The sequence below is a fragment of the Oculina patagonica genome, chromosome 1 (genome assembly GCF_052425735.1).
Source record: "Oculina patagonica isolate OP01 chromosome 1, crgOcupat, whole genome shotgun sequence".
Classification (NCBI taxonomy): domain Eukaryota; kingdom Metazoa; phylum Cnidaria; class Anthozoa; order Scleractinia; family Oculinidae; genus Oculina; species Oculina patagonica.
Window position 1 is genome coordinate 43,004,003 of NC_135758.1, and position 141,644 is coordinate 43,145,646.

Consider the following 141,644-nt stretch of genomic DNA (forward strand, 5'->3'; position numbering starts at 1 on the left):
AATTCCTGGCTTGCAGTAATGTCACTTTAATTCTCTCTTCCTCAGTTATTTGTTTTGCATTCTTCGGCAGTAATTGAAAATAGCGTCTTTTGATTGTCAATATTCGTTCGATCTCTTGCTGAAAAAAAGTGGCGCTAGCTATCCTGGCAAAGTTCGCGGCCTTCACAACATTTACAGATCTACGTATTGTACTGAATGTTGGATAGAAAACGAATGGGCGCGCGAGCGGTAAAACAATCACTTTGAACTGCAAATCATAGCTTTGGATGGAAAGAAATGTCCAAGTTTGTTTTACAGTTGATTTTTTGTGTTGCTTTGTCGAAGTGTTGTTTTTGGTTAAACGGAATTCCTCGAACTAGCGCCGCATCGGGACTGCGCGCGGCGCTTATTCGTGGGCGGCGCTTATTCGAGTAAATACGGTGAGCTTCTTGTCAGCTTGACGAACAAAACTATCTACCCACCCTCCCCTAGCCAGGTACATTTCCTCAGTCACATGACATCACTCTTGGATTTTCAAGATGGCGTCGCAGTCGCAAGGAATTCAACATCTGTTACAGGCTGAAAAGAAGGCTGAGACCATAGTTTCTGAGGCTCGAAAACGTAAGAAAATATTCCTTAGTATTTTTATTTTTTCTGTCCATAATCTAACGCGAGGAGATGTAAAAAATGCAAGATTTTGTGTGTCTTTAATATGGCGGAAGGTCAAGTCGATCGAACACTACATACCGGTGGTTCTCACTGAAATTATTGAAGTATTGCGTTAAATTTGTATAAAATTACGCTGATATAACAATCTTCTATTCATTTTTATTAAAAAACAACTGCGAGTTTTACATCAAACCAGGGCGATTTACGACAATTCAGTGAATGTTTTGTTTACGGCTTGCATGTAAGCTTATAAGCATAAATTAGAGTGAGGTGCGGTATTGCGGAATATCAAAATATCAAATCTTCCTATCATTTTTGATATATCAAATTTTTTCTTATACATTTCTTCTATTTTTTCTTGATAATATCATGATATTTTGAGGGTGATACAAGGCAATGATATTTTGATATTCTCCAGTGCACAAGATACCAGAATATCATGATATTCTCAAAATATCAAAGAGAGTATCAAAATCTCAAGAGTTTGATAAAAAGACTATATCTCTGCTAGGGTTTGATATCTTGATATATCATGATATTATCAAAATCTCATGATATTTTCAAAATATGAAGAAGTCTCTCAAGATATCAAGTGTTTGCTAAGGTAAAGTGATATCTTGTGAGGAACGATATTTTGATATATCATGATATTATCAATATCTCATGATATTCTCAAAATATCAAAGAGAGTATCAAAATCTCAAGAGTATGATAAGAAGACTATATCTCTGATAGGGTTTGATATCTTGATATATCATGATATTATCAAAATCTCATGATATTTTCAAAATATCAAGAAGTCTCTCAAGACATCAAGTGTTTGCTAACTTAAGGTAAAGTGATGTGTTGTGAGGAATGATATTTTGATATATCATGATATTAACAAAATATCAAGAAGTCTCTCAAGACATCAAGTGTTTGCTAACTTAAGGTAAAGTTATGTGTTGTGAGGAATGATATTTTGATATATTATGATATTATCAAAATATCAAGACGTCTCTCAAGATATCAAGTGTTTGCTAAGGTAAAGTGATGTGTTGTGAGGAATGATATTTTGATATATCATGATATTATCAAAATCTCATGATATTCTCAAAATATCAAAGAGAGTATCAAAATCTCAAGAGTTTGAGAAGTAAACTGTATCACTGATAGGGTTTGATATTTTGATATATCATGATATTATCAAAATCTCATGATATTATACTGTTTATCATAAAATTACCACCGGTGTTTTCATATTTAAGAGTGTGTCCATGAGAGAACAGGGCAGAACCAGGCAACAGGTGATACAGCTCAATTCACCGATTTCGCCCAAACTTAGCATAAATGTTGGATATGATGAGCTATTCACTCTGAATGAATTAGAGAACGAGGTATATTTATGTGTAGCGTGCTTGTTCAAATCATGGATTAAAGAACGAGATAAAGTTATGTGTAGTGTGCTTGTTTCGGCTCATGAATTAGAGAACGAGGTATATTTATGGGTAGCGTGCCTGTTCCAATCATGAATGAATTAGAGAACGAGGTATATTTATGTGTAGCGTGCTTGTTCAAATCATGGATTACTACCATTTTCGAGCGACCGTGAAAAGCAAACTTTTTTCTGCGTTTTCTCACGTGTAAAACATTCAAGTTTGTCTAGACAAACTGTCGCGTTTTACAAGTAAACCATTTAACGTTGTTTAACGTAAAAAATACTCTCAAAATAAAAAAAATAAATAAACAATCGCTGATCGCTGTCACAACAATTGCCAGAAATGTAGAGCCGCCCTTTTCTGTCGACATTCATTGAAGAAATATAAAAAGTCGACGCAAAAGTTTTCAAAACCATTGTTTCATGTGCAGAAACACACCGGCGGAGCTGTCAAACTTGACATGTTGACGCTCCAAACGTTAATTGGTTCAGTTGAAAAACGCGACGGTTTGTCTAGTCAAACTTGAATGTTTTACCCTTGAAAAAACGCGGAAAAAAGTTTGCCTTTCACGGTCGCTCGAAAATGGTAGTAAAGAACGAGACAAAGTTATGTGTAGTGTGCTTGTTTCGGCTCATGAATTAGAGAACGAGGTATATTTATCGGGTAGCGTGCCTGTTCCAATCATTCATGTGTAGTGTGCTTGTTTCGGCTCATGGATTAAAGAACGAGATATATTCATGTCTAGCGTGCTAGTTTCGGCTCATGGATTAAAGAACGAGATATATTCATGTGTAGCGTGCTTGTTTTGGTTCATGGATTAAAGAACGAGATATATTCATGTGTAGTGTGCTTGTTTCGGCTCATGGATTAAAGAACGAGATATATTCATGTCTAGTGTGCTTGTTTCGGCTCATGGATTAAAGAACGAAATATATTCATGTGTAGTGTGCTTGTTTCGGCTCATGGATTAAAGAACGAAATATATTTATGTGTAGTGTGCTTGTTTCGGCTCGTGGATTAAAGAACGAGATATATTCATGTGTAGTGTGCTTGTTTCGGCTCATGGATTAAAGAACGAGATAAAATGAATTAGAGAACGAGGTATATTTATGGGTAGCGTGCTTATGTTCCAATCATGGATTAAAGAACGAAATATATTCATGTGTAGCGTGCTTGTTTTGGTTCATGGATTAATTATATCATGAGATTTTGATAATATCATGATATATCAAAATATCAAACCCTATCAGTGATACAGTTTACTTCTCAAACTCTTGAGATTTTGATACTCTCTTTGATATTTTGAGAATATCATGAGATTTTGATAATATCATGATAATATCAAAATATCATGATGATATCAAGATTTGATAATATCATGATAATATCAAAATATCATGATATCAAGATTTAATAATATCATGATAATATCAAAATATCAACATCGTGTTATCAAATATGATATCATGGTAATATCCAGATTTGATAATATCATGATAATATCAAAATATCATGATGATATCAAGATTTGATAATATCATGATAATATCAAAATATCAAGGGACCATCGTGTTATCAGATATGAGATCAAGGTGATATCCAGATTTGATAATATCATGATAATATCAAAATATCATGATACCATCATGTTATCAAATATGATATCATGGTAATATCCAGATTTGATAATATCATGATAATATCAAAATATCAAGGTATCATCGTGTTATCAGATATGAGATCAAGGTGATATCCAGATTTGATAATATCATGATAATATCAAAATATCATGATACCATCGTGCTATCAAATATGATATCATGGCAATATCCAGATTTGATAATATCATGATGATATCAAAATATCAAGATATCGAGAGAGAATGATAATATCAGAAGCTTTCTGATATTTTGATATTCTGCAATCCCGCACCTTAGTGATAAATTAAGACTCCAAGCTTGTAAAAATTGCTTTGTAAAGTGTTTATGGAACACGTTCGATGAAAAATGTACTCACCTTACTGCCTCCTTAAATTATTTCATTTCGTTTATTTTACTTTTCTTTTTGAGTGGCGAAACGGATTCTTAAAATCAAGCTGTAGCCTATAGCTGTAAAACAAATGTAGAAAATGTAGATGGTGCATTAAACTACAGAACAAGCAGGGACGGCGGAGCAATTTTCCAAGTGGGGGGGGGGGGGAGGCTGACTTGAGACTTGAAGTGGGGGGGCTTAAAAGACCCTTCTCTTAATAAGTCTTTATTTTTTTGGAAATTGTGGGGGGGCGAAAGCCCCCCCAGCCCCCCCGGCTCTGCCGTCCCTGACAAGTGGCCTGGATTAGAGCACTGTCCAAGGTAATTGTGTTGTGTTATTATGCAAAGCACTTTACACTCACAGTGTCTCTCTCCATCCTAGACATGCCAACTCTCAAGCATAATTTTGTGCATAAGTCTCTCTTTTTGTGGATCCAAAAGATTAATCTAATGCATACAGGCTAATTTCTCACGCCTGACTGACAAATGTGAGTTTCTTGCTCACAGACCCATAAATGTAAATTCAATACCGTAAAATTTTGGTTATAAGCCCTGGGCTTATACAACTTTGTAAGGGGTTTTGGGTGGGCCTGTAAACTGAGAGGCCTTTTTTGTGTCCAGGTAGATGGAGCCTTTAACCCGGGGGACTTGTTTAATTTTTCGAAAAAAAGTCCAGCAATTGGATGCCATTACTTGTGTTTGAATCATTGACACCAACTTGTAGACAGAGTGACATACCATTATTAAAGTGGTCAGAAAATAATCGAAAGTTGTTGGGTCATCTTAAGCAACGCTCATGTCTGCGAGTTTAACCTTTGAGTTCGATACTTAAAAAGTGTTACCGGAAACCCTACTTCTGGACCCCGTTGATAACAGTACGCATGTACTGAAGGGCTATCCTGGATAAACATTCGATTATTATTATTATTAAGTAGAGATGATCTCTGCTCTGAAAGCCATCTAAAGACACACTTTAACCTTTTCTAATTTGCTGTTCTTAATAGCCAGTTGCCAATGTGCAGCAATGGTCTTCTTTTCTTGAGTGATAAGAAAGTAAAAGGTACATTTACTTTTTGCTTTGTCTCGTAGGTAAGACACAGAAGCTAAAGAGGGCAAAAGAGGAAGCTCAAGCTGAAATTAAGAGTTACCGGGAAGAACGTGAGAAACAGTTTATAGACTATCAAAGAGAAGTAAGTAAATACCATGAATTACATTGAAAGTGCCACCCCTTTAGAGACCGAGTTGTTGATTAGATAGTGGCATATGGGTCTATCACTGGAGTAGGGGCAGAAATTACAGTCATGTGTTTAACATTTGCTCACTTGCCCAGGCAAGTCTCAGATCTTTTGGGCAAGTTCAAATTGTGTCACTCATTTAGATACGCACTATCAAAATTGTTGAGAGAGAGTAACCTGTAATGGAATAACATCCCATCCAGGGCATGTACAGTGTAGCAATGAACTCTGAAGTCAGTTCATGCTATGACAATTGTGGTAAGCTCTCATAGTATGGGTCAGTTTGGACCATGTGCAGACTTCACAATCTTAGGGCGCTTTCCACTTGTCAGAACTGGCTGGCCAGACTGGTATATTCAATAACAGAATTCTGTTTTTAGTCAGATCTGACTGTCAAATCATTCAATTGAAGCATAAATATTATACATTTTTATGGTGTCCGGGAAATCTCTTGAAAAGGCCCGTTACACATTCAAAACCACCAGACCGGTCGACCAGTTCTGACAGAGAGCATCCTTATAATTTTTCTTTTTCTTTCTGTAAATGAAAGTATCTATTGGTAAACAATTTAACAATATTTTTTGTCTTCAGCATATGGGCTCTAAAGATGATTTCCAGGCTAAAATTGAGGAGCAAACAAATGTCAGGCTGGACCAAATCAGTGAGAGCGTAAAGAAAAATCAGGACAAGGTGATAGAGAGGCTTCTTAGTCTTGTGTACGACATCAAGCCTGAACTTCACCAGAATCTCAGGACATAAGAACAGATTATGAATGTTACAGAAACTTTGCAAAATAAATATTCCAATTGGTGGGCAGCTGAGGTGCAACAAAATATTATGAATGTTTTTGTGATGCGGATGATACATTGATGGCCATAAACTGTATGTGTAAATTTGTTTTCATGTCATAATCATGCAAAGAGGTGGATTTTGGATTTTGGATATGCTTTAGTAGGATAACAAAATTTTATTATTATTTTTTTTGAATGACAAGTAAAACACTATTTTGGTTTCATTAAATTGTTGTTGAAGATAATGTAGCAGACATATGCCATATGAAATTTTAAAAAAGTTAAAGTTTGGAAACACTACCTGTAGGATAGCAAAGTTTTATTTTTTCTTTGAATGTCAAATAAAAACATTTTTTGGTTCCTTTAAATTGTTGGAAGAAAGAAAACAGCAGACATATGCCATATGAAATTTAAAATAATACAATGAGTGAAACTTCATGACTTATTTATGAACTTAGGGAAATTGATTTAATGTATGTTATAATAAACCAAAGCAGATTTGTGCTTTTCCATTGAAGTAGATCTTCATTTTATTCTTGCTTGATGGCTAAGAGATCCAACTATCTTTTGACCTTTAGGCAAGATTAAAAGTATGCTATTTGGTAGGGTATACTTATTTGTATTATTTTAGTGAGTGTATCAACTTGATTGTTATCTGATTCTGTATTGAAAAGTAAAGTATTGTTGAAATAAAGTTGTACTTATGATTATAGTCATCCATTTGATTTATTAGTGTAAAATACTGTTGATTGAATACCAGTGAATTTTTTGAGACCTTTGTATCATGATTTTAAAATGGTTTGTAAACCTTATGCATAATTTATGCATGCTCCTGCAAGGTCCCACTTGAAAAGCTTGCTTCCCTTTGAGAAAACAATAGAACAAACAACATAAACAATACCCCTAGCTCCAAACACAGTAGCAGCTGCTACACTAGAGGACCACTAGAATTACAAGCTTATGAAAGCTGCAACACTACCAATATTATTTGCCAGTATTAGCTATTACACATGGTGTGGGAAATGATTTCTGTGTGCATTCATCAAATGGTATCAAAAACATGTATGTTTCAAAACTATTTAAGAGCCTATGACAACTCAGTACCAAAGAAAATCAAAGAGCTCTTCGAGCCACGACTGAATTTTTTGCCAAGTTTAAAAGTTTAGTTTTCATTCCTTGAAAATTTATGAGCAGCAAGGTGATTCAAACATTCCTTTGATGCACATGATAACAGATAAGCGGCAGAATGTCTATTACATTGATATAAGATATTTTCGTCTCATGTGACTAAGTACGTCTAAGTAGCACAGTCGGGTAGGCAACTGACTGCGGATCGAAAGGTCGCGAGTTCGAGTCCCAGAGGAGAGAGTTGTTTTCTTTTTTCCTTTTTTTTTTTTTTTTTTTTAACCCATAGCACTAAAATGGTTTGTTTATTATATCGCTCCGTAGGTATGCATTGCAGAATAATTTACATGTAGGCTGTTAAGTAATAACGCTGTAAAAAAAAAAATATAATAGACTGATTCAGGTACAAATGTAATATTGTGCTGCTTCATCTGAAAAGCTTTTCCTTTTCTTGGGAACAAGCAGCCACGCACTCGATTTTAGCCAACGCTCTGGTTTCCAGATAGATCCATCGCTTATGAAGCTTACGTGAAACCCGATTTAGTTTTCGAATGCTCCTACATTCGACTACATGTACTACACTAGCTCGAAAGATAGACACGAAAGTCATCGATCGATTAATGCAGATTACTGGCTCTCAATGTTCACTTTTTTGGCGGTCGATTACTTAATTCTTCACGTAATTGTCAGCCATATTTTGTTTCTTTGCTTCTGGTTTTTCTTGTAAACCCCTTTAAATTTAAAAGACCGCCTTTATATGGCCGCTTTTATACGGCCGCCTTGCTACACTTCTACAAGTATATCTGCTGGTCAGCGGAGTTGCAATGAGAAGTCTACAGATGATGGACCGACCATGCGAGTGCCATTGGGCTAGCTACAATACTCCTGAATAAATTCAGTCGTAAAAATATAAAATGGTGCTCCATTTAAATTCTTAAAACTAAAAAAAAATTCTGAAAACTGCAAAGCAGCCCTTAGTCTTGTAACAGTCAACTCTTCAACAGACACGGGTGTTGATAACTGAGAGCTGACACTAGTCTTTCTGAAATATCTATGTCAATGCGCAATAAAATACAAATAGTCTGTTCACGGTTACCTAATTACAAGTCATTGCAAACTGGAACTTGCTAACAGTGAATTGGCCGTGTGATTACATTGCTGGGAATGCAAGCAATGTGCCATGGTAGATGAAGCCCCACTATCTCAAAATCAAGGCAATGAACATATAGAACCACAATGCTCTTTATTTCTTTTCTTCTTTACTATAGGTATTTTACAGTACATTAGAGACAAAAGTGGTACATTATATGACAGTACATTATCAGTACAAAATCAGTACATTTGATTTCATCTCTGGCATTTGCAAAACTCTAATTTGGGCTCCAAAATAAAGTACTCTTAGTGAAAACTGACATGTAAATTAGAGCAGTTTTGATACATTAGAACATTTTTGGTGATGTTGCACACAAACCACCTTACACTGATAACACTTCTGTAATGGAGATAATATATATAACCTTTTTAGCATATAGACAACACTCCTGCTTTGCAGCTAAAAAAACTTTGTATAATTTTCTACATTCTAAAATAGTACTATAATTATATAATAAGAAAACTGAAGCTTCATTATAATCCCACTAACTATATTTTTATTCTAGGCAACTTTTATATTTGTTGTGTTGAACTAAACTCCTTTCATAGCATCATATGTCGGACCTTCCACCCATAACAGATATACTTCTCACATACAGACCAATGTTCTGATCTCCTAAATTATACTTCAGCACATAAGTTTCAGACGATCTTGGGTTTTTTGTAACTCAATTGTGTGAATTTTCTTCCGCGTCAGTTTTTTGGAAGGTTGGCAAGATTTTCTTTTGGGAAAAATCATTGCATGTGTAAGTCTGTTTTCGAACCTGGTTGCCCATCAGGCTGGCACTGATCTCTAGTTTACAAGGGACTAGGAGTACATTGTACATGCAGTGCATTTCTAATTCCCCTCCCACAGATGGGATGCAGCCCCCCCCCCCCCCCCAATCCCCGAGCATTTAATTTGCAAGTACCCATTTCTACACCTAGGGGAGAGACACTGTGAGAGTAAAGTGTCTTGCCCAGCAACACAATGACCCCAGCTTGGGCTTGAACTGGGACTGCTTGATCCGGGGCCCAGCACACTCACCTTTAGGCCACCGTGTCGCCCATACAAAATCTTGTTTCTTAGAAATTTCCCAGATTTTTTTTCAGAGGTTGGCATCATTATGCTATAGTTTAACGTTCCAGTTCAATATGCCACATACAAAAGTTGCCTATTGGGGATCCTCGCAAAGTGACTTTAAAAAAAAACTAACTACTCGATACAATGTATATACTATCCCTTAAAGAATGAAGTATTTCCAAATGGCAAAGTTCATTTGCATGTACTTTACTTCCACTGCTGGGTTGGGTAGCCATAGGGTTGGTAGGGAGGTGGTGCTTGACCCGCAGGGTAGGTGCCAGGTGGAGCATGGTAACCTGGGGCAGCTGGAGGGATGGTTTGAACTGTCGCACCTGGTGGTACATGTAGGATTTGCACTCCTGTCCCTGGGGGTGCTACATACGCAGTAGTGGTTGTCTGATACGCCACTGGTCTTTGGACGACTGCACCAGGACGCGAAGGACGGCCAAACAAGGCACCGCAAGCACTGTCCACAGCTGAGGCCACACCACTAACAGCATTATCCATTGCCCTGATAACTGGGTCATTAGGATCCACAGCTGCTCTGGGTCTACCATATGGATAAGGATTGCCTGCCATGGCCGGAGGTATAGGAGCTGGCATCTGTGGAGGCCCCATGGTAGCCCTTCTTTGCATGATAATCCTGACTCTCTCGCGGTCTTTCAAAACGGGAATAACTTCGTTGAACACCATGAAGTTCAGCGGATCGGTGATTTGTACGGCGATCAGCTCTAGCGCCTGAACCTTGTTATTGTCGAAGGAAAATGCTCGGAGAATGGGGAAAATTCCAACACAGGTCGCTGGAAGCATCTTTCCGACACAAGCTTGCACGGCTTTAAGACGACCATCGTCGAAGCTGAACTCTCTCAGCAATTCTCCGACTTGCTCGGCGTAGAGGTGTCCTTGAGCATAAGCGATGGCTTTCACTTTGTCGTCCTTGAAAGGCAGACGCTGTACTTCTCCCTTTACAATTCCAAATGCTGTCGGATCCATCTTCACTGGCTTCTTGTAAAGTGTTATAAGATGTTTTTGCTAACGATTTGAGTACAGAGTTCTCAATCTCTGCAATGAAATCAGTTATATTGCAGCCACGCTTAGATGGTTTGTGCGTATTTCCGCGAAAATATGTTTACATCATATGCCCCTTATAGCGAATTATGCAGCTGTCATTTCGCAACAAAATACCCACTCAGTGCACTCGCACTCACCCACGCAACCGCCATTTTGACCGCGAGTTGTAAACAAACCAAGGGCATGGGTCTTCGTACCATCGTTTCATCGGTTTGTCATGTTCGTGAATAGTTCGGAGACCGAAGATAAACGAAGATTTCAAAACATGGCGGAAGAGGACGTGCCAACTTGTAAGGAGTTGATTCTTTTATAGTTTTTAAAGCTGGGAAAATGGCAACACAAGTTTTAACTGATTCATTGAAAAGTGTGTTTAAGCATAGTGACTTCAAGTCAAAGCTTCAAAAAGAAGCAATAGAGTGTCTTCATGAAGGTAAGTCACTATTTAATTGAAGAATTTAAAGGTAAGCTTATTAAGTTATTTTTAAGAAGACTTTATCTTAAGTCTTTAATACTTAAGCTTAAATCCTCAGTTACTTTTGGAGGCTTTTAGGAATGCTATAATGTCCTTTATTTATTGATATAGCTTACATAAACGAAGCCACATATGGGCTTTTTTAAAAATTGAGAAAAAGATTTCATATGGATGATGTGGAATTTGGGTGCCTGTGGGGGTGGGGTGGATGGCAGACTGGGGAGTGGGTAAGGGTATGCTCCTTACGAAACTTGAGCTATCCTCCGAGCTATCCTCCGCATTTTTGATTTTGTAGACAGAAGAATGTAGAAAACTAAAGGTAGGACCTCGAGCACCCTGGGAGCAAGGCGGATTTTTTATTTTCCTGCGGCTAAGAATTGGGAAAAAAGTATATCAGCAGAAAAGAAAGGGCTCTGTTTGCAGGGTGGACCGCAAACTCTGAAGCTTTGCATTTAGTTACCTTACCATATTCATTCATTTATTATTCTACTATTGCACCATTTTACCACATAATTTAGGGCAAGAGAACACGCAAAATATCTAGAACAGGACAAACAGACAATCTTACTGAATACAGACCAGAACTAAGAGGAAAAAAAATGGAATTATAAATCCCTTATAATTTCAATGGTTTAACATATAATACGACCAACTTTTGCTCAATGCTCTTATTTTCGAAAAAAAAAATATTCACACGTATTAAATAAGTTAAACCATTCAATAAGTTGTATGTATAATTACCTCAGTTACTCAGCTAATGCACTATCAAAATGGTCTTTTTGAACAGGAAAACAGGATGTGTTTGTATCCATGCCAACGGGATCAGGAAAATCTCTTTGTTATCAACTGCCAGCAGTTTTGGCTAAAGGAATAACAGTTGTATTTTCTCCACTGATTGCTCTAATTCAAGATCAAGTATTGCAATTAAAATCCCTGTCCATAAAAGTTGAAACATTAAACTCAAAACTATCAGCTTCTGAGAGAAAGCGAGTCTACTCAGAAATTCAAAAACTGAAGCCATCAATCAAGCTTTTATATATCACTCCTGAACTCGCGGCAACACCTGGATTTCAGAAAGTACTGAGCTCTCTGTACAAGAGAAAGCTTTTGTCGTTCTTTGTTGTGGATGAGGCACACTGCGTTTCACAGTGGGGACATGATTTTAGACCTGACTACCTGAAGCTTGGTTTATTAAGAAAACAGTTTAGTGATGTTCCATGGGCAGCGCTCACAGCAACTGCAACTCCTCATGTCCAAGAGGATGTTCTGGCATCTCTGCAGCTGCACAAACCCACAGCAATTTTCAAGACTACTTGCTATCGACCAAATTTATTTTATGATGTGTGGTATGTTGGGCTGTTCTTAAGATTTGTACTTCTGTTGATTGTGTTTCAAAACAAAGTCAACATTCATGTAAACTACCATACTCAGAGAAATGTGAAAAATGTGTTGTTCCAGAAATACTACCCCAACGGAGTGTTTATTGGTTTAAATTAAATAAACCTCCTTCCCTCTGGAAATTCCAGTTTAGGTTTATTCCTTCCTTTAAAGTTGACCCCTCCCTCTTGGAATATTCAATGACTCTTCCTTGGGAAGGGTATGGATATTTTCTGGAACCACACAATATATTAATTAAAATTGGTTTGGAATTTGCTCCCATCAGCTTCCTCATCACTGTCTTTGTGGTATGTCAAAAATGTTTTCTGAAGTGTCTTGATTAGCAATAAATGTGCCCATATTTATAAGTGATAGTAAAACATACAGTTTAGTAATGCTACATTCTCTTTTGCATTTTGGCAGCTGAGTCACACATAAATATGCATTGCAGACCTACATATACTTATTAAATATCTGACTAGCTTCAAATTTATCTTTAAACTCACTCAAGTTTCAAGGAACTCCTTGATGATCCTTATTCAGACCTCAAAAGTTTTGCTGACTCAGCATTATCAGAACAGGACAGCAGTAATGGCGGGAAGGTAATCAATAGGCCTTATGCATAATAACGTCATATGCTCAAAATTCACCACCACCACCAAGCCTCGTTAACGCGAATTATTTTAAACCTTCTGCCACCTTCATGCAGTTTTCACGTGGTTATTCTTTTCATCTTTGCTGCCTGGGGAATTCGTTCATGATTAAATTTGCAAGTTCGCACTTCGAAAGCGAGGCTTGGTAGTGAAACTAGCCAGTCTGACGTAAACATGCATAAGGGCTATTATGATTAGTAAAAAGCAATCTTTATCAGTCTAGCTGATGCTCATGGTCTCAGATCAACATCGCATCATCCATACCTGTCAACTCTCCCAGTTTTCCCAGGAGTCTCCAAGATTTTCATCAAATCTCCCAATCTGATTTTTTTCAAAGAGTATACAGACATTGTTGGAAATGATATTCTTACAATGCAAAGATTTCTAGACATCTCCAAATTTTTGTACTCATGGGGTTGGCAGGTATGATCATCTATCACAAAAGAATGATTTTGAGGAAACATGACCCATTTATGCTCTTGGCTAGCTCAATTCGTTTGACTCCAACAAAAGCCTGGTCTCAAGTGTCAGCCATCTTTTCACCCTAACCCCCCAGGGTTTAAGGGCTTGAAGACGGCTGAACCAATTACCCCTGATCTTTTTTATTTACCCTTCATCAGATTTTCATTTCTTAACCCGGTACCATACGTTCCGGCCCGGTACCATACGTGGGTTGAGTTTGTTGTTGGTTCTCGTCCTTGCTCCGAGGGTTTTTCTCCGGGTTTTCCGGTTTTCCTCCCTTCACAAAAACCAACATTTCCAAATTCCAATTCGATCTGGAATTAGTGGGATCAAGAAGAGCCACCTAGTGGAAGATCCCACTGTAAATTACCATTTTCCCATTACGTGTATCTACATAAAAATTGTGACAAAAACACAAAGAGTGGCTCTTGCAGTTGCATGTTGATGTTATTTTTTTATTGTAGGGTAGTGGCATTATTTATTGTCGCACTCGAGATGCTTGTCAAGAAGTGGCATCAAGGCTGAACAGAAAGGGACTCTCCGCAAAGGCTTATCATGCTGGTAAATAGTCCTAATTACCATCTCTAGTACATGAAATAAATATGTACTTAATATGTAGTCCTCAAATGAATAAAAATAAAACTTTTTTATTACAAATTACCTTGGTTAGTCTTCTCTGAAAAATTTCTTCGGGTTATCAAATGTGCCTCTCTTTTGGGGGAGGAAAGTTTGTGTGGCAAACCCAAAAAACATCTGTGTAGGTGGCATGAGCTTTTCAGCTGAAGGTAATTACAGATCGCTAGTCAGAGTAAATGATGTACCGGTATATGTAGGGCTGGTGTGTTAGTTTTACAGTCAAAATAGTCAGTGCGTGCCGCCTATTATTCCAGAATAGTTTTGATTAACGGCGAACAGATTGCATTATTTGTTTCAAACATTCAAATTCAATTTGAATATTGGAAATCATCCAACTGTAAACACGTGAACCTGTCGAAAATTATTGAATTTGATTGGTTAATTTTTGATGTAGGTTCACATGTTCACATGTTTACGGTTGGATGATTTCCAACATTCAAATTGAATTTGAATTTTGCAATGTAATCCGTTCGCCGTTAATCAAAACTATTCTGGAATAATAGGCGGCACGCTCTGACTGTTTTGACTGTAACTCTGGTGTTTTCCATAGGCATTAAACCAGCTAAGCGAGATGAGATCCAACAGGAATGGATGGATGGAAAAGTTGCAGTTATTGTTGCAACTATTAGTTTTGGTATGGGAGTTGATAAAGCGTCTGTCAGGTAAATATCTTGGTAGGCAGTTTACACATGTATTAATTGCAGAGAAGTTAATTAAAAGTTGCCCAAATGTCAAGAACATCTTGTACAAATTAGCCTGCATGCAGCGGTCTCCTATTACCTCATGAGGAAATAGGAGACAGCTGCATGCAGGCTAAGGGCCTATTTACACGAGAGCCAAGATGAGTTTCGTCCCGGGATGAATTTCGTCCCTGGGGATGAAAAAGATTTCATTTTATGAGCCTGTTCATCCCGGGATGCCGGGATGTAAGTCGTCCCGCCCCAGTTGAATTCATCTCGCCCGTTCTTACATTACATTACATTTCATCCTGGAAAGACTGTTTACATGGCGTTTTTCGTCATGTTTCATCCCGGGATAACATTTCATCCCAGTGCTTAGGACAGGGATGAAATCGTCCCACGATGAGTTCATCCCGGGACGGAATAACTCATCCCAGGGCGAAATCTTGTAGACAGCAACAAGAAAATGACCAGACACCGAGATGAATTCATTCCTGGATGAAAGTCATCCCGGGACGAAAACTCTCATGTAAAGAGGCCCTAAGTATAAATATGCATAGTAAATTTGGATACCAGGCTGAGACAGATTAATGGCAGTTGTTTTCTTACTAAAAACATGTTTTATGCTTGACATTGGAGATGTCTTAATGCATGGTGTACAACACGTAAATTTATATTTTTAACACTCCCTGCTATGTCATCAGGTTTGTTGTACACTGGACTTTGCCGCAATCAATGGAAGGTTACTACCAAGAATCAGGCAGAGCCGGCAGGGATGGAAAGCCTTCCTTCTGCAGGTTATATTACTCCAGGTTAGTCAAAGATAAATTTTATTTTTGCCATTAAACATTTATTTACAAAGTCCTGAATGCAGTGTAAAGTTAGCATCATTCATGTAGCATTACTGTTAATTTAAAATTGTGCTTTTTCCGTTTACAGGCTTGAGAGAGATCAAGTGTTTTTTCTCATTAAAAAAGGAATCAAAGAAAAGAAGGTAGCTATTAATTCATGACATAAAAGAGAGCTTTTGCTCAAGTCTAATTAGTTCTAAAAGATGAGCCCTGAAACGTGGAAACCTTTTTTTCTGTTATCCCAAGTTCACTGATTATTCAATTTTTTTAACAATTGATTGTTAAAATGGGCGAGAAGATTTACATAGAAACCAAAACAAAACAAAATTTTAACAGTTTTTAAATATTTTTAATTGACCACTCCCCTAGTTGGGCACTTCAAGGCCAATGTAACCAACATCTGAAACAAATATTATAAATGAACATAACATGGTTAAAAATTCCAACTGGAAGGAGGCAGACCAGTTGGCTATTTACAAGCATACAAGCATATTAAAAATGTCTACTGTGAACTTAAGAACTGCTAGGACCCAGCCCCCATAGTATAGAATTGGAGGTTTATGTTGTGCTAAGATCACCCCATGTTACTTTCAAGTCACAGTGGAACCAGTTTCATGTTGGAGCATGTTTACATTTTGGGCTAAAATGTCGAATTGGAGAGCCTGCCTGAACAGTGCAGGTACTTATAATGAATACCACACTAACACCTTGGTGCCTAGAAGAGTAGCGTGTGTGCCAAGCTTTCCTGGGACTTGCCATGCAGGTTACTAGAAGAAGTGTTATGTTCACTCTAAAACATGCAAATTCCGAAATTGGAGTGATAATAAATTGAGATCAGGAAATAGACCCAATATTAAGAACTGGTGCCAGAACTCAGTACATGTATGTTTCAGAGATGCCAAATAGATGTACATTTATGTACATGTATTTCCCACAAATCACAAAATTGCACATAGTGAAAGTACAACAGGCTGTTTACACATTGCTTCATTTCTACAATAACTGAGAAAATTCTCGTGCGCCTCACTGGTCGAAAGGTATGGTCAGTGAGAGTGTAGACCATGGACAAATGTGGTCGATTTGTTAAATAGCCTGTGAATACAGTCGTCTCTCATCGCTTCTAGCAAGAAGGCTAAGCTTGTTAATGTGATACGCCTTTTTCCAGAGCAAATTGTCCAGTGGAAGAAAGAATGAGGCGATTCAGTCCAGTTATGAGGCGATTGTTAAATACTGTGAAGAACCCAGGTAATTATATAGTTTACAATTTCAATCTTTCTTTCTGTGTTAATAGAAGCAGACTCGGTTGATCTCTGACTGGCTTTAGTTCTTTGAACGTTGTCAGGCGATAATTAAGTAAACTAGTCAAGATTGCCAAGTATCAGGAATTGACTGCAATTTTTAGGAGGGATGTTACTAAGTAACAACATAGCTAATAGGAGTCAACAGACGTAAAGAACTGTCCACTTAGCCTGAAATGTCAGTCGCCCCTTTTTTTTATTTTTATTTTTTATTGCAAAACACACACAGAACGTTCTTACAAAGTGACATGTTCACTACTAATTACTTACTATACAAGGCTTTACGCATTACTTACTATACAAAGCTTACTCTACTTACAGTACAATACACTGCTTACACTACCTACATGACAATTAAATTGTTTAAAACACACTTCTTACAATACAATACTCAATTTCTTAAAATTTAATATTTATACTTATAACAGCGCAATACAATTTATCTCTTTTAATACATTTGCAAAAAAACTACAACTACTTTTGGCTTATTAAAGATAATGAAAATTAAAATGGTAACTTATAAAGACTAAATCAAATTGCGCTATTTTTATCTTACCGACATTTTGTTCAAAAATTTTAGCTGTTTCTGTCAGTCATTGAGAGTGGCTTGGAAGAGCGTTGAAGGAATTACCTGTTCAGAGGACCTTAGAGCCTAATATATTGTGTATATTCGACTAGGGAGGGTGAAGATAAAGAGATTAGTTTTTTATTCATTTATTTTATTTCTTCTTTGAAAGGCTTTCCAGCAAATCCCACTTTTTGTTGGTTGTGTCATCTGTTCTTTGTTCAACGACATAAATCGATTTTAGATATTGTCAATGTTATTACTATTTCAGCTGTAGACACGCTCTAATAGCTTCATATTTTGGAGACAGCAAACCAAAGGTACGTCCGATGAACGGTGCTTTTGAAACTTTTGCATCGGGGGGCTCTTTCAATGCGTGTCTTTCAATGGTATAGTTCAATGGTTAAAACATCTGATTTTTGTGCGCAAGGCCATGGGTGTGACGTTCGTAATAAACTTAGACTTCTAGAATCTGGTACAACTTTTGCCACTGGCTAAGTGGGCTTTCTTACTTCTAGGCTAACGTACATGTACATGTACGTATTAAAACATAATCTTTTAACAACTCGTAAATAGTGGTGTTTTCCTGAAAATGCTCAAACGCTGCAAATAAAAACGGACAGATAACAGCACCAGTTTCTTCGGATTGTATATGTCAGAGTTGCAGATCATGGGCGACACTCATGTGATTCTCCTCTTTCCCCCCTGGCGAGTACTCCAGTCACTTCTATACACAACCTCAAATCAGTCTCTTCCTCCTCTTTTTGCAGTGCGCTAAAGGTTGTGATTACTGCAAAGATCCTGATGCAGTCGACGAGCTTGTGGATCACTGGCGTCGTGGTGTGATGGCGGGACACAACAGGAGCGTGACAGCGGGAAGGACTTATATTGCACACATGTCGAGCGGAGAGGATGGCGAGCTTTATGGAGGAGGAAAATGGGGATACGACAGAAAGTAAGAGAATTAGTTTCAATAGCGGCAGTTTGCATTCATGCATTCATGCAATCATTGCATGAATGCATAACCCGAGGCTAACAAGTCTACTGCTTAGCAGTAATCTGCTTCCATAGGTTTTCGATCATCTGTCTTTCATTGAAGTGAAATAGTGGCTCAGATTTTATTGAGAAAAGAGAAGAAAGAATACCTCTGGGACTAAGGTACCTTAGATGAAATCGAGGGTGGAACATTCACCTATATTCATAGTGCTAAAAGTAATTCAAATGCCGTTAAAGCAGTTTTCACTTGAGTGTCGAAAGTTAATTGCGTTTGCTTTGGTTTTGCATTGCTACGCTTAGTGATTGGTTTAAAAATCTCGCGCCACTTCCTCAACCAATCAGAAGTAAAACCAAACACAATCGTGACTCGCGCGCGCACGTTTTCCTGCGCTTCGTGCCGGCTACATGTATTTGCTTTGAGTTTTGATTGGTTCACTGAATTGTCTGTGTTTTTTGTGATTGGCAAAAGTAATTACTTTGGTTTTGGTTTTATGACACTCAATTGAAAACTGCTCTAAGTACACGGAAGGATTCTCTTCCTTTGCTTCGTTATCCAATAGTCTCTAAAATGCTAAGGCTTTTTAAACGTTTGAGAAACAAGTCGGAGATCACAGACTGCTAAACATGTGGTAAAATGATTCGGGACTCGTTAAAAAGGAGGCCTTTTTGCAGTCTACAGATAACCAAAGAAAGTCGCTGGTTGAGCGCCAATAGATGTAGGCGTGGTCTTCATTGAGGTCACTGCTGTCTAGTTTAGATATTTAGCTTGATAAAACAGACACTTCTCATCACGCGCTCGTCTTTATTTCTCGTGAGATCGAGGGAGACGACCGCGCGCGGGGGTGATAATACTCGCGCGATGATTGCATTCCTAGGCAACTAGAAATATCTTCTCGTCTGTCTGAGATTATTTGAGATTTGGATTGCTTTGAAGCACATTTACAGTAGTGTAGGAATTCATGGTTCACTAAAATGTCAGCTAAAACCACTCTCTATGATGCTACTGAAAACGTTTCTGTATTGACGTATTTCCAGGTTATATGATGATGATGACAATGAAGATGACAGCGAGGGAGGTTCTGAGGAAGAGCGAGCATTCCGATGTAAATTGATTGCAAATGAGTTTAGAAAACGGCGAAAGGTAAAAATCACCGTATAAATCATAATGGATATTTATTTTACCTGGATCTTTCAGTCGGTGAACAAGTCTTCGTGAAATCAACAAGGATTTTTTTTAAAGAGCTCTAGCATCTAACCTGGCATACATCCAAGTCTCTCTTGGATATTGAGAGACAAACGAAACTTGACAAATTTTCAGTTTTGTCCAGATAGCCTCGGAGCCAGGCTTGTTTTCCCGGTAGAATACAAGTATTGATATATCGCACGTGGCTTAATACAGCACCCACCACCACCCGAAGATTATGTCGACTCAATGTCATTTGCAGAAGTTTGCCTTTGTCGTGAAACGTGTGGTATATTGTTCCTTGCAGTTTTGCTTTCTCCCACGGTGTTTTCTGTTCCCGCAAAGCTTAGAATAGCGATTCAAATATACGTGTCGTTCGTAGCTCAGATATTGCAAGGATTTGTTATAGGTATGTTCAGTTGATCATACCTCTGACTCATCTCTTTCGCGGACACGGTGATCAATTCTTTTTTACTTCGGGGAAGATATCAGGAAATTTCCGTGTCAGTTGTTATTTTGAGGTACCGTGATTTCCGGGAATTTTTTATTTTAAACGATTCCTTTGCTTACAGAAATCTATTGACCTTTTTGAACACATTTTAGTTAGCGACAATTTGTACACTTTGATCTCGCCGTTTATTAGCTTTTATTAAATACCACTCATGTTCACCTCCACCTAGGTGAGAAACCCGGAGAAACTATCGCCTTTAGCGACCATTGTGTAATCCAGCGGTTCTGCTCATTTGAATACAATTCAGAGTTTTGCAAGGTCGTGCTGCATTGCATATAACATGTATCCTTCTTCTTTCTCGTGTGTAGGGAAAGCAATCGCTGTCCTATCCAGTTAGTCCTCAGTTACCTGGTGAGTATAAAAGTGGATGCTTTTATAAAATAAAATAATTATGTTGCTTTGTACACGTGTTACTAGGTCTTACTAAAAGTAAAGGCTCTTGGAACTCAATAAGGTTTCAACGGAGTTGTTAATTTGTAAAATATTTTCAGTTGTCGTTAATTACGAATGAACAGCAAAATCGTGTTGTTTTCTCGCTATAACAGAATTTCTTTTGAAGACTGGTTTTCATTTCATCTTCCCTCGTCGGCAGATCATATTGCAATTCAAGTAAATTTGAAAATCGGACGTAATTTGTAACATATTTGCAAGAAAAATGCCTAGTCAGTAATCACATAGAAACGAGCTTTAGCCTTACTCTTTAGAGTACTGGCCATATGTAAATAAGGAGAGACGCTTGAGCGAGATGAAATAATAATAAGGAGATCAGAAGAAAAGCTTTCTTTTTGTTTGTTTATTTGTTTGTTTGTTTTACGGTGCCCCGCTTCGCTATAAATCCACATTCTCCTTCAACTGCCCGGTTCGACCGTAAGAGACCAGTTAAGATTTCGGGTTTAATTACTTTACTTTCTTATTAGGTCCCAATTGTCGCCTCAAAGAAGCTTCAAACTATCTGCACATCCCGAAACTTTCCATCAAGGTAGGAAGTCGACTAAACTTTTGTGTCGCCAAACCCTTTTTCCAACTGAGTTCACCCCATCTGTTCACACAGTTCATCCCATCACAGTAGAGGAATCATAATGGGGGAATTCTCTTGTATTTATGGTCTATATTTTGTTTGTTAGGTGAGGGAACACTGTTTCGGTCTGTTAGAGGAAGCGATGAAATCAAACATCAATCAGTGTGCCAAGATGGACGATTCTGCGAGGTAAGAGTGGCTCTCAATGGCTTTATAATTCTTTTTTTTTTTTATAAAAATAAATTGAAGTCCATAGTACATATCAACAACTTGTAGTCAGGCTTTAATATTTGTCCGTCCATTTAGGAAATTGTACAGTGGGAAAAATCATTTGCTGTCCTTCGCATCCGTTTTGGGGTTTTGGGTTTTCGAGGAAGGGAATTTCGTATAAGAAAAAACGAATGCGAAGGAGAGTGCTTCACAACGCAAGCGCACGGAAAGTTGTCACGTGTGATCGTCGTCATGGAGATGAATTAACCCCTCAACCAATGGAAGCCGGGGGCTTCGTCCCACCGCGTTAGTTTTGTGGTGATCCGAAAATAACTTCTATTCAGGCTGCGTGACATTTTCTCTGTTTGTTTCTGGTCACGTTTAGGTTGTTGTTTGATATGGAGTCCACATTAATTGATATCGAGCATAGCATCTTCAAGAACAGTAAAACAGACATCGGTTACAAGACTGCCATGCTGAAAAAGGTGATAAAGTTAATTATTCCCCTCCAATCAAATTTTAGCCACTCGTTACTTTTCTTTCCACAAAGTGACTGTTGTTGGAGCATGGGTACAGCAACCCGTAGGCTAACCATATCGTGACGTTTCGTAGCCACTTAATAGAAAAATAAGCAGCTTTGTAATTTTTCAAATTAGAGCAATTTCTTTTGTATAGAACATGTTTCTCTTAGGGGCCTCATTACATGAGAGCCGGCATGAGTTTCGTCCCGGGATGAAAAAAATTTCATTTTACATGAGCGTGTTCATCCCGGGATGCCGGGACGTAGGTCGTCCCGCCCGAGTCGAATTCATCTCGCCCGTGCTTACATAACATTACATTTCATCCCGGGAAGAACTGCTTGCATGGCGTTTTTCGTCACGTTTCATCCCGGTGCTCAGGACAGGGATGAAATCGTCCCGGGATGAGTTCACTCCCGGGACGAAATCATGTAGACAACAACAGAAAAATGACCGGACACCGAGATGAATTCATCCCGGGACGAAAGTCGTCCCGGGACAAAAACTCTCACGTAAAGAGGCCCTTACATTAAAGAAAACCCAACTAAAAAATGAACACCCATTGTGATACAAAATAACCAAAAGAAAGACAGAACGTTGAGGTCAACTTGTTAGCTCAAAGTTTCGACATCAGCAGAAGCCGGGTTCGATCTTCAAGTGGCAGAGTTTAGATATTCTGACTGTAATTGCAGGTTAGTGAGGTGAAATCCAGCAGCACTAATGGCAGGGTTTTTGTTTGGAGCGGAGCTTCACAAAACAACACCGCATCATCCACTGTGACTTCGGCCTCAAGTGATAATGTACAACAGGAAATTAACAAGGTGTGTGTTTAATTACCCCGCGAAAACAGCCGCCTCTCATCGCTCCCGCTTCTACGTATACATTCTGCCGTCGCAGCGTATACTCACTTTTATTAAAAACTAGCAATGGTATATTGCAATTCCTGCGTTTTGATTGGTTAACAGGCAACGGTATATGAGCTCATATACCATTGACCACAAATTTGGTAGCCGAAACGCGTCGACGAAAATAGCTGGGGAGCCCAAATATTTCAATTCTTTGAGCGTTTTTAATAAAACAATTATTCCACTCGCGCTTGTTGGATATGAGATCGTTATAGCCAACTCGTCGTTGACTAGCTGCCATCTCATATCCAACGCGCGCTCGTGGAATAATTGTTTAATAACTGCCCCAGTTTTTTCTTTAACATTTGTCATTTCTTTAAAAATTGTTTATTGCTACAGTGGAACCCCGAATAACGATATGCCAAGGGGGCAGTAAAATTATATCGTTGTATCGAGAAATCGTTATATCGGGGTTCCTCCCATACCTTTTACTATTGCCGGGACATCATATTCATCGTATATCGGGAGTATGTATCGAAGATCGTTATATCGGGGTTCCACTGTAATTCCCTATTTCCGTTCCCTATTTATACGACCAGCGTTTGTTTTGGTACAGTTGTTCTGCCCCTCCTGCGCCCCTCCCTCCCCACACTAGCGAAAAACAACTGGCTGTCAGAGTTGTCTAAAGTCCGTAACCTAGCCCTTGTAATACCAGACTGTATGTAACAGAACCGCCTGAAATAGTGTGACTTTGTCACGGTCTCTTAGAAGTCTTTATTGCACTTTACTTATTCAGGAACCAGAGGAATCTGACACCAAGGAATGCACACCATTTGTGTCTGCGTTACAGCTGGTGGTAGGTCTTTCATGAGCCAGTGAACGTTTTAACGAATAAGTTTGTATTTTTGTAATTATTAAGAATTTTCTTCATGTTGTAGAATGTTGCTTTTATGTGATCCGTTTTGTACACTTCTCAAAAGCGGAAGCGGATGTCTCTAGCAAGCGGAAACTCTATGCCATGGTAAACTCCCAGTCTAGTTCCCAGGCGTGCTTGGCTTAAGGAAGTTTGGACTCTATCGCGAGCCCGCTCCCGTCCCAGGCTTTGCACGGTCACCGAAACAAGAGAGAATACCAAGGGACTAGGCTGCTAGTCTCCGCAGATGGACATCTGTTTCCATTGGAATCAAAATTAACTACATAATGCTGGTAATAGTGTTGAATCAAGTGCCACTCAATGGATGCCGTCCTTTGAATACTGTGTTTTGGAAGGTTGACTGTCTCTTTATATCGATTACTCCATGATTCTGTGTTCTTCTTTTCTTGTAGAAATCAAACAATAGAGTAACAAAAGAACCTGTTGTATTTAAACAACCAACAAAGGTACTAACAATAGAGCTCTTGAATAGAGGACCACAAGATTGGTTAGTGTTGGTCACTGTTAAGTATTACCCTCTATAAGTAGCCTGTTCCAGGCTCTTCCAGGCTCTCGGTTTGTGGGGAAGAGCGAAAGAAGCGGGCGAGCGCGAAAAAAAAAAAAAACGAGTGGGAAGAAGGCTCTTTCCTCCGCTCGCCTACTTCCCCTCGTTTAATTTTCTGCGCTCGCCCGCTTCTTTGGCTCTTCCCCATTAACCGAGAGCCTGGAACAGGCTACTCTATAAGTAAAGAATTTACTTGGTTTTTAGTAGAAATTACGTAAACCCGATAACAAAAAGTTTTATAGGCACCCTCTTCTTGTCGAGTCTTAGACAAGTCTTGTCTAATTCCTTAAAAGCCAGGTCCAGGCCTTGATCGCTAATAATTTTTGCGACACTCCCAGGCCGCGCCATGTGACCCGAAACAAACTGACCGTGCGAAACGTAGTAGCCTGAGCAGTGGCCAGGCAACTGGGTAAATTCAGGAAAAGAGAATATTTTTATCTGTATCTCTAGCCAAGCTACAATCTCTATTGTTTTTCTCTTCGCTTTTTTTCCCTACAGATTCCTACTCCTAAAGTGATTCCAACAATAAAGTACTTCTTTGAGAACAGGTAGGTATCTTATTATTGGTTGATCGTCGATCTTGCTTCTTTTAACTGGGCGTAGCCTGCAATACAGGCGTTTTTAAGGTGGCTCGTACCAGAGTTGAGTGCGACGGGAAGAAAATGGCCAAAAAAATTAAAGATCGGAGCAAAATTGAATAAATTACCCATGTGGGACAACCAATAATTACGTCATCAGTGGTACCATGGCGACGGGAAGATGACCCTCAGCTCCAGTGCAACACTAACTCGATGACCCCCACCGGAACAAGAGAAAGAAAACCGAAGCGGAGCAGAGGACAAGACGCGCAGAAAAGGTGGGTGTAGGTGCGAGCCGGACTGCGGTTCCGCGCACTAAATGATAGGAGCAGCGCGTGGTGGGAACACGCGTGGACCCTGCTTTCGGAACTCGGCTCAGGATAGGGTGAGTAGAGGAGTTGTGCCTCTAGGTCTATTTAGTATTTGTGTGAAAAATGTGTTGACAGCGAACAAAGGGAAGAGGGGACACGTGAGACGAGAGGGAGGAGGAGCGAGGAAAGGAGGGGAAGCAGCGGCGCCATGTTGTTTAAATCTGGGTGACTGGGGGGGGACGCGCGCGAGTCACCAGACCGCACGCAAGAAAAACCGGTACGAGCCACCTTAATGGAATAGCGTTAGATAATTTTGTCCGCGTATTTATTAACCTTGAAGTCGCAAACGTCCTTCTCCCTAGGACGCTTTTTACCTTTCTCCCCAAGCCTCTTTTGGGATCGAATCCGCTCGCCCGATAAAAATGCGCTCGCTCGCCGGCTAAAATACGCCTGTATATTGCAGGGTAAACTAGGTTTTGTTATTCATTTCATTTTTAGTGATAAAAGTGAAGTCAACAACAACAACAACAGCAGCAGCAGCAGGAGGAGGAAGAACAAGCAGATGATAGTGGCAAAATATCCACTAACAGCCACAAGAGAACAGCTTCAGAGGTTTGTTTGTCTCTTAAACTCCTCCATAGTTAGTAGACTATGACTCCTCTTACAGAATTCTTCCGGCCTGGCGGTTGAAAAGTTTCCTTATTGGCTTGAAGTCTAAGGATTTTCAGTGTAGTTTTCATTTTTTTAATGTTTTTCAAGGGTTTTTGGTGGCTGGACGATGCTCCTTTACACAAGAAGTCAAGACTAGAAGATAAATCTACAACAGATACTTGTACAAACAGTAAAAATGGAGGAGATGCTAAAGACACGGCGATTCCGAGTGACGTTTTCTTCAGGAAAGCGTCGGAATTAAAGCCTTTTAAACGATTCAACCACAACTTGAACATCAGTACTTCTTTCAAGCTTAAAGACAAGTCAACTGGAATGAAGACACTTGACAATTTTATAGATAAGGACAGCCCGTCCTCGACCAAGTGTTCACGATCAAAAGTAAACACACAGACTGTAAGTAAAGACAATCATGACAGGAGAAGGTCTGGTGAAGGATTATCGCATGGTAGCCATGGTAACGTCTCCCCTGGGGACCCTGCTGGTGTGAAGGACGTGGCCAATGTAGTTGTCAAGTACTTGTCTCCTTACCTCAAACAGGGCTCTATTGTCTCCAAGGTAACCGTCATGACTCAAATCTTTTCTGACTGAAACTTTTTACCCTCGAATGAGCCGGTTAGGGCCAGAGGTGCAAGAAACCGAGCATCACAGAACAACAGCGCAGAGACCACACGAGAAGACAGAACACCCAGGGGGGGGGGGGGAGCCCCACCCGAGCGAGCCCCCGAGTCATCGGGGGAGTCGGGATCCGGCGAGAGGCCCGCACGAAGGACAGAGAGAGAGAAAGATCAGTGCAGCAGCGAAACCGAAGGGCAGACACACGGGGGCGCACGAACCCGCGCTGCGGAGCTATGAGGTGTTGTGTGCTGTACCAACAATCCCCAGTGGGCGGACGTGTACACTGTCACATGCACAGCACTAAAAAGAGCACGGCATCACATCTGCGCAACTACACGACGATGACGATCGGATTACACGCTGCTTTAGATTAGTAGAGAATTGAACCCCATAATAAGTGATTCCACGACAGCAGCTTCCACGGGGAAAAGATGCCTGGCATCACGTCACCGCTGACACACGTGAGAGCGCAAGGTGAGAGCATCGCTACCGGTCCCAGACCTCGTTTCTCCCCCTGATCTAACAGAGAGTCAGCAAGGCAGCAATTCCCCAGATTAAGACCCTGAGAGGTCGGCTGGGACTCGAACCCGAGACCTCCCGCACGGCAGTCCGGCGCTCTACCAATGAGCTAACCGGTCAGGCGGTTTCGTCCCGACACAGAAAAAGCCGCGAGAGGGTTGGGGCACGCTTGGGAGAACGCAAGCCCGCCCCAGTTACCCCGACGATACTTTTTATTTTGGCTTCCCTGCTGGATCAATCAAATAAATGAACTGTTTAAATCTGTTTAGCGTGTGCTGAATGGGCCACCCTGCATAAATAAAGTTTTACCTACCATTTTAGAAGAAAATATGTGCATTCCCACTAAGACGAGGAGCCTGCGTGTTTTCTTGAATTTCTTCTCAGTTACTTAACTGTAAGTTTGAGTGCCTCTCTATCTCGCTATATCGGTTGTCAGACTTTTTTTATGCACGGTTGGTTATAGAGATGATCCCTGAATTCTGTTGCTCACCCTTTTCCGTTTACTTTTTATTCAGAGTTCCTCTGATCAAAGGGCATACATTTTACTTACGGCTCCCTTAATCGATATTACTAGCAAATTCAGTCTGCAGTCAGCTCGCTTTTTCAGAATTAAGCAGGGGGGCAGCATTATGTCCCCTGTTTGCGCATCGTTTCTTGCTTTTAATTTGCTGTGTAATCACTAGTTATGTTTTCTTTTGTGACAGGACTTGTTTAAGTTTTTAGCTCGCTGTATCACCCACAGAGTCATGGGAACTGGAAAAGTGTCATCGCCCTCCTCGAGTGAGTGGTTATCAACATGCAGATTTCCTCAGTGGTCTTCTGTTCATCCTTACATGACCTTCCTTGGAGACCCTGCTGGCACAGTTAGTGGGGCAAGGGAAAGTAGAAACGGCGGGAAAAAATCAGCGAAGAAAAGTTGGAGCAAAAGCGAGGAGCTCCACGGTTTTTTCTTCGCCGACTTTTTTAGTCCCGCAGTTTCTACTTTCCCTTGTCCTACTTACTGCTCCTGAGTCTCCTAGGACGTTATAGCGGTATTCACTTAGTGTCGGTTTCGCGTGCATTGGCAACTCACTCAGTGTTGCCCGTGCCATTTTCTCAACCAATCAGAAGAAACCAAACCAAACGTGCCGCTCGCGCACGTTTTCCCGCACTTGTGCGCATGATTTGCTCGAGTTTGATTGTCTCCCCGGCCCTTGCCCACTTAGGGCATGGCCATGTTAGTTACAATTGTCGTGTCGTGTTGGCTAGAGTGATTACTTTAGTTTTGGTTTTACAACACTCAATTGAAAACTGTTCTATGAAAAGTTTGGTGTGGTGTAATTCATGTGTAGGAACGGAATTGCTTGGAAACCAGAGTAAAATTGCCTCTGTCCCGTTTGTACTTACTTCTGAGGAATTTGGAAAGCTCATTTTTCACTTCCTTAATTCTAAGTTACTGATAAACTCTCTATCTTGAAATTGAGAAAAAAATCATATGAATTTAATTATTATCTAAGTGTTGTGATTGACTTTTCCCTTTTTTTTTACTTTTTATTCAAGATTTAATTGCTTTTTTTCTTTTAGGAAAACTGGAAATCAAAGCGACCGTGAAGAAACTGTTTGAAGTGTGCAGGAAATTTGAGCAGGAGAGTGACTGGGATAAATACATTAGAGCTGTTGAATAAAGAAAAAAAAAACTGATATATCAGAGTAGGAAAGAATGAATGAATTATACTTATTTGTACGTATGAAGAAATAGAATTAATATTTTGTTATATTGCAATTGTTGTAAGAATTGAGGAAAAAAATATTATTTATAACAAGTTTGTAATAGAAATTGTACATTTTGGGACGTATAAACTGATCAATAAAGACAATGTTGAGTTTACCGTGAGTAAAATGAAGTAAAGAAAATCTTTTTCGGAGCCTTTAAACAGGTTGCACCCCCATAAATAAGTTCCCTAAACAAACCTGTAATAGACCATTTTCGTATTCTCGGTATTGGACTGGGAATAGCTTGCAATGGAGAGTAATGCGGGGGAATATCATTAAAAAGAGCTTCACGTAATTTGCATTTGAAAAGATTAGCCTTCTTTGAAAGCTAGTAGTTCCAATCAAATACCGAGAATACGAAAATGGTTTATTTTTATTCAACTGTTGAATGACTTTTTTGGGGGTGTTTTGCCATGTGGTATTTTATATATACACCTAAAACTTTCCGCCGCAGTGTCACTTCCATATAACCCAACGAAACGCAATGTCACCCGAAAATAGCCGTCCCTCCTGTTATTGGGTCCAAATACGTAAGAGCAACAAAAAAAGCCAGAGCCCGGTTACGGGCTGTCTCAGTGACCAGGACGGATTTTGACGTCTGTTCATATTGAAAATTTAAGCCCGGTTGACGGGGAGAAAATTCAAGAAAAAAGCACAAAATGGCGACACATAAAGTTGCAATCTTTCGCGACTATGGTAGTTGTATTGATCCTTGTAACTTTATTAATAAAGCTAATGCATATTTTTGAAGTGGAAATAACGGATACAAGGCAAAATTAAGCCATTTTGACCACCCTGTTACGAAAGGGAAGCTATTTTCTAAGGGCCTCTTCACATGAGCCCGGTTTACGAGCTGTCTCAGAAACCAGGACGGATTTAGACCCTCTGAAGTTCATATGGAAAAGTTTAGCCCGTTGACGGGGATAAAATTCAAGAAACGAAGGCAAAATGGCGACACATAAAGTTACATCTTTCGCGACTATCGTAGCTTTATTGACCCATGTAACTTTATTAATAAAGCTAATTCGCATATTTCTGAAGTGGAAATAGATACAAACTGGCAAAATTAAGCCATTTTGACCGCCCAGTTACGAAAGGGAAGCTATTTTCCAAAAAAAAGTTGCGTCCCGACGACCTTTCGGGCTTGGAGTGTTCATTTGGGAAAATATTCTTCCCGGTTGTCGAGATCTCGGTTGCAGAAACCGAGATATCGGTAACCGGGCTGGGTCACCTTCTCATATAAACACATCCAAAATTTTACAAGAAAATAGGAGTGAGCAAAGATCATCGGAAAATGAGCCGCCCGGTCATCCGGGTTCATATGAAGAGGCCCTAAGAAAAAGTTGCGTCCCGGCGACGGGCGGAGTGTTCAATGGAAAAATATTCTCCCAGTTGCCGAGAGGTACAGAAACGAGATATCGGTAACCGGGCTGGCCCACCTTCTCATATGAACACATCCAAGTTAAATTTTACAAAGAAAATAGGAGTAAGCCGAGATCTTGGTAACTGGGCCAGCCCGGTCAACCGGGATATGTGAAGAGGCCCTATTACTTCTTCCTTTTGGGGTAACCTGCGAAAGATTAGAATGCCATGCATCCAAGCATTCTGTCAGGGTGTGACAGTGAAGTGTCCTGACCAAGAACTAACACAAACTGCGTTTAAGGAGCCACATAACGGATTGCTACCTTGTAAAAAAAAATTCAATTTAAGTTCTGCAAGTTCAACCATCTCAATTTTACTCTTGTTTCTTTTTGGTTTATCATTATCTCTGGTATTTTGCTACCTTTACAAACTATTTTTTGAGTCAAGTTATTCTTTGCCGGATTGAGTAAGTGAAGTGAGTTAAAGCTCCTTTAACAACACTTGACAAAACTACTTGTTCACCCCTGGGCTAGGGCTAGATCAAGTTAATGTCTAACTTTTACTGATCGCCTATTTACTCACCTGCGGCGAAAAAACCGCCCGATTGATCAAAGCGAGATAAACTACCCCAAACTCCCCAGGCTAAATTCTTGTGTAAACAAGTGTAACTTAAAAAAGTAAAATCACTTTATTTATGTGTCAATGTATTTAGCACTGTTGCTGCTAATTGTGAACACTGTAAATAAATAAACAAATATTGCAAGTCGAACATAAACTTCAGTTAAAAATTCCAACTGGCAGGAGGCTAACCAGTTGTCTACTAGCACTTGTCTATAATTAAAAAACTATTTTTTTCTATAACGCATAAAATCGCTCAGTTTCAGACCCATATGCATTTGATGGGGGAGGGGTGGTGGCGAGTGAGTAGATGAATACAAGGAGAGGAGGAAGAAATGAAATTCGCTTTGGTTTGGTTTGCTAATATTTCTTTTGAAAAAGGAGCAATTTTTCTACTGCATAGATTTGTGCCAAGCAACCATTTCTTCTTCGATAGCTCATGTCGCCTTGTTGACCTTTCGTCGGCTTTTGTGTAAACTTTTAAAAGGTATTTTTATTTCCCATTGAAATTAACCGTGGTCGGAAAAGATGTCTAAAAAAATTACACTGCACAGATAGGCCCCTATCAACCCACTCGTTTCGTTTCAGCTACCCGGACAACAGAACCACGCGTCCTGAAATATTTTTCTGTCAACCCAGAGTCTCCCTGGATACGGAAAACGTATACATACATGAAGGAGAGATATCCGCTGACAGGCAACAACACGTTTCCAAAGATGGCTGCTGTTTTTCCTGGATAAACTTGTTCACAAATCGCCTTATTTTTGTGGCTTTCACGATTGTAAAGGGCAGTTATGTATTTCGTAAGAGAGGGTGGTATCTAACTGGCCGGTTTGAGGACACAAAATTTGTTGCTGAACATGACAGGTTTTGGCAAAGATCGATGAAGTTTGTGAAGAAATCCAAGCTTCTACTTTGCGACTCTCCAACGCCATTGAATGAATCTGAATGAATGAATTTGCTTGGTTAACAGTTAATCATATAACAGCTACTATCAGCATTGGATACAGCCTATTTTTGGCTTGGATTGATTCCTCAAGATCGTTTTGTGCTACCATCGATATTAACTTGTTGATCTGTCATGGGATCAGAGTGTAGTGTTGAGAAAGATTACGACTTGGACGAACCTGTTGCTTGTAACAGCAAAGAATGGAGTTTATTCGCAGCAAGAAGAAAACAAGATGACTTCAAAGCCACTGTATTTATTCACGAAAAGAACAGGAAAGAAAAGAAGAAGAATGATGAAAGAATTGCTAAAGCAGCACAGGTAACTTAAAATTTTGTGAGTTATCCCTTATCCCTGATGGTTAACTCACATAATTATTTAAGGGACAAGGAATAAATGTTTAAATAATTATAGGGATAAGGTCTAACAAGTCAATTTTGGGTTGATGAAAATCAAATAATAGGAATAACATTGGTAATTTTAGGAATAAGAAAGAACTGTCCTCGAAATTATTGGGAAAAGGGATAACATAACCCCCTCCCCCCTCCCCCCAACAGGGCCTCTGTAAGCCAATCCCCTCCGCACCCAAAAAGTGTCTGCTTAGGAGAGTTGTATGATTATGGGAGGTTAAAAATGGCATGTACTTAAACCCGAAACCGCTGAAACGGCCGAAACGAAACCACCAAAACAACTAGCGAAACGAGCGAAACAAAACAAAATCACCGAAACAAACAAAACTTCAAGATTTCTGCCACTTACCATACAATACACTCTGTTTAGCCTACTATACACTCCAGTTAGCCTACTATACACTCCAGTTATCCTGCTATGCACTCGTGTTAGCCTGCAACACACTCCGGTTAGCCTACTGTTCACTTCGGTTAGCCTACTATGCACTTTGGTTAGCCTACTATGCACTCCGGTTAGCCTTTTTACGGTTAGCTGTCAATAATGGTAATGGGTTTTGCTTGTTTTGGTGATTGGTGTGATGTTATTATCTTTCTGTCCTGAGGGGACCTGAAAAAACACAGAATTAATGAACTGAAATTATCAGCAAAATTGCTGTGCATTTTCATTCTGATTGTGGCCAAAGAACAGCTGCCCTGGCCTATAACAATCTGGCTTTTCATCTAAATTATCTTGGCGAGAGCTGATCTCCCAAAATAAGGAAAACATTCTGTCAAAAACTGCCTGAATTCATGACCAGACAACTGATTAATGTAAGGTAGAAGGGCAGTGTTTGTTCCACACATGAGTGGAACCATGTTTGCAACAACAACAACAACAATTTTTAATCGCACCCTTAATTAAATTAAATTTAAACTAAAAACTAAATGAGCAAAAATGAAATGTTTAGTATGTTACGTCAAATAGTGTGTTTGCAATGCTATTGATGCTGACTGCCACCATAAAGTAGCAAAAAAATGTAATGTGAGAATTTTACAGTAATTGACTGTTTTGTTTTCAGTATCTGAAGATTCTTAAACACCCAGCCATTCTCAAACACCTTTGGTCTTATGACAACTCAGAAGAGCTCTGTATGGTGACGGAGCCAATCAGGCCTTTAGAATCAGTAATACAGACATTGGACACAGTGGAGATTATCGCTGGACTGTACAATGTGGTAGAGGCTCTGGTCTTTTTACATGAGAGGGTATGTTTTTTTATCTTAATAAGTTAGTAGGTTTAGGGACGGTAAATGGTTCTTCAAAACAAGCATTTCTTGCAGATTTATAGGCAAATTTCAGGTGTCTCGTTGTCTCGAATTTTTTGTGAAGCCTTCTCTGAGTCTCGATATCTCATTCAATGGCAAAGTAAGTCTTGAGCTCGCAGAAGAGATATCAGTCTCCCCTTCTCATGAAGTCTGGAATTTACCATTCGACACCCTTAGGTTTCAGGATTTCAGATAACAAAACTACTGTTATTTTATTTTTTAAATTTATATTTTTTAAGAAAATAGACAACATGTAAAGCATGCTGAAATTAGCTGCAAGCCCTGTCAGATTAAAAAAAAAAAACTATAAAGTGAAACACAGCGTTAGAAGTGTGTACAAAGAATTACAGCTACACTGTACATGGATGTTTAGCGATTAGCACACATTCATGTGCCTAATTTGCTGGTTAATAATGTTGCTTTAAGTTAGTTTTTGTTGACTGATACCCTTCTAACCTGTTTATTAAATTTAAGGGTGGCCTGTCACACAACAATGTTTGTCTGTCATCTGTTTATGTAAGTGACAATGATTGGGGATGGCGACTTGGTGGAATGGAACATGTGTGCAAATTTTCTGAATTGAACAATGAGGTGAGATTGCGATAAATATGTCTTCTTATTAGATTGCAGGGCTCGAGACTAACGGTAGCCAACTAGCCAATTTAGGCTACTAAAATTTAGGTTTTGGCTACCAGGTTTAGCATCCCTACTAGCCATTTGGCTAGTGAAAAACTCTGAAAAGTCAACTGTTCTTGATAGAAATCAATATACCTGACTAGTGAAAAAATACTTTTGGCTAGTAAAATCTGACATGTCCTAGCCAGTAAACCAGTCCATTAATTTGTAGATTTCTTTGTATTTTCTTTTTTTTGGATGATTTCTAAAAATACATGTTTAGGGACTAAAATTCCAATAACATTAGACATTCATGAGTGTCTGCATTAGGGTCAGAAGTAGCTGTCCAATTTCTATCATGTGGAAGGGTACATGAATCAGCCAAGGTGCAGTTTTTGATTGAATATTAATTTGTTTTTTTTTTTCATGCTGACTTATTACTAAGTTAAATAAATTCATTTTGATCAAGATTACCAACAACATTAACTGTAAACAAATTCATGAATTAATGAATTTGCATGTGGAATTTACTCTGTGGTAAATCGATTGATTTTATTTTTTTAACTTAAATATTGATTTATTGGTTGATTGATTGATTGATTTGTTTAGATTCTTCATTATCCCCTTTTTATAATTTATTATTATAGAAAGAGGGATTTCGATATTTTTCATTCATGCAATATAAATAATGCATTGTTTATGTTACAGGTCAAAATAAGCTTAAGGTCAAATTTTTCAACCTAGGTTATTTTTTTTCCTAGTTAATTTTTTTATGCTAGGTTAGTAAATAGAAAATTAAAATTAAAACATCTCCCCTCCCTCGCTCTCTATGAATCCCCTCTTCACCAACCTTACTTACCCTCCCCTACCATCTGCTGTTTCCTCCATTCCACTCTGTCTCTTACAAAGTTGACTGCTTCTGCCCAGGTGGCAAAACCAATCTACTGTCTTTCTTCCTCCACTGTTCTTCTCCATGTCTCTCTAGGTCGCCCTCTGCTCCTCATCTAGTGTCTATTAGCTCAGTGTTTAACTGTTTCTTGTTTATTGAAGTTTTTGTCTGGGACAAGAGCGCAAAGAGACTCCAAGTCGATTTCCCCTGAGGAGAAGGTAATTTTATCATGCATCTAGTTACCATGTTTACAATGATTTTAAGTTGAGGGCGATGCGCATCATTTTTCCATTTTTTACGTATGAAGAAGCACTCGACAAGGCAAATCTTGTCACTCTGTCAGGTCGAAGTTTAACAACATTTTAGAGAACAATGACAGTAGGCTGAGGAATTTACTGCCCCCACGGACAAACCTCAGAAAGTCACGCCAGTTTAACCCTGTTTTTAAGACTAATAGATTAAGAAATAGTTTTATTGTCTCTAATGTACTTAAGTTTGGATTTAAATCACTCTTGTATAGTTTTTTAATTATTTTTACATTTTATCGTTAGTTTTTATCGCTTTATAAATTTGTAAATATGACATAATTCAACCTTCTAGGTTGCAAAGTTGTATTAATAAACTAGCTATCTATCCATCTATCTATCTAAGTTGTTGTCTACCCATTCTATTAAAGAATGTCAGCCATCAAATGCATCTTCAGACTCTCATTACCCTTTTCTTTTCTTTTGATAATTTATTCAGTCCATAATGGAATATCTCTCAGATACTGCTATGTACTGAATAACAAATACTTCATTTAATTAGCCAGTAAATACTAAATTAAAGATAAATAATCTCATGTATTGTTTTGCTGATCATACAGGAGGGTCGTGTTAATATCAATCTGAAGACTGGTCATTCTCTTGATGCATATGCCTTCGGCATGTTTGTTAGTGATATCTTGGATACTCGAGCAGATTTAGGTAAATTATTGCAACAAATATGCCAGTTGTAATTATTATGAGTCCTGCTAATATAAGGTCATTGCATTCAATTTCAGATCTTAACTAAGAAATTCAAAGCACACTTTCCCAATAGGTACATACATGTATATGGGCACGGCAAAACTGTTGGGATAACTTGACAAACTTTGTGCTGAAGGGTTACCATATTTTTCACCCACCCTTGATGAAGCACCCTTCCTCAAATAAGCACACTCATAGAAACATGAAATTTAAAATATAAACCCACCCCTATCCTTAAAAGCAATCAGGATAAATATATTTAGAAGTGCCCATGTTACTTTATTGTGGAAATATGGTAGGCATAATAGACTAGCATCACATTTTTTTTTTTTTTTTTTTTTTGGGGGGGGGGGCAATGCTTGCTACAGTTGTACATGTTTTATGCAACCCTTACTTTTTCTTTGCTTCATATTTAAATCACATGACATCGTTTTTCTAGGAGATGCTGGTGAAAAGTTTGGAGAAAAGATGCAAAGTCTTTTCCTTCATGAGAATCCTCAGGTGATGATAAAATGATAAGTGGTAATTGTCCAGATGTTAGTACTGCTAAAAAAAAAGTCTGTTTTTGGCTACTGATGTTTTGACAAAAGTAGAAAACAAGAAAACAAAGGAATCAGTTGACAGATAGAATTACATGTACATGTCTTATAGTTATGATTTGTTACTTCTTGTCTTTCCTTACTATTTCACCACTGCGACACTGTACTTACTTTTGAGTGCACCAATTCTTTTTACATTACCGTAATGATTCGATTTAGCGCCCTCCTTCCAATAAGCGCCCCCTTCCGAATAAGCGCCCCTCTTCGAATTGTTTTTGTAAAGAAGCGCCCCTATTCCAATAAGCGCCCCCATTCTAATTAGCGCCCCCATTCTTATAAGCACCTCTATTCTAATAAGTGCCGCTATTGAGTAACTGCCCCTACTGAAGTCATTGACGTTCACCGCACAGTTCGTGTATATATCTACTGCTAAAATGAACAATTATTTTAAAAGTAACTGAATTTTTAACAAAAATTTCTGACTGTTACAGTTTCGATTATTGTTAGATACATTTGGTTGTTTCTCAAAAAATTAAATAAGCGCCCTGTCCCGAATAAGCGCCCTGTCTCGAATAAGCACCCTCCTTTGAGGTGCCAAAAGTAAATAAGCGCCCCGGGTGCTAAATCGAATCATTACGGTAAATGTATTGATTATGTATCAAGTTATTTTCTTGTTTTCTATTGCAGATGAGACCACAGTTTTCCAGTCTTTTCACTGATGATTTCTTCAGGTTTTTATTTTATTTTTGTATGAGGCCTTAATTTCTAAAGAATCAGATGTGTTGTTTGATGAGTTGAAAATCTCCTTTATAAATTGTGTTTCTTACATGTACATTCTACATCAACAGGAGCAGCTTCTTGGAGATAATGACATTTCTGAACCAGATAACCATTAAAACTGATGTGGAGAAAGAGAAATTCTTCAGGTGTGTAGAATTTATTATAGATAGATAGCTTCTGAAGCCAAAATGTTAGTTGAAATCCCAGAGGCTTGGGGAAATGGCTTATTACCACTCTCTGTATCCTCCCTGTGGGAAATTTAGCATTACATGGTTGTATACTGTGTGGGGACAGGGGGTCTGAACCTCCCGTACCTTTTACTCCTGGTTCCTGCCCCTTTCTTTAGAGTTTTCTGCCTCTTTGTGCTATTTCTGTTGCAAAATATCACAGAATGTTGTCATCTTTCTCGATTTCTCCCAGTTCCTGCCACCTTGGTAATCCTGCTTCCCACCCTCTCTTCTCCCACATCCCTTCCCCTCCTGCCCCATATTCTCCTCGGATCCCCCCCCACCCCTTGTCCCCCTACTACAGTACCGCTCAAATGTAAGTTACCACCGTCTTGTTTCTCTCGAGAAGTTTCTCGTTTCTCGCGAGTGCACTGCAAGTACCAAAGTTTCGCCTTCAGTTGCATTTATTTAACTGTCAAGTGAGACTTCACCCACATTCTCTTTTTGTGTGGATAAAGCAGGATAAAATTTCGCGTGTGAATCGGTGGCGGCACGCTCGTCTTTACATGTTTTTATTATATGGCTACAATAGTACGCGCGCTCTGATTGGCTGCTGAGCGGGCATTATGAAAATTGTTCTCGGCTCGACGGTTTTTTGAGTTGTGAGTGAAAGCTACTAGCGAGGGGGCAATAACAACAAAAAATGCCGACAAAATATAACTATCTTTTCAATAACTGAAAGAAAAATATAAGCATACCGATACTTCTTTAGTATGAGCGACGAAGAGAGCCACAGAGAGCGAGAGCGAGTTTTACCTCCAGTGTTCTTTCCCTTGATTATACTCGTTTTTTTAATAGTGCTTAAAGGCCATATAATAAATAACTTATTAACCTCGTCCGTTCGGTCATTACAGGGCAATCTCAGACCTCGACCTTGATGTATTGACCTCGCTGTCGCTCGGTCAATACATCAAGGCCTCAGTCTGAGATTCCCCTGTAATGACCTTACTCTCGGTTAATAAGTAGTATATAGTATTTACTTCTCCCGGACTTCTTCATGGCTATAACTTCTTGTCACTTTAGTGACAAGGCTGGCAAAGGATTAGATTTCTTGGAGGTCTATTTTTGTACAAGTGTGGGAATGCCCTTCATTGGGTGTTACTAGAAAACACCTTGTACATTGTACCTTGCAGGCATGCTGTAAAATGTTTTTTTTTTTTTAATTTTAATTAACAATTTTTCAATGCTGCATTTCAGTTCTCTAGCCTATAAGTTGACGACAATTCCACCCAAGGTTGTTGCTAGGCGCATGCTTCCAAGATTAATGTCAAGATTTGTTCTGGCAGAACCTAGTGCAGAAAAGAATTTTCTGCCTCACCTTCTGACTCCAGTAAAAGGTACACTGTAATTATGCACTATTACTCTTGATACTTAAACTAGGTACTGCCCAGGGACTGAATGTTGATGCATTTGGTTGGCAAACTTTTTATTGCAAGTCTTTTAAACATCTGTAAAAAACAATCTTGAGAAATTCACTGTTTTCCAGCTTGCTACTTAAGCCTACTTAGATTATTTTTGTGTGTTGTGTAGTTGTTATCTTAATCTTTAGTACACCTGACCTTTTTATAAATTGTTGTAATAAACACTAAGTATGGCTGCCCAATCTTATCAGCCAATGGTGGTTATTTTGGGCAGCCATGCACTTTACTTTATTTTTCATTGTTATATGTATTGTAAATTTAATTTAATTAATGGGTGCGAATAAAGTTGTTGTTGTTGCTGATCATTTATTCGAATTCTGCCATTACAACAAGCACAGATTTCATTACAAAATCTTGGGGAAGTGTCAAACACGTAGTTGGAAGCTAATCGTCAAAAACAAAAATTTATTTCTGTTCTTGTCACATTTACTTGAGTTTTTGTAGTTATTGTAGATATTGAATAATTTCTCCTTGCTGCAGATGACAGTGACACTGATTACCAGCTGAGTGGTCTCACTCCAGTTATCCCAGATGAGCTGTTCAGGTAATGACACATTTTTTTCTGTGCCCCCACCCCCTGGGAAATTCACGGATCACGGCCAGATTTGCGCCGTTTTCACGCGTCACGGGCTTTAACTTTGCCCAAATCACGCGTCACGCATAACCCCTTTACCACCCTGTCGGAAGTGGCTTTGGATTTTTACGTTTGACCGCTGTGAAGTTGCTACCTGCCTTACAAGGCGGCATCCAAGCTCTCTATCAGACGGTTACCTTTGGACGTGCCACTTCCTTGCTTACGAGCAGTGGACACCTAAATAACGATAACTCGCCGAAAACGCGTTGTATCGACCTGAGAAGCTGGCAGACAGCAAAGAATTAAACAACATTTCTTTTACTTTTAAAGCAAAACCGTTTTTTCCCATACAAACCCTTATAAATCGAATCTTTGTAACACAACACCGCTCATAAACAAGAGTCACGTCCAAAGGTAATCTGATAGAGAGCTTGGGCCGCCTTAAGGTGTTGCCACCTGCCTTACAAAGCGCAGGTAGGTGTTGGTGTGTAGTCTCAAATTTAAAATGTTACGATAAATGCTTGCATTGTGGTAGTGACATAACCTTTTCAACTCTGGATTAAGAATATCTTCGAAGGATTTTGAATGAGAACTTAAAATTTTAAGACAGGGAGTGTTCTCTAGTGAACCTATGTTTTTTTTGTCTAATCTAGGGGTAAATTTATTGATACATTGTTTTTCAGAGAACACTGCATTCCTATTTTAATGACACTGTGGTCGATAAGGGATGGGCACGTCCGGATGATTCTTCTCAAGTATTTTGGTCTTTATGGAACGTCCTTTAAGGAAGAAGTTTTGGAACAGTTCATCCTTCCTCAGGTATGGCAACAGGCCAAAAGTAACTTTGACAATTACATGGAGTTGCACAAACAGACTCTTTAAGTGCGAGGGCTTGTGGGCGGGCAGGCATATCAGTAAAATTCTAAAATAAGCGCTGGGCTGATTTTTGTTCAAAAGGCGGTTTTTGTGTCTCTTGTGGAGAGGGGAGTTACACTGGAGACTTAGTGGGGGAACTTATTTGTTGGTAGTAAAATGGTTGGGTTTATGGGAATTTGCATGTGAAACATTTTAGATGCACAATAAAATACTGCTTGGTGATACTATCTAACATAACGGTATAAAACACAAAGTAAGCTGTACATTCGTCAGATCCCTATCTGAGCTTAATGGTACAAAAAGGAACGGTATAAAATGCAAAACAACATCAGTCCATAGGCTTATGTTGGGGGGGGGGGGTGGTAATGATCAGATTCTTGGGGGGTTTAAGAATCTGGTGGACTTACTTTGGGGTGGGGGGCACTGACCTGTCAAACTATCAATAGATTGTACAATAGACCAACAGGGTGACCTGGGGGAGGAGGGGAGGGCGCGACCCAGGGTGACGGGGCGACACGAAAGCAGGGAGGGCGGGCCCCCAGGCCGCAGGCCGGACGGAAAGCAACTGAAAATGGACATTGCCGTTTTTATCTCCACACTTTTCTCAACCCAGTTCTATTAACAGTAAAAATACAGTTGCATATCCTATTGCCAGGATACCTTGCTTGAAATGTTGTTAGCCCTCAAATTACATGTCTGTACCATACTCAAATACTCACATACATACTGCGTACCTGGCATCAAAATTGCCCTAACAGGTTTTTGTTCTTTTGTGTACTGCTTGATTCAAAATCAACGCTCTTTTCCTAAGATTGTGAGATTCCTTATTGTCATGGCCTGCAAACGTGGATGTGATTCGTTTAAAAGAGTAGAGAGATCACTTCTTCTTTGCAGCCGTTGTTTGGGTTCGTCACGCAGTGGGGAGGAGTGCTGCATGATCTGACGACCCAAATAACGGCTGCTAAGGAAACTACATGGACGCCATGGGTCTTCATGCTTTCCTGCCAGCTTTCGCCCTGTGGAGTTTCACCTGACACCTAGCAGACCTAGATCTGTAATTTGCCTTATGTTTTGCCACATTGTTTTGCTGGTATACAGTTTGTTTTGGCTCATTTGTATTGATATTCGATTTGATCGGGCAACTATCGTGCCTCTTGAGCTTAAAGGAGCTACGTTATGGAGATTTCGCAGATTTTTGGTCTAATCTGCTCTAAAATTAGTGGTAGGCAAATTCACCTACGAATAACATTATCTTTAAACATCTTAAGGAAGATATAACCTTAATTGTGGATAGAAATCAAGCTACGGCTATAAATATTGATTTTTTTTAAGACACACGGAAACAATTTGAAAAGTTAAGCCTTAATTTTTCAAGTTGCAATCGATTTTCATCCGAGCCATCCGCAGCCAAAGACGCTCGTTAACCATTTTAGTGCTCTACTATAGCAATTTTTAATAAAAAATGGACTGTTATTGTTAGATTTCATGCGACAGGAATATCAATTTTGGCTATTCAAAAATCTAGTAAAATCCGTGACAAAGTCCCTTTCAAGTATAAATTATGCGAAATTTACAGCAGGAAACGGCGTTTCGCAGACGACCCTTTTTCGCGTAAGTAAATAAGAGACAGCTGCATACAGGCTACGAATACACCAAACGTGACTTTTTTAACATGACGCCTGACTGTGCCAAATTGGACTAAAAATCAAAATCAGTTGTAGCTCGCGGCGGGAGCTTGGGGAAAACGTTTTTAATCAAACGAGCCGTTAAACGACCTAAGTGCCAAGACATACTACTCTGTGGTTTAAACTCTTCAGCTTGCAGTGCAATCGAGAATGGAAAGTGTTATCGTGCGTATAAGTTATGTGTTTTCTGTCTGGTATCCTGTAGCCTCGCGCAGCCGTCGTCTTTTCCTTTTTTGCAGAGGAAATAGGAGGGGCATCCTGTAGCGAAGTTTTGAATTCAAAATGGGCCAAAAATAAAATGTAAGTGCGACCGGATTACGTTTCAATTGAGTGCAAAGATTGCTTCTGGTGCGCGTAAATTGAGATTCGATTTATGATTTTTCGTCGATTTCTGTAGTGGCAAAAAGCCTTTTTCTAGTATGGAGCAGTTAGTAGAGTCTCGTACGCTTGTCACGTTAACACCAAACATGAGCTCGATAAATGAAAACAATAACAAAACGGCAGATTGTTTTAACTCCTCGTTAGAAGGATCAGAAGTGAACGCAAATATGCTTCTTGAGATGAAAGCCTACAGTCCTGGCTTGCTGGTCTTGTACTGTGTTGTCAACATATCTCTTGGCTTTTTGTCGTTCGTTGGAAACGCACTCGTTGTTTTGACCGTATTGTCTTTCTCCGAGCTTCATATTGTCACAAATATCGGACTAGCCAGCCTATCTACCGCTACTTTTTTTCAAGGCTCGATTTTGCACTCTTTTATGTTAGCTATTGGTTTGAGTGTCCTCATCAATGGTTGTCCACTTTTTCAAAGCTCTAGTTTTACAATCTTCTACTTATCACACGTGTTTTTGTATAACTATATATTTCATCTGTGTTTGGTGACCGCTGAGCGGTATATAGGTGTGGTCTTCCCTCTTCGGTATCATACAATTATCTCAAAAGAGCGGGTCGTAAAGCTATTCGCGGGGTCATGGATTGCAAGCTGTCTGTTCAGCGTTCCGCATGCCATCGACAACTCCGGCGCACAATCTTTTGCCAAAGCTACTTGGATTTGCACGATTGTGTTCGCGTTGACCTTCTCATTTTACTGCAACATCAAGGTGTATCGCATCTCGAGAAGACACAAAAGGCAGATCATGACTCAAAATGAAGTAGTTCAGCAAATGTCCATTGCAAACCAGGAGAGATTTCGAGGTGCACGGACAGTACTGTATGTTCTGGTCACTCTGTTGGCTTGTTACGTGCCAGCGCTGATCATAAGATGCTTGCAAACTTTCATGGACGAAGATAGACTTGGAACATTGGTTTTGATAAGACCGTGGACCTCGACTTTTTTTGTGATGTATAGTGGCATAAGTCCTTTTGTTTATTTTTTCAGGAGTAGGAAACTTCAGAGGTACTCTAGAAAACTTATCAGGAAAACCCTTCGCTTGATGCGACAGTATTTCTTAAAATAACTACTAGGGGTATCGAATGGTCTTTGCAGGCATGCAAGCACAGAGTTTTCTTTGCGAGCACGAGCATTTGCAAAAGTTAGCCTTGCGAACAACGAGTACCTTTAAGAAAGCTACCGGACCTCCACTAAAAACCGAGTATGCGAGCACTTAGTGTAAAAATACGCGAGCACGAGCAAAAGAGCGCCAACTAAAATTTTGCGAGCATTCCGAGCAGAAGCCTAATTTTACGAGCACTGCAAAATTTTGAGGGACCGTTCATGACCCCTACTTCTTGCTTAGGTGAATTATTGTTTTAATGCTTAAACAATGTTTGGAGAACATTAGAATGCGTGCCCGCTTGCAACACTCACCGCGCTGAAATACACACATCTTTTAAATTGTAAAGATTTAGCTCTTTTAACATCACTTCTATCTTTTGAAAAAGTACGTGTTATGGTTTTTATCTATTAGTAGTTTGGTGGACAAGTTTACTAAACGCTTGTCTCAGAGAGTGGGTGTTACTACATAATTAAATCAAAGGGTTTTGATAAATTCGTGTCTTATGAATTCTTGGTCGTTAGACATCCAGTCTTCCGATATTGTTGATAATCTATGTTAATAAATCACCTGAGAAGTTCCAATCTTTTCCAAAAGATTTCCTTTCGAAAAATGTTCCGAGCTAAAAACGATTTCCTCAAGACGATTCAAAGGATTTCCATTTTTTGTCAGAAACAAAGTAATACCGCAGTTTCATGTCTTTTCTCAGAGGACTATATGGGGAGTTAAAATAGCGAGTGCCCACGATTCCACATAAGGGCGAGCGAGGGAGAAAAATGGCGGTGTGTATACGGGTAAACAAGTGAATATCGACAAACTACTATGGCAGTGGACGAATTAAAGTGCTTGGTGAATGGGAAGAAACCCTCAGAGCTGATTCCAACTGTGAATTAACCTTAGTAAGGAAATGCATCTAACCACATAAAACAATGAAGAAAACGGCAGATTTATTTTAGAGAGACTTTCAGTTTGATTACTTAGCGAGTGCTCCTGGAGTGCGAAGGAAAAAATAAAACGAAACTTTCATTTGGTGAAATTGTCTTAAAATCGTACGAGAAAAGCTCCCAAGCTCAGTTGCCAGAGAATGCCAATTTTTTTTTGTTCAAAAATTCTTGCTTGATTGATTTGAAATGATTTTCTTAAGCAGCGTCGAGGAAAGGTATTGCTCGATCACCGCGCGTGAAACCTTGCTGCAAACGAATGACGAAAATAGAGTTAGAAATCTGCTTTAAGGTGCATAGTGTGCTCGTCATTAATTAGAATTTATCCTTTGTGGCCTGTACGCTTTGCTTTAGATACAGTAACACTTAGCTAGTTTCCTGGTACGCCACGAAATAAAACATACTAAATTAAAAAAATAATAATAGTGAATAAGCTAAATAAAGCCTTATTACATGGAAGTGTATAAAATTCAAATTTAAAATTAGCTTTATTTTAAAATAATTACGAATTAAAAAGTTTAACGGTTCAACGGTAGTCGTTTATATTGCTGGGTGTATACAGAAGTACTGTGACAGGTAAATTGTCTTTCAAAACAACAGAACAAAATCAGACCAGTCAGGGCTTCAACCAAGAGCCTCGATTGGGAAACCCAGCCACCCCTCCAAAAAAATAAGCCCCCCCCCCCCCCCCAAAAAAAAAAAAAAAAAAATCGCAGACGCAAACATCCTTCCAAAAAAATAAGCCCTCCCGAACATGGGTTTATATTTAGCCATTGCTCTTAAAGAAACATAACTTTTACTATTTTAAGCCCCCAATTGTGCGGCTTGGTTTGCATTTTACGTTGTAGAGAATGCTCAGAACGACTGTAGGATTTGTTGTGGATCTTGGACCGTAATGTTTAGAGAGTTTTACTATGTGGTATTCCTGTAGGCACCTTAAAAATTTTAGTCACATTATTCCGTCCAAATAGAATCCAAAAGATTTTTGAAACGCAAATTACTATCCGAAAATAACACCTAAACCCCCGCCCGCCCGCCCGCATGTAAGCCCTCCTCGAAAATAATACCACCTTATGGGGAGGCTGAGCAAATATAAGCCTAGCGCTCTTATACTGATAGCAGAATTGCCCTCAAATTTCATATCCACGTCATCGTATAAAATCATTGAGCTAAAAGACCGATAGCGAAAACCGTCTTTTTCTAGAACTGAGATCCCGACGAGCGACAATGAACGAATGAAGCAGGAAGGGACGGCCCAGGCGCGCGTCCACACAGCGCGAACGACGAACCACTGTGACACACGACGCCATTCCGTCGACACCGGGACAGGCGGAGACACGCAGGTGGTGTCGGCACGAGTCGATGAGGGCAACAAGACGAACAGACGGCCGGTCACGCCACAGAGACACGAAGGAGACGCCGCGAGACGCGGGAGGACGGGGCGTCGAGGGGGGAGGAGAGATGACGACACTGAGGGTCCTGGTGGAGACCGGGGAGGAGCGAGCGGGGCCTGCGGGCCTGCAGTGGAGGTGAGAGCGACGCTGTGCACCAGAGATGTGAGAAGACAACTGGAGGGAGAGAGGGCCCGCGACGAAGTCGAGCGCCCCAGCACCCGGCGCCGGGCCCGCGCCGCCCGCGAACACCCCGGAAAACGACGCGCGCTTTCCTGGAGTAATCTCTATCTCTCCCGCTTTTTGATCTATGGATCAAAACTCTAAGAGGGTCTGCTCCGAGTCTTTTTGTTAAACCTGTGTAAGTTACTAACTTGGATTGTTTTGTTATTCACGCGATATTTTATTGTGTTTTGCGTTTTCTTCAGATGTTAATTGGTCTGCGAGAAACAGACGACAGAATAGTCGCTGCTACATTCTCCGCTCTGGCGGTCATGGTGCCCATATTAGGAGCGAATGTTGTGGTTGGTGGAGAAAGAAGGAAATACTTCATCGAAGGAAGACCAAAGGTATATACTTGTCTGTTTAAAAACTTTTGAAGAGCCAAAATATATATTTGTGTCGTAGGAAACCTAAAAATAATGGTCCATTTTTATTACAAATTGGTATATTAAAGCACTGAAACTGTTAACAAGCGTCTTTGACGGCGGATGGCTCGGATGGAAACGGATTGCAACTTGAAAAATCAAGGCTAAACCTTTCACGTTGTTTCTAACCTGCAGGAGGTTACGTTGTTTCTGCGCGTCTTCATATCTTTCTTTAGATGTTCAAAAATGATGTTTTTCATGGGTAAAGTTGCTTACCACTTACCGTAGAATTCCGGTTATAAGCCCTGGGCTTTTACAACTTCGTAAGGGTTTTTGGGTGGGCTTATAAGCGGAGGGCCTTATATCCGGGAGGGCTCATAAGCGGAATTAAAAAAAAAACGTTTCGAAACGAGCGTCGGGAGTGTTGATCGAAATACGTTTTTTAAGTTAAAAACGCACAAAAAAGCAACATTTAGCCCTGTTCAGTTCTGTTATTCGGTAGAGGGGGACTTATATCCGGCGGGGGGGGGGGGGGGGGGGCTTATAATCGGATGTATTTTTTTTTTGTTTCCAGGTTGATGGGCCTATAACCGGGGGGGGGGGGCTTTTAACCGGAATTTTACGGTATTTCAGAACAGTTAAGACCAAAAATCCGCAAAATCCCCGTGACATAGCTCCTTTATAGCTACCTCGTCAACTCAGACTCCTGTTGTTTGTGTAAGTGTTCAGCTGAGCTTCACTTTATTTTGCCGTCTTCTCTTTTCAGTTCAACACTTCTGCAGGCATTCCATCAAGTACATGTAAGTAAAGACCTAGCCAAACGTCGTGTGAGTAAACAGTCAGTCGGAGTTTCGACTTAAAGTATTCCATACTTATTTTTTTGCAGCGCGCGAAAATTCAAAGCCAGGCAGTATCCAATCAAAGAAACAGTACGGTTCTCTGTAAAACTGCGTCATCAGTTGGAATTTTTCGGTTCGAAACTCATAAATCCGACATGATTTTATATTATTGCCAATCAGAGTTGGTTCTGTTCGGAACCGCTTTAACTTGGATCCAAGTTGATCAAGGGTTTGACTTGTAAGACTTGGGTTGATATCAGTCCGTTCTCCCAGGACACGGTATATGGTCTATATAGTTTTGTGGGCTGCTAATAAATTCTGTCTGAGGCGAAGATACTCAGAATCATCGCTGTCCGTTAAGCCTGGTTTTCACTAGCGACGCAAGCACAAGCGCAAACACAAGCGCGATCACGCAAAAAGGACAAATTTTGACCCTTATGCTTGCGTTTGTGCTTTTGCTTGCGTCGAAACCTTTTTCACGGAGAAATAAGAGGTGTTGTCCTTGCGCTTGTGCTTGCGTCGCTAGTGAAAACCAGGCTTTAGTTTTTGTTTCCTCCTAAACCGTATAGCATCATCTTTGAGCGACCTTTTTAGGATAGCCTTTTAAATATTCTAATCCATTTAATGCCGTGTAGGATACAACCAATCGGCTAAAAAGCTAAATGCAACGATAGTTTCTCTTCTTAATGTGTCGTGGCAGTCTCAGTTTCCAGCAATTTTCCCGCCATGTATAATATTGTGCCGCGTCCATCAGGCGTCTTCCAGTGGCTTTCCCGCCTTTATGCGTCGCGGCTGTCCTATCTTCTAGTTGTTTTCCCGCGTTTATTTTTAGCGTTGTCACAGCTTCCTTTTGTTTAACCGCCTTTTTGCGTCGCGACTGTCTCAGCTTTCAGTTGTTTTCTCGCCTTTATTTTTAGCGTTGCCACAGCTTCCTGTTATTTTCCCGCCTTATTGTCCTTTTACCTTTTTTCTCCTTTTTTTCCCTTGCTCATCTTATTCTCTTTCTTTTAGTTCCCACAGTTCCCGTAACGGAAAAGAAAATCAGCAACATCGGTCCTACAAATCTAAGTGGAGTTATTGACATCGAGAACAAATTAAGTCCACTTTTGGACAAAGACACACAAAAGACTCTTCGCAGATCTGAGGACAAGCTACTAAAACAAGACAGAGAAAAAAGGAGACAGGAAATGGAGAAGAGAAAAGAGGAGAGGAAAAAAGAGTTGGAACGGCGCAGATTGGAAAGAGAGAGAGAAAAGGCAACAAGGCAGTCGTCTCCTAAAAGACTTATAGACTTAGTTGCGGTCCCGGATGTGGAGTCTGATCATGAGGAATTTGAACCATGGGAAGACGTGGATGAGTCCCAGGGCTCTCCTCGGTCAGACGCAACGGTGAGTGGAATGGCTTGGGTCCGTAGTTAGATTTTTTGGAGAAACGGTTACATTTTTCTGTTAATTCACTCAATGAGGATTTCAAGAGAGTGTACAATGAAAGTGAAGAAGATAACGGGCGCAAAAAGCTTGCTCACCAACATATTTTACTATGTACAGATTATATAGAGAGAGCAATTGGTCGTGTGTGCGGAACCCATGGGCTTGATTCCTGTCGGGGACTAAGAATTTTTTCTTTTTCTTTCCACTGAATTTACATATTTCACAATATTTTTGTTGTTGTTTTTTTATCACGAACAACCATTCGGTAATGTTTTGTGTAGTTTATATCGTCAAGCTTCAGTATAAACGAACTAGCCTTTACTTAGATATCTTGTAGTAAACGTTTCGCCAGCAGAACCTGTGCCCACTGCTTTGACACACATGATGTAACGTTGGTCGTGCAACTGGCCTTACAACATTGGAGTTCAGATAAATTGTAGATTCTCATTTTGAGTTTGCAAGAGACTTGTCATAACCTATCTCGAGAAAACACGCGCCCTTATATCCGTCGCCACACTTGAAACACCCGAGGAATTTTTATTGACTTTTTTTTATCTTCCCATGTTTAGAGCAGCAGATCAAGTCAAGCTACCGCTGACCATAGTGCTAACTACTGGAGCGACGATCACAGTGTTACTAGCGAGCACGACAAATTAGACATGAACAATGTTGATTTCAACCCCTCCTCCCAAGCGGAGAAATTTAACAGAACTTCATTCCATTCTCGCGATAAAGACAGTTATTCCTCCAAATCCACGGCGGCTCAAGGCAATGCATTAAAACTCGGTTCCAAGAAATCTTCAAGTAAAGCGGATAAATCTAAACCTTCCAAGTCACGACATCAAAGGAACGAGCCACCCGGAAGCGAATTTGAAATAACGCGAGTTGTTGTTACGTCAAGTGAGCCTGATTACTTTGCTGATATGGAGCCTTCGGTGAGTTTTAAAGCGAAAGATTCCAAGGATTTACCTGTCCATTCGCATACTGGGGGACTGAGTTCCAAGCTGGCGATGGTCGAAGACACGTCACAGGTAAAATTGACAAGTTAACGAGTCTGAGCGTAAGGGGTCTGGGGAATTCGCACCTTTTGCGTCATTTGACAAGGTCCCTTACCAGTTTGTTTGTTTGTTGCTTTATTTCTAATGTAGAGGAGCGGTAATCAATTGACTGTTGAAAGCAATATTGGCTGGCTTTGGCTGTGCATTTTTAAAGCTCTCCAATACTCCAATAGCGGAACCCAAGCCAATCGTGATTTGACTAACACGCATTTTCCCGCGCTTGGCATTCGTTGCATGTTTCCTCGAGCTTGGCACTGGTTGCACGGGATAACATGCAACCACTACCAAGCGCGGGAAAACATGTAACCAGTGCCAAGCGCTTGGCACTGGTTGCATGTTATCTCGCGCTCGGCGGTGGTTGCGTATTTTTACTTCGAGCTCTGATTGGCTCATTGCGGTTTTTTTCAGGTTTTGAATTGTAATTCAGAATTGGCCAGATGTGATTGCTCTTGTGTTGTTTTACGAACGACATTCAAGATTGTAGTGTTAACTGTGTTTTCTCCCTTCTTTTTATTCTTTCAGGTGGAAAGTGGCTGGGGCGATGAATGGGATGGTTTTGATTGACTAGCAGTGGTCATCGTTATATTATTCGTCATCTCCCTCTTCTTTGTTCCTCAGAATATTTAATCCCGTAATTGGAATTGTCTTAGCCTGCGAGCAGGCTCTCTATTCGGGGGCAACGTGAATATATTATTATTGAACTCCTCGAGCGCCGAAGGCGCGATTCCGCGAGTGCAGCGGCTCGCTTCGCTTTTCGACTCGCGCCTTCGGCGCTCGAAGAGTTCAATATTCGCGTTGCCCCCGATAGAGAGCCTGCTTGCAGGCTAGAATTGTCTCAAAGCAGGACCTCAAAGAGAAATTTTTACAACTCTGATTTCACATAGTTTTTTTCAGCTATTTGGTGACATAAAGCAGCTGCAGCAAAAAAGTATTCACTTGTCATTCTCGGTGACAAAAAGCGCCAGCGAGCTCGTAAAAATAAATATTATCTTATTTATTGATTTTCTTTTACAAATAAGTTGTAATGGAAATAGGATACATTTTCGAAAAACATTCTCCAGTTGTTAGAATATTCTTACGTTAACATTTTTTGCAGCGTTTGTCAAATTTTTAATGCGAAATAGAATTCCAAGTTGTTAAATTTCAAAATTAAAATTTTATGGAGTAATAGATAGACTCTATTTTATCAAGTTATAACGCGTTAGTTAGCAAAAATATTGTAATATTTTGAAGGTGAAATAAAGTGTCTGCCTAAGAAATATCAATAAATGAAATATTGTTCATTAATGTCTCTGTCACTATATTCGTTTTCTTTTTCACGTAATTCTTTTTCCCAGTATATTGGAAGCTCTTTATTTCAAAGTGGAAAGTTCATTTTAAAATGTTTAACTTTCGTTCGAAACTATATAATCACTTTTTATTTATTTGGAGTGACACCTAAATTTTACTGACACCATTATGCCCCTTGAGTAAAGTGTGCGAAAAAGCCAGATAATTTATTCTGTGAAAGTTTGAAATTTGTTCGCTGTTTTGCACGTCTTCGCGTTTTTAAAATATATTTATTTCGGCTCCCCAAACAAGAAACCACAATTTGTTGACAAATTTTATTTTTAGGGGTAGTGAATGAGGAATTAAAGTGCTGAACATAAACAAGGAAAGCAAAAAAAAAAACAGCTTATTGTACTTTGGGAGTTCATTTGTGAGAACCCTGCATGCACCTGTGAGCCCCATTCTTCCTTGTCATTCAATTTTGACACTTCCATCTTTCAAATCTTTATTTCTGATAAAAGGTAAATTAGCACTTCCTGTGTTTAGAATTAACAAGAAAATCCATGTTTTAGTTTAAACAACCTTTTTCTCGTAATTATCTGTGGCATTAGTTCGGTAAAAACTTTCAACCTTTGAACAAATTCGTGAGGTGAAAGCTGAGAGCAAAGCGCAATCCCTCACAAAAAAAAACGAACAGAACGACTGACCGCGCGTGAATTTAGAAATAGTGAACAAAGCTCTATTGAAAAACCTAAATTACATTAATATTTTTCATCAATTTATTTACAGCACAATAGAAATTTCGACGCCGTTTTCCGAGCGAGATAAATTCATTTAAAAATTTTCAAAAGTTTTGGATAAACGACTTGTGTCGTTTTGTCCTGAGGTAATGAAGCGTGAAGCTTTGTACCTCGCTGTTATTTGATTGGTTCGTCAATTAGAATGCGTCGTTCTGATTGGTTAATGGAAATCACGGGGACTTGTAACCCATTCAACTGCCGCGGCGGTTTTTCGTTGCATGTGTCAACAGAGACTCGGGACGAATTTCAAATTTTGCTTCGATCAACGCCGAAATATATCTTTGAGGAGTTTATTTTGGGAGAAAGAAAGACTATCCCTTCAGCTACAGTGTGGGAAATTCTCAGGATCAGTAAAGAGGCAGAAATGCCAGTGGTTCAACTTTGAAGTTGCTAGTACTGCGGAGTGTTAATTTCTTGTGACGCCAAAGAACGCATAGCGTCCATCGCGATCTTGTCACCTTTGAACACTGCACAGCAAAAGAGCAAATTATATCATGTGTTTATGGAGAAGAAAGCTTGAAAGATGAGTCGAAGATCGAGTGTTAGTAGCAGTGTAAGCACCAGCGTTAAATCTGGTGTCGAAGACGATCCGTTAATGCGGGATTGCTACGATTTGCGACGAAGATTACTTCAAACTGAGCAGTCCCTTCAGAGTTTGAATCCTCCGCATGCAACAAACGGGTGAGATTTCTAGAACTCCATAATTATACACTTTAGCTTATAGACAGAAAGCTTAACTTGAGATACAGTAACAAGTTTATTTATAAACTTCTAATAACCATACAAACGTTTTGCAATCAGCACAGTTTAGTTCTCATTTCGGACCTCCTACCTCAACATTGTGAGATCGTGGTGTTTTGACTGGTTTTGATCACTGAAGTTTTGATTGAAAAGTGATCACACCACGGGAAATCACATTTGTGCTAAAAGTAAATACACAGTAAAATTATGAATTGCTTCAGAAAGCTCTCCATTGAGCTTCTTTCGAAAGAAAAAACCTTACGATGCCCTTCCTCATTACGAGTTCGTGCGCGAGTCAGGTTCCTGTATTTACAAGAGCTTTAGAAGTTTCTAAGAATGATCAGTGCTATGTAAACAATTGTTGTTACACAGGCTTCGGCTTTTATTTTGACCTAAATCGCTTGTGACATTTTCACCGAAGGTCTGCCCAGCGTTTAAACGCCAATCGTAATCTTTGATCGACAAAATGTAAGCGGATGTACGGAGATAAGTTTGCGAAAAAAATTCCAACATGTTGGACTTGGCAAAATTTTTGCCCGCGTTCCGAAGTTCGTGTGTCGTAACCATGGGCACAAAAAATGTACATTTCTTCCTGTTTCTAGACGCTTACGTTTTCGTTTTCTCCTGTGATCCTAAATTTTCGATAGTTTATCGTCCCAATATACACAATTAGCTTGGTTTACAAAGGAATCTTCCGTAATCTTAACTTACAAAATTGTGGATTATCTTTGTGGACAAGCCGTGTGAAGCACAGGGCGATGTGTTTAGTTAACATGTTTGGACATTTGAACATATTTTAACAGTAATCATAAAGTATTTGTCTTCTCTAGGAAGCCGTCTCTTGTTGCATGGTCATGAATATTTCATTGTTCCTTTTCTTGATCAATACATTTAAGTAGATCGAAAGTGACATTACGTATTCGATAATTTTTTTTAAACGGTTTTTAATCGTTATTTTATTCATGATCAGTCACGTCTGCGTCTAAATAATCCACTTCGTTACATAGTCATTAAATTCAAATTTACTATTAGGTAGATGTGTGAGTCATTAAGTTTTTAAGTAGGACAAAATGCAGGTACATTAGCATGTACATTTGTAGTTTTCAAGCATTTTGTGAATAATTTGTATTTTTTCAAGTGCCTGACTATATATTATTATTAAATTCTCAACCTCGGATATTAGCTCTCTGATTGGTTTACTGAATCCCGGTTATCAGCTCATATACCTATGTTTGACCTTATATGGGAAATGAGTGCGGCAAGTGCCGCTCAGCATAAAATTTTTCTGCGGGAAGCGACAGTTCCGTCGATCAGAACAGCAAAATTGGCGAGCAAATTTGGCGAGATTTATTAACAAGAAATAATCAGCGGTGCCTACAAAAACCACAGAAATGCCATAGTAAAATTAACTACGCAAGACAAAAGCATTGATGCGAAAAGTTTAATTAATAATACTTGTAAATGCACAACAAGAGCGAGTGAATAAAGTAGAAAAGCAGCAAATAATTTACAAAAGAATGGCAAACTGACACAGTTTCATTCAGTGTACGTCATAAAATTAGGCTCAGCACGTCTGTAAAGTTTGTTACCTTTCAATCTTGGTCTTATCCTTTTATACTTCAATAAACCTGTTCCACTTTGAGCTCAATTTCGCTTCAAATAATATAGCAGTCTTGATGACAGCCGTGGAGCCGTAAACAAGTACAATGTAAACACTTGCTTCGTTCGACTTGCACAAGACATGTAGTTTCCAGAAAAGCTTTTGCTTCGGATCTACCCGTAAATCTTAACTGTTGTCACAATTTCCAGGATATAAAGACGACTTTAGAGGAGATTGTTCGAGGAAAATCTTGGGAAGAAAACTCTCTCGCTCGCTTTCCTTGTACATGTTTCATTCAACTCAAGAAGTGAACACCACGCCACAAATTTTCCCGCCTCCTCATACTATCACTTCGTTTACATCAAAATGAAATGTCCAGTCGATTTCAACTTAAAGTAGAATTTAATAGAACAATTTTTCCATTCGCTCTTGTTGGATACGAGTCGTTATAGCCAACTCGGCGCTTCCCACCTTGTTGGCTATTTACCACCTCGTATCCAACACGGGCTCATAGAATAATTGTTAAATATTATTAGTTCACCGCTCAGCCGCTCAGCTGCAAGGGATGGCTAATATGAAAGATTTTCACTGTTGTGTTCATCATTTCAAAAGTGAACTAAGCACAAAATAGAGTGTTTGTATTGGAAATGACAATAATTTGTCTGTAAATAGGAGTTTGCTGAAATATTCAGTGTCCAGTGGCGGATCTAGGGGAGAGGCCTGGGCCCCTACCTTATTTTTAGTCCAGATAGAGGCCTGTAGAGCCGAGAAAAATAATGATTAAAAATAGTTTTTGCTAGCAGGGCCCCCCTTAATTCCAGGGTCTGGATGATACCCCCCCCTCATCTAAAGGTCTGGATCTACCACTGGTGTCTACAATGCAATGTATCAAAACTTTCCAATTGGTTCTCTTTTTTCCCTGAGTAGAAAATCACGTCCAGCCCCTCAAAAGCAGACTTCCTATGAAACCAGAGTAGAAACAACAGATCGCAGCTTTCGCCCAAGTGCTGAAGATTTGAGGTTAGTGGTAAATGTCCAGAAGCAGAGATGTAGCTAAGAAAACACTAAGCTGGCTCATCTACAAGCTCAGCTCTTGGCAGCTCTAAAAGTTTACCCAAGTCTTTGTTTTCTTGTGAAAGTTCAGCCGGATTAAAGTTCTTTTTCAGCCGGTTGAATTAGCTGGCAGCCGGCCCTTAGCGACATCCCTGCAGTAGGAATATAGACTAGAGAATTCCCACACTGCCCTAGAGCGTGCAATTATACCTCCATATCATATTACACTGCTAGAACCGACCCCTTACTCCATGTACCATTAGATTAAGCACACATTTTCCATACTCCAAACCTTATCAGTCAGTTGCAGCAGTTAATGGCATGTTTACTACATTACAAACTGGCTAATTTTTATCCTTCTTCTTAGTATAAATGGTCCAAGAAGGAGTTATTCATCGTCTCCGGAGAGTGCCGCTAGTCAGGTGTTGACCTTGGCTGACCTTACCCCAGCAGGTTCAGAGCCAAACCTTTCATCGAAGGGTCGCAGAGGGACACCATTGATTGGTTCCTCCCAGGCTCTCAGGTCGTCATATCCGGACCTCAGAAATGGATCGACTCACTTGTCCCCAAGGGAACAAGAGGTACTGGAAAATGTTAAAATTGTTTGTTTCATAATGTAAAATTCCAAAAAAATAAAAAGCCACTGGCAACCCTCCAAGTTAAGACCTTTTTAGTCGCCATGGCAACTAAAATTTTGGAGCTGGCGACTTAATTTGAATCGAGGTCGCCAGCTTGGCGACTAAAATTGAGAAGAAGGATTCAAAGCTTGAGCCTAATTTAGCGACTAAAATTTTCCACTGGCGACCAAACTTGAGCAGTCGGTGGCCAATTGGCCACTAAGGAAAAAAATAAACTTGGAGGGTTGATGGCTAATAGGATTAGCTCCTCACTGGAAACTGACATAAGCAAGGTTGACAACCCTCCAAGTTAACTTTTCTCCTTAGAGTGGCCATTTGGCGAATACCCAATTAAGTTAAGTCACCAATGAGAAATAGGTCGCCAAAATATATAATTATTTGTATATTAACGTGCCAAAAAGTGTGAATGAAACGAAATTTTACCACAAACTTTTTCCCGGAAAAAACTTAAGAAAGAAACAAAAAGAAAAAACGAAAGGATCAGTGTACAAAACCCAGACATTTTGTGGAACTTTGCCACAGTAGGGTTTAATTATTATAGCAGAACAACTATTTTTTTAAAGATAATCCATAACTAACAGAATATTTTTTTTCAGTTTGGGTTATAGTTTGCTCAAGCTCTGGAGCATTTCTTGTGGTTGCCGGGCTTGTGACTTGCTTTACAATTTAGTCGCCAGTTGCAAAACTCTAGTCACCATGGCGACTAAAATGGTCTCAACTTGGATAGTTGGTTGAATATCTGATAATTAAAAAAAAATTTCACTAACTAATTTCCACTAATCTTTCCTTTTACAGCTGGATAGTCGATCTTTTGGAAGTGCAAGTGACTATGATCATGACACAATGATTAAAAAACTTTCCAGGCAACGTGAAGAAAACTCTCAACTTGTCAATCAGAATCACAAGTTGATGACAGAACTGGAGAATCTTAGCTATGATTTACACCAGGCTAGAAACAAGGTAAGCAGTTGTCTAATCTAGAAATCATATCAGTCCCAATCTTCAGTTAATAATAAAGTTAAGTTTCACTGTCACGATTGTGAATAAGTTAGAATGTTGCCTTCAGGTTGTTTTGTAGTTTAAAATGAGTTTGAGGAGAGAGTGATAAAATTAAGTGTAGTAGCTACAGTTTTCATTTTTTGCCAGATTGTGGTAGTGAATCTGAAACAAAGAAAAACAAAAATCAAACTATTGTTTGAAATCGTTTTGTCCTATAGCTGTCCTTTTTTTACATGATGACCCTATAGAAGATTTAATTTGTAGCGCCATAATTAACTTTCTTGAACATTTTAGGTGAAAATTCTTGGTCAAGAATTAGAGGTTGAACGGAAAAGGCTTCCTCCAATGGAAGACAGGATAGTAAGTTTAGAGTCAGACTTGGCCTCGCAGGAGGATGCCGTGAGGTAAGTTCACATCTCACAGTAAAAAAGTTGTTGTTCAGCATTATAGGCAAGCAATGAGTGCAGAGAGCTATGCACCTGTAGCACTTTGCACGCATTGCGGACTTGTTATGCTGTAACCATTATTGACCTTTTATGAAAATTGGACAGTTTTGTTAAAGATAAAAATATTTGACTTTTTTTAATGTAAGGTACCAGAAGCCTACACCCCTCCCAAGAAACAAACCAACGTACTTCTTATTCCATACTTTGTTAAATAGATTTGCAGAGCAAACATTGCGAGACTGCAGGCAAGAGCTCCAATCCAAAACAGAAGAACTCAGAAGTGTGCTTGAATCATCAACAATAGCTGAAAATGAACTCAGGGAGGAAGCTAAGCTAAGAAAGAGGTATGCAAAGCAACTTGTCACTTATACTTTAAAACTAAACTTAGTGTACCAAACGATATTGTCCCCCATAATAGGCTAATAAAGTACATTACAGAGCAAAAATGTCGGAAAGTTTTTAAGGAGGCAGCCAGGCACGCTGAACAGCTGAGTATATGAAAAAAACACTGCAAAAATTGAAACATAAGAATGTCTCTAACTACAATGTACATAACCTGCAGAACAGACAGATTTTTGGCAGGGCAGAGTGTGAACACGAGTGTGAATAGTGAGTGCAGAGCACAAAAGATGAACCAGGGATGTAGCTAAGAAAAAACTAAGCTGGCTCATTAAAAAGCCCAGCCAGCCTTTTTTGGTCTTTCTGTGTCCGAGCCAAGGATATATCCTCAAAATTATCCCGGTTTCCGTAGCATTAGTGCTGGGTATTTTGTCCTTTTCCTGGTGAAGGGCTGAGAAAGTCCAAAACACAACGCACCCCCGCCCCCAAACCCGGGCCCCTGGTCTTTAAAATTATCCTGTCTTTAATTATCCTGTCTTTAATTCTCTCGTGAAGTTCAGGTCATGTCCTTTCAGCCAGTGAAATTAGCCAGCAGCAGGCTTTGCCCCCGGGTATAAGATAATAATATTTTCATCTCGCACTCCCTGCTGAACCACCTGCTCTGTAGGCTACTAACTTTAAAGATAAGTGGCATTTGTGAATACTAAATTCCCAGTTGTTAGTAACAGTAATCAATCATTAACAGGGCCGAAGATCATCTTGAGGAAGCTTTGAGAAATATTGAAGAGCTTTCAGAGAAACTTGCAGAGCAGGATACTACAATCAAATCACTAAGGAAACAGGTAACTACCTTTCAATATGAACTAAGAAAGGATAACAAATGGTTTTAGCCATCACCATATTCTAATGGGAGCATTAGCGGAAACTCAGCCGTGTTCTATTGGAAATCCGCGAATCTGATTGGTTCTCCCATTGTTTTCTATTTTAACAATAGAGTGTTTGTGAGGAATATCGGGATAGTTGCCGGGAAATTGATGTTTAAAACAAATATTAGCCCGAGAAGCGAAGCCGAGGAAATGCTAGTTTTAAGAATATCAAATTTTAAGGGGACAAGAGTTCGAGAAGAAAACTCTATGTCTTTTGTTCACCACTAAACTTTCTTCCGCGCGCACATACAAAAACAAGCACGAAATTGAGGAAAAAAACAATGAAAGCGAAAACAAAGAAACAAAACCAGACGAGAAACCCACTAAATGCAGTGAATTTGGTTGGGTTTGTCTGCAGGCAGGTGTTACAAAAAATGCAGGGTGCGCCGGGAGGGACTATGGGCTGATAGTGCCCCCAGCGGACGGGCACTATCGCGTACGTGTTCAATTTAAACCAATCAGAATCGGAGAAAATTTAGTGGTGAACTATAATCGCTGATAGAACTCGATTGCACACGTCTTGCTCTTTAAAGAGATAATTATTCTTGATCTTTGGCTAAGTTTTGGACTGCAGTCTTTTTAGAGTTTCTACTAAAACAATTAGACTTCTCGCCCTCATTTTTTTATGAGCGATAGTCATGGATGTGCACTCATAAGAAATTTAGGCATGTAGCTAGTCTACTGTTAAATGGCTACATGTAGGAAAAAGGTCTGATTACAAGGTAGAAAAAATTATCAGTAACGTAGTACAGACAGATTCCTTCAAAATGTTTAAAAATCTAACTTGGAACAATTTTGACCTTTCAGTTCAAATAATTCACGGTCTAGAGTTTCCATTTCCGGATCCAGATGTGATGTGCTTATTGTAGGGTGGGGTTGGGTAGGCCTGTTTCGGGGTTTTGGGGGGGGGGTGGAGGGGGGGGAGAGATTTAGTGATGGTGTGATTTTCTTCCTTAGTAAGTGGCGGGGGGCGGTTTGGTGGCAGTCTTAGACAGGCTTTTCATGTAAGGTGACTATTCTTTTACTTGCTATCACAGCATTCGGATCGTGAAAGACACTGGAAGGAGATTAGTTCCCAATCCCAGCGGGAAAGAGACGACCTGTTGGAGAGAGAAGCTACATTACAAGCACATATGACAGACCTTCAGGAAGAGATAAGGTTAGAAAATTGTGTTAATAGACTGAAATTACATTTAACCATATTTATTCGATTAAACGCCTCCCTCGAATTAGTGCCGCACAGTAGGGCAGAAATGTTAATAAACACCGCCTTTGAATAAACGCCGCATCATGACGCGGCGTTTATTCCAATTATAGAGTCAAAAAGCAAATCCAGTAATAATCAAGTTTGAGCAAGCCTCAAAAATATTTTCCTTGATTGTAACAATGTTTTACGATATTGAAAATTACTTTTCAGACAAGCACTTAAACATTTTTCTGTTTTTAAAATTCAAATGTTCAGTTACCACTATTGTTAGCAAATTGAATAATCTTTGGATGTTGTCCTCAAGAGCAAAAAATGTAGCACTGAGGCCCACACTGAGAAAGATCCAAAACTTTAACACTGAGTGAAGGCCCAGTTGAACTTTAACATTTTTAGCAAATTGAATTTTGAATAAACGCCGTCCTCGAATAAACGCCGCACTCGAATCACGGAGAATTTAATAAAAGACGTGGCGTTTAATCGAATAAGTACGGTACCTACAGTATCCATGTATTTACCTCATTTTTTTTATTTGGTGCGTAAAAGAGTAAAATTTGTCTAAATTTGGAATCAGTTCTAGTCTTCGCCCGGCTCTTCGGCCACCGTTTGCCCAAGGGCGACAGTCAGTCTTCAGTGCAACACGAAAATGTTATGTTACGAACGAGCATTTGGCCAAAAAACGGGCCCATTGTTCTTCTCAATCGCGGATTTTTTTATATTGATTTTAGTGGACTGCATGGATCATTTTAAAAAGTTGTATACAATAAAATTCATTTAATTTAGAATAATATTCATCCAGAAATTGAGAGGAAAACATTTCATTCACTGCAGACTTCTACAAGCAGAAGGAACTGCCAAAGAAGACAGCCAGACATCTATGCAACATGAAAATACCAGTTTACGAGCAACCATCTCACGCCAGAGCCAGAAAATTGGCAGAATCGAAAACGAACTTAGGAAAAATGAACTATTGTTGAAGGATCAAGGAGAACTACAAAGTACGGTGGAGAAACAACGAGAGAAAATCATTCAATACCAGCGCGAGATTGAGGAGACTAAACTTCACATGGTACGACTGGAAGAACTGGTTCATCAGGTTCAGGAACAGAGCATGAAGGAACACGTGACTGCCACGCCATCGGTACGTGTTTTGAAATGGGCTCTGGATCAACAGTGATCCCAGTCTCTCTCTCGATGACAAGGGAAGGAAAGGAGAGAGAGTCTGGGACGAGATGGGCATGCTGTGACGTGCACTGTGTCTCCCGTAGGAACAACAAATTGGCGTAAAATCAAATGAAGCCTAAATATCGCAGATCCACAGAATAGGAATGAGACAGAGGAGAAAAATAGGACAACTGAAAGGGGCAAAACGAAAGTTCGTGGCATATTTTCCGTTAAACCGAAAGAAAAGTTTATTTCAATTTGTTGAGAGTGTGTTATGTAATGCTTAGAATTCATTCTTGTCAATCATACAGCTTTCCTTTGTCATGCGACTACAGCGTTGTAAAGTGTAAATACACAAATTCCGTCAGAGGGAAAAAAAAACATTTCTTTCAGGACGAATTCAAGTATATCTAAAAACTTCCCAGCCTGGTCCCAGAACTTAGATTGTGTAGAAAACGAACGAACGAAAACTGGCAGCCAAATATTCTCTATTTCACTGTCTGCCTTATGTTCGTTTATCTGCAGTTTGAGAACCTGGCCTGGCGTTTTGACGGATTTTGGGCATCAACTTTTGAGGCCCCATTAGGGGTTTTAGGGATAGGGGATATTTGGAGAAAAATTATAGGGATACAGGATATTTCAGGGAAAAATTATAGGGATAGGGGATATTAAGAAAAGAGATTGTGGGATATGGAACTTCAAAGTTTTTCAGGAATTAATGGGATACGGGATATTTAGGCCAAAAGTTAATGGGATACGGGATCCTCGAACCCCCCTAATGGGGCCTCACTTTTGTCTACAATGAGTTATGCATGACGATGTAGGATTTATTTTTTGTACGTTGCACGTAACCGAGTAAAAGTACATGCATTTTATATGATCGTGTTATTCACTGAGACATTTTTCTATCTTTAGACCAGTGACAGCGGTATCTGCAGCAGTACTCAGACTATAAACGGCTACAAGAGCATCAGTCCTCGCAGCATGGGCAGCTATATACACGATGACGTAGAAAACGAGCGCGATCACGTGACGGGCAGCGGTGGAACAGCGCGGGCGGTTATTGCTGATCTAAAGCTGAAGCTGGCGATGAAGGAAGCTGAGATTCAAAAACTACAGGCTACTGCTGTGGCGCGAGCGGCTGCACAACAGAAACACATAGCGGGTGAGTAATAAGCTTCCGGTGGGGTGGGGTGGGGATAATTTGGCGGTCATTATAAAGTCTTCTGCTTTCGGGTTAAGGGGAATGTGTTACGGATTTTAGCTAAATTTAGGCATGGGGAATGAGCATCAAAATCGTTGAAATATAAAACATTTCAATAACACACCAAATACAAAAGAAGGTACGGATGGCAAAAAGTGGCAAAACGGATTGCAGTATGGGTTCTTGAAATATTGTTGGGCTGAGCTGTTTTCAAAGTTAATCTTGTTTGTTGACCGGGCAACTTAAAATTATAACGCCTGGGAGACACATTTGATTACAATGAAGTTATGGTTTTGTCATTTAGATCCATAGAAGTAATTTCTTTGCAAACATAAAGTTTCATAGCGAGTATTTGGCAAAACGTAAGTTTAAACTTAATTGACGGTTTGTCTGACCTCGGGTAATTAGATTTGCAAGTTAGAGGGATTTGTATTCAATCGTTTACACCTCAGTAATAAATCTGGAAACAAATACCTGCATGGGGACCAAGCATTTTGTTTGCGAGTTGCGACATGCCACCGATTTATCAAAAAACACCCGTTCCAGGTTCCGGATTCGTGATATTCGGATTCAAAATAATCACTTTTGATCGTGACGGTCGAACATAACAAAACGAATCCGAGACATTTTTTGAGGCCAATCCAAAAACACTTACTTATGTGGTTTGAAACTCTTTTTTTGAGTTGTAAAAAAAGTCTGTGTCCGAGGTACAGCCGGAGCCTATCCCGGTTTACGTAGCATTAAGCGACTAGGAGTATTGTTACTCCCCCCTGGATGGGATGCTAGTCCATCGCAGGGTTACCCCCGTGAAATTCGCCGGTACCCATGCCCAAGAACACAACGCAGCGCCCCACCCAGGGCTCGAACCCGGACCGTTCGACTCGGAGTCGAGTGCGCTAACCATTAGGCCACCGCGCCTCCTAGAAGGTTTTGACCAGTGCCTTTTTACCCTCAGGTTTAGCTGGCGATGGTGGTGTTATGGACGGCCTAAGGACAGAGCTGTCTGCTATTGTTGAACGGAGTCGTATTGGTGATCGCAAACAACAAGAACTTGAACAGATCATAACACGCTTAGAAGATGAGCTGTCACGCCACTCAGGGCAAACTATACAGCTAGAAGAACGGCTGGCGGACAAGATGGCGCAGATTGCGTCATTGGAAAGCAAGCTTGGTCAGAGAAATCTCAAGGTGGTCGATTTACAGAACGAGTTGGAAGAGAAGATTTCAGAAAATGGCGTTCTTCAGCGAGAGGTACCTTATTGGTACTTAATTTGCAGGTCCTTAATTTTGCGATTTTCGCGATTCTTACTGAAAAATCGCGAAATTAAAGACCCGCGAAACGTATTTTTTAACGTGTTTTGACATATTTCTAATGTTTTTAACGTACTTTTTGCCCAAATCGCGAAAATGAAACCCCGCGAAATAATGTCTCGCCAAAATCGCGAAATACCGACAAGCAGGAACCGCCGAGCCGGGGGGCTGGGGGCTTTAGCCTCCCCAATATTTCCGAAAAAATAAAATAAAGTCTTACTAAGAGAAGAGTCTCTAAAGCCCGCCACTTCAAGTCACTTGTCAGCACCCCCAATTGAAAAAATGTTCCGCGGTCCCTGACAAGGTAAAAATCTTGTTAAGGAAAACAGGAGAATTTTAAAAATCATACAGACATTAAACATGAAACTGCACAATGTTGACATCTTTCAAGCTATCATCGTCATCAACATGACTCATCGCGCCAGTAGCCGCATAAGGCTATAGCTATTTTAATTTCCGTTTCCTTTTTAAGGTCCGGCAAGCGACGTCGCGTTTAGGTAGCTTCGAGAAACAGCTAAATGACAGGACATCAGAATCAGGTTTACATGAAGCAAAACTAAAGGAGCTTCAAGAGGAGCTCGAGTCCAGGACCCGGCGTGTGGGTGAATTGGAGGGATCACTGGAAGCCAAGGATATCGAACTGAAGGAATCTGCGGCACTTGTGGACAGAGTGAAGGCGTTACACAGTGACCAGTGTCACGAACTACAGAGACAGATAGAGGAGGTATGGAAAAAGGCGAATAGTCTGTTAAGAGCGTTGCGTGACATCCAAAAAAACGGCTGCGAGGCGTACCTAGTTACAAGGCGGCCTTAAATAATAGTTATAATGTATATAAAAAATAAATAAGGTGGCCATACGGCGCTTTTTAAAATCATGTGAACTCTAAAAGTCTGAACTGATGCTTGCGTTTTTCCGCTGCCGTCAAACGCACCTTTTTAAAATAATTTCATCATGTACTGACTGACTTAAAATATTTCTTCACTTTAGTTGCAGAGAACATTTGAAGAGAAAAACGCTATTGTGGCTCACTTGGAAACGTCTTTGGCAGGTACAGCATTGATTAATACTAATCTCATGAATTTTTCCTTTTGTAAGCTTTGAGAAACCGTTCATTTAAGATACAGTATCAATCGAACATGATCGAGGCAGGGGGGACAGCTGGACACACTTGATGTGTTAAGAACTTGCGCAACGAAAATTTAAGGGAGCTAGGTCACTTAGCCTGGCTTTGATGGTCTTACTTAACTATCTTTTCTATAAACATGTCCTTCAGTAAGGTAATCAATTACTGATAAAGTATCGGCTACATAACGAACAGAAATAATTTCTAAGCATTAAAAGCCATCTTTACCACCGTTCCATACACGTTGATCAAACTTTTTTTTAAATCACGTTTAGACCATTGCAATCAATTTTTAGTCAGGATTGTTTTAGTTCCGTTCAGCATCTTGGAAATTGCTTTTTCTGCTAGAAGTATTTTGACACACGTACAGGTGTTTTTCATCGTGTTATCATCTTGTGTTTCAGCCTCTCGCCAAGAACTTAATCTCAAGAAATCGCTAGCCGACCAAATGGAACGAGCTCTCCAAGAACAGAAGCAAGAAATCGAAACACGAGACACACAGTCAGTTCAACACGGCCAGAAACTAGAAAAACTGCAAGAGCAGGCTGACAAGGCCACGGAGCAGGTCAGAAAGATGGAGGTATCGTTAGCAGAGTGTCACAAGGAGATTGAGTTGTACGTGGGTCAGTTGAAGGAAGCTCGCGATGCGCATGAGCAAGAGCTGGAAGAGCGGAGACTGGAGGTGAGGCTCGTGTTGAAAGCCCGGAGAATTTGTATATAATGATAAACCGATTTGTCTAAGAACAAAAGAGGAGGGAAAATTCATGTCTTAATTTTGACAAGTCCTGGTCTTTTTTATATCCTTGCTCCTCTGTGGCAAGGATTTACTGATTAATTTGTTTTTATTTCAAAGTAATTAAATATTTCGAGGTATCAGTATTCGTTGAATTTGAAATCGAGGTAAATTAAGCCCTGCATAAGAGTCTCCTTTAGCGGTTTGAATTTTGTAAGGTGACAATTGCTGCGTTATTACAAGGCCTGGTGAGAGGAAAAAACGTTCGATTGACTCAAATTTTTGCTAATGAAGGTCGCCCTATCTTATTCTGTTTTGTATGGTTTATTGTTTTTAGATATCCAAGTTGGAAAAAGCATTACAGCAGACGCTGTCGGACTTACATCAGAAAAACGAACAGATTGTTCAGCTGGAAGGCATAGTCGCAGATCAGCAGAACGCGCTCAAAAAGGAACAAGAGAGAATGCGTGACTTGGAGGAGTCACGCTCTCATCTTCAACAACAGGTCGCCATCTTAGAAGAAGAAATGACTCGTGAACGGAATACATCACAAGTAGAGTCCAGCGAATTACACCAAAGACTTCAAGGAGCAAAAGAGGATATAGACGAAAGAACTCGACAAATTAATGAACTTAACTCGACTCTGAGAGAAGTTCATAAAGACATGAAACACAGTTCGGGCAGTATTGTTGAACTGGAGCAACTTTTGCAGCAGTCTAGAACCCAGTTTGACAAAAAGACCGCGCAAGCGCAGACTCTGGACCAGGCCCTCAAAGAAACGCGAAAGCAGCTGTCCGACGTGACAAAGAAAAACGGGGAACTGGAGGAGAGACTACGTCAAATGGATAGCGAATTTTCGGAAACGACGGAGCAAAATTCGCAGCTGGATAATGAGGTAGCTTATCATCGTTGATCTTTGAACAACCACCGTCATAAGCAATTTCATTTGATGATGACACACACTTGTGCGTTGCTTGCAGTTGTTCTTTTGCGCTTTCACTGACTTGGTTTTTGCTGTGTAAGTGTACTTTCCCTTACGGAGTAAGCGTTACAGTAGAATCTCGGTATCTCAAACCTCCAAAATTGGTTGCTCTTTTTGTTTTAGAGTGGTTTGTTTTACAAATGCAGTTGTTATGTAGCTGGTAAGAAAGTTTTAATTTAATATCGAAAATTCTTGACCAAGCCTCGCCACCAGCCAATGTAGCCCGAGTTAGATTCCGACCCTGTGTTATGTGTGGGTTAAGTTTGTTTTTGGTTCTCGTCTTGCTCCGAGGGTTTTTCTCTGGGTTTTCCGGTTTTCCTCCCTCCTGAAAAACCAACATTTCCAAATTTCAATTAGACCCGGATAGAGGACCCGCATGAACACCAGCTAGAGCTGATGTGGCTTCCTCTCTAAATATATAGAGGATATTACTGGTTGGTTTTTGGGGGGTGTAAATTTTTTTTTCAATTTTTTTTTATATAGCAATTTATTTATTTTATTTGTTCCCTTCTAGGTGAATAAAATCCAGAGCGAGTTGCAAGATACGATCTCGCAACTAAAATCGCTTCAAGACGTGTTACAGACGAGCCAGAAAGAAGTACAGGAGAAGGAAAAGAAAGTCGAGGAACTGGACAAGATGTTAAACGAGAGCATGGAAGAGCTGCAGCAAAAGGACAAGAACTTGAAAGAGAAAGAAAGCAAAGTAGTAGAACTCGACAAGGCGCTTAAGGAAAGACAGTGGGAGCTGAAGCAGAAAGCTGCACAGGTCAGGAACGACATAATGGCCGTTTCTATACTAGAGACGTGTTACCCGCCTAGACAAGCTTCTTTTGGAAATGCGTCTTGAAAGACGAATTACGAAAAGTAGCTCGTCTAGACGTGTTACGCGTCTTGTGCCCGTCTTTATACTACAAACGAATAGCCAGACGAACAAAAAAAAATGTTTGCCGAAACTCGTCAACACGGGTAACACGTCTCTAGCATAAAAACGGCCAATATACCTCATCACTATTAAGCTTTGTCATTTGCATTACAATACAATCCAACGTGGATTTCACTCAATTTTTAGAGACTTTTTGATGTTCAATTTAAGAGTACGTTGAAAACTCTCTGTGACGAAAGGCAGTGAAAATTATTTGATTCGTTTTTCGCATAAAGGCCAAGTAATGCGTACATCATTTTGTTCCAACTTGTCGCACAGCAATGTCACATTTCAGTTGATAGGCGTTATAGCACGTATTTTCACCCGTGTTTCAAGTTGCGACAACATGTTGCACAAAGTTGAACTCGCTCCTAGTTTACAGCTACAAAGGGTTTTTCTATTTGCGATGCAAAATAGGTGCGTGAAAAGTTAAAAGAAAATGTTGCCTGTGTTACTTGGCCTTAAAACCTGGAATAACAAACTTTTTGGAGGCAACACGGACTTTCAGTAGGTCTGACAGATCTATGTAAGGAAAACTGAAAATAGGATCAAGACAATTTTGTTCTTTTTGCTTGCGTCATAACTTTCCTTTACTTGTTGGCCAGGTTACCCAGCTGGATATGACCATGAAGGAACACAAGAGTGAACTGCAACAGAAGGTCATCACTTTAGAGCATGCGCTCAACCAGGCTCGATACGAACTCAGCGAGAGAGCTGTGGAGGTAAATAACACGTGCAACAAGCAATTTGTTTTCTATCCTTATCGTCACTACCATAAAACAAGTTTAATAACAAAAACAATGGGCTAGTGAAGACTGGGAACCTCTTGTCCAGAATAAAAATACACTGTCCCTGTAGGACCATTTTGTTGTTATTTTCGTTGTTGCACGCTGCTGTCTTACTGAAGTTTTTATTGAGAAGTATGCGATTATCATTTTTGTCTACAGATTGCTGAACTGAAAGCCAAGCGAGATCAAAATCAAGAGCAAGAGAAGCAGAAGAAAGCCAGAATTGAACATTTAGAGAAAACGGTTAAACACCAGCAGCAAGAGCTGAAGAAACGCGCTTCGCAAGTGGCCGAGTTTGAGAGGGTAAGAGTGGCTCATTCAAAGAATCTGAACTCAAAAAAAAAACGCGCAACTGGCAACAAACGCGGGAAACCGTTAACTGTGCCAAGCGCGAGAAACATGCGGCCGCCAGCCGGCGCAAAGCGCGGGAAAAAGAGCGCAAGACAAGTCACGTCATATTTGAATGTGTAATTTATTACTTTTCAAAGCTCAACTGGCACTCGCTCTTTATAGTAGCTGCATTCCTGTATTGTAGAATAGCCGACATCCAACCGTGGAACAAGCTTGTTAGCTTGTATGTATTTTAACACAGCTACTGTGTTTACCGCTCACATTTTCTTTCGGTTTTCAGGAGATCAACAAGTTGCAGAGGAGACGTGAAGACTCTGAAGAGACGAGTCAAGAACTGCGCTTAGCGCGTGAACAACTTCAGAACACGGTATTGCTAGCTGACTTTACCGAGTCACCTAATTCCTTTGTCATCTAGTTAGACAAAAATCAAGTTTCAAAGCAATTTTTATCGAGATTTAATGTGTTATTATAACGGCGTTTAATTTTTCAACATACAGCATTTATATCTTTAAATCGAAAAAAAAACCTCCGCCAGAGTCATTTAAGTTTTATCTTAAATAGTTGCATCTAGGGTTCGTACACAATCTGGAAAACGTGTGGAATTGGAATCAAGTCTTCGCGTAGAAAAAATCTTTTTAAACCTTGCACAAAAAAGTCGGGTTGTAACACCAAAAAGAAGCAGTAATTGCAGTACTTGGATCTTAAATTTGTTAATTTTCCTGTGAATGTTTGTCTCTGTTATACTGTAGTGTGTATCGCACAATTAGTCACTTTATAAATGTCAGATTTGTTTGCAATTTCTTGTCTTTAGCATGCAGAACTGATGGAAGCCCGTCGTGATCTCTTGAAATGTCAGCGGACTGAGCAGGAGCTAATCCGGGAACTTGATGACGCACATGCGTTGTTGACCACTAAGGAAGGAGACTGTACTAGGCTTGCAAAGGAACTTGGGGCGGCTCAGGTACGGGAGGCCCAGGCCGAGGCGAGATGTGTACAGGAAATGAGGAAAGCACATCAACAACACGAGCTAAAACAGGCCACTCAAGATCACGAGGTGAGAAAGATCATAACAATTAAAAATGGAGTTCTGACTGACTGACTGACTGACTGACTGACTGACTGACTGACTGACTGACTGACTGACTGACTGACTGACTGACTGGACTGACTGACTGACTGACTGACTGACTGACTGACTGACTGACTGGCTGGCTGACTGACTGACTGACTGACTGACTGACTGACTGACTGACAGGACTGACTGACTGACTGACTGACTGACTGACTGACTGACTGACTGACTGACAGGACTGACTGACTGACTGACTGACTGACTGACTGACTGACAGGACTGACTGACTGACTGACTGACTGACTGACTGACTGACTAAGAGACTGAGTGGCTAGCTGGCTGGCTGACTGACTAACTGACTTGATCACAATATAATATTTCATGTACTTAACTTTTACAGACTGTACGTATACGATGCTCACATAATCTTGGCCAAACTACGTCAATAAATACTACAACTCTGATAAATTGCTTTCAACTTTTTAAAGAACTCAGAACCTTTTTCCTTCCTTCACCTTGTCAGGTCCAACGCTTACAAGAAGACCATGTTAAAGCTCTCGCACAGAAAGACGAAAGCGACGCCACACATCGCTTGGAGATTCAAAGAATACAAGAGCAAGAGAGACGACTCGCTCAGGATTTAGCGCGAGCACAGGAGCAAAATGCGACTCTAATAGAGGACAACAGAAGCCTGGCTTCTCAACTTGTGTTGTACCAAGATGATGCTAAGGCGACCAGTGAAATGCTGGTTATTAAGGATGCTGAGGTACTTTGTTTTGTTTGTTTGGTTTGGTCCTTGATGTTAAACAAGTTTTTCGATTGCTTCCCCGTCCTAAAAAGGCACAAAAAGGGAAGGAAAAATAAGTGCATAAATGTGTTTGTGCCAGATAGCATGTGAATGTCTTTCATTATTACAATCCATGCAAATATACTGCCACTGAGAGTAAACCCAGCACTGGGCCGTGTTGTTTAAAAGCCGATTAGCACTAACCCAGGGTTAAAAGTTGATCCAGGGTTTAATTTCTCTTGTAGGAAAGTGTTTTTAATGCTAATGATTTGTCAAGTGTGAGATAAGTCGACGACAAAACCGGAGGACAGAAAATATAAACAGAAAATCTCACTGAAAAGTAAAAAAAAAATGAAATCAAACTTCATGTTAATCCTTGATTATTTTAAGACGGATTCCGCTGAAAGTTCGAGCAATGAGTGCGAAAATTAAGTACCAAAAATCTACTCATTGCACGGCAACATTTTGTATTCTATTTAAAAGATCTCATCGAAAATCAGTTGTCTTAGTGACCCCGCAATTAAATTCTAAAGCATTCTCGAGAAAATTAAAGTCAAACCTTGAAAAAATGTATTAAACGCGCGCCATTTTGTTTTGAACTGGCGCAAGACGTCCGTTTTAACTGGAATAAAGACAACTTCAAATCCATTTTTCTCTCGCGGGGTCAGCTTGAGTGCTAAATTTTTGGCAGGTTTTTGTTAGCTGTACTAAAACTGTCGCCATGCTAAGAGGTATTTTTGGTAACTTTATTTTTGCATGTATTGTTCGAAAATTGTGCGGAAACCATCTTAATCGTGCTTACAATAGCCCGGCTCTGATCTAATATTGCCCGATTATACAATGTTGCTCACTCATTTCTGTCGTCGTTTCACACCACAGATTGCTCGTCTTGAGGCCAAAGTATCAGGATATGAGAGGGCGACATTTGGTGCTAGTGCGCGACTTGATGGTCGAGTTACTCCGAGACCGACAAAATCAGCGACGCACATGCGCCATGTAACCTCGCCAAGAACCTTGTCAAAATCTTCGGTCAGCGGTATGAAGAAAAGCAGCTCGGATCAGAATCTTCATAACTTGTCCAGTAACAGCACGCTTGTGACATTCAGCCATCTAGACACTCAAGACATGATGGAGCGAAGTCGCGGGTACACCCAAATGCCAGCTATACATGTCAGCCAAGACCACTCGCTACACAGTCAGAAATCACACGACCGCAGCAAAAGCGTTCAGTCAAGCTTAGAAACTCTCGAGGGACTTCTGAAGCAAGCTAATATGGAGATGGCGCGGGAAAGCGTACCTTTGCTTCTTAACACATCCACGTCACAGGCGGGTGACGTCACACTGTCTACCGCTGATCTCAACAGCACGCAGCCTTCTCCGCCTCAGAAAGAAGAGCGCCATAGAACCGTTGAGATCGAGAATGGTGCAATTGGTGAACATGAGGAGCAGGTCAGCGGTTTGTATGAGAACCTTCATGAGCAGTTAGAGAAAAAGAAAGCGTCGCTGGGTATGTCACGTGATAGAGGGAACGATGGTGATTCGCTGGATCCTGAGAGATGGTGAGTTCATGGACATTTGTATTTCTATGTAACCTACAAGGGGCGGGGGGGGGGAGGCTATTTGGCGTGTGTTTTTTTAACTAATTGGTAGAGCGGTTATATGCTTAGATATCTTCATAAACTCAGGTGGTTAGCCCTTCAGGCTTTGACAGCAATAAACAATAAGTTTATAGTAAACAAGGTGCAAAATGAGAGCGACTGGTCAATTAGTTTTTGAAGAAATTTTAACTGTGCTTTCCTTAAAGGAAAAGGGATTTCTTTTTTAAAATCGTAAATTTTGAATACAAGCGCGAGTGTGCCAATAAAATTTACGGATTCGCAATAAACTGAAGCAAGTTTTCACTAAGGGAAACTTATACGTGAAATGTTCATACAACAGCGGTACCCTTAACTTTTTTAAATTCCTTATTTGTGAGGTAATGAGGGTTAAATGTCTTACCTGTGAACACAACACAACGACAATTAGTTCCAACTGACTGTTTAATTCTTGTTTTATTCTTGCAGTCGTGCCAGCCTTCAACAACGCTTGGCTCTTAACGAAGCACGAAGGAAGAACATAGACCAGCAATTACTGGAAATGCAACAAAACGTGGTATCTTAGAAGCGCTTTGAAGACAATGAATACCGTTTCAGACGCCAGCTGTTAAGCCTGCAAGATAATTAACAAGCGAAAACTAAATTGCACAAAGGGTGGAACGACTGTGTTGCATCGAAACTCTCAAGTTGGTCGACGTATGATTTTGCACAAGGTTGAAAACTGCAATTACCAAGGGCGGTTAGAAAATCCGAATCTATTATCTTTGATCCGCTGAAGTAGTGTGACGCTTTTACCCGTGCATATTGTACATAAAGTTTATTCACTGCACAATAACCAGGTGTACTCGTCTTAAAACCATTTTACACATCGATTCCAAACAAAATACAAGCGAAGGCGGAAAATGTAGATTTAAAAATTAGCAGTAGATTCTATGCCATAAACTTTTAGGCTCGGGTTTTCTAATTTAGCGCTAATCTGGGATTTAACCGTGGTTTAATCATCATTCAGCGATTTACCAAATCAAAGGTGCAATGTCACGACATTTTCAGTCATTTTTCTGAGGTACAAATTTACTTTATAGTTCCTTTACACTGTAATCTGCTAGACAAGGAAATCGAGAGTTGCTTGGCCACCCTCTCTCACGCGCTATTAATGAGTCGTTGAAATTAAAACAATAAATCCGTTCCTCGAATTCGTTCTTTTTTCGTCCGGGCTTGTCCGACTTCATAAGGTAATTGAAAACATATCTATAGTACTGTGCACGTTATCGTGCGTTAGCAGAATCGCGTTTTTGCATGCTCGTTCAGGTAAAAGCAAACCATTTGTATTAGCGTCAAGAAGTTAAAGAGATGTAATATATATTTTTATACATATTTGATACATAGGCGATTTGCTGTAGTAATTTTGACAAAGATGATTGGTTATATAAGACTAATAAAATTATGGTAGACCTAGATAGTAATGAAAATGTAATAAAATGCGGTTGATTTTCCACAATGTCTATATGGTTGTATGGCTTGTTTGAACTATCTTAGGACTATCTTATTTCCTCGTGTTTAACGCTATCCAGACCGGGGGGGGCGCGGAAAGTGCCCGCGCCGACTTTGAACGCTTATAACTTTTTTAATATTCAACCAAACGCTGCCAAACTTTGAGACTTTATCTAAAATTTATCTGGGAATAATTTGGTAGGGTAGGTTGTTGTGTCAGTAACTTGACGTCACCATGGCAACGGCATTTTGTAATTTTCCTGTTTCTATTAATGAAAAATAACTTTAAAGCAATTATTTTCATCTGTTTACGGGTTTTAAGCACATTTTTATTGGTTTTGAGTATTTTCCAGTAATTTTGGGCGGTTTTCTGACGTTTTGAAAAAATTCGAAATCCAAGATGGCGGCTGTTTTGACATTATGATGTCATTGTCACGTGATGTGACGTCATCATCCCACGTGACATATAGCAAAAGATAGATTTTGGGACATACTGTATATCCTGTAAGTTTCATTGTGATTGCTTAAATATTCTGGAAGTTACGGAGGGGGGGCGGAATCCGCCCCCCCCCCCCGGTCTGAAAAGACCAAAAAAAGCCCGGTCTGAATAGGGTTAAAGAAGGAAATAAAGGCCGAGTGATACACGGGGAAACAATATTTTCCTCATTGTTGAATTGCGATTTGAAAAGCGTTGTTAAGCAAGCACAAGCGCGATCACGCAAAAAGGACAAATTTCGATCCTTGTTCTTGTGATACAAACAAAAGTACGTTCGGGAACTGCCTGGAAACCGCACTATTTATTACTGAGTTTATGCAGACGAAAGCGTAACTTCGCCGTCGATAATACGAGCTGGTCTTTATCCAATTCTCTTTCTTTCAGATACTGCCGAAATACAATAAGAGGAAATTCCATTGCCTTCTTTGTAGTTTCGCTGTTTCCAGTTTTCGGGCCTAGTAGACAAATCCAAACGCTCTTCTTCATCTCTGGAGAACCATTTTTCTAGGAAGTGGACACAACTATGCATGAGCAGAATATTATTTGTAGCAAAATCACTGTCAGACGCTAATGCACACGAGCAGACCATTATTTGTAGGCAGTTATTTGCTGATCACGTGGTGGGCTCTCGGCCAATGAAAAGGAAGAAAAAATTGCATCGAATGATAAAAATTAATATTTTGCCGACACGTATCAGAAAACTGGGGCGAGGGTAGTGCATGAGGCCTCACGGTTAGGCGGTTTGAAAAGTGTCCGTTGAGAAAGTTGTGGCATTCTACGGTCAGCCTTCCTCTTCCTCAGCTACACGTTACGTTGTTCAGATTATTTTATCTGTGTATTAAATTGCTACTTTTGATTTCTTTTGTAGAATTGTTGTAAACCTTAAAACCCCAAAAGTGGCGCCATGGCAATTTTAGGGTTTACATATACGTGTCCGGCTGTGGTGCATGAAAGCTATTAGTTATATTTTCTATTCATCATTCCTGTATCCTATTGATGTGTCAATAAATGCTTATCTTGGGCTTGGCTGACCAACGCGCCAGTGCCTCAAAGCGGCGTTGTGTGTTTTATTGTGTAGTGAAGGCAAAACAGAGACTGGTCAATAAGTACCAGGAGGGGGAGGGGGGGGGGGTCTTCCAGAGCAGTTGGAAAAGTGGTGGCACGAAAACTTGTGACCCACCCCTTCTTTTAGGCTCACAACTGACTGACCCACCCCCGAAAGGGGGTTAAAAATTACATGACCATCCCCCTTTGGTCAAAAATTCATTATTCTGTAAGGGGTTGGAGGTTTTTTATTTGATATCAGCTTTTGTGATTCCCTACATACACCACCCTAATTTTCCCTGATGGACACTGCGGTTCCATATACGTCTATTTCTATTTCTTAGCACACCAAAGAAGGATGGATAGGATAGGATGGATACTTTATTAACGTGAAATAATAAAGGATAAATTTCTTACTCCTTATAGTAGTCTTTTTTTAAGTTTTGACATAATTGTGAAGTCCATGGAAAAATTTAGACACAAACATATGCGAAAACGGGAACTACGTAATTGCGGGCCCAAGAGAGGCCCGCAACCCTAATCTTGACAGTGACCAGCGGATTGCGTATTACGCGTGCGCGCCACGATTTTAAAGGCTATCTGCAAACCGGAAGTTGAAAATTTTGTTCTTCCACTAAGAACGATCGGAATGCAAAAAATGTGTCAATCACGACAGTTTGTCGTAACACCGGAAGAGAAAATCTTTTCTACAAGAACGATTTTCACATAAGATCTAGGCTTCTGTCACATGGAAGATTGCAAACATTACAATTTGCAGACTTGTTTTACGGGTGTTGCTTTTGCGAAAATTTGCTCTGATTGTATCACGCATAAGCCACGGCAAAGCGAATGATTACAACACCGGTTATTCTCGAGAAATTCGTTACAACACTGACAACATTGCGAGTTTATCGACCGAGGAAAATCACATCTCAATTCACACCGCGTGCTCGACTACAGTTCACTAAACAGTCAATCCGACAAAAAACAACTCTGACTGGTTCGCAGCCGGTTGGCGGCAATTAAGCGTGATTTATCATTAATCGCGCCACGTTTATAAAAGGCGAGCACAACATAGCGAGTTTACCGACTGAGAAAAATCGCATCTCAATTCACACCGCGTGTTCGATTACACTTCCCAAAACGATAAAAACATGCATTCCTTGCGTTACGCGTTACTCGGGATAATTGTCTTTTGTCCATAATTAATTCATCGATCGACACTGCCATCTAAAATTACGCACTTTCGCACCAGTACCTTTTCTAAGTGCGTCAAGGCCCGCACTTTCTAACCTGTGGTTACCACTAGTATTAATTCATAAACAATTATTGAAGAGTTCATATTTTTATACAGAAATTTGTAACAGAAACTGTCTATAACCACTATAACTCTTATTTGCAAAGAGTTTACTGGTGAAAACCAATCAATTTATACTGATATAAATAAAATGACCCTTCCCCCACGTGTAGATCAAAACTACATAAACCACCCCTTTTCGAGGCCTCAGAAACTGATGCCCCGCCCCCTTTCTGCCCCAACCGGTCTATTCCGCGAAATGGCAAACAAGGAAGTTTCGTTTCTTTCCAAAATTTTCTGGCGGAATGGACCAAAAGGTCGTGTTCCATTTACATTTCAACCACATACTACCACTACTGGAATTTTGTGTAAATAGTTAACATCCTGGGTTTCAAATCTCCCTGGCCGGCGACCAGATCGAGTGTACACACGGCCGAAATTGGCTTGTACGGCCGGAGGAGTGGTGTACAAGCCCTGGGCTTATACAACTGCGTAAAAGGTTCAATTTTGGGTGGGCATATAAGCGGAGGGGCTTATATCCGGGAGGGCCGATAAGCGGAATGAAAAAAACGTTTCAAAAAGAGCCACGGGAGTGTTGGTCGAAATACGTTTTGAAGTTAAAAACCCATAACAAAGCATCATTTAGCCTTGTTCAGTACTGTCATCCGGCAGAAAGGGGCTTATAATCGGATGTATTTTTTTTGTTTTCAGGTAGATGGGCCTATAACCGGGAGGGCTTATAAGCGGGGAACGGGGGGGGGGGGGCTTATAAACGGAATTTTACGGTATATAGGGAGGCTCCGCCGAAAAAGGGTTCCTTTCAGGCTGTAGGTAGACTGTAGGTATATAATAGGGTAGAGATTCCACGAGTTAGAGTATAGAAAAGGGTAACAAGATAACTCGAACAGATCGACATATAGACGGTGGAACCATCTCCGGCGTAGGGTTTCTTCAATTCACGACTCAAGCTTGATGTCTCCACTCCAAGACCCTTGGGGCAATTGTTGGAACATCGATGGGAGGCGGCTGTATTCGAAAGCTTAGCATTTTCGGTGCGGTGACTGAACGTTCCGATTTTTGTTATGGCGTGGAAGAGTTGTAGATTCTCAGGAGACTCTAGTCATGCATTGTTTGCTATAATTTAACATCAGTCACCCGTTGACACTTCAACGGGCTCAGACACCTCGTCTTAATTTGGTCAGCAGGGCTTTGGGTATGTGAACAAGCACTTTAGGGAGCCTGGTCAGTGGCTACGAGTATGTAATTTAGATTGCTTGGAACTACAATCAAAAACATGATTGGAGTCTTCATCAATGAGTCAAGGATTAACGAATGATGGCAGGAAGGAAAGTTGAAAGTCTTTCTGGGAGCTGGTCTTATACTGCAAGTTTGCCTGCATGTGGTCAATATGCGACTATGATTTTTTCGCAGGTGACATTTTGTGTCACAAACTTTTTGCAATTTGCATACTTTCTAAAACTGGCACTTTTCTTGCAGTGATCAAAGATCTCAAGCATGAAATGTAAGCTAGCAAGACAAGAGAAGCGAGCCATGCTAAACGAAGTCAAAGCTACATGCCATAGCTATCAAACCAACACTCAGACTACAAACGTTCATTTTGTAAAGTTAATTTATTTGATTGACTAGCTCATTCGTCGTCGCTGCCCTCCTCCTCCTCATCATCATCATCGCCTCGCAGCTGCTTTTTGAAGTATGCCTTCTTCTGAGCAACACGTGCCTTGCGTTGTTGAAGGGACATCTTCTTGCGGTTGAACCTAAAAGAGAAAACACAATTGTGAAAAACAGAAATGCTTGTAGCTGTACAGGGAAAATAAATGTACCATATTTACTCGAATAAGTGCGGCGCTTATTAAAAATTTGGACATCAAAAAGAATCTAATTTTTTACAGTAATCGAAAGATCTTTATATTGTCAATATTCGTCTCTTTCTAAAGAGAGAAGTGGTGCTAGCTGTCCTGGCAAAGTTCGCGGCCTTCACGACATTTAAAGAACTACTGTACGTATTGTAAGAATGTTGGATAGAAAAACTAATGTGGGAGAGGTAAAACAAATCACTTTGAACTGCAAAACATCGCTTTCAATGAAAAGATTTGCTTTCTGGTGCTGTCTTTAGTTAAACAGAATTCCTTGAATTTGGGGCGCTTATTCGGGGGTGGCACTTATTAACTTTTTTGTCCCAAATGCGATGCTTATTCGAAGACGGCGCTTATTCGAGTAAATAGGGTAACTACAAAACTGTAAGGGATACTGTTGCCAAACTCTCAGACCAGACATCAACCCAAATGCATTCAAACCAGTAAAGGACACTTAGATGATCTTTCAAGTTTGGGTCGGAAAATGTGAAAAGGCAAGGCCTACCTCTTAGGTTGTACATCCTTCTTGGCAGCTGGCTTGGCCTCAGGATCCTCACGAATGGCAGCATGGGCCTTCTTGTATACCCCCTCGATCTATGGAAATAAATTCATCAGATTCTAAATACTGTAAGACAAAAATTATAACCATCTTTGCAAAATTGTAGGCAAAAAAGGCAAGTGGCCCATACTACTGAACTAGGGGGGTACCCAACCCCCAGATGGATGCTAGTTAGTGGAAAGGGGTACCCCACAGCATTTATTTGCTGGTACTCTTTCTACACCTAAGTGGAAAGAGGTATGTCTTGCCCAAGAACACAACACAGTGACCAAGGGTTTCAACCCAGACCAGTATGCTAACCATTAGGCCCCTGCATCTCCCACAGTTCACAAAATAGTTTTTTCGTTTTTCAGCTATAAAATTTTCAAGTACAAAAAAAAAATGCTCTGCACTTTTAAATGAGTTCAACACTCCAAATTCAAGGTAGCAACTTTAAAATTAAGCCTTTCATATAAATGTCAAGTTCTGGCTTGTAGAAAATTGGTTCAGGCTAGTGAAATCAAAGCTGTCACTCACTATGCTAGTTTGCAAAAAAAGTTAGTTTCATGGCCTGCAGTCACAGTATAAAAATAATTGTCATCATCATTATCACCTGATCTGGCTCAATGCCATTCTTGATGTACTGAGAAAACTGTTTCTTGTATGTTTCCTCGTCTTCATCCCTCAACTCCTGCATGTATTTGGCAACATTTTGTCCAAAGATGTGGTTACGGTGGACTTCCGCACTGAATTCCTTGGACTCGCTATCATAGCCAGGGAAGCGCTTCATGCTGTGGATAGCAACAAAACAAATATTACCAACCAAGAGTTCCACAATCATAAGGTATTCAAAACAATATCCCAAAACCAAAAGCCAAGTTATCACTCTGAGCAATCACAAGACACAGACAATCTAGCAGGGCTGCAAATAATTTTTTTCACTTGAACCAGCCCTCCAAGTTTTTTTTTTTTTCCTTAGTGGCCACTTGGCCACCAACTGCTCAAGTTTGGTAGCCAGTGAAAACTTTAAGTCGCCAAATTAAGCTCACGCTTTCAATCCTCCTTCTCAATTTTAGTCGCCAGGCTGGTGACTTTTGTTCCAATTTTGTCGCCAGCTCCAAAATTTTAGTCGCCATGGCGACTAAAATGGTCTTAACTTGAAGGGTTGTTAACGGACATATGTCCTACTAAGACACCATCTTGGTTGGACAAAACAAAATTGTGGTCAGACATCACCAAAAACAAAAGGTTAAATTTTATTCATTGTTGCCGTAAAATGATTTTTGTTATTTGCAGCCCTGATCCAGTGAAACAATCCAAACTTAAGCAAATACATGTATTAAGCATGGGAAAGCATGAGTGAGCAAGTCTGATCAGGCTTGGTTGATTGGTTGACAATGTGGCATAGTAGAGCAAAACCAAATAAAATGCAAAATACTTTGGGTGCTAAAGTGAAAAACATACCTGTGAGGGATGTCAAGGCCCCCATCAACAGCTCCTTTCAGAGCACCAAACACCCTTGCCCCAGTGGTGGTCCTGGCAAGTCCCACATCCAAGAAGGCCCTGAAGGCACCAGGAGATCCATCAATGCTTTCAACATTGTACTCATCACCCGTGACCTCATCTGTTCCAGTGTAGATCTCGTGCAGTTTCAATTTGGTCAGCAGCTAATAAGGAAAACACACATTGGATGTGAGGGAAAACCAGAGCATGACATAATTCAATCAACTACACAAACAAAAACTTCTCCTTTATTGTCGTTCCTACTTTCAAAGGGAAGAAATTCCCTAACATACACGTGTAAGGAGGACACATAAAAAGGAAACGCTTTCAGCCGACTGCACACTAAAAAAATCTTTTCTTTCTCCTGTGGTACTCAGGGTTTTCGTTTGAGGCCAGAGGCCGGACGTATCGTCCGGTTGTTTCCCATACCACATCCGGTACTTTGATACCAATATTCGAGATTTTTTTTAAATTTTTTTTACTATTTTATTTTTTTTACTTAAGCATCTCATGAACTTACTGACTGGAGGATAACAAAATAAGCAATTAAATTCTTCTTTTCATTCAATATTTTACTTTTTAAAGAGAACTTGAGTAAACTCCAGCCCTGCCTGGGAAACTGATTTCTGGGTCCAGAAACGTTGGAAACGGCGTTTCTGAGTGTTCTTTTTTAAAAATTTCCTGGGAGGGCATGCCCCCAGACCCCCCTAGTTACTTGCGCCTTCGGCACGCGGAAGGCGCCTTGCGGCGCCAAGAAAAAGTTAAGTCCGGTACTTTGATAACTATGTCCGCTACTTTAGAAAACTGTCGAAAACCCTGGGTACAACACACTTAATGACTGTTCACGAGGGAAACAGTTGTAATTTTGTTTCCTGAGAATCTCAACCATAGCTGAAAATACTCTCGCTTCCTTACCTTTTTATCAAGGTATGCAATGCTGGTTTTAACTGCACAAACAAATCAGCAGAGAAAGCTACAGATTAGCTATACTTACACGACGTGCTAGCAAAAGACCAGTGCAGTACGCTGCAGCATAGTTGGTCAACCCGACCTTGACGCCATAACGGGGAAGTTCATGTGCATAAGCTGCACAAATTATAACATCCCCTTCAAGTTTGGCGTACGCTATCTGCAAAGCAAACAGTGTATAAACAATAAGCAAAGTTTTTTATACTGAGGGAAGAGGAACCACTTTTGATTTGAGTTATCAGGAGATTAGAGATATCAAGGGTTGGAGAAATTGGGACTTCACTGTATAGATTACACAAAATTTAGATTAACGAAAATGACAGTTACACAAAACTTTGCACAAGTCTTAACAAAATTACACTGTATGCATACACTTTATGACGAATATATGCAGACCGCACATTTTCATGTACATGTATAATGAAGACACAACAAGTCAGGCAATATTTAAAAATAAAAATAAATCAATCAATCAGGGTTGCACGTAACAGTCTTCGACTGACAAACCTATGGCCCTCGGATTCCCGATCGAATTGAAAAAATAAATGCTGCGTGACATTTTATTTGGTGTAAGTACAGCTGGGCCTGGTTGTTCAAAGTGTGGATAACACAGTCCACCAGACTTTGGTTGTTCAAAGGGTAGATAATGCCATCAACTGGATAAATTAAATGACATGTAGTAGTGTTGACACAACAATCTACACTACCCAGTGGATAGTAATCTATTCACTGGATAACATTATCCATCCTTTGAATAAGCTGGGTCAGACAAATCACAGTTCAGTGGATATAAAGTCATGGCAAAACCAACGAAAATGGACAAAGCTGTCTTGATAACACTGTCCGGTGGATTATCAATCCTTTGAACATATAGGCCTTGATTCCTGGCTGCATTCTGTACAAGTTACCCCAAAACACAGCGTGTACCTTTGCCTTTTTTGCTACATTGGGTATTATGTTTTGAAAATTATTTTGGTGCATAAACTCCACAAGGAATTCTCCTGGGCCCTGATGTTGTCGGGGTATCCAATCAAACAAAATCAAACCAAAAATCAATCGAACCCAATCGAACACCAATCGTTCGATTGGGTTCGGTAATCGAACAAAATCGAACATCTATTTTGCTGTGAGTTCGATTTTCGAACCAATCGAACCAATCAAACATAATCGAACACAATCGAACTCATCGGGTTCGATTTTGTTTGGAACCTTCCTCTTGATAAGTAAATCACGCAGGACTAATCAAAATCAACTTTTACCGAATGGAATAAATATAAAAACGTCCAAATATCGAACTGAATGTCAATGTTTAGTAAAATACGGTAAAATAGCTGAAATGCAATATTGTTTACATTTCTATATCAGAAGGAAGGATATGGTTTCTGCCCTGCTTTTCACCGTTACACTCAAACAGAAGTTGCACCATTTCATTCACTGCAACACAGGCAGTTGTGTTCAATATGTTAAGAACACACACTTGGCAAAATTTCTCCCAACCACGTGGCAGACTGGTGTGCCCGTGGCTATTGTGCAGACAATCGTCCTATCCCGGGGTATGGCGAATCGCCAAAAAAGGATTAGGGGAACAGTGCACCGTACAATATGTACGCAGTATAAACAAACAGGAGTTCGGTAATCGAACGTTCGATTGAGTTCGATTGTTGCTTGTTCGGTAATCGAACGTTCGATTGAGTTCGATTGTTCACTGTTCGGTAATCGAACGTTCGATTGAGTTCGATTGACCAAATTTTATTGTGAGTTCGATTATGTTCGATTACCGAACCCAATCGAACGATTGGTGTTCGATTGAGTTTGATTACCGAACGTTCGATTGGATACCCCGGGCATCAGTTACAAACTGTTTATAAAACAACTGAGACTTCAAAACAATACATAAACACAGAACCACTTGTTTTCCAATATACATCTCTGCGATGTTTGAAATAAATTTGTGCAACAAGTGGTTTGCTGCCTGTATAAAACATACAGTGATACACTGTTCAGATTGTATCATTTTACAAACCTGGCAAATTATGTCCTTGTTCGTGAAGCGAACAACAAAACGATACTTGGGCGTGTTGTACTTGTTCTTATCCTGGGTCACCAGACGTTTGCGGGCAAAATAATCAGTTTTACCCTCTGGAATAAAAATGTACAAACCGCCATGTGACTGTGAATTTTCTAATATAAAACGCAGATTCGCCGGGCAAGCTTACAGATAGTCAATCGAAAAAACAGAGCAAAGGCCAAATAAATATAACTAACCTCGTCTTCTCTTGAATTTGACCTGGAAACGCTTGAAGTACGCTTTGTTCTTGATTACTTTAACGAATCCCTATTCGAACAAATTGAAATCTTATCAGACCGGAGTTCGAAATCGATAAACTTCATCCCTAAATATCTAAGCCATCTCAACATCTCTTTGGTAAAGAATATAATCAGAGAAACTTAACATCATTTATTTAGTTATTGGTTACTTTCTTTTTATTCAAATCTTACCATTTCTAGGGTTAAAAAAGGGAATTTTTAGGACACCTCAGGTAGCATCGGCTGGAGGCTGACAAAAATCAGAGAGGAAGGAAAGACGCGGCGCGCGGGATTTCATGGGATTGTAAATACGTCGTGACGTCACACCGGAAGTTACTTTTTGTAAAAGATTGCGTTCCCAGAATTTTTTTATGAATGAATAAGTGCAATTGTCTTTTAAAAAATAGGAAAACATTAAAGCTTTCCTACTCTGCGCTGTACAAAGTATACAAAAAAGAAAATTACATTTCTCACTGTATAACTGAAACAAACGCAAAATATGAAAAGTACGTGATGCTTTTTTTAAACAATGACGTTAAGTCTAAGGAGAAGTCCCCCGAACCAGTCCCTGCTCATACTTCCGGGAAGCCAATATGGCGGCAATCGAAGAGTAAGCGAGCAAGGAGGTAGCGGCAATTTCGAAAATTCGTCGCTTTTTCAGGAGAAATGGCTGCCTCTTCTGAAACTAATCGTATCCTGTTAAGGATTTCTAACGAAATGAGGGCACAGGACCTTCAAAATCTAAAACATTTGTGCCATGGACGCATACCATTGGGTGAACTTGAAAAAGCGCAGAGTTCGAGCGCCTTGTTCCAAAAAATGCTTCAGAAGCGGTTGATCAGCCCAGAAAATTTGAGTTACTTAGAGGGCTTGCTGAATCAGATTGGCAGAGCGGATCTAGCTGGTAAGATTCAAACGAGTGGACGAGATGTCACAATGCAAACAGAGAGCGCCCTGTCAAGTAGTTCAGTGGATAGGAATTATCGAGCTTTCCTGATGAAACTTAGTGACGAGTTAACAAGAGACAACGTCGAATCACTAAAATTTGTCGCAAATCTGCCAGGTATGTTACTAGTAGCTCTCTTGCCTCGGCGTTTGGTTAAATTTTGGTTGTATCAAAGTAAATTAGAGCCAGTTCGGGCGCGGAACGAAATTGGTATTATTATAAAAACAAGTTGATTCTTGGAATGTGCAAGAAACTTTTTTTGGCTTTTTATGAAGCTGAAGGAAATTTACCTCAAGCTTTATTTCCTTTGCTAGCTTTTTTTTTTCTGTTTAAACTAAACATCACTTGTATACAATATTCGATCTCAGAGGAATTCAGCAATCCCTCAAGCTGTTTGTTGTGTGGGTTCATGTCCCATGCATGGGCTGGTTGATGCTGGTACAGTGTATTGTGGAAGCGGCAGGGTGGCAAGTGGCAGCCGGTGGGGGCGGTAAGGGGGCATTCTCTATGCACTCCAATGGGCTGTATTATTCCAGATTAAACTAGGCTGAAGGCATGAATTGTCTTTGAGTGATACCTTATTCTTACTAATTTTCCCAGTACTTAATTTCGCAAAAATTCAAGAGTATTAATTTTCGCTATTGCAAGAAAAATTTGAGAAAAAGTGTATTAAATTTTCCAATTTGTCAGTGTTTTGTGGATAAGTTGTCAAAGACTAAAGAACTGCTGGAAATATACAAAGGTGTGGCTCAATGTAACTACAAGGAGCCTTCAAACGTAGACTTTGGTAAGATAAGATAAGATTTTATTTACCTCTCCAAAAATGGTTTTTCAGGGCAAATTACAATAAAATGTTAAAAATGTACAACTAAAAAATAAAATCATTCTAAATATTAAAAAGGGGTTAATATTGGTGACTGTACTAAAGACGTTTTGGCCGATTTACAAGCTCGAAGCAGTAATCAGAGGAAAGGTATTATTCAAAAACAAGACAGAGTTATTTTCAAACGAAGATAGTTGCAGTTCTAAACATAATTTAAAATTTTTGCTGTTTGATTTATAGTATGGTATTAATGTTTGCGTGTTCAAATTTTGCACATTTTTTTTTCGCGCAGACTAAATTTTGCAATCATTTTGAAATCGCGAAAATCCGAAAATTAGTACTCGCGAAAATTAGTAAGAATAAGGTAGCTTTGAAACATACCAATATCCCACAAATGACTTGTCATTTTCGGAGAACATTTTGGTATACAGTAACTGACATGGGCTTTTGTTACTTTTGAGGAACTTGCACTATATAGGAAAAACAACTGTCTAAATGCACATGCAAAGTGGCATAAATTAGTAAAAAATGATGAATTCAGACTATGCGATTTCAGTAAAGAACAAAGGAAGAAATTATGTACAGAGGTTGCTATGATGACACTTTTGATTTCTTTAGTGTGGGATATAATTGCCCTCTTTTACTCAGTCTCAATTTGTTAAATTAAAATGTAAATTCAGGGCCGTACCTAGCGGGGGCAGGGAGGCAGGGGGCAGTTGCCCCCACCAGGAAAACAAAATTTCTAACATAGTGTTTGATTTTGCTGGGCTTATTCTTGTAGCAGAATAAGCTATATTGGAGTTTTCCCCCCGCAGCGGAGTTTAGCGGAGTTTGCCCCCGCAGACAAAAAAATCCTCGGTGCGGCCTGAAATTCACTTACCACAAATTGTATGCATGCATTTTTAATAAAGTCGTCATTTGTTTGTGCCATTTTGTGCATGCATTTTGACAGTTGTTTTCCCTATACAGCGCAAGTCTCTTAATGAAAGCCCTAACATGTATATACATGTACAGTGTACGTCATGCCTGTTTGCTTTAAGAGTTTGGTTCACTTACGGTGCAGCTTCTCTGCTAGATCGTCTGCAGCTGAGTCTCCACTGCCATAACAAATATCGCCTACCATATTTGCTGGAATGCGCGCCACAGCACTCTTTGAATTTTTAGTGTGAATTTTGAATTTTTTAGTATGAATGAATGTGACGCTTACCGGTATTTGAGGGTGGCAATCTGTTATATTTTTGCTCTTGTATACGGTGCTTAATCTTTGGTAGTGCCTACATGGGGTGTCACTTAATCAAATTAATACAGTAATCAGTATTCAAAAGTGCAATAAATGAATATCAAGTAAACTCAAAGGTAATTATATGAACCAATGGCTCATACAATATTTTCAATACTGAATCCCAGTGTGGTAATTGAATTATTGCAGATGGCATTGAAGAAAAAGTTCAGAATGGAAAGGATCTTTTTAAATACCTGATTCAGAGTGGAAGTCTTAGTCCATGTAATCTGGATCACCTTGCAGAGATGCTCCAGGAAGTGCATCGCAGAGACTTGGCAGAAAAGGTCAGGAAATTCCAATCAGAAGGTATGTTCCTTGCACATGGCACACCATGCAAAATAATGTGACATATTATATAGAGGATAATACATGGTTGCGCAGAGATATGAAATTTATCTTTGAGTGTTCAAATCGATAGCTCACGACTGAGCGCAGCGAACAAGTGAGATATTGGTTTTGAACATGAGAAGATAAATTTCATATATCCAAGCAACCATGTATTATTCTGTTTATTATATAAGCCTACTAATTACGATGTTTTTGACGATTTTCTGAAGATTTCCGACCATTTTCCAAAGATTTCCAAAGATTTTTAAAATGTTGTCCGAAGGTCGTACGAATGATTGCGAACATTTTCCAAACTTTTCCGAAAATTTCCGAAGTTTTCTGAAGATTGTCGAGGAAGATCCAAAGATGTTTCGACTTAATAATGATCAAATTTGGCTCATTGAGCATTGAAACACGGCAAACTCTGTGATCTGATTGGTCAAAAATGATATCACACATGTGTGGATACCATTTTTATCCCCACATGTGTGATACCATTTTTCTCGATTTGCTACCACTCACTATACCACTGCAGTTTATATAATAATTTGATTTAAAAGATTTAAGATTGGATTGCTTTCATATACATGCACACATATATCAGTCCAGATTGTCCTAATATATTAGGACAACTGTGACGTCACGGAGCTATTGTTATCGACCAAGATGGCGGCCATTTGTACAAATCGCCAAGAACAAAAGAAATCCTTTGTTTCCAGTCTCCAAACAGTGTAAATCCGGGACTTTTTTGGCGTAACAGAGACAGGAAGCGTCGGCGGCCATTTTGAGTGTTCGCTCGTTTACGTTCTTCAAGACCGCGATTAATGACGCCATTTTCCTGTTCGTTATTCAAGGTATGTAAAATCTAACCTTTATTTTTGGCATTTACCCATTTTTTACTCAGCTAGTAGTATTTTTTTTTCGATTGAAGTGTTGTTTATGTGTCTTCATGCAAAAGTCTGAGGCAGTAAACAACCCTGATTTTTAGTAAACTCTTTTTGAAAATATACCAGTCTTAACGTAAATATATCCAGGCGACTGTATTTGTATGAAACATCGGCCATTTACGCGTTAGCAGCTGTTGTTCAGCAACAATTACAGAAATGACAGGGAATTGTTTTGAGTATTGATAAAGGATATAGAAAACTTTCATGTTGCACGAATTGACCGGGTTGTAAACCTCATCTCATCTGCGGGGCATGTAACTGTATGTAAGAATTTCATCAGACAATTTGGCACTGGAAGGACTTGAAACGACCATAGGAAAGGATTAGGCTGTATTATTTAGCTCATTTGGTTCATTCTTTATAAAAACTTCCACTTGTGTTAATTATATGGATCTTTATATACCATGGCAAGTTCAAATGTGAACCAAATTGAATTTTGAAGAATGCATAATACAAACGAGATCAATCACTCTTAAATTCTCACTTGTAAAACACCAATTTGCTTGTTGAGATATTCTTACAATGTTTATCTTTGACCACTTATGGAGAGACATCACTCTTGAAAGGTTCATAGAATAATTTATTCCAAAATCCCCCTAACCACCTCCCAAAACAACCATGGTCAGTCACTAAGAGTGTGGAAAGTGGGATAAACAACAGTCTTATCTGTTCATGGACCACTAGGCTCGAACATGCATTATAAGACAGACTTGCCTATCAGCTGTTCTGCCCTATCATCCTCCATTGCAATATTTGTACAAAATTGATTAATTCTAATGTAGATGTATTTTATTTTTCGCAGGTCTGGCAGTTGCTAAATGGCAAAAAATTGATGCACATGTTTACTTAATGAAACATGAGAATAAATTTGATTTTTTCCTCTCGATCTGACTGATAGTTTTATGTTTTGTACAAGTTTTCTGGGTAATGATCATCTCCAGCCCACACCTGTTTGCATTTGTGTACCTTAAAAGTTTGAGTGTGTTGATTTGCAAAATATTTTTGTTTTACATTTGTTTTGGTGGATCTGTAAATGGATTCAAAGTACTATATTGTACCTCGTCGAGATAACCTTAGTACAACACAGCCAGATGTTGGACTGCGAATTGAACGTCCAGGTTCGAGCCCGGGCTAGTTTATTTACTGCTGAGGTAACCTTCGATGGACTAGCATCCCATTCTGGGGAGTAAAAACACGCCTAGTCCCTAAATGCTACAGATCAGAAACCAGGATAAACTCCAGTGGTATGGGCCACCTTTAACTTGGGTCAGAGCACACCTTACAGTCTTCACCTTACCTTGGAACACAACAAGCCATCCAAGCATTTTTTTATCTATGGCATATTGACTGCATGCAGTTGGGGGTAATATAAGACATGCCAAAAAAACAATACTCACAATTTTTTAGTGCATAATTATTTCAATGTCCACCAAATAGCACTCAGTTGATGTTGTAAAAAAGAAAGAAATCAGTGTATTGATACACTCCTGATGAGCTATTGTATTGAATAAATATTTTCCCTTTATGCAAGACAATGTGTACAAAGATAAAGTAATTTTTGTGGAAAATGGAGTACATGCATAACACTCCTGCATTCACAAATGTATGGCCATATCTGTGCACCCTACTCTGCCTACTGAACATTTGCATTTTGAAAAAGCTACAAATAATCACTTTTAAAACAGATTCATTTATTTTATCATTTTATTTACCAATGTAATGAGCCACAAATGCCAGAGAAAGGTTCGATTTTATTGTTCAAAGATAAATGTACCCGGGAATTTCAATAAGCTGACATGAGTGGAAAAATAAATTAACACGAGTAGAGCAATTTATTGTCGAACGTGCAAGATGTTCGATCCAATGGCAAACCAATACAAATCTGTTGTTACGGAACGAAAATATTTCACCTTTTTCAGTTAAACAAATCTTGCAGCTGTAGTGGGAAATACGGAACAATATTACTTACCCGATTATTTGATTGCATTTCAATGATTGAGACAGTTTGATATCCGAAATGGGCTATCGATCGATCGGCGCGTGGTAGTTTTCTTGATGCTCCTCGCCCTCAAGGGCAATGCTTTGTGTGATAATGTAGACTCGAGCACTGGCATTTTTGAAAGATTTCTTACAGAGAAAAAAATGAATATTTGTACTCTGCAAATATACGTCAAGAATGCGGCATTATAACTCGGGAAACCGGCGCTAAGTTTTGCGTTCGTCGCCATTTTGAAAAGCGAGGCTTTGTTTTGATACACGATCCGCGAATCAAAAGGCGGTTTCTGATTGGTCGAGAGACAAGTTGGCCGTGTCCTAATATATTAGGACAATCTGGACTGTATATGTTGTGGTTCACTTCCAAAATTTGGGGAAAATAATTTTTTACATATACAGTGTATTGTCCATGTCATTTAATATGATATATTTTTTTTAATTTTCAGGAGGTGCAATCCCCAGTGCTGGTAATGTTAATTTGCCTGCTCCACTGCAAATCAACAACCCACGCCCATTAGCTGCAGGGCAACCAACACTAGGACCATTAGTGACAGGCAAACAACCCACAATGCACCAGATGGGTGAGCCCAGACCACCAAACATACCCTTACTGTCTCCTGCCTACTTCAGCGGAGCTCAAAATACAGCAAGTGAAAGTGTGGAGCCACGATACCCTGTCCAGGCAATGACCAATCCAGCAGAAATCCTTGCACCCATGCAACAGTTAGGAGTTGATGAGGAGGAAGCGATGCCTTCATACCCAATGACAAATCGTCCTCGTGGTATTGCCCTGATTATAAGTAACGAGCACTTTCGAGGAAATCCCGAATTGAGGGACAGGCAAGGGAATGAAAAAGATGTGGAGCACCTTCGTGAGTTGTGGCAGTTTTTAAATTTCGAAGTGATAGTGAAGTCAGACCTTGAGTCACAAGACGTCTATGATGTTGTAAGAGGCATTTCAACCATGGATCACAATGACTTTGATTGTTTTGTTTGCTGCCTGCTCAGCCACGGTGCTGATGGAGGAATCTACGGCACAGACAGCATGCTGGTGGAGATCAAAGATATCACCGCAATGTTCAAGGGCGTGGCCTGTCCGTCTCTTGCTCATAAACCTAAACTGTTCTTTATTCAGGCTTGCAGAGGGCGCGATTTTGATAGAGGAGCACGCTTGCAAACAGATGCAGTTGAAGGCAATCCTGAGGATGCAATGAGACAGAATGCCGAGCCAAATGAAAGTCATTTTCTCCTTGGTTATGCCACTCCTCCAGGTAATGTTTTAATCCTGTTATGTCACTTATGACATGTTTTTCTTTTACTGCTGGCTTCTGTTTTCTGAATTTTTTTTCGTTTCTTTTTCATTAACTTTATCAGCTATTTTGATAGCAGTCCTAGCAGTCCTATTTTGATAGCAGTACTGTAGGTTGGTAGGTAAAGTCTGCATCTAGCCTAGAGGTCCATCAGGCCAGAACATGTCCCAGTTTTGGTAGCACAAAGCAGTGGTTAGCTGTAGGAGTATTGCTACTCCTACCTGGATGGGATGCTGTTGCTTTGCAGGGTTACCCCCAGTATTAAATTCACCAATTCCCATCTATACAGCTGGGCGAAGAGAGGCACTATGCGAGTAAAGTGTCTTGCCCATGAACACAATGCAGCACCCTGGCCTGGGCTCGAAGCCATACTACCCAATCTAGAAACCAGCACACAAACCATTAGGCCACCATGTCTCCATGTTTTGTTCTTGTACTTGAATAAATTAAACTTTTCCCTGAGTTATACATTCAATTATATTTAATTTCTGTTAGACCTTTATCAAGCAACCACACTCTGTTGAGCAGCTACTTGTCCATATCCCCAGTTGGCTGGGGTTTGACTGCAATAATTTTTTCCACTGATTGATCCTCAGGTTACGTCAGTTGGCGGAGCCAGATACACGGTTCGTGGTATGTTTCAAAGCTCTGCGAAGTGTTCAGAAAATATTGTGAGAGGTTTGATGTTATGACCATGATGGTGAAAGTGAATGATGAAGTGTCAGATGCGTTCACCAGGCAGGGATACAAACAATGCCCTGCCCCAGTCGTCACCCTCAGGAAAAGAATCTACTTCAACAACAACAACTAAACAACGCAAGGAAGGACATTGATTAAGTATACAATGTATAGTAGAATTCTGCTTTAAAGCTACCTAATTAACGAAGGCATTACAGCTACTGCCTTTTCTTGTCTCAAAGAGAACCTCCATCAATCATGAATTTGGTCACTATTAAGCCGGGTTTACATGGACAATTTTTATGTGACAAATATATTTGATCAGCAGCCAAAAGTTTAGTGTAGCCTGCATAGCAGGCGTCTGTGTTTTTTAGTGCATTAAAAGAGTGTGTGTGATCGTGCCCCCTCGCTCCTTCGCGTTTCCCACACGCGCGCTCAAAACTACGGTGCCTGCTACGCAGGCTAAGTTTAGTGCGCCAGTAGTGACCTTGGACAGCAGAGATACACACAGAGATATGCACGCACAGTTCCCAGTAGGAATTTGGGAGATTGGGGACCACATATGCTATTGCAATATTAATTTTATCACCTTTTATATTATGTGACAAGTCGTCTACACAAGCAATTTTCGTATGTGACAACTTTTTTGTCACATAAAAAAAAAAAAAACATGCTTGTCAACAAATATATTTGTCACATAAAAATTGACCAATTTTTCTCATCTACTCGAGCAAATAATAGGGTAATTGTCACATTAAAACTGCCACATAAAAATTTCCCATGTGAACCGGCTTAAATATGACCAGATTTTGGTGTTCTGTTGACAGTGCTTTTAACAGGGTGCAGCTGTAGAGTGTACTGTTTAAAAGTTGAAGCGCAAATTTTATGATGTGCACATGAATAACTTTTAAAACGGCTTTCAGTGCCGGGTACTGCGTGGCATTAAAAATGATGTGAAAGTATTTTTAATGGAGGTTCTCACTTGTTTGCCACAGCATTCTGCAATAGTTGAGGCCTTTTTACATCTTTCGAGTTTGACAAACTTGAAATAATACTGACTGTTTGTTTTTCAAGATTTGACACTTGGGATACTAGGATTGTTGAATGGTAAATGCAAGACTTTGCGAGACGGCAAGACTGATATATTTTCTGTGAGCCAGAGACTTCCTTAGCATTGAAAAAGGAATCAAGGCTCTGAGAAGCCCCCCCCCCCCATTAAAATGTGAGATGAGGAGACCCCTGCGATTTGGCTAAAATTTTGCAAGATGCACATTTTTTGAGGGACCATTCACCACCCTTGATACTCCTGGTTTACCTTTTTAAGCCAGTGACAATGTTATAGGCCAAAAACACTTTTTCAATGACATAAAATAATTTGAATTCACTAAAAAGAAATCCTAATAAACAAATTCAAATTGTGTTTTACTAAGTAATTAAAAAAGTGTTATCTTCAGGTTGAAACAGATTGACCAAGGATGGAAAGAGATTTAACCTGAAATGACCTACAACATCTACATGTAAATTCTCTTATTATAACTGATCTCCATACATTTCTGATTAATATATTGGTTGAGAGATTTTGTGTTGATAATCATTGAAAGGCACTTTGTCTTTGGTGATCAGAAGGTTATTTCTCATGATCTGAATGCCTGATTTTGCATTGTTAGGAGAAATCAGAAGCTGATTTACCTCGAGGCTTCCTTGTCAAAGGTTAGGTTTGGTAGAAATGTAAGCTGAAAGGCAGCCTGCCTGCAAAGATGTCGTGACTAACTGGAAGGAATTGAACGTTACACAACATGAAATGCATTTGATTCTTCTGCATTCAGTTGAGAAGTATTATAGTGGAAGAATTTTAGCTTTGCTACAGGTAGTACTAAAAATTCAAACAGGAATATACAATTTTGTCCTAAAAGTGAGGGTGGTAAAGTTTTGCATTAATCGTTAAATAACTACTTTTCCTTGTTAAAATAATGCGCTAAATTCCCATGAAACGTAATTTATCATTGATACAAAATGAGAATCAAGGTTTTAGATTACGATTTTATGGTCATCACCGTTGTAACGTGGAAGCAGGAGGGAACTGCATCAACTGCCTCCCCCCCCCCCCCCGCCCATCCCTTGACCACCCTGTAAGGTTTTCATCAAAAAAGATGATGAATTGAAACTTAAGGATTAATGGCTTAGTCAGCAAGCTTATAAAATTGTTGTTAATTAAGCGCTGAAGTCTCAAAGATAGGCTAAGCATTGTAACAATAAACCAAGGAAAATGTAATAAAAGAAAGTACTAGAAAAAAATTATTTTGTCTGTTGTTCTGTAGAGTTATAGGAATTCGCTAGCGGAGAGTCAGCAGAAATCGAGACTGGCTTGTTCTCCTAGACTGCCATAGTCCAGACCCTGAACTCTCTCTTCCGCGCGCCCTGTTCAGCCCCTATAAAAGGCGTGCGAAAAAGAGAGTTCAGGGACTGGACTAAGACTGCCAACAAACTATTTTTCAGGAAAATAAATTTCTATGTTTACTGCGGACTGAGAAAAATGCTTTTTTAATAGTTTTGATCTCAATCGACGTGGCATTTTATTATTAAGGATACCACAAAACAGACAGAAAAATGGGAACGGAATTATTTCAGCTATTTTTGCTAGAGTTTAAAACCGGAGCTGTTGAGTTGTTTGTCCCATGCTCGTGTCATGTTGAAAACTTCATCTTCATTATATGAAGTCGCATTTTATAGGCCACTGCTAGTCAATAAATTCGCCATGTACACTGATTACCATTCTTTCTTTTAATGTTCTGAGAATGTTGTGGTACACGAAGATCAATCTGTCCTCATTTATGATTGGTATATGGAGTGCACCCTATTCTTACTATAGACCTCCTAGTGACTCCTGCTTTTTTGTGTCGTTTTTGCAAAATTTACGCAGTGTCAGGTTACCCGCCTAGGGTACTCTCGTTAGTATGTAAATATGGTACATGGAGGAGAAAAGAGTCTTAAGATGAGTTTGGGATTAAGTATAAGTTGTCTACTGTCAGCTGCTCTAAGCCAGTTGCCAGGTGACCAAACGGTAAAACCAAAGGGTCGTTAATTAACTAGTCCTCGCCTCGCAAGCGAAAAAAAAACTAGTTTTGGATCGAGCGATTCTCATTGGTCTACCCCACTGAACCGCAAAATCAACGGCTGATCTTCACTGGAATACCTTGATTGCCATTGGTCAGCCCTTTGATTAGAGCAGTTTTCAATTGAGTGTCGTAAAACCAAAACCAAGGTAATTACTCTGGCCAATCACAAAGGACACAGAAAATCCAGTGAACCAATTAAAACTCGAAGCAAATACATGTAGCTGGTACGAAGCGCGGGAAAACGTGCGCGAGCAAGTCACGATTGGTTTTGGTTTTAGTTCTGATTGACCGAGAAAGTGGCGCGAGATGTTTAAACCAATCACTGAGCGTAGTGAACGCAAAACCAAAGCAAACGCAATTTACTTTCGACACTCAAGTGAAACCCGCTCTAACCTGGAGCGAGATAAATTGCTTGCTAGCTTTGATTCCTAACTATTAGTGCCAGCATGAAAGTGAGATTCGATCCCAATCACCCACCGCCACTTACGTTCGGGCGTCAGCCGAATTATTAAACATCTCGCTCACTATAGGCAAGTCTTTGGTATGTACCATATAACGTCTCTTTTTATATCATATACTTCCCTCTAAGGCCGTAAGTATCGTACATTACGCGGGGACTATTATGATGCCTACTTTTGTAGGCGGGCGCAGAGTCGCCTCACAGTTTCTACACGAAACGCCTCGCGAAGAAAACGATTAGCGGACCTTAACTCAGAAAGCATGAGGGTCTAAATGGGAGTACCTCGATAACATTAAACACTTAATTTTTTGGCTCTGTAACATGAAACAGTTAAATTTTAGGCATTTTAAAGAAACAAAAACAGCTCCAAAAAGGCCAATATTATTTTGATTTCTGAAGACTACCGAAGATGTCCGATTTTTTCGAAGAGCAGATAAGAATTTACAATACTAAAAGGCTATGAGTTTTTCGTATGTAACAATTCCCAATTTAGGCATTTTAAAAAAACAAAAACAGCTCCAAAAAGGCCAATATTATTTTGTTCAGTATATCAAGAAGTTTTCTTGTCGGCTGGTTTTGAAAAAAAAAAAAAAGCTTAAAAAAATCTTAATGACAGTAACGATACTAACGATTTTTTATAGATCACGGTACGGGCGCAAAGACATTGGACTGAACGTTTTACTGAAAGAAGAGAAAGCTACGAAAAATGAGGACCAAAGCGGTATTTTAATTTTATTGAAAAAAGACAGCTAGATTGAAAAAAGAAAGTCATTTTTACTCGTGAATGCATAATGAACGAGTATAGTGGGGAAGTTGAGCCATCCGTCCATCCTTCATCGTTGTTAACATTATGCAAATTAGGTATGCTCACGGGCGCTTTCTAAATCTCGTTTCCCTCGGCTGTGAATAAAAATACAGCTTTACAAAGGTATCATTTTAAAGAAATAAGTGTAGAAAATACTTCACCTCTGTAAATGAGAAACAATCGTTTCCCAAACGATGCAATATTGCCTTTTCTTATATAATAATAAGAAATATTATATTCTTATATAATAATCGCGAACATTCAGTGACTTTATGTAGGTGTTATTAAAAGACTGGGAAGGTTAGAGCACGACACGATTTATTAAAGGATAATCAGTAGAAGAGTAACGAAACTCTATACAAGACAGATATTTATATGATATCCGTGAAAAAAGAAGAAGAAGAAAAACGAATTTTAGCCATAGGGTATGAGAGTCGATCCCCGGTCACACGCTTTAGAATGCAGAGCCGTACCACTGAGCCATCGGTTTGCTAACCAATGAACATGATGAAAAAAGTAATTCTTATAACTAAGCGACCTGTTATATGGGGCGCTTTCCATTCGACGAAAAATTCCTGTTTGAGTTTCCGGAAAATTCCAGTGGCAAATCGAACGGTATTTTCCAACTTTTCCGGTTGACTGCACGGAAGGCAAAACAAAATTTGCATATGGTCAGGTAGTGCGTCTAATATGGAAATTTCTACGGTGCATTAAAATAATGCACTGTGGCCGGTTTCCTGCAAATATAACTCGATATTTTTGTAAATAAAAAGCATTCCGAGCACTGAATATAAACGCCATGAATGACATCGTGGCGAGAAATACAGGGACCTTTCAAAAGGCACACTACAAGCAACGAAAACGATCCCAACCCAAAAAGTTTAATGAGCAAAACAATGGCATAGCCTGCGCGCGCGTTATAAATATTTGTACATTTCAGTTTGCTGCCGCCTGCAAAACAACAACGAAAAACAACCGAGTTCACCTACATTTTTTTTTTTGGAGTTTCAAGAATGCTTCCTTAACACATGTAGCTGCTTTCAGCTGCACAAATCGCTAAATTTTCTGCCGAAGGAACTTAGGCTGAGTGTAAAATGGTAGCTTTTTCCAAAATTTCCGGGAAAGAGGACAACCTCGCAAGGTAGAGCCAAATTTTTTGAAAACAATTTCCGGGAACTTTCAGTTCCATTTGATTTTGCTTCTGGAATTTCCGGGGTTTTCGGTTGAATGGTTCGCATTTCGGAAAGTCACCACTTTCCGGATTTTCTGGAAACTTTCCCAGGAAATTTCTGTACCATTTGTCCTTGTTCCAAAATTTCCGGAATTTTTGGTCGAATGGAAAGCGCCCCATGTTCACCCTCTTTAAATAAAGTTGATTATTATTATTAATCCCTATAATGAATATTTTCCATCGATACTATACTGTTCAAAGGAACGATTCAAATATATCTAACGCATTCACGAGTAGGTCATAGACCTCTTTGATTTTGCTAATCGTGCTAGGGTTCTTCCTCCCGGATTTTTCAATGAACCCTCTACATTCTGTAGATGCTCCGAATAAATGTCAAGAATGTTTCTTCTACTAGTTGCTGTTGAGGTAGTTCTGAATGGAGTCATCGAACGCTTCCATAAATGGAGTGTCACGCACTAGCGACTTGGTTCCCGTGAACTTGCTTGTGTAGCTATGCTCTCTGTAAGTCAGGATGTCCGCCATTTTGCACTCGACCCAGGTGTGATTGATTTCCGCGGCGTCTAAGTCGAAGCTGTAGTTTGATTCTTTAACGAGATCAGCAACGTAGGCAGTTGAGTAATCTATTCCGTCGTGAGGACCATTCAGGTCGCCCATTCTGAAACGGACACAATGTGCTGTAATAAGACAACCGATTTAATATCAAAGATAACAGGTCAGTAGTTTCCAGTGCTAGTGAGAATTTTTTAGAGAGAGACTAGGGAGAGTTTGGACATACTGGGAGGCTCGTATGTAACAATTTCCAATTTGTTTCATTTTTTTCGTATTGTTTGTAATATTTAGTTCGCATTAGTGTCAGCAAGTTTATTGTCTTAAAGGTTATATTTATTGCAGTTTTCAGTGAAATGCGAACTCTGAAATTCAAAATCCAACAAACGATTGCGCTATTCGCTGCCGACAATCATAATTATGGTGACTGCCAACGAACAATGACAAACAGAAACAAACAAAATGGATCGAAATCTACCAATCACAACTGACAGACGTGACCTTTTTACCCGGCTGAAGTGAGCTTCTGGGTGCTTACCATTTAGCCAAAAAAACCGGAAATTTCGGTTGAAAGTTAAATGGAACAGCAATTTTCCGGAAATTCCGTTCGAAAATTGTGGAGTACGTTTTGAGGTATTCCTTTTATTCCGGTTGGAACGAACCGTCGGAAATTTTCTTACCATTTGAACGAATCTTCCGTTTCCAGGCCCTTTTTAGCACCTCCGCGCGGTTTTAGTCGGGTTTACAATATGGCGTCTTTATACCAATTTAGAACGTGTATGTTCACCTCGACCATAGAAATGCCAGCACTTTTTTAACAGGATAAATAAGCTGCCTGCCTCTGGTATTCCACGTTGGAATTGTTCATGTGTTCATATTTTTTCTCGGGACAGGATCTAGCTCGAACGTGCCAATTTTCACTCGACTGCGAAATTCACTCGGTGTGTAGGTGGGAACAGTTACCTTAAAATAACCTTGTATTCTTTTTAAATCGCGTCTCATGGAACAGCTGACGGCAGTATACAGCATCAGCCCATCTTCTTCGACAAAAAGTTTGTTTTCTACCTCGAAGTATTCAGCTATATCGACAGAAAACAAACCTGAATTTGGCGCTAGTTCGAGTGAGCGGGAAGGAACGCCTGGTAGAATAAGGTCGGTATATTCGGAAAATCGCTACCATTATGCAACGGTTACACCAACCGGATTTTTCTTATAAATGGTAAGCACTCTCTGTTTCCCGAGAGGTCCGCTAAGATGATTGACAGCAGCAAAAAGCGTTAACTGGTGGTCGAGGATTGAATTTCAGAGTTGGCATTTCACTGAAAACCGCAATAAATACCACAATGATGTAGATGTATGTACAAATGTCACTTTTTTGTATATAATGGACAAGAAGCAAATGCCATATGAAAGTACAGCAATGGTGCATTATCCGAAATGGCAAGGTGCATTATCCGAAATGAATTATGCCCAATTGTAGCGGCCTCGACCCCAAGTTTAACAGTTTAACACCCTACCATATGGTTCATGATACTTTTTTACAACCTCGTTCCCAGGGCTTTTCGCTTGGTAATTTGGCCCGTTCCAAATTACCAAGCAAAAAGCCTTGCCCCAAGGCTAACCCTGCGATGGATTAGCATCCCATCCAGGGGGAGAAAAAACACTCCAAGTCGCTTTATGCTCTGGAAACCAGATATAAGAGCCGGCGTTATGGGACACGTCATACGTCAGCACCGTTAGTGGCTAGGCCAGTTAGTGATAGGATGAACGGGTTTCACTGCAGAAATGGACATAAACCAAAACAGAATGATGCATTGACCGCTATTTTTAAAAGATGACATATGATCATAATTATCACCTGTTGATCCATTCTTTGCAGTCACTCTCCACGGTTTGTCTGTCTGGAAGGGAAAGTTCCCCAGTGATGTAATTTACCGCCCATTTTGCTTGTACATCGAACATAATAGAGGTATAGTGTCCCTGCATTCCAATGTACAGAAGCTTGTTGTTCCCACCATGGATCCAGCAAATGCCCTTGTAAAGTCCCGCAAGGTATTGGTTATTGCCAGGAGTCTTTAGGCGCAAGTTGTCTTCAAGAAAAGGGAAGGAGTGACGATACCCGGTACACAAGACGATGGCGTCCACTTCCGCTGTGCTTCCGTCTTTGAAATGGACGGTGCTACCTTCAATCTTTGTTAGCAATGGCCTCTCTGTTATCTGAGGAGGCCATGGGAAGCCCATTGGCTTGTGATGCCAAGTGCAAATTATGTTTGTAGCGAGCGATGTCCTCCGCGGATAAACTTGAACCTACCACAAGAACCTTTTTGTCCTTGAAGTGAGCTGCATTCCGGAATTCGTGAGAGTGCAGGACCTGGCCAGGGAATCGGTCTATACCATGAAAGAAAGGTACATTGGGGACTGAAAAGTGCCCAGTTGCCACAATGACGTAGTCAAATTTCTGGGCGGGAAATACTCGGTCTTCGGAAAGGTTTTTTACAATAACTGAGAAGTCGTCAGTGAAATCATTGTAAGTCAAGATTGCCAGTAACAATAAACCAAGGAAAATGTAATAAAAGGAAATACTAGAAAATAATTATTTTGTCTGTGGTTCTGTATAGTTAAAGGAATTCGCTAGCGAAGAGACAGCAGAAATTGAGACTAGCTTGTTTTCCTAGACTGATTACAAACTATTTTTTCAGGAAAATAAATTTCTACGTTTACTGCGGACTGAGAAAAATGCTTTTTAATAGTTTTGATCTCAATCAACATGGCATTTTATTATTAAGGACCTCGCAACAAGGATACCACACAACAAACAGTAAAAAAGGAACATAATTATTTTAGCTATTTTAGCTAGAGTTTAAAAGCTAGGCTGTCGAGTTGTTCTGTTAGTACAGGTTGTCGCGGTTTATAGGCAATTGCTAGTCAATAAATTCGCCAGGCACACTTATTACCATTCTTTTCTTTTAATGTTCTGAGAATTTTGTGGTACACGAAGATCAATCTGTCCTTATTTATGATGGGTATATATAGTGCACCCTATTCTTACTGTCGGCTTGTAACTAATAAAGCCCCATTTACACGCGCTAAAAAATCGGCGCGGCACGGCACTTTTTGGCACTGTGAGCTAACCATTTGGGCACGGCACTACCTATTTACATGACCATACAAGAAGGTTTTCTCCTGCTAGGCACGGTTCCAATTTTTATATCGGCGCTCCTACTTTCCATCAATATTCTTCCCGATAAATGGGAGAAAAATGTTTTGCTATGATTGTTCATCGTGCTTTCAGTGTAAAACGCGAATCTTATCGGCAAGGAACGAGTTGTCGACAATTCAATATATTGAATAGTGTTCTTTCCTCATCGACAATCGAAGAGGGAAGAAAAATAAATGGCTCTTTTCAGTGACGTTGGACGTGGCCTTCACACAACGATTATTTTTAGAGCAGGAGCTTTCTCTTATTTTCTTCCTCGGTGGCATTGTAATCCCGCAGAACTTCTCTTTTTTACACTCTTTTCGCCGACCACGTGACCAAATTCTCTTGGGACGAAAATGCCGCAGTGGCCGTTTTTGTCGAAACTACGCATGCGTCACACTTGTTTTTCATACATTTTTAAAATCAAATACAAATGTAAATAGCCTTATTATTGTAAATATTTCTAACTTTTAATACTTTTAATTTACACGACCCCACAAGCTGTAAGCTTTTATCCAAATCGTGTTTTAAATAAAGGCAACTTACTTACTTACTTACAGATTTCGATAATTTCTCGAATAATTCACTGTCTTCTTAAGCTTGTTTAGCCCAGTTAAATGCTTCGAAAGGTGAATGATGCTTGGCGTATTACTTCTCACTGTAGATTTGTAATTAAGCTGAACTTTTTGCCTTGTTGTGGCCCCGCGAGTTTGAAAAGCTTTGCGGACAACTCTGATTTGGACTATGAACTCAGATCACGCGCGCGAGTGTCACCACCCCGTGACGTCATCTGTGCGTCTGAACTCTAATAGATGACAGGCACCAACCAATCACAATGCGCTCAGTAGCTCGGTTATTTTATAATGCAAAATATTACGCAGTGCTTTTGAAAAAGAGCAGATTTCATACACTAAGCACTGGGGTAAAACTTAATGACAGTAAGGATATTCATAGAACACGGTACGGGCGCAAAGACCTTAGACTGAACGTTTTACTGAAAGAAAAGAGAGCTACGAAAAATGAGGACCAAAGCGGTATTTTAATTTTATTGAAAAAAGACAGCTAGATTGAAAAAAGAAAGTCATTTTTTTGGCTAATCGTGCTAGGGTTCTTCCTCCCGGATTTTTCAATGAACCCTCTACATTCTGTAGATGCTCCGAATAAATGTCAAGAATGTTTCTTCTACTAGTTGCTGTTGAGGTAGTTCTGCATGGAATCATCGAACGCTTTCATAAATGGAGTGTCACGCACTAGCGACTTGGTTCCCGTGAACTTGCTTGTGTAGCTATGCTCTCTGTAAGTCAGGATGTCCGCCATTTTGGAATTGTACCAGGTGTGAGTGATTTCCGCGGCGTCTAAGTCGTAGCTGTAGTTTGATTCTTTAACGAGATCAGCAACGTAGGCAGTTGAGTAATCTATTCTATCGCGAGGACCATTCAGGTCGCCCATTCTGAAACGGACACAGTGTGATGTAATAAGACAACAGATTATCAAAGATAACAGGTCAGTAGTTTCCAGTGCTAGTGAGAATTTTTAGAGAGAGACTAGGGAGAGTTTGGACATACTGGGAGGCTCCTATGTAACAATTATTTTTTTCGCATTGTTTGTAATATTTAGTGCGCATGCGAGCTCTGAAATTCAAAATCCAACTAACGATTGCGTTTTTCGCTGCCGTCAATCATAATTATGGCGACTGCCAACGAACAATGACAAACAGAAACAAACAAAATGGATCGAAATTTACCAATCACAACTGACAGACGTGACTTTTTGACCCGGCTGAAGTGAGCTTCTGTTTCCCGAGAGGTCCGCTAAGATGATTGACAGCAGCAAAAAGCGTTAACTGGTGGTCGAGGATTGAATTTCAGAGTTGGCATTTTACTGAAACCGCAATAAATACCACAAAATATAGATGTATGTACAGATGTCACTTTTTTGTAAATGATGGACAAGTAGCAAATGCCATATGAAAGCACAGCAATGTATAAATCTTTTAAAGGTGCATTATCCGAAATGAACTATGCCCAATTGTAGCGGCCTCGACCCCAAGTTTAACAATTTAACACCCTACCATATGATTCATGAAACTTTTTTACAACCTCGTTCCCAGGGCTTTTCGCTTGGTAATTTGGCCCGTTCCAAATTACCAAGCGAAAAGCCTTGCCCCCAGGCTAACCCTGCGATGGATTAGCATCCCAGCCAGGGGGGGGGGGGGGAGGGGGAAAAAACACTCCAAGTCGCTTCATGCTCTGGAAACCAGATATAAGAGCCGGCGTGATGGGACACGTCATACTTCTGCCCTCAGCACCGTTAGTGGCTAGGCCAGTTAGTGATAGGATGAACGGGTTTCACTGCAGGAATGGACATAAACCAGAACAGAATAATGTATTGACCGCTATTTTTAAAAGATGACATATGATCATAATTATCACCTGGTAATCCATTCTGTGCAGTCACTCCTCATGGTTTGTTTGTCTGGAAGGGAAAGTTCCCCCGTGATGTAATTTACCGCCCATTTTGCTTGTACATCGAACATAATAGAGGTATAGTGTCCCTGCATTCCAATGTACAGAAGCTTGTTGTTCCCACCATGGATCCAGCAAATGCCCTTGTAAAGTCCCGCAAGGTATTGGTTATTGCCAGGAGTCTTTAGGCGCAAGTTGTCTTCAAGAAAAGGGAAGGAGTGACGATACCCGGTACACAAGACGATGGCGTCCACTTCCGCTGTGCTTCCGTTTTTGAAATGGACGGTGCAACCTTCAATCTTTGTTAGCAATGGCCTCTCTGTTATCTGAGGAGGCCATGGGAAGCCCATTGGCTTGTGATGCCAAGTGCAAATTATGTTTGTAGCGCCATACTTAAGGCATTGAATAGCGATGTCCTCCGCGGATAAACTTGAACCCACCACAAGAACCTTTTTGTCCTTGAAGTGAGCCGCATTCCGGAATTCGTGAGAGTGCAGAACCTGGCCAGGGAATCGGTCTATTCCATGAAAGAAAGGTACATTGGGGACTGAAAAGTGCCCAGTTGCCACAATGACGTAGTCAAATTTTTGGGCGGGAAATACTCGGTCTTCGGAAAGGTTTTTTACAATAACTGAGAAGTCGTCAGTGAAATCATTGTAGGTCACGTGACGGACAACATGGTTGAAGCGAATCCAAGGTCGAAGATTATTTTTGGTCCAACGACCTGAGAAAGAGGAAAATAAATTAATAAATTAATCTCGCGCCAGATGTCCGATCGGAACTGATGTGTTTAACCTCCGTGAGTATACAGGTCAATTTCTCTCCACGCAGATACGTCAGATTCAAAAAATATTTACTGTGTATACTTCGTTAGATAATTTTAAATGTGATTTTCATAACTAAACCATAGCCGATTTTATCCTTGTGTAAAATTAACTCTTATAAATATTGACAGAACATGAAAAATACTAACCCTTCAGATAGTCATACAGAACTTCCCTAGGCGGGAATGATGAAATTGGTTTTCCAAAATGCTCGTCAAAAGTGTGGTCCGGATATTCATAACGTTCCTTAGGAACATTGGACCACAAACCTCGGTACATACTTCCGTGGATAGGCTCTCCATATTGATCAGTACCTAATATAATATTTATAAAAAACACTGTGATCAGTTCCGGATCAGTTATAAAACCTACATTTCAGTATTACTTTATTCTTACTAACTTTTCGCGCGTACGTAATTTCGAGGAAATTTGAGAGCCGAATTTCGCGAGTATTAATTTTCGCGATTGTAAGAAAAATTAGAGGAAAAGTGTATTAAATTTCGCGATTTTGTCAGTGTTTTATGGATCTATTGTCAAAGCCTAAGGAACCGCTGGAAATACGCAAAGGTCTGGCTTAATGTAACCACAAGGAGTCTGCAAACGGAAACTTTAGGTTTGAACTAATTTACAAGCTCGAAACAGTAATTAGAGGAAGAGTGCTAGTGAAAAACAAGACGAAAAGATATTTTTAAAAGTAGATATTTTTAGTTCCAAACATAAAAATTTTTTCTTGTTTTGATATAAAATATGGTATTAATTTTCGCATGTTTAAATTTCGCGCAATGTTTTTTTCGCGCGTACTTAATTTCGCGATTATTTTGAAATCGCGAAAATTATCGCGAAAATTAGTAAGAATAACTTAAGGTAGTTTATTTGTTGTTTCGTACAAGAATCGTAATAATCGACTGCATGAAAAAAATCGGTTGGTTTAAAATTTTGATGAACAGTAATCACATGTACACATCATGTACCTGGCAATTTTTACTAGTAGGCAAGTCACTCAAAATGGCGGCAAACATGAAGATCGTCGATATATGGCAAGTTTACACAGCTATAAAAATTTCATTAAGACGATACCGCAAGGTTTTTTTTTTGTTAGAACATTTTCTATTGAATCTGCTTTTTGGCTGCGTTGGTTTAATTGAAATAACCGGACCGCCTTACCTTTTTCAAAAAAAGTTTGAATCTGAGCCGTTTTGCATGAATTTGTTGCTGGCTTGATTCGAGCTCAATGTTCATAAAAGTCGGGGTGATAAAATAAAAAGACATAATATTACTGGCTGTGGTGTTTTTTTGGTACAGAAGTTGTTATTTCTTTATAAAATCATGTTCAAAGTTGTCGTTAATTTGAGCTTGGACAGTGGTCGTTATAAGCGCTTGTTCGGGTAAACTGAAAATCCTTAAAAACTCAAAAAAATAAATGATCCGATCAAGCGGATTGTGGTTTTAGTATAACTACATAAAAGTCTTGCAACACACAAGAAGTGAGCGAAATCTATTTTTCAAGCCATGCAGATCGACCAGACCGTTTTTACAGAGACAGCCTCTTTTGGGGATAACAATGCGACATAATGAGATTGAAAACTACTCACCAGTCTCCCAGGAGTACTTCCAAAGTCCGCCCCAATCAGATTGCTTGTCAAAGCACACAATTTCTGGAATTTCTTTTCCTTTGATCTTTCAGTTGATTGAAGTGATATAACACTGACATGCCACTGGGACCAGCACCAATCACACAGACACGTTTTGGTTGAGACATCGTTGGGCTTTAGTCCTATCCCTGGCCCAGAATTGAATATATGAAAACCTGGTTAGAAAATTTTACGTTACTGAGATTGGCAAGGAGCAGCTGCCACAGAGACCTGCAAAAAGCACTCTGTTCGCAAAGGGAAGAGTCGCACAATTATGTAAATAACATGTAAAGATAACTTCTGCAACACTTAAAATGCGAATGGTTCCTAGGGACCTGAAATTTCAATTGTTCATATCCATGATGCATAACTTTATTTTGTTAGGCCTGGTTCACACCAGAGACATAACGACGTAAAGAAAAATCCTGTCCAATTATTACCTTATGTCGTTATACTTATGTCATTACGTTCCAACTAAGCCCGTTATGTCGTTATGTCTACAATTGGTTCCTAGAGAGTCAGTTTAATAGAGATGTTTCGCATAAGACCACTCCATATGCTAATCATCTACTATTAGTGGATTTAGTAGAATTCCCCAGGAGACCAGTTTTGATTGCAAAGGAACATACACAAACCGTTGTTTTTGTTCAAGACAATCATTTTCTTGTCAATTAAAATGAAAGCGCTCTATTTTTCGCAGAAATGCGACGGGCGAAAAAGAAAAGCAACAACAGAAAAAAAAAAATTCTTGCAAACCGTGTATGTACGCGCTCATCCATGTTTTGTGTTACCTCACACAAACTCATCTATATTTCCGAATTCTTTGTCATATTCCCAATGGAGTCACGGTTACCTTTTAATGAAAAATACTTTCAAAACATCTTACGCTTTTTTATGTTCACTCAACTTTACTTTTGCGGGAACTCGGTTTAAATAGAGTATGAATCAGGCACAACGTGCCTCTGCAACGACTTGTACAACGACTGGCCGAAACCACCTAGGATGACGCCATAGGTTTCCAACTGCTAGATCTGCCCAACAAAGTTCTGTTCGCGTCCTTTAAACAAAGGAAAGGGTAGTCTCCAGGGTATTTCTGCTAAATCCACCAAGAGCGGATCATTAGCATATGAAGTGGGCTTATGCGAAACATCTCTAATAAGATAGTAATGGCTTTGGTCATGTTGGCATGGCTAACGCTAAAATCCTAATCTACATAAATTAAAGAACAGCTTATATATTTTTCAGTGAGGCCTGACCGAAGACCTTACACCGAAGTACAAACCAGCGTGTAGAATAGAGATAAAGAATTTCAACTCCAGTTACACAGTGCATTTCAACTCATGTTTAAACTGGGAATTAAAATTCGCTATTCCCAAATACGAATGTGTGATTTACAGAAGTCGTATTGACATATAACGACTCTTCAATATGCTTTATCGATGAACCGTACCTTCAACTCTTCTGGCAGCCTTTCCGTGGTAAACAACGTTCAGTTCTACAAAAGATATTCTTACTGTAGGTTATCGATCGCGGGCAGAGATTTTGTACTGACACATCCGCAGCCAGTGGTGCAATTTGCTACCGCGGGGCCGGAGACAGTAAAGAAGTATTTTCAAATGCATGCAAATTACTATTCATAGTTCATTAGCATCCCCAGTGACGTCATTAGCATTATATAATAAAATGGAATTAATTAGAATTGTCAGTTGTTGCGAACGTTGGCCATGGATAGACTAAGCGCATTTTTCGAAATGCTGCTCCCGACTAGCGTGGACGACAGGATCCGGCCTCAACTATTTTTAGTTTAGCCATCTGTGACAACTCAAGTTCCTCCAGCTTCTGTCTCTGCACCGGTTCCTGTATCGTCGGCCGTTAACGCGTTAACTCTGGTTGTTCGCAGCCGTTGTTTGCTGAATACCAATACAAGTTCTGCTTTGACGTCCCAAGTACCCGCTAAGCCTCTGAAGAAGGAAAGTTTGGAGGCAATTTTTGCACTGTCATATTTTTTTTCGGCTGAGCGCCGCTGTAGGTTTTTGCTTGGGTGTTTACAGTTCTCGGTTAGGGCTTTTTTCACGCCCACTCGTTTGCCTTTGTTTCTCACCCATGTGGCGCGTTCCCACATTACATTTCAAATGTTATCTTTGGGCTTTTATTTACAGTTGTCTGTTATTTTTACCGGCGGCAATTTTGTTTTCGTATTTGAGGTGTAATTTTGCTGTTAGCGTGGTCCATTTTTCTTGGTTTTGCATTAATTACTCCTGTGTTGGGTCCTCAGGGAATTACTCTTGTGTTGGACGTTCTGTACAATGGGCGGTGTTTTTACGACTTTGCAGCATGATTTAATTTTATATTTCCATTTTGTTAAATTTTGTTTTTCTTTTGTTTTGCTTGTTTCAGGCAAAACGTTATAGGAGCGAGTCGGGTCGAGTCATGATGCTCTAGGCCGCGTAGGATCCAATCTCGGAAGTGGATCGAGAGGGGCCTTGTGAAAATCTAGACCGATAAGGATCCAATCTCGGAATTGGATCGAGTAGGGTCTAGTGATGTCGCGTTAGGCCGCGTAGAATCCAATCTCGGAAGTGGATCGAGAAGGGCCTTGTGAAAATCTAGACCGATAAGGATCCAATCTCGGAAGTGGATCGAGTAGGGTCTAGTGATGACGCGTTAGACCGAGTAGGATCCAATCTTGGAAGTGGATCGAGAAGGGTCTAGTGATGACGCGTTAGACCGAGTAGGATCCAATCTTGGAAGTGGATCGAGTAGGGTCTAGTGATGACGCGTTAGACCGATAAGGATCCAATCTCGGAAGTGGATCGAGTAGGGTCTAGTGATGACGCGTTAGGCCACGTAGGATCCAATCTCGGAAGTGGATCGAGAAGAGCCTTGTGAAAATCTAGACTGATAAGGATCCAATCTCGGAAGTGGATCGATTGCGAGACGGGCCTGGTGAATATTTAAGAGCGATGAGGATTCAATAAATAGAGTTGGATCGAGTAGGGTCTAATAATGATGTTTTAGGCCACGTAGGTTCCAATTTCGGAAGTCGATCGAGAAGGGCCTGGTGAAAATCTAGACTGATAACCGTACGTAAACGGTACGTTGACGACACGTTAGCAACAATGGCCAATGTACCAGCTGCAACATCCTTCCTCTCTACCTTAAATGAATGCCATCCATGTATACAGTTCACAATGGAGATTGCCGAGAACAACAAGCTGCCGTTCCTCGGTATGATGATTGCGAAAATAGACTGCCAACTTACAACGAGCGTCTATCGGAAACCAACAAATAAATTTATACTGGCTCACTCCTTCATTACCAGAGCCACGTTGATCAGCGTTACAAAAGATCCCTATTGAAAACCATGCTGAACCGGGCATACCGACTCTCATCGTCAAAGGAGTCTTTTGCAGTTGAATGTGAACAACTCAAACGGATGTTTGTAAAGCTCAAGTACCCACTTAACCTCGTCAACTCGACAACTGCAACGCTTGTCAATTCTGTAGCCCAACCCTGTGGTGAAATCTTTGAGGCTGACCAAGAAACAAACAAACCCGTGCGGATTACTCTACCTTTCAAAGAACAGAAATCCGCTGACGCAGTACGCAAACAGCTGAAAGATCTTGGGAAGAAAATTGGAACTGAACTACAACCGGTTTACACAAGTGCTAAGATCGGCGACAAGCTGAAGTTACAAGAGAAGAAGCCTGCTTTGGTGAACAATCAATGCGTTGTTTATTCATTTAAATGTGATCAGTGTGATGCTGATTATGTGGGTTACACCACACGACATCTACATCAGCGCATAGATGAACACAAAACCTCAGTAATTGGCAAGCACTTAAAAGAAATCCACGGTGTCGAGAGTCCTGACATAAGAAATATGTTTCCGTCTTAAAGAAATGCAAAGGGAAACTGGATTGTTTAGTGAACGAAATGCTTTTAATTCGCGAGAGAAAACCAGCACTAAACATGCACGCAGGCGGACTCGATACGTGCGAAAGTATTTACCTAATAAAATACCGCACGCACTAACACTGTGAACGCTATTGACCGCGAAACACTGCTTTTAAAATATTCTAATATACTCTATCACCTCTATTTGCATTTAAACTTAAATCGACCGTTATTTTACTCATATCTACTTGATAATGAACTCAAGATAAGTTCGAAACGTCGTGGCTTATTTTCGCTTATTTTTATAATTAATTTACTATGGTGTCGAGTTAAGTGGCAGTGTCAAACCCTTGGCTTGTTTCCATAACAGCTTACTGTGCCAAATAATCTTCAAGTTATATGAAGACGCAATGTCTGTAAAACTCTGTTCAAAGGCAAACCTATTTTGGGGGAACAATTGTCTTAATTCCCCGAACAGAACAAATTTTCTGAAATAGACGAGAAATCAGGTTATGATCGTATTTGATATCCACTGATTCGCAACCATTTTTTGTCGACTAATAGGCTGGTACTTGATCGCGATCAAACCTGTTGTTTGCTCTAAAACTTTTATTTTATTCATCTATTAGAAGATGGGGTGTACCAGTCCCCTGATGTGACATTTGTAGTTAAAGCATTGTTTACAGTCGCCAAACAACCCTTTCAGCGCTGTATATATAGTCCGCGAAGCATTAATCACCTTGTGATATGCTTTGGGCTGGAAAAAAAAAAGAAAAAAAAAGTGTTAAGTGATAAACCTTTTCATTGTGATGGTTAGGATACAAGTAGTCTGACGTTCTTGATAATAATAATAATAATAATAATAATAATAATAATAATAATAATAATAATAATAAAACTTTATTTAAACTCGAATTTACAGTAGCTTGACAAGCTAATATTTCGGAGAACGAAAAATAGATAACAAAAAATAAAAATAAGAATTACTATTTACATATTTAAAATTGACTTATATTAACTAATTATAAAAATTGTCATTTACATGCTTCATGAATTGGCTTTGCAGATGTGCCTTTTAAAGTCAGATAAGTTACATAGCCTTATAAAATTAGGTAGAGAATTCCATTCTTTTGTTGCCAGATAAGTAAAGGAGTGGAGACCAAAAGTTGTAGTTCTAGGTTTGGGCATTTCCAGTATATAGTTTCCACGCAGGTTGTATGAAGTAAAACGGAACGAGAACATGTTTCTCATATAGGCTGGATAGTCATTGAAAAATAGACTTTTGTACAAGATAGTAAGGAATTTACAGATGCGTTGATCATGAAGTTGAGAGACAGTTTATCCTGTCTAGCAGCACATTATAAGGCGATTTAAAACCACTTAAAATGAATCTCAGAATCCTTTTGTTAAGAGCTTCTATTTTGTCCCTGTTATTTGCACTGCAAAAGTGCCAGACTGTTGAGCAATAATCAAAATGAGGGAGTATGTACGTCTTATATAGTTTTACTAAAATGTCTCTGGAAATAAGGTTTCTGAACCTAAGCAATACATTAAACTGGTTGTTGACTTTTTTGCAAATAAGAGTTATGTAATTGTGAAAATTTAAATTGTTATCAATGTTCATTCCTAAAATGTCGATTGAGTCCTTTGTAGGAAACGAGAAGGTGTGTTCCGATTCTCCCAGGATCAAAGCCTGATGTTTGCTATTATTGGCCAACATTCCATTGTGCCGGTACCACCGGTTTGCTGTCTCGACTGCGTTACGCATGCGCCCATCTAGCGCAATTGGATCACTGTCCGATGAATATATTTGGTGATCGTCTGCATAAGCATTTAACTTAACATCCCCGCAAAACAAGAAAATGTCATTTATGAAAATATTGAAAAGCATAGGATCGAGGACGCTTCCCTGAGGCACGCCTCGTCTTACATGTAGCCACCCTGAAAAAGTATCCCCTATCTTGACCCTCTGATTCCTTGAGGAAAGGTAGTCCTTAAGCAGGGCGCAGCTTGCTTGGTCCAATCCGTACGCTTTGAGCTTCGCAAGAAGAAGAGAGTGTTGGATTACATCAAACGCCTTTGACAAGTCCATAGATCCTTCTCCATTCCTCCGTCATGCGCAGCAGGAAAGTTTCACAACTGTGATATTTCCTATAAGAGCTGATATAGTCCGATAGAATCGAGCTATAGAAATCACCAAGTTGCGTTGCCAGGAGTCTTTCAAATATATTATTTAGCGCAGGAAGTACAGTAACCGGCCTGTAATAACACAAAGGAGAATCTCGCTTGCCGAGCAATTTGAGTTTATTTTATCTGGGTCAACTATTTATCCCAAATTTATGGGAATTTTTTGCTTGCCATTTTCAAGCGTTTATTCTTAGAACTGGGAAAAGTCTGGCGCCGTTGGCCAGGTCCTTGATTGAGAAGTAAATTTGTCAATAACTTTTGGCTAGGAAAGAAAAAATTGCGAAGAACTGGGAGGGTATTTGTTTTATCTCTTGGCTCTTTTCTCAGCACAGAGTCGGCAGTTGTAAACGCCTACAATCAGGTATTATTGCTTATTGTCATATGATGATATTATAAACGCCCATGCTCTCCGAAGTTTCCATGTTTTACCATATACGTCATATACCATGTATACGTCTCAGCATACAATGATAGCTTTGGTAGCATAAAAGCCTTTACATTTCTCTTATGCTGGCCGGTAATAATGTGAGGGTTGAAAAGACAATTACTGGTACTGAAAGTTTTGTGGATGTGACTCTTTTCCTGTTTACGTTTGGCTTTAGACCGAAAGATGTTTGTTCTCCCTTTTGGGCTGTTCGTGTCGGAGAGCAGTTACTATTATAGTGATTGTCACTCTATTAGCTTCTATTCGGCAACAATTTTTTCTAAATGGCAAAACTATTGGTTTTACTATCGATGTGGTTACGAACGGTCGGTAACTGAAACACCTCATTAATTCCAAGGGAAGGAAGTCTTTAGACTCCTGGTAGGTATGGAGTTGGATATTAAGTCACTGTTGAATCAAAATAAGATCGCGAACGCACAGTTCTCCTGCATCAAAGGTAGCAGCGCTAGTAAGAGACCTTAAGAAGGCTTAAGTCACCAATACCACTTACATTTTGGTTTAAAAGTTAACGGTTAACTCATTTTGTTGCGGGCAAGTGGGCCGGGAACCTTCCTACCTCTCGGAAGATCGCGTAAACAATCGCGGACAATGTTTTAGGAATAGTACGAGACAGTTTTACTTTTCGTGCCAAAATTAACCTAGCTTGACGCCCCATCGATTATGGGAACTGAAGCATTTTAACACTATGTGACGTTAGTATTAAATTCTCGCCGACTCCGTGTCAGCTCAGGCCAGCTTCAGTTTGTCTTTTAACGCGCAGCAACTTCTTAGAAATTTTAGAAAACGGCGGGAGATTTAACATCTCATTCGTGTAACTTTAGAATCTGTTATGGCCCATGTTGGTTGGAGGAACGTAAACCGCTTACATTGTATTACGTCGAATCAAGTGGTGGGGTCGGGTGGTATAAGCGTTATCCTGACTTGCTTTGTTTGGACCTCAGCGTCGTTTTAATAAACCGGATATTATAGCCTATTATTACCCTAGAGAAAACTTACGTAGTTTTGTAATTTGGCTTTTTTCGTGTGAAATCAAGTAGTGTTATTAATTAGTCACAGCAAGAATAATGGTGCTTCGAATTCAGAAATGGGGTTGAGGGATTGGTATGGGATAAGAAATGAAAGAAGGCATTGGATTAGGTATGGGATGAGGTATGGGATAAGGTATGGGATTAGGTATGGGTACGTGTAAGGAATAACATTGGAAGGTATGTTAGGAAGGGAATGGTTGATAACTCCACAGTCTGTGGAGAGGCGCAGTCAGGGGTCACTACCCAATACTTAATGCTAATGAGTAAGCAGGGAGGATAATGTACTATTCATAGTTCATTAGCATCCCCAGTGACGTCATTAGCATTATATAATAAAATGGAATTAATTAGAATTGTCAGTTGTTGCGAACGTTGGCCAAAGATAGTAAGTAAGTGGAGGCCTTATGTTATGCACGTAAGTCAGTAAGAGTACGTGTAGTAAGTCAATTAATACGAGGGATAGATGATTTAAGAAGTATTGTTACCGTATCTTTATCTTTATCTTTATGTTTTGTTTTGTTTGTTTTGTTTTGTTTTTCTCTTTGTGTGTACTGAAATGAATAATAATAAATAAAAAAATGAGGGATGGATGGTGCGCCCACCCACCACTCCCCCTGCTGCTCTTAGTTCTTTCGGCATACCCTCTCGAGCTTTGCTCGTCAGGGGTCACTACCCAATACTTAATGCTAATGAGTGAGCAGGGAGGATAATGTACTATTCAAATCCAACGTTTGGGGTTTTAGACAATTGTAGTTGTACGCTCACTTTTTTTTTGCATTTTTAAAAAAGACAAAAGAAAACATAAGCCATCGTTGTGTGAATTGTCTGGTTTCACAATCCCATTTCTTGAAGAAGCAATAGCGATTTTAAGCATGCAAACAAAATTGCCGTCCGTTCCAGTGATTTCAAAACCATCTCTCACTGTTCGATTGAACAATCGTCAGTTCAACATCGCTAAGTGGTTATCGAGTTGATTCTGCCTTACCATGTAGTCCAGTGACCTGCTCAAACTACCTTTAGGCCGCCTCAAACTAATCTGTGTGATTTTGTGCGATAAATGTAGCACGACACAGGCACGTTACTAAACGGGCTGATCGTTTGATAATAGCCTCCGGACCACGAAAATCGCTGCCATAAGATCAAATGACATGTTTCATAGTTCCACTTTTAAAACACTGTGTCGAACGATGGGCTAGCCTGCGAATATACTGATCAATATAGCCGCCTTTCATTCGCTCCCCGAACTACGTGCGAAACGCGAAGTAGCGGAAGCGAATGAGAGGCGGCTGCCAGTTTGAAAAATAATTTGAATATCTTTTAAATGGAGGTTTTCACTTGTTTGTGGCCTCTTTCTCCCAAAGCTGATACTATTTTATATTTTTCAAGTCTGCAAACTTGAAATATACTGACTGTATAACACACATGAGAGTTACCGGTTGTGGCACAACTTGCAAAAAAACCGCTCGGGCTCGCCTGGCTCGCTGGCTCGCCAGTCTCGCCTCGCTATTTTTTGCAAGTTGTGTCCACAACCGGTAACTCTCATGTGTGCGGGGGTCGCAATGCCAAAACTCTCATGTGTGTGGGGCCCGCAAGGCCAGCCCTTTTGTGTGCGGGGCTCGCAAGGCCAACCCTGTGCTAGGAATAAATATCAATTGAACAAATATTTTTAAGGTATATACACCGAAAAATGGCTGCCGCAAGATATTCGTCAGAAGTTTTGCAAGCTATGATGGAGGAAAACCTCCGTGAATTTCAAGAAAACCCCCAAAGAAATTTAACTTTTTTATTGGCCCACACCGATTTTAACGAATGGCTCCGTGTATGGAAAATGAACATACCGGAAGCTAACGAAAACAACAAAGATCTTTACACTTTTGCAAGAAAAAACAAAAAAAAGTTTTATGAGCTTTTGGTAAGCGAAATTGATGACTTACAAAATTTAAAAGCAAGCTTTGGACTTGAAGTCAAATTTTCAAAAAAAATAGACGGTGAGACGCAACACATGGAACACTATTTCAGAGAAAGTGAACCACACCTTTTTTTAAAAAACGACAAAGACCAAATAAAAAAAGAGTTTGACAAATTTATTGACAAAGCAAAGGGAGAAATTGAGGGTTGGTCAGAGAACGGCTCTGGGTGGGCCATTGAAAGAATAACAAATGCGTACATCAACGTTGCGCGTTATCAGCCATTGAGAGGAGGAACTTATTTGCCTTTGCCCCCAAAGTTAGCTAACAAGAAAGCAATTATTAACGTGCAAAACAGAGATAACCAATGCCTAAAATGGACTTTGAGAGCTGCATTATTTCCGCCAAGAGATGGGAAAAATCCGCAAAGAACAAGCAGATACCCAGTTGACGACGGAATAAACTACAATGGAATCGATTTTCCAACGCCACTAAAGCAGATTGACAGGCTTGAGGCGCAAAATAAAAACCTTGCAATAAATGTGCTTGGGTGGGACTCAGAAGACGAATGTGTGATACCTTTAAGATTAAGCGAAAAAGAAAATAGCATTCCCCGTATATTTCTTATGTTGATTGAGTCAGGATTAACACAGCACTACTGTTTTATAAAAAGAGTAAGTGCTTTGTTACATGACCAAACCGGAGATCAGCATAAAAAACACTTTTGCATGATGTGCTTGACAGGTTTTACAAGAGAAGACTTGCTCGAAAAGCACAAAAAATATTGCAATGGCGCTAAAGGCAGACCAACAAGAATCGAAATGCCGGAGAAGGGGAAAAACACTCTTTCTTTTAAAAACTACCACAAACAAATGAAAGCGCCTTACCAAATTTACGCCGACTTGGAGGCACTGCTAAGGCCAATAGAAGGGTGTAAACGCGAAACGGCCGAGGAGCGCCAGAAAAGAAAAGACCTTGGTGAAGAAGTGAAAGACATGAAGCCGAGTTACACAGACAAAACAGAACAGCACGAGGCATGCGGATTTGCTTACACAGTTGTAAGGAGTGATGGTGAACACGAAAAAACATTTGTGTACAGAGGACAAAACGCCGTTGAAGTATTTTTGAACTGTCTTTTAAGTGAAGAAAGAAAAATAAGATATGAATTGTCAAAGCCAAAACCTCTTGTGATGACGGCAAAAGACTGGGTAAACTTCAAAAATGCAACCAATTGCCACATTTGCGAAGAAACGCTAATGAAACAAAACTTTTTGGACTCTTTGCCAGTTTGGATTGGAAACAAAAAGGAGCTTAATTACTTTGGGCAGATGCACAAAAAATGTTATTACAGAAAGGAAAAAGAGGTAAAAAACCTGGATACCGAAACCCACTATAAGCTAAAAAAGCTTGAAAAAGAAACACACAAATTAGCAGCGAAAAACCAAAAAAACTGCTTAGCGTGCCACAAGCCGCTTATCCAGCCGAACTACAAGGATGTGGTAAAAGACCATTGCCACATAACAGGCAAGTTTCGAGGAGCCGCACACAACATTTGTAACTTTATGATGCGATTAGATCCGAAAAAGGTCCAAATACCAGTTGCATTTCACAACCTGAGGGGTTATGATGCGCACCATTTAATGCAGTCAATTTCAAAGATTTCAAAAGAGGCACAGAAAGAAGTAAAATGTGTTGCAAACAACATGGAAAAATACATCACATTTTCACTTGGCAAACTGCGTTTTATAGACAGCTTAAACTTTCTTAAAGGAAGTCTTGATTCACTTGTAAAAGCGATGCCGAAGGAGGAATTAAATATAACAAAATCTAATTCAACACAGTCGTCTGATGAAAGTTTTGAACTTCTTTGCAAAAAGGGAATTTATCCTTACGAATACATGGACTCATGGGAAAGATTTAGCGAAACAAGTTTGCCTGAAAAAGAAAAGTTTTACAGCAAACTTAATGATGAGAACATAACGGATAAAGAGTACGAACACGCGCAAAACGTGTGGGAAACCTTTGGCTGCCAGACCCTGGGCGACTACCACGATTTGTACGTTAAGACTGACGTGACCCTGTTAGCCGACGTCTTTGAAAGCTTCCGAAAACTCTGTCTTGAGAAGTACGGGTTGGACCCCGCGAATTATTACACGACGCCAGGCCTTGCTTGGGACGCACTCTTGAAAAAGACAGGCGTGGAGCTTGAGTTACTTACAGACTATGAAATGCATCTTTTTGTCGAAAGGGGAATAAGAGGCGGGATTTCGATGGTAAGCAAGAGGTATGCAAAGGCGAACAACCCTTATGTTGAGGGATTTGACCCGAGACAGCCAAAAAAATACATAACGTACCTCGATGCGAATAACCTTTACGGGTGGGCAATGAGCAAGCCGCTTCCAAAAAGTGGATTTAGATGGAAAAAGGTTATGCCAACAGAAAAAGAAATAACGACAAAAAAAAGAGTATGCAAAAGCTGGATGGATTTTAGAGGTGGACTTGGAATACCCGAAAGAGCTGCATGAGGCTCAAAACAGCTATCCATTAGCGCCAGAGAAAAAGAAAATAAACAAAGAAATGTTTTCACCTTACCAAAATAAATTAACAAAAAATCTTAACTTAAACCCCCCAAACACTGAAAAGCTTGTTTTAACGCTTGAAGACAAAATCAATTACGTCGTGCATTACCGAAACTTGCAGTTTTATCTAAAACAGGGAATGAAACTCAAAAAAGTGCACAAAGTTTTAGAGTTTGAACAAGAGGCGTGGATGGAGCCGTACATCCGGATGAACACAGAATTCCGAAAAGAAGCGAAAAGCGTCTTTGAAAAGAACTTTTACAAGCTAATGAATAACTCAGTTTTTGGAAAAACAATGGAAAACTTGAGAAACCGTGTAGACATAAGAATAGTGCGCAGCGACGAAACAAAGAAAATAAGAAAATTAGTTGCAAACCCATTGTATTCAAGGCATGTAATGTTTTCAAACGATCTAGTTGGAATAGACATGCGAAAAAGTAAGCTGTTTCTTAATAAACCGGTCTACACAGGCATGACTATCCTTGACGTAAGCAAGCTATGCATGTATGACTTCTTTTACAACCATCTGAAAAAGGAGTACGGAGAGCGTTGCGATCTTTTGTATACAGACACAGACAGCCTTTTGCTTGAGATAGAAACAGAAGACGTTTACGCGGACATGGCCAAAAACATTGACAAGTACGACACAAGCGACTACCCGAAAGAGAATCCGCTTTATTCAACCGAAAACAAAAAGGTGTTGGGAAAAATGAAAGACGAATGCGCAGGCAAACTGATTTTAGAGTGTGTTTGTTTAAGGCCAAAAATGTATTCAATAATGACGGAAGGCGAAATAAATATAAAAAAGGCAAAGGGGGTAAAAGAGTGTGTGACAAAGAAAAAGATAAATCATGAAAACTTCAAAGATACACTTTTTAAAAATAAGGAAAGCTTTCACGAAATGCACATGCTAAGAAGCTATGACCATGAGATGTATTCGATAGTGGTAAACAAAAAATCGCTGTCCCACTTTGACTCAAAGCGATGGATATGTGAAGACGGAATAAACACGCTTGCGTACGGTCACTACAAAATAAAGAAAGAGGCGCCAGACGAGGAGTAAAAAAAAGGGAAGCCCACCGCCAAGTGGGGTAAAATTAAAAGAAGACAAACTTAAAAATTAATAGATATACAGCCACTCAGGCCTGTGAGAAAAGAAACCAGTGACAGCGACGACGCAAAACACGAGGAGACAGAACATTTTTTTTGCTGTACCGAGAAGGGGCAAGTGTTTAAATGACTCGCTGAACAATAAAAGAAGTAGCAACGCCGGCTGCAACGCCAGAAATTCCCATAAAAAAGGTTCGTATTTTTGTTGCAGGGGGCTGGGGCCCCGACAGAACGTTTATAGCTTTTCTGAGCCCAAGGGGCTTAAGCACACTAAGTGCTTGGTGGTAACTGTGTATTTGGAGGAATAACAAGCAATTCTTCACGCACGAAGCCGCGCTTTGGACCATCGTGCAAGTAATAAAGAACTGGCTGATTAGGTTTAGTAACAGACCTTTCAATGCTGTAGACTTTTAATGACCAAATCGGATCTGTAGCCCTTTTTACGCCGCCTTCCAGCTCGCCAGGTTGGTAGAGAAAGCGCACATTAACGAGAGAGGGGAGTTTTTTTTCTTTCAAGCCAACAGGTCTTGTATATTTTGAGGACGGTTTTGACGAAACAGCCTTTTCTTTGATTGCAGCAGCAGGTTTCTTGCCAGTAAGACTGGTTACTTCGTTGTTCAGAGCGGCAACAACTTCGGGAAGCCTTTTTACCCACGCTGTCGACCGCTGGCCAGATGGCAGGTTCATCTCGACACCGTACTGATAACCAAACAGGCGCCCTGCCAGTGTTTGATTAAAACGTTCAACAATAGCTTGATCTCTGTGAATGTTAACACGCCCGCGTCTAATATAGGTTTTGTGATTTTCCATTTCTTTAGTAACAGCTCCCATGAATTCGCGCCCAGGGTCAACTTGCAGCATCTGTGGCCATTTTAGTGCACTTCGCCTGTAAATTGTCTGAAAACCTTTTGCAACCTCAGTTGAATCTTTGGAGGCCAAAGGCTCGGCCTCTTTGAAACGGCTGGCAACGTCAACAACAGTCAGCGCGTATTTGTAAACTTTTCGCCCTCGCGGCAGTTTGTCGTGTGGCAGAAAAAGAAGGTCCGCCTGGTGGACCGCGTTTGGAGAAGAAACATCGAATTTTGGGCGAGGAACGTATCGTGGTGCCGGAAGGTAGATCTGCCAAAGGGCCTGCTTAACTAGCCACTTTTTTGCGGCATCTTCGGAAACCTTGGCAGCCTCGGCTAATTTTTTTATCGCAGCAATTCCCTTCCAATAGCCCTGGGGGCTATAGTAGACTTTTGAGATCTTTGCATCCATGCGTATACAAGAAAAAAAAGAAACGTTTAAAGAAACCGAAAGGCAGCGTACCCAAGAGCAAGAGCGCCTGCGCCAACAAACATCAGTTCACCTTGTTTCTGCTGCTCGCTTGGCTGATAAAAATCAGAGAACTTGGGTTCTTTCGGAGGAATCATTTGTTTGTCAGGATGTGCCTGGTTGTAGAGTTTGAAAGCGTAGTCTGTGTTCGTAAAGTTTTGTTTCGCTTGCTGTTTGATCTCATTGTTGGTTTCGATCCAGTCGAGAAGCTTCGTGCGGTCGCGAGAGTACTTCGCGTAAGCTGCCTGGTAAGCCTCGAGAGCTTTGTCGTGTCTTTCTTTTTCTTTCAAAGCGGCGTCATCTCCGCCACCCAAAGCTCGAGCAAGATAGTTGCCGCCAATGAAAGCAGCAGCGTTCAAGATAGCTCCGCCAGCCATAATCGCTACGCTTGCCATTGTGTGTTTTTGTTCTTATATTAAGATATTTTTTTTAATTGGTGGGGAGAATTTTCTGGTCCTCGAGATACTGTTTAAGTGCAACGCTGCCAGCCATGACGGCTGTGAACTTTACATAGTTCATAAAACTGCTGCTTGGGTCGGATGTGAAGTTTTCTTTTACAACTTTTTTGGCAGCCCAGCCGATTCCGGCGGCAAGGCCAGTGAGAGTCGCGGCATCCATGAGTGTTTTTACGAGTTTGTTGTCAGACATGGTGTTTGTTATAAAATAAAAATAAATATTTAAATTGAAAAATAATTTTATGAATTCTTTTAATCTCATCAAAGAGTTCTAATAAAAAAAAAAGTTAATTGCTGAAGTCAGAAAGTAAAACAGAAATCACTTTCTTAAAAACTTTCGCTGGTCAAACCAACATCATCAACCGCAGAATTAAAGATTTTTTGCATTTCAGCAAACACCGCACATTTTGCTTGTTCAATCATCTCTTTTCTTTTTTCTTCATTTTCTATTTTTTCATACTCTTTTTCAAGTATTCTTAAATCCTCATACCTCCTGTTTAAACTTTCTACAGATTTTTCAGCAATTTTATGAAAATTTTTTAATTTTTCTGGTTCCAGCCGGTTTAAATAGGCTTTTCTCTCATTCAAAGCAGCTGTTGCTCGTACCTCATCTTTTTCAAAGCATTTTGAAAGCATAGAAAGCACAAAAAAGTTTCCAAAATCCATTGGGTCAGACATAGTGTATAACTTCGTGTCGGTCATCGTGTTTTGTATACTTAAAAATCGCAAATGTTTAAATGAAATTTATTTAATAATTTTTTTAATCCATCGGACGGATTCCTCTTTTTGAGCCATTTTGGCTTGTTGGTTGCGGAATTCTAGAGCCCGTTTGGCGCGTGTCTGAAGAACGCGTTGCAACCCTTCCAATACTTTCTGCTGTAACTGGTGTGTCATCAGTTATAAGAGTTGGCGGAGCTTTAAATGTTGGACTTCTTTTTTCGTTTATAAAGGCTTTTATGTCTTCGCGTTTCACATAAGTTGTAACGATTGCAACGCCGATACCAAGCAAAGATATCCATTGATTTGTGGTGAGACCGCTTGATTGCGGCTGAGCCTCGGGCGGAGCTGGTTCCGTTACGGCCGGTGGTGTTACATTTCGCTTTGCAGCAGCAGATTTCTTTTCCTTTTCTTTTGCAATTATTGCAGCAGCCTCGACAGCAGCTTTTTTCTGTGCTTCACGAGCCTGTTTTGTTTTTTCAGCTGCAAGCTTGCCAGCAGCAACTCGCTTTGGATTTTTGGCAGGCTTTGTTGCTGGAGTTGTTGAAGTAACTTGTTTCTGTTCTTCTTGAGCGATCGGAGTTTGTTCGAGCTCGGCCATTTATAATAAAAAAAAAAAATAATATTTAAATAGAAAATTGCTCAGCAAGATTTTTTGCTAAGCAATTGCTAAGCATTGTTCAGTAATTACTTAGCATTTTTTTAGCATTGCTCAGAAAAATCTTCAGTAGTGTTTGTGTCCGCATCTTTGGAAGCGCCTTTGGTTTCGCACAGCGAAGTGTGCGACTTTGTAGCTTCGTTTAAATCAACGTGCTTTGTTGTGATGAGCGCAGCATTTGCAACGACAAGAAAGCGGCCGCATTTCAAAGCCAGACCGCCTGCCAAAGTGGACAGCTCTTTACTGATAATGTAGTCGTTTTTGAGTTCCTTCTGATAATCATTGACGTTCTTGATATTTACGGCCATACCAACGACTTTAGTAACAAGAAAAATAAAGCTGTCAATCAAGCTGTCGGTTGTTTTGGATCCAACGTATGCCTCATATCTCTTTAAGTACTTTTCAACTTCTTTATCTGTCAAGCGCTTTACCTGCTCGTGTGTCAGTTGCACACCGATTGCTTCTTTGGCTTTTCCTATTGAAACAAGGATTGCAAGCTGTTCACGCAAAGCAGGAATGTCAGGGCCTTGAATGAGTGCCATAGCGCTTTCTGTACTTTCTGGTTCAGCTCCTAGCAGTTCCATTACGGAAGCTAATTCTTGTTCACTTGCAGCGCCCTTGACGCTCTCGGGAGGAGAAGTTGCGAACGGGTCAGCCATTTATTACTCTAAAAAATATGTTCAATAAGAAAATTTTGTGCCGTAAGGGTGGCGATGAGAAATGACAAGATGCGAAAACTTATTTTTTTTTAGCTTTAAAATGATTTCTTTGTAATCCTCATGGGCAAGTTCGCCAGCGTAATCCTCAAAGATTGCCTTCGTGGTCTTGGCAGAGGGGGTGTAAAAGAAAACGATTGCCGCAACATTTTCGCGGAATGAGGATGTTATGCTTGTCAATTTTTGAGTTAACACCCATATGCTCAAGCCTGCGTGGCGAGCAGAGAAAGCAAGATTCACCAACTCCCCTGTTCTTCCTTTTACATCTTTCGAAGCAGCACAGTCGTCGAGGATGATAAGCGTGTTCGTACCCTCAAAAAGAAATCTTGAAAGCCTTAACCAAGATTCCACCTCGTGCTGCTCGCAAATGAAAACAAAAAATCGAATATCTTCCTCAGCAAAGCGATAATAAGTCTTGTTGTGCTCGAAAGTCGGGCAGATGAGCACGATGTAGTCAAACTTGCCTCGGAAAGGGCCACAAAGCTGATTGACCACGTATCTTGTTTTTCCTGAGTTCGTTGGTCCAACAATGAGAGCGTTGAAGGGTATATTGGCAGGATCCATGCTTCGCTTTGCGAAAGCTATATCAATACTCAACACCTTCTAATTCTTTATTTACAATAGAAAATTGTGCATCAGCGATAGCGAATATGTAGCATTTGACATTCCCTGATCCTGAGGCTGTTCTCTGTATCTCTAAATTAACGCCATCCTTTGTGTTCACCAAGCGGAGCCCGCTGCCGTGCATGTTGTTGTCGCTCATGGAGCGAAGGTCAATGAAAAGCCCGAACTTTTTTTCTGCATAAAACTTTGTGGCGTTATTAAACATTTTTTGGTCTGCGTTTTTGCCAAAGAACCTGAGAACTTCCTCCCACATGTCTCTTCCTTCAACGCCCTGACTGTACACCTTATTTGGAACGCCGTTCACGCTGATTTTTACATTTGTTATGTCAGGGTTAAAGAAAGATTCTGTATCTCTTGCACCTGCGGCGTGGGGTTCAGGAAAAAGAAGTAGAAGTCCCTTCAAGGAGCGCTTTGGGACGTTAATGCTTTCGTTTATTATCGTGTCAGTAGCTTTTTTTACTGTGATCGTTTTGTAATTATGCACATGCTCGTAAAAGAAACTTTTGCCGTTAATGTAAGTGCTTTCTACTTCTCTTGCAAGTTCTTTGTGATAAATAGCCTCGTATTCGAGTTGGATGTCAGTTAGCTCATACCCAAGTTTTGATGGATCTGTTCCTCTTACAACCACATTTGGACTGTTCAGTTTTATCTCGAAGACAAGCTCGTCTGCGAGTGCGCGCGGATAGAACACGCCATGGTCTCTCAAAATCTCGTGATCAAGCGGGATACGATACTTGCTTCCATAAACTTCTGCCAGCTTCTTTTCCGCGTCAACTCCTGATTTTTTTTTGTCACCAGCGTTTGAACGGATTTTGCATAAATCCTCGGACTGGATACCTTCAAGAAACATGTTGCTGCGCTTTTCTACCGGCAGAAAAAGGTCCTCGAAAAGTTTGTAGACGTCGTAAGCGTTCGTATCCTGCAGCGTTTCTCCAGCAAACTTGACCACCATCCTTGAGACAAGCGCCCGGGTGACGTTGTTTACGAGAAAGTTGTTGGGCTCGCCGCTCACCGTCAAGTTAAACACAAGAGCCAGGGAGCCTGGAACGAGAACGACGCCTTCTTCAAGCTTTGGCACAGCAACTCTCAGAATTTCTTCTGGAGACGCTTTATTCGGGTTAAATGTAATGCGATGTCGCACTCTGTCTGCCTTGAGCGCGTTTGGTGTTTTCTCTTCGAACGTTGGTCGGTGTCTTTCGCTGACAGCCATTGTATATTTAAATTAAAAAATGTATTTATTTAATATAACATGGCGGCAGAAGGTGGCTTTGGTGACAGAGATCCTCTTTTGGAACATACAGATGACCGTGACGACCGTAATGACAACGATGACAGCGATACAACAGGCCCATTCCAACCTGGAGGGGCATCAACGCCCGGACCAAGCGAACAAATACCAACGAGAACTACCACGATGAATAGACCAGACGAAACAACAACGATGTTTCCTGAAATCCCCGACGATAGTGCGACAACAACCTTCACTGCTTCGAGTTATCTTGACAAAGAGTTTCCATCAGCTGACAAATCAAAGATTAAATACAAAATAGATGGAAATGGAAGGCTGCAAGTCGGGTTAATTAAACCAGGTAAGCCTTATTATAATTTAACAACCAAAATTCAAGGCAAGGAAGAATACCAGATAAATATAAGACTTCCCAAAGAAGTTTTAAAAGCCCTTGGTCCAAGTCGTCGATTAACTCTTGAAAATGAAATAAGAGGTCTTTCAGAAGGCATCAATAACAACAAAAAAACAGCAGAAGATAACAATGAAAGCCCGGAGGAAAGAAAAAAAGCTAAAGAAAGAGCAAAACTACAAATTGAAAGGCGCACTGATCTACAGAAAGAATTAGATCGGTTGAAAAAAGTAGAGTACGAGCCTGTGATTGGGGTAACAATACCTTTACAAGAATTCCAGCAACACGAAACAGAAAGGCAAGAAAGGGAAGTGGAAATACAACAAGAGAGACAAGAACAAGAAAATATTGCAAACGACGAAAACAGGCCACAAGCAGAAAGACAACAAGCTCGCGAAAGAGTTGATAACTTGAATCAAGAAATTAATGAAATAGAAAATGAAAGAGAAGAAGAGATCGAAAGATTGTCTTTAACAGACAAATTAAGAGAAAAGGTAAAAGCGATTTTCAAAAAATATGGCTTCACCGTCACAGCAGTTTTGCTTGCCGTTGGCACGACTATTGGCGTAATTCTGAGTTCTCTCTCAAACGGTTTAAAAGGTTTAGCAAAAGGTGTTGGTGACGGTCTTCAGACACTTGGCAAAAAAATTGCAAGTATTCTGCCGGGCCTCCTTGGCTCGATCGCCAGTTTTGTGTTTCGAACAGCCGGCCAGGTGATCAGCTTCCTCGGCAAGAATGCTTGGCTTTTGATTGTCGGTGTTGCTATCTTTCTTATCGAGCGAGTTACAAAACGAAGCGAGCGCTAAGCTCTAGAGGGAAAACCCGAAGGGTTTCCGGTGCCCCTTGGGCACCCTCAAAGAGCTCGGCTGACTGCAAACGCAACAATAACGGCACCAGCAATAAGGTAGATCTTGTTTTTTTCGTGTGCTGTATCTTCAGTGTCTGGCTTCTGCTTTTCGTTTGTTTTTGTCACAGTACCCGCTGAAGGCGTATGCGGCGCCGGCTCTTTTTTTGCAGCTTTGTGAATCGGGTTTGACGAATGACTTGTTGGTCTATTAACTTTTGATGGCCCACCGCTCATACTTGTTGCGCCCACTTTTTTTGTAGCTTTATTAACCTCATCATTCACTCCTAATTTCATCCCAACAACAGCCTGCTTAAGCTGGTTATTGTAGCCAACAACGCTTTCTGTGTTTATCACCATTCGAGCGGGCATCAGCCAGGCACCTGGGCAGACTGCAAGGTTAAGCCGAACCTTAGCTTCGTCGATGGCTAGTTGGTATCTTTGGACCGACTTTGCCAGATCAGGTTGCCTTATAGCGTCTTCAACCAACACGAGGAACTCACTTTGCGCTTCCTTTGCACGGCCGCCTGTGCCAAGTATGCTACTTCGAACGTTCACCTGCGAACCGAGAATACAGTAGACAAAAGCCTCTATCGACTGGTTTACTCTCGACAAACCTGCCTGAGTAAGCCCTTCAGTGCCGTTAGGACAAAACCAGTCTGCCTGTGCATATGCAGCGTCGTCTGGCTCGATGTATTGAATCAAGTTACCTTTGCTTGCAGCTCCCCCTTCGTCCGAAAATTTATCGTAATCGGGGTATTTTGCTCCAGTTTTGTTTGGTCCAATGTTAGTAATCCAGATATAAACGTTACCAAGTCCGTGGTTTGCGCCTGTTGTGAAACGGAAATCGCTTGACGGGTCGACACCGAACTCAGCACATATTCTTTTGTACGAAGCCACGTCGTACTTGTTGTCGAACTGGCTAAAAGTGGGGTCGCCTGGCAAGGCGCTTACGCTCTGAATTCCCCCCATCTGAAACAATATTCGCCTTATCGTGAAATAAACGTGAAAAAGGTAAAAATTTCGCACAATCGGTGGCAAGCTGAGAGCTGAGTGCTCTTCATCGAAAATATCTCGACTTATACCGCAGCCTGTTGTCGCGCACCATACCGCAAAGTTAAGTTGCTGTGGCCAATAGGCCATATTTTGGCTAGCAAGCCACCTTTTTGACTCTTTTCCTGATGTATGCTTCAGTTTTGTTTTTTGAAAAATCTCTCTTAATTTCGTTGTGAAATATTGGTCTGGTGTGACGTAGATGTTGATTTGGCTGTTAAATATTTTTTTCAAACTCGGTGCGGCTTCGTGAAATCCAACCGCGGGAATTGGCAAAGATGAGCCTTTTGCGCCGCTTGGTGACAGCTGTTGTGGAAAACCGCCTGAAATTTGATTCACCCCCAGTGCTTTTTTCATCTCTGGGCTCCAATATTTGCTGTCAGAGCCAAAAACATTTATCAAATGGCCTTGCCCTGCCTTGTAATAAATGTCTGCCGTTGCTGTGTGGTTGTACGCGAACTCAACCTGTGCAACAAATTTTGTTCGGTCAGCGTTTGGATATTTTGCAAGAAAAGGTTTCCATGCACTGTCTTTTGCCGCTTCAGAAATTTTAGTTGCTTCTGGGGTTTTCATCCACTTCATAAAATCTCTTGTTTTCGCATCCATGGTCCTCTTTTATATTAAACATTTTTTTTTTTTTATTTAATATAAAAATGGTTGTGCTGACTGTCACCACAAAAGAAAATCCGAACACTGTTTATTTTGACCAGCCTATTCCAAAACCAAGCTATATCCGGCTTTTAAGTTGTTCTCTTTACAACAGCTGGAATAGTTTGGAAAAGGATGGAATAGTTTTTTATAAACAAGTGAACAAGGAAGAGAAGGCGCGTTATATACGGCAAGGAAACTTCTCACTCGATGACATTGGGAGTATTTTTGAAAAAGGATTTCCAGAGAAAAACATGTTTTCTGTAACAAAAGGCATTGCAGGTCGTTCATTGATAATAAAAGCAAAAGAGCCCAATTTAAAAGCTTTTGGACTGAATGAAAGTCTTATTAAGTTCTTTAATTTGCCTGGGTTTGAGAATTACGCAAGTATTGAAAAGGAATTTTTTGAAACAATTGAGGTAAATAATGTTTCAAATCCTAAAAATTACTTCATCAACTGTGACCTTATCGACAAGCAACAAAGCTTGCTAAATGGTAAGCCATCAAGCCTTTTAGCGTTTTTTGTCATACGTGGAAAACCGTATGAAAAAGTTTATTACCAAAATACACATTTTAACGTCTTGCGCGACGTTTCTGCTGAAGAAAATGTATCATCTCTGACTCTTTCGATTAGAGATGAGAATGGAAAGCCATTCGATTTTAACGGCACAAATCTTACATATGAGTTGGAATTGAATTAAATTAAATACAAAAATAACTTTTATGTATACGAGACCATGTCATCTGCTAATGTTCTCCCGAGTGCCCCTGCTTATGGTGATCGCGAAGAAACACAACTTTATCCAAGCCTCCCAACAAATGCCGAGAATTTTCGGCTGACTGAAATAAGTAAAATTGAAAAAGAAATATCCGCTGAAGCTGAGCATTACAGGCTTGTGTTAAAAAAATATAAAAAAGTCCGGAAAGTTATTCACTATTCCGTGGTCTGTCTTGGCGCCGTGACGGCAGCTCTGTCTTCTGGAGCTGTTGCCACTTCACTTACTGGTGTTGGAATTGTTATCGGCGTTCCTGTTGCAGCAGTAGCAGGTATATCTGGCGCAGCTTCCACTGGCCTGTCAGTTATCAACAAAAAGCTTGAACGTAAAGTTAATAAGCACTCAAGAATCCTCGCTCTGGCTGTTGCAAAACATGACTCGATAAACAGCTCTGTCTCACAAGCTCTGAATGATAATCTTGTTTCTGACAAAGAGTTTCAACTGATCACACGAGAAATGCAAAAATATCGCCAACTTAAAGATACTTTACGCTCAAACTTTGCAAAAAAACAAACAAATTCACTCCAGCCAGACATCGGAAAAATTCGGGAAGAAATCAAGAGAGAAGAACGCAAAAGATTGGAAAAAAAAACTTCTCGAAAGCGCCACCGACATTTCGAAATAAAATTTCAGTCCAATAAAACATTTTTTCATTTTATAAAAGAATGATTGTCTGCGCTCATCTTGTCGTTTACTTTGTGATGGAAGCATTGTCGTTCGAGTTGCAAAAAAATGTTCGAGACATCACAAGAGAGGTTGTTGTTTGCCTGAACGAGGCAAAATAAAAGGTTAAAGCGTGCTTAAAGTGACTTTCAGCCGAGTCGAAATCAGAAAAAAAAATAAACACTTGATTTAATCCCCACAGTCAAGGGCTTGTCTGAACAATGCATGCAAATTTTTTTTGTGTGTGGGTGAATGCCCCACAGCGTCAGACTTATGCAAATCAACAGCTTTTTAATGATATAATAAGCAATCAATAAACATTACAAGTGTGTTAAGTAAAATAATTTTATTCAGTTGCTAAGTTAAATGTTCGTTGACAACGGCGGACATCTATGGCCGCGGTATCCAAGGTAAATTGTTCGTTGACAACGGCGGACATTCATGGCCACGGTATCCAAGGTAAATTGTTCCTTGACAACGGCGGACACCTCATGGCCGCGCGGCGTCTGTCCTTTGATGACTTGACAAGTTTTGGTCAAGTTTTGGAACTTGGCAAGTTTTTGTCAAGTTTGTGAACTTAGCAAGTTTTTGTCAATTCGGGTTACGCGTAACCCCATTCCAATGCGATGACGTGTTTAGGCTTTTAACTTGGCCGATTTTTGTCAAGTTTGAGAACTTGGCTGATTTTGGTCAATTCGGGTTACGCGTAACCGATTGCATTGCAATATGATGACGTGTTTAGGCTTGTAACATGGCAAATTTTGGTCAAGTTTGGCAAACGCTTAAGTTGTATCAGGCTATCGTTTGAAATTTACAAATGATTCATGTCGATAAACTGAGTTAAATCTTCTTAATTTTGATCGAAAAATGTTTGAAAAACGTCTACAAGCATCCGATATACTTAACCTTGCGACAAACTTCACGACCAAGCATCTGATTGTTGTCCGTAATTGCTTAGGTTTCGCGAAGCGAAGGCACGAATAGCTGATGTAAAATATTATAATCAGATCCTAGTTTGTCGTTTCCAAATGATTCATGTCCGTAAGCTGTGTCTTTGCTTCTTTTTCAATGAAGGTTTGATAAACGTCTTTATACATCGGCCATACTTGCTTGTGTAATACAAAAAAGCTTATGTGAATAATATAAAGTTATAATTTTAACTGTGATTGGTCACAAAAGACGTCATTACATCGGGAAATAACCTATTAACTAAAAATAGTAATGACGCCTGGTGAATAAACTTACCGTGATCTTATATTGTTCTTTTATGTTCTAGAAAGTTCTTAGCTCAATATTTCACGGTATATTTACATGTTAGTCAAATTAAATATTGTTGTTGAATAAATCATAGCTCTCAAAACACACATACAAAGAGTTTGAGTTGTTTTCCGGCTAAAAATATTCAAGATGAAAAAAAAAAACAATTAGATTACGTCAAGGGGGTTTCCCACGTAATTGACACAGGGTAAACAATGACTTCCTGTGTTACTCAATAATTTTTGCACTCACCGGAGCGTGCAAGTTTTGTTTAGCTTGTTAAAACGTTTGCGACAACACTGCTGTCTAATTTTTTTAATTTTTCAATCAGCTCGTCTGTTAAAAAGATTGTTATTTGTTTTTCATTTTCTTTAGTTTTTTTGTATGTTGTAAACGCTTTTCCACGAGATCTTTTCAAGTTTTTCTTTACATTCAAGTTAATTTCTCCAGTTCTCCCTCTTCCCATCTTCGTTTACTCAATAAGAGCATTTGTTCAATAGGAATTATTTCTGGCACAGCAATTAAAGGTTGGTTGTAATTTAATACAATGGCGCCATACAACGATTGGTACACTGTCGGGTCCGGCGAATCTGCTTCAGGAAGTTAGGAATGTGAAAGCCACTCACATTTTCCTCCTTTCACACAAAAGGGCTGGCCTTGCGGGCCCCACACACATGAGAGTTTTGGCATTGCGACCCCCACACACATGAGAGTTACCGGTTGTGGACACAACTTGCAAAAAATAGCGAGGCGAGACTGGCGAGCCAGCGAGCCAGGCGAGCCCGAGCGTTTTTTTTGCAAGTTGTGCCACAACCGGTAACTCTCATGTGTGTGTATATTTTTCAAGATTTGACACTTAGGACACTCATGCTTGACACTTGACACGCAATGTGCTTTTCTATCTCGATATTCTCCTGCACCTATGACACGAAGTCTTTAAATTGTGTTAAATATTGTTTAGCACGTTGACGTAAGAAAAATGTTTGCCTAGCATTATAAAATGGTTGAGGGCTAAACGGTGGGTATGCACTATGGAACAAGGCCTTTAAGCGATACTGACTTTTCACTGTAAAAACTCAATCCTGCTTAGTTAATAAAATGCTATTACGCATACAGTGTCCTTTAAAGAAAGTTATATAAATGGCATTTGATTTTCTAACTTGTTCCACTAACTTAATTTTGCTGCTTTATCAAAAACTATGGAGTCTATTTCTATCAGTTAAATCAAATGCAAAAATCGCCACAGATCCTCCTAAGCCAGTTGACAGTTGTCTTTTACTGCTTGGTGTTGAGAAAGCACTCCATGGAATCATCAAGGGCTTCAAACCATGTGGTGTGATGAATTGGAGACTTGGTTCCAGTGAACTTGCTTGCATAGCTTTGATCGCGGTACGTCAGGATGTTATCCCGCTTGTGTTTTTCCCGAACGTGGAATTCTTCGGCGGTGTCCAAGTCGTAGTCGTAATTTGCTTCCTTGGCGATGTCAACCAGGAAGTCAGTCTGGAAATCGATGTCATCATCACAGCCTTTCAGCTCCTTCATTCTGGAACGAAAAAAATAAGTGACGTTGAGAGAATGGTGGATACGTGGTTAAGTCCGGTGTAATATAATCAAAAATAAATAAATAAATAAAAATATAAATGGGAATTTGCTGTGGTATTTCCACAGAGAGGCTCTTCATCAACTGTTTCCAGGTCGAATTGGAATTTAAAAGTGTTGTTTTTTTAGAGGGAAAAAAACCAGAGAGCACGGAGAAAACCCTCGGAGCAAGGACGAGAACCAACAACAAACTCAACCCATAAATGACGCCGGGTCCTGGAATCAAACCCGGGTCACATTGATGGAAGGCGAGGGCTCTGACTGGGGGAGCCAATGACGAGGAGCCAATGATTCACACATATCGATACGGAGTTTATCTGAAGCATGAGGCTTCCATTTCAAACTATTTTATTTAAAACAAAGAAAACTATTTTATTTAACACACTTTTTTGCCCCTGTCCCTGGATGGGAGTCAATCACAGGTTATTCTCAGCATTCCGTCAGGCTGTCTCGAATTAAATTGACCGGTATCCAGAGTGAAAAGTGGTACTGTGAGAGTAAAGCGCCTTGCCCAAGAAAACGTCTAAGACGAATAAAGCGTTACGTTGTTGTTTTTGTAACCACAAACAGGAAATTGCATTACGAACACAAAATATCATCGCCTGATCACCGCAGTGTCCGTAATAAGGAGGTTTTAAAAGTTTATATGAATTTGGTCCCTGGGGCCAAGATTTAGTGTACGTTGTCCGTATTAGAGAGGGTCCTTATTATAGAGGTTTTTTCCTGAAGAAAATATATGAGAACTTTGTTGGGACATTGGAGATTGTCCGCAATAGAGGTGGCTGTACGGCGAGGTTCGACTGTACCATGATGTGACAGTTAAGGCGTGTTTGCAATGTACAAAGTTACCTCCTTATCGATGAAAAATGTCTGTCTTGTGATGACCCAGGGCACGAGAAATACTTACCTTGCGACCCATTTTTTCATATCCTTTTCCATGGTTTCTTTATCGGGCAGTTTGATTTCCCCAGTGATGTAATTCACGGTCCACTTCGCTTGTGCATCAAACATGGTGTAGGTGTAGTACTGATCCTGCATCCCAATGTACAACAGCTTGTTGTTTCCAGCCTGGGTCCAGAGGGTGCACTTGTAGAGTCCCGGAGGGTACAGGATATTGGTACTCTTTAGACACAGTCGTTCTTCGAGGAAGGGGTAGTAAAAGAGGTACCCTGTGCACAGAATGATGGCATCCACGTCGTCGTTAGAGCCATCTTTGAAATGGACGGTACTGCCTTCGATCTTGGTGAGCAGTGGTTTCTCTGTTATCTGAGGGGGCCACTTGAAGCCCATTGGCCTCGTCTTGTAGGTGCAAATGATCTTCTTAGCGCCATACTTGAGACTTTGCAGGGCGATGTCCTCCGCGGAGTAGCTAGAGCCCACCACTAGAAGTGTCTGGTCCTTGAACTGATCGGCATTGCGGAAGTCGTAGGAGTGCATGACCCGACCAGGGAATTGGTCTATTCCAGGAAAGCAAGGTACACTCGGGACAGAACAATGCCCAGTTGCCACAATTAGGTAATCAAACGTCTGGACGGGAAGGTCTTGGTCCTCATCAAGGTTTTTCGCAACCACTGAAAAGTCGTCAGTGGAATCATTGTAGGTCACCTGACGGACAACATGGTTGAACCGAATCCAAGGGCGAAGATCACTTTTGGCCCAACGACCTGAGAAAGAGAAACTCTGCTTAGCTTTTTATGGCAACGTGTGTTTAATTTTCATCGTTCTTGCTGCTTGCTACCTTGCCATTGGCTTAAAGGAGAACATATGTTTCGCCGCACGTCCACTGAATCCCTCGTTCGAGAGATTCAGCAATCCTTTTCATTGTTACAAACTTGTCATTCGCTATCCATTTAAATCTTCGTCAATCTTAAAGAGACAAATTTAGGTATGGGAAATGACCACCAAACTCGGTGACTTATAAAAATAACCTCTTTAAACAGTGAAGGAACATTTCACTACCACAACAAATACAAAAGAAGGTATGGATGGCCAAAAGTGACGAACATTGAAACAGATTGCAATATGGATTTTTGAAATATTGTTGGGCTCAGCCGAACAGTTTTTAAACTTAATCTCATTTGCTTGTATCTTTACATTATAACGCCTGGGAGACACATTTGGTTGCAATGAAGATATTGTCACTTAGATCCACAGAGGTAATTTCTTTGCAAACATTAAGTTTCGTACCAAGTATTTGGCGAAACTTAATAAAATGAAGCTAACTCAGCCGTGGCACAGTTCCTTTAACCATCCTTGTTTATTTTCGGTTTAGGCCATCCCAATAAAATGTTTCGTTTCCCATCGCCCGACCGACCCATTTTTTCGACTATTTTCCTTGTTTACCAGCAGAAGTAGGAGATTAGGAGTGATGTGGGCAAAATTTGGAACATTCTTGTCTACTCTCAAGGGACTTTTTTAATTTCTCAAGGGACTGTTTTAATTTCTCAAGGGAGTTCTTTCCGCTTAGTGGGCGATGAAAGGGTCTCTTATTATTATTGCGTCAACACTTCCGATCTCGTGTTAAAGACGTGACTTGTCACATATTCCGCTGTAGGTGATGAAAGGGTCTCTCATTAGTATTGCGTCAACAATTGCGATCTCGTGTTAAAAACGTGACTTGTCACATGTATAAACGTTATATAACAGTTATTTTTATGCGTGAGTATCTCAAATGAGATGTGACACAACTAATCGAGAATGTGAGTGGTTCAGTGTTTCACAGTCTAAAGCGTTGTACTAGTACAAGCGTCTCACTCACTGAAGCCGGGCGCTAATATTTAACCTAAAATGATTAAGAACGGAAATTATCTTTTCTTTCACAAACTATTCGTCGAATACACTCCCTTTGTTCGTCTTTAAATGTTTTGTGAACAAAACTCTTGAGAGATTTTCTAAAACCTAGAAGAACTCGCTTTCTACTTCATTCCGCTCAACCTGCGCTCAACACCCGCCATGATAACAATTGTTTTTGTCTACGTGCGATATTTTTGGACCGGAAATTAGACTTGAACTCCATTAGCCGCTGTGGGTGATGAAAGGGTATCTCATTAGTATTGCGTCAACACTTGCTATCTCGTGTTAAAAACGTGACTTGTCACATGTATAAACGTTATATAACAATTATTTTTATGCGTGAGTATCTCAAATCCGATATGACACAACTAAGGATTTGTTTTCGCGACAATCGATTGCGTTAGTCACGCTTAACACGAGTGAATAATCATTTATTCGCGTTCTCAATTCAAGGGATTTCTTTTCGGTGTGGGTGAACAAAGCGTCAGTCAACACTTGAAGGCAATGTATAAGTCTTTCACAGACTAAAGCGACGCTAATATGTAACCAAGAACGTAAGAACGCAAGTTTGGACTGGTACAAGCGTCTAACACACTAAAGGAGCGCTAATATTTAACCTAAAACGATTAAGAATGCAAATTTGTACTTTTACAAGTCTTTCACATTCGCGACAATCGATTGCGTTAGTCTCGCTAAACACGAGTAAATAATCATTTATTCGCGTTCTTCTTACACCGAGGATGAGGCAACATGCTTGTCCCAACTTTCAAGAAACCCTTTTCAGCGATATATTTTTTTTTTATTTTAAAATTCCGCCGTAGCACGGAAAAATGAATGTTTCGCACATTTTATCGGGCAAAAGACGAGAAAAATACGCATAAGACTCACATTACGAGCTGATCGGATGGTTTTTAAAATTTGATTTCTGCAAAGGCTGATTTTGTGTAAGGCTCAGGTCAGTCATTTAAAGGTCGTAGTTTTCGTCACTGGCACGATCGTCTGGCGTCTTTGGTGGTGTGATGTAATACTCTTCGACACCACTGGTGATAGATCACGCTCTTACCGAATCCCATCGGAAGCACCGCCAAATCATCTTTTCTTTCACAAACTATTCGTCGAATACACTCCCTTTGTTCGTCTTTAAATGTTTTGTGAACAAAACTCTTGAGAGATTTTCTAAAACCTAGAAGAACTCGCTTTCTACTTCATTCCGCTCAACCTGCGCTCAACACCCGCCATGATAACAATTGTTTTTGTCTACGTGCGATATTTTTGGACCGGAAATTAGACTTGAACTCCATTAGCCACTGTGGGTGATGAAAGGGTATCTCATTAGTATTGCGTCAACACTTGCTATCTCGTGTTAAAAACGTGACTTGTCACATGTATAAACGTTATATAACAATTATTTTTATGCGTGAGTATCTCAAATCAGATATTTTCGCGACAATCGATTGCGTTAGTCACGCTTAACACGAGTGAATAATCATTTATTCGCGTTCTCAATTCAAGGGATTTCTTTTCGGTGTGGGTGAACAATGCGTCAGTCAACACTTGAAGGCAACGTATAAGTCGCGCTAATATTTAACCAAAAGGATTTGTTTTCGCGACAATCGATTGCGTTAGTCACGCTAAACACGAGTAAATAATCATTCGCGTTCTCAATTCAAGGGATTTCTTTTCGATGTGGGTGAACAAAGCGTCAGCCAACACTTGAAGGCAATGTATAAGTCTTTCACAGACTAAAGCGACGCTAATATGTAACCAAGAACGTAAGAACGCAAGTTTGGACTGGTACAAGCGTCTAACACACTAAAGGAGCGCTAATATTTAACTTAAAACGATTAAGAACGCAAATTTGTACTTTTACAAGTCTTTCACATTCGCGACAATCGATTGCGTTAGTCTCGCTAAACACGAGTAAATAATCATTTATTCGCGTTCTCAATTCTAGGGATTTCTTTTCGGTGTGGGCCGGGGGTGTGGGTATATATGAAGAATGTATTGAACCGCTGAACTGTTTGTTTGCTTTAGTAGGCCGGAATAAGCGTATACGCGACACGAGTACTACAGTATATTCAATGTGTTTTCGATTGGGTTTTCTTTGGCTCCTTAATTTGCGGTTGAGTTTTGTAAACAGCGCGTTGTTGACTTCTAGGTTTCAGTTTTAATTTAGAATGTGATGTGGAAGTGTAAAGTATTCAGGTAAGCTAAGTTATTTTCAAGACTTCCACTCCTAAACAACATGAAAAGCGTCTTTCACCCTTTAGCAAAACACTACTCCATACCACAATTGACAGCCAACAGATAGACCATAGCAAAATAGTCGTAGTCTCATAGAGACCTTTGATTTTCAAAGAAGCAAGTACTTTAATTTACAAGCACACGATCTTGTTTTATCAACAACAATTGACATTATGTGATGTCCTTGCCTTTAATTTTGATTAAAGAAAGAATAACGGAAGTAACGAACGAAATAGCCACCTTTGCACATTCGTAACCCGAGGCTTTCTTCGTTCAAGCGTTCCATCTTTTTTCTTTTTTTTTTTTTTGCCCGACCGACCGACCCACCATCACAAGAGACGAGGCGATGGGAAACGAAACATTTTATTGGGATGGCCTTAATTTTACCTAATAAAACTACATTATAGGTTTCCTTTAAATTAGAAGCAATTTTATACAGTACGTCTGAGAAAAATGACTTAGAATATCGAGATATATAGCCCCTTAAAATAACTAAGATATAAACTGCCATAATTGTTTCGAGCAGACGTTCAGAGCAAGTCTCCCATCTTGCGACAAAAGAACGCTAAAACTAGACCCGTTGTGACCTTGACAGTCCTGACTTCGAAAAATACTGACCTTTCAGATAATCATACAGGACCTCCCTGGGAGGGTAAGATGGTATTGCTTTTTTGTAATGATCTTCAAAAGTGTAGTCCGGATACTCTAGACATTCCTTTGGACCATTAGACCACAACAAGCCTCGGTACATACTTACATGCACAGACTCGTCATGTTGATCGTTACCTTAAAAAATGCAGAGTTTATTTTAATAAGCATGTAGCACTCGGTATCTTAAGTATTAACCAATTTATCCTCTACTTTATGAAGTGTGATTTAGTATTTTCCACTATATTTTTCTTGGTTGGACTGCCCACATAAGATGACTTTAGGTTTGACTCTGGGGGTGAAAAGTAAGGTCATCATTCAAGCCTAGTGGCCCATCACACATTTCCCACTTGTTTCGCATGAAGCGATTAGGGGTATTTGTACTCTGCCTGGATGGGACGCTAGTCCATCCAGCATTTAATTCGCCTGTATCCATTAATACACCTGAGTGGAAAAATGCACTATGAGAGTAAAGTGCCTTGCTCAAGAACGCAATGCAATGACCCCGACTACGTCTCGAACCCGCTTCTGAATATGTTATTTCTTAGAATTTATCAAAAAAGAGAAAGATCCACACTCCCTCTTAACTTTTTTTTTTTAGGATTGGCTTTCGCCGACCAGTAAAACCTCAATTTTTGTCGCCGATTTACAATGACTTTGAAACTACTTACCAGTCTCCCAGGAGCTTTTCCAGAGTCCGCCCCAATCAGATTGCTTGTCAAAGCACACAATTTCTGGAATTTCTTTTCCTTGTGCTTTCAGTTGATGGAAGTGATACAACACTGACATGCCACTGGGACCAGCACCAATCACACAAACACGTTTTCCAGCTACTTTAGACATCTTCGGGTTTTAGAATTATTCACCTGACTGGGAAGAAAAAAAAAACAGAACTGACATTCAAGTTTACTTTTCACTTTTTTTGACGGCATTCAGTTCAGATCTAGAGGCTGCCCGCGTTAATTTATGAGACAATCAGTAATCACCGCACATCGTGACGTTCCCTAAACTATTACCTATCGGATAGGTGCGTTGCGTGACATCCCTAATAAATGGAATGCACTGCATGCAGAAGCGATGACGTTTCACAAGGGGTCTTACACAATTTTGAGGAAATTTGTCAAAAACTTAACGTAAATAAAAGTAGCTGACTTTTTGTGCGTGATAAAGACTGTTATGTAACTGCAGCTTACATTTGTTAAACCTAAGAAGCAATGTCAGTGATCGCATATCTTTCATAGTTAGGATCTGATGGAATTCAAATAAATACAATAGTTATAAATTTACAGGCCATGGCTGCATAGTTAAAAATACATTTTCTACGTAGATTTGCTCAATTGCACAACAGTAATATTTTATTTTATATTATATTTTAATTTTTTAGATTTCCCTATGTTGTCTCAACAAAGATTGCGTTATATTGTAGCGTGACTTAGTAGGTTTTTAAAAGCTGCGAGAAAGGTCAAACAGTCTCTTGTTCGCAGCGGCCCTGTATTTTATAAGAATTAGAAATTTCTGTCTACTAAATCTAATACCGTAAAATTCCGGTTATAAGCCCCCCCCCCCCGCTTATAAGCCCCCCCGGTTATAGGACCATCATCCTGGAAACAAAAAAATACATCCGATTATAAGCTCCCCCGGATATAAGCCTCCCTCTACCAGGTGACAGTACTGAATAGGGCCAAATGTTGCTTTATTATGCGTTTTTAACTTAAGAATGATGGTCGCTTAGAATCCAACATTTCGTGACAAGAGGATGGAACTTCGATTTCTTTCATACTTTTATGTTAGATAGGCTAGGGTATAACTTAAATCACTGTATAGTTCTTTCGATGGAATATCCTTTTTTTTTTAAGAAAAATGCAAATAACGAAAATCCGTTAAAATCGTCATTTGAGGCGCTAAATTATTCATGATTTTTGCACGAGTTTGAGAGCCTCGCGTGCAAAAACAAATCACTCTACCGTCTTTTAGACACTCAAACCATAGTTAGCAATCTCTAAACATCTACTGAAATGATTTTGGGAAATATTGCGTTGTTCTTTGTAGACAAAATAATTTTATTTCGAAGGCATACAATTCACTGCCGTAAAAGTACTTGGTAAATAAAATTAATTTTCACCATGTGCGAAACCTTCAAATCGTTTAAGCTTCTGGTGGTTGAATGTTAGAAGAATGGTGTATAAATCCCTGTAAAAATTTCTCCGGGCAAATGATTAAAAGCGACGTGAGAGCTTTTTGAATTCGGTTAAATATGCAAATATTTGACCTTCCGCGGTCAACTTTGAAGTTACGGGTCAGACATGAATGACATGAATATTTCAATCATTGCACAAGTCTTTACCCATTTTGGGTCAAAATAATCACACACAAAAACATTATGAAATGTTCTAACCTTAATCTGCTGTAAAAAGCAGGTCCGAAGGCCTTTTAAGCACGATTCCGACTCTAAGCATCCGTAGTAATTTGAGCTTCGTTTGTGTAAGTATGTCCTATTCACCCCGCCAACTGTCAACGTATTTAGTGGTCGAAATCCAATCTGTGATCAACTTTCGGCGCTTCTCATCACCACTGCATCTTCTTCGACGGCATAGCCGATTGTTAGTATTGCCTCGTTAATAGTACACAAAAAAATAACATCTGATCGCTAAACGGCATGATGTCGGCGCTTACAGTAGCTTACAGTCCCATCTTGCAATGAGCCGTCTGTTCGTCACGCAATACTGTGTCATGGACATTTTTTTAGGGGGTGGTAGGTGGGTGTGGGAAAGGTTGAATATGCGGAAATGCTTGATTTAATACTTTATGACAAGTACGTACTCTAGCCAGCAACAACAACAACAACAACAACAACAACAAGTACAGTGATATCTTTAGGCAGACAAGATAAAGCACACGTACTGTCGGGTGATAAGCGTTTGGTACAGTGTAATGCAACTGTTCGCGAATTCGGTTGCTCGCGCGGGCTTGGTTGTAATAAAGGGGGTGGAAGGGGGATATAAATCTTTACAAAACAGGTAGAGTTTTTAAGTAGTTATTCCCTTTTTTACTGTAGAACCGAAAACGAAGAGAAAAACTCGCGTCTATGTTTTTTGGGGGGTGAGGGGGTGGGGGCCGGGGGGTTCTTGGTTGGTTGGTTTGCAAAGTTTTATCTTTTTTTTTTCACAAAGATACCTAACCAAATATCGCATGTCCTGTATAAATGGTTAATGATAGAAGTAACGAAAAGTTTTGATTTTTTTTTCGTGATCGAGTGGCAACTTAATAAAAACCATTGCATCGCCATTTTTTTCGCCCTACGGTAAATCTGGGTGACCTGTGGCTTCGGGTGGTCATTCGTCAACCTGTAACAAAGTACTTTCTTGGGGTGCCGTTTTGAACATACTGTCGAATTCATGATGTCTAAATTCAACAATAACTAATTTGAAGTTCAAACGAAATTAAAACATGTTAAAACAACTCAGTGCTAAAACTCTATGCTAAAAAGGATAAGCAAATTGCTATGGCAATTCGGCGTGTGAAAAAATCGCCAAATTTAATTTAGTGGCTTCCTAAGTAAACAAAACCTTGGTCGTGCTAGTTATTGGCACCGTCTGTTTGCTTAAAGGCAGCGCATGAACAATTTTTTCAAAGTTCTGTTTATTTCACTGGAAATGGAAGGTTGTTGTTCTTTTAAGGCCCTTGTTCGTGGAGTTTGCGGTTTTGATTCTAAAGATCGAAAGCGTCACACTGAAATCGTTCCTCTACTGTCGTGTGAGAAGGACATCAGCAGTCACAAGTCCCAGTATAAATTTAGTTAACTCTAACATGACTCTTTCCCGTGAAAAACCAAACTTCAGAAGCTAGCTATTTGTTTGGTGTTATAAGGCAGCTCTTGAAAACTTCATTATACAGTCTTAATGTAGTAAAGAAGTAAATAGTTTGAACCCAGTATCAGGTCGTAAAGTGTGATCGTCCGGGTGAGAGTTGCTCTGAAAACTCCGGGATAGGGAATATTTTTTGAGGTT

General features: G+C 40.0%; 11 protein-coding genes and 1 long non-coding RNA gene across 14 annotated transcripts in view; 6 read left to right on the forward strand and 6 right to left on the reverse strand.

Moving 5' to 3' along the window:
* Positions 1–498: 498 nt before the first annotated feature.
* On the forward strand, positions 499–6,829 carry LOC144631783 (V-type proton ATPase subunit G-like). Its single transcript, XM_078490343.1, has 3 exons — positions 499–600; positions 5,186–5,286; positions 5,923–6,829. The coding sequence occupies exons 1-3, from the start codon at positions 519–521 to the stop codon at positions 6,088–6,090; spliced, it is 351 nt and encodes a 116-aa protein (XP_078346469.1). The 5' UTR covers positions 499–518; the 3' UTR covers positions 6,091–6,829.
* Positions 6,830–8,471: 1,642 nt separating this feature from the next.
* LOC144631806 (proline and serine-rich protein 1-like) lies at positions 8,472–10,664 on the reverse strand. The gene has a single exon (XM_078490373.1). The coding sequence runs from the start codon at positions 10,453–10,455 to the stop codon at positions 9,670–9,672; it is 786 nt and encodes a 261-aa protein (XP_078346499.1). The 5' UTR covers positions 10,456–10,664; the 3' UTR covers positions 8,472–9,669.
* A 58-nt stretch (positions 10,665–10,722) lies between these two features.
* On the forward strand, positions 10,723–26,074 carry LOC144631791 (ATP-dependent DNA helicase Q5-like). 2 transcript variants are annotated; one of them, XM_078490356.1, is made up of 21 exons: positions 10,723–10,963; positions 11,793–12,351; positions 12,894–12,984; positions 13,962–14,058; positions 14,684–14,795; positions 15,518–15,625; positions 15,753–15,807; positions 16,830–16,909; positions 17,799–17,847; positions 18,298–18,482; positions 19,559–19,664; positions 20,526–20,568; positions 21,135–21,196; positions 21,342–21,424; positions 21,831–21,930; positions 22,656–22,784; positions 23,605–23,664; positions 24,135–24,188; positions 24,785–24,834; positions 25,674–25,787; positions 25,935–26,074. In XM_078490356.1, the coding sequence occupies exons 1-21, from the start codon at positions 10,864–10,866 to the stop codon at positions 25,981–25,983; spliced, it is 2,286 nt and encodes a 761-aa protein (XP_078346482.1). In that variant the 5' UTR covers positions 10,723–10,863; the 3' UTR covers positions 25,984–26,074. The 2 variants fall into 2 exon arrangements, with proteins under 2 accessions (XP_078346482.1, XP_078346489.1); XM_078490363.1 differs by lacking the exon at positions 25,935–26,074 and having other exon boundaries at positions 24,785–24,838; positions 25,683–25,787.
* Positions 26,014–28,852, forward strand: LOC144631815 (ATP-dependent DNA helicase Q5-like). Its single transcript, XM_078490386.1, has 3 exons — positions 26,014–26,402; positions 27,686–27,761; positions 28,545–28,852. Exons 1-3 carry the CDS (start codon positions 26,160–26,162, stop codon positions 28,643–28,645), a joined length of 420 nt encoding a protein of 139 aa, XP_078346512.1. The 5' UTR covers positions 26,014–26,159; the 3' UTR covers positions 28,646–28,852.
* A 2,553-nt stretch (positions 28,853–31,405) lies between these two features.
* On the forward strand, positions 31,406–51,009 carry LOC144632014 (protein-associating with the carboxyl-terminal domain of ezrin-like). The gene is made up of 16 exons (XM_078490601.1): positions 31,406–31,980; positions 33,128–33,313; positions 33,848–33,964; positions 35,039–35,095; positions 35,743–35,842; positions 36,324–36,385; positions 37,111–37,154; positions 37,272–37,349; positions 38,628–38,767; positions 39,332–39,395; positions 40,109–40,244; positions 46,237–46,377; positions 47,162–47,195; positions 48,246–48,622; positions 49,234–49,695; positions 50,245–51,009. The coding sequence occupies exons 1-16, from the start codon at positions 31,795–31,797 to the stop codon at positions 50,284–50,286; spliced, it is 2,226 nt and encodes a 741-aa protein (XP_078346727.1). The 5' UTR covers positions 31,406–31,794; the 3' UTR covers positions 50,287–51,009.
* Positions 51,010–52,000: 991 nt separating this feature from the next.
* Positions 52,001–73,268, forward strand: LOC144631919 (uncharacterized). The gene is made up of 23 exons (XM_078490498.1): positions 52,001–52,472; positions 55,060–55,152; positions 55,553–55,766; positions 56,619–56,783; positions 57,117–57,226; positions 57,484–57,612; positions 58,353–58,449; positions 59,571–59,692; positions 60,569–60,878; positions 61,817–62,066; positions 63,061–63,356; positions 63,889–64,140; positions 64,405–64,465; positions 64,945–65,222; positions 65,611–66,168; positions 66,770–67,021; positions 67,783–67,899; positions 68,125–68,268; positions 68,597–68,683; positions 69,128–69,370; positions 69,912–70,154; positions 71,055–71,734; positions 72,239–73,268. The coding sequence occupies exons 1-23, from the start codon at positions 52,315–52,317 to the stop codon at positions 72,333–72,335; spliced, it is 4,956 nt and encodes a 1,651-aa protein (XP_078346624.1). The 5' UTR covers positions 52,001–52,314; the 3' UTR covers positions 72,336–73,268.
* Positions 73,269–77,710: 4,442 nt separating this feature from the next.
* LOC144632406 (large ribosomal subunit protein uL18B-like) lies at positions 77,711–83,600 on the reverse strand. Its single transcript, XM_078491056.1, has 8 exons — positions 83,482–83,600; positions 83,248–83,317; positions 83,006–83,121; positions 81,008–81,142; positions 79,975–80,177; positions 79,124–79,301; positions 78,478–78,566; positions 77,711–77,873 (listed from the first exon to the last, which is right to left on the reverse strand). Exons 1-8 carry the CDS (start codon positions 83,482–83,484, stop codon positions 77,747–77,749), a joined length of 921 nt encoding a protein of 306 aa, XP_078347182.1. The 5' UTR covers positions 83,485–83,600; the 3' UTR covers positions 77,711–77,746.
* A 252-nt stretch (positions 83,601–83,852) lies between these two features.
* On the forward strand, positions 83,853–93,945 carry LOC144632038 (caspase-8-like). Of its 2 annotated transcripts, XM_078490653.1 has the most exons (5): positions 83,853–84,352; positions 86,488–86,646; positions 90,056–90,880; positions 91,516–91,756; positions 93,265–93,945. In XM_078490653.1, the coding sequence occupies exons 1-4, from the start codon at positions 83,956–83,958 to the stop codon at positions 91,728–91,730; spliced, it is 1,596 nt and encodes a 531-aa protein (XP_078346779.1). In that variant the 5' UTR covers positions 83,853–83,955; the 3' UTR covers positions 91,731–91,756; positions 93,265–93,945. The 2 variants fall into 2 exon arrangements, with proteins under 2 accessions (XP_078346779.1, XP_078346774.1); XM_078490648.1 differs by lacking the exon at positions 93,265–93,945 and having other exon boundaries at positions 91,516–92,810.
* LOC144632808 (uncharacterized) lies at positions 93,844–100,504 on the reverse strand. The gene is made up of 3 exons (XR_013566948.1): positions 100,438–100,504; positions 94,067–94,105; positions 93,844–93,970 (listed from the first exon to the last, which is right to left on the reverse strand). It is a non-coding gene; the product is annotated as an uncharacterized LOC144632808 (long non-coding RNA).
* LOC144632573 (trimethylamine monooxygenase-like) lies at positions 95,741–99,988 on the reverse strand. The gene is made up of 2 exons (XM_078491250.1): positions 99,575–99,988; positions 95,741–97,825 (listed from the first exon to the last, which is right to left on the reverse strand). The coding sequence occupies exons 1-2, from the start codon at positions 99,955–99,957 to the stop codon at positions 97,561–97,563; spliced, it is 648 nt and encodes a 215-aa protein (XP_078347376.1). The 5' UTR covers positions 99,958–99,988; the 3' UTR covers positions 95,741–97,560.
* A 1,405-nt stretch (positions 100,505–101,909) lies between the features above and the next one.
* Positions 101,910–106,102, reverse strand: LOC144632190 (trimethylamine monooxygenase-like). Its single transcript, XM_078490790.1, is given in 5 exon segments — positions 101,910–102,365; positions 103,348–104,104; positions 104,354–104,518; positions 105,797–105,875; positions 105,877–106,102. Coding segments are annotated over 5 exon segments (1,353 nt in total). The 5' UTR covers positions 105,964–106,102; the 3' UTR covers positions 101,910–102,100.
* A 25,409-nt stretch (positions 106,103–131,511) lies between these two features.
* The window catches only part of LOC144632151 (trimethylamine monooxygenase-like), an 18,006-nt gene continuing 7,873 nt past the window's right edge, over positions 131,512–141,644 (reverse strand). Inside the window, exons 2-5 of the mRNA XM_078490754.1 lie at positions 138,309–138,507; positions 137,608–137,775; positions 132,860–133,616; positions 131,512–131,896 (exon numbers count right to left, since the gene is read on the reverse strand). Of these exons, the coding sequence (XP_078346880.1) occupies positions 131,629–131,896; positions 132,860–133,616; positions 137,608–137,775; positions 138,309–138,480 (1,365 nt within the window). The 5' untranslated portion in view covers positions 138,481–138,507 and the 3' untranslated portion in view covers positions 131,512–131,628. The remainder of the gene's footprint in view (positions 131,897–132,859; positions 133,617–137,607; positions 137,776–138,308; positions 138,508–141,644) is intronic.

Excerpts from the sequence above, each read along its gene's own strand:
- LOC144631783 (XM_078490343.1), top strand. The coding sequence starts at position 519 with ATGGCGTCGCAGTCGCAAGGAATTCAACATCTGTTACAGGCTGAAAAG. Across the intron at positions 601-5,185 it reads AGTTTCTGAGGCTCGAAAAC|GTAAGACACAGAAGCTAAAG; the intron begins GTAAGAAAATAT and ends TTTGTCTCGTAG. Across the intron at positions 5,287-5,922 it reads TTATAGACTATCAAAGAGAA|CATATGGGCTCTAAAGATGA; the intron begins GTAAGTAAATAC and ends TTTTGTCTTCAG.
- LOC144631806 (XM_078490373.1), bottom strand. The coding sequence starts at position 10,455 with ATGGATCCGACAGCATTTGGAATTGTAAAGGGAGAAGTACAGCGTCTG.
- LOC144631791 (XM_078490356.1), top strand. The coding sequence starts at position 10,864 with ATGGCAACACAAGTTTTAACTGATTCATTGAAAAGTGTGTTTAAGCAT. Across the intron at positions 14,796-15,517 it reads GTTGATAAAGCGTCTGTCAG|GTTTGTTGTACACTGGACTT; the intron begins GTAAATATCTTG and ends CTATGTCATCAG. Across the intron at positions 15,626-15,752 it reads TGCAGGTTATATTACTCCAG|GCTTGAGAGAGATCAAGTGT; the intron begins GTTAGTCAAAGA and ends TTCCGTTTACAG.
- LOC144631815 (XM_078490386.1), top strand. The coding sequence starts at position 26,160 with ATGAAGACACTTGACAATTTTATAGATAAGGACAGCCCGTCCTCGACC. Across the intron at positions 26,403-27,685 it reads AGGGCTCTATTGTCTCCAAG|GACTTGTTTAAGTTTTTAGC; the intron begins GTAACCGTCATG and ends CTTTTGTGACAG. Across the intron at positions 27,762-28,544 it reads AGTGTCATCGCCCTCCTCGA|GAAAACTGGAAATCAAAGCG; the intron begins GTGAGTGGTTAT and ends TTTTTCTTTTAG.
- LOC144632014 (XM_078490601.1), top strand. The coding sequence starts at position 31,795 with ATGGGATCAGAGTGTAGTGTTGAGAAAGATTACGACTTGGACGAACCT. Across the intron at positions 36,386-37,110 it reads TCCTTCATGAGAATCCTCAG|ATGAGACCACAGTTTTCCAG; the intron begins GTGATGATAAAA and ends TTTCTATTGCAG. Across the intron at positions 48,623-49,233 it reads CTCCTCGGTCAGACGCAACG|AGCAGCAGATCAAGTCAAGC; the intron begins GTGAGTGGAATG and ends TCCCATGTTTAG.
- LOC144631919 (XM_078490498.1), top strand. The coding sequence starts at position 52,315 with ATGAGTCGAAGATCGAGTGTTAGTAGCAGTGTAAGCACCAGCGTTAAA. Across the intron at positions 56,784-57,116 it reads TACACCAGGCTAGAAACAAG|GTGAAAATTCTTGGTCAAGA; the intron begins GTAAGCAGTTGT and ends TGAACATTTTAG. Across the intron at positions 71,735-72,238 it reads TCGCTGGATCCTGAGAGATG|TCGTGCCAGCCTTCAACAAC; the intron begins GTGAGTTCATGG and ends TTATTCTTGCAG.
- LOC144632406 (XM_078491056.1), bottom strand. Across the intron at positions 78,567-79,123 it reads ATGGCATTGAGCCAGATCAG|ATCGAGGGGGTATACAAGAA; the intron begins GTGATAATGATG and ends TTATTTCCATAG. Across the intron at positions 77,874-78,477 it reads AAGGATGTACAACCTAAGAG|GTTCAACCGCAAGAAGATGT; the intron begins GTAGGCCTTGCC and ends TTTCTCTTTTAG.
- LOC144632038 (XM_078490653.1), top strand. The coding sequence starts at position 83,956 with ATGGCTGCCTCTTCTGAAACTAATCGTATCCTGTTAAGGATTTCTAAC. Across the intron at positions 84,353-86,487 it reads ATTTGTCGCAAATCTGCCAG|ATGGCATTGAAGAAAAAGTT; the intron begins GTATGTTACTAG and ends GAATTATTGCAG. Across the intron at positions 90,881-91,515 it reads TGGTTATGCCACTCCTCCAG|GTTACGTCAGTTGGCGGAGC; the intron begins GTAATGTTTTAA and ends ATTGATCCTCAG.
- LOC144632573 (XM_078491250.1), bottom strand. The coding sequence starts at position 99,957 with ATGGGCTTCCCATGGCCTCCTCAGATAACAGAGAGGCCATTGCTAACA. Across the intron at positions 97,826-99,574 it reads TGCAAAGAATGGATCAACAG|AATGGGCGACCTGAATGGTC; the intron begins GTGATAATTATG and ends TGTCCGTTTCAG.